The sequence below is a fragment of the Cajanus cajan genome, chromosome 4 (assembly GCF_000230855.2).
Source record: "Cajanus cajan strain Asha chromosome 4, NIPB_CcT2T_4, whole genome shotgun sequence".
NCBI lineage: Eukaryota > Viridiplantae > Streptophyta > Magnoliopsida > Fabales > Fabaceae > Cajanus > Cajanus cajan.
Window position 1 is genome coordinate 10,510,062 of NC_138520.1, and position 120,092 is coordinate 10,630,153.

The window sequence follows — 120,092 nt, forward strand, 5'->3', positions numbered from 1 at the left end:
AAGGAGAGAAGAATAAACTCAATTTTTTTTTTGAAAAAAAATGTCATCTTTATCTCCATTTTACTGAAGAGTGATTTAGCAGTTATTTAATTATTTGCTTATTTTATTATTATGTTATTATTGTTATTATTCGCAGTTCGAAGGCACAACTGGTTTTTTTTATTCTCTTCATTTCCTATCCTTTTTTTTATTTTTTATTTTATACTTTCAATGGAGCCAACTTCAAACCCACATTCATTTATGGAGATTGCAAATTAAGGTAAGTATATATGCATATTTAAACATGTATAAAGATTTTGTGTGGTATCTTGTTTGAGTTCGTAATTTATGTTTTATTTTACTATCATTTATTTTTCATGTAATATATAATTATAGTTAACTGGTAATCGTTATTGTGGCTTGTTTCTGTCATTTTCTCGACATCCTAAATTCATTTTTGGATATTTCAAAATGGGAAATAAGAGCCGTTTTTTTTTTTTTAATATTTTGCACGCCATTCTCCAAAAAAGAAACAAAGAGCTAATCCAATATCCATCAACTACTACGATAAAATTTCTCACCTACCGAAAAAAAAAAAAAAATTCTCACTTACACTAATTAACAATATCTTTTAACAAGGGATTTTTTTTTTCCTTTTCCTTCCAAAAATTGTAACTTTTTTAAAAAAAATAAAATTAAATCTATTATCTTTACACGACCAAGAATGTGTTGTTTCAAGAGCTGAAAAACTAGTATATAATTTAAAGCTTATCTTTGATCAGCAGTTTAGTAAAAAATTTACATTAATAGTAAATTTCATGTTATTGTGTTATGGTTTTTGGTTAACAAACTTTAATCAAATTTTAAGAAGTACGGTGCCATATATTTTTTATGGTAAAACATTTTAGCATTGTCATCACATCGAACATTATAGTTTGTTGGTATACTAGTATGTGTTGACAAAAATGTTAAAAAATTTGACTCCTATCATATTAGAGGAGCCAAGTTGATTATCATTCATGTATTTGTCTCTCCAATGTCTACATAATTAACTATGCTCAAGTACTACTCATTTCAATTTTTATGAACTCAGAGGAACTAGTAGTAGTTGTAGTAGGTATCAAATACGGAATTATATGGGTGGCAAATATTATAAAAAGTATTAGCGTGAATCATTGACTTTAAATATTGGCCTATTTTTCAATTCATTTTCGTTCTTGAAAAATTCAAATGACATTAGACTTGGATTATTTTTAAATAAGATAATAACTTTAAAAGGCAGCTAAAGGCTACATTTGATAAACAACCAAGGAAATAAAAGGATAATGATGCATAGAAAATTAGAGAGGGGTGTTTTTCTATGGGAAAGATTCTCATTGAAAATCTAAAGGTCCCCTTAATCTCATTAGTAGTTGAAGCATCTAAATCAGCAACTCCTTTTAGACGTTCCTCAATGTTATCTTCTTAATTAACAACTAAAAATAAAATAATTGTTCATTAAAGGAACACAGGGCACTTGGATTTCTTTTTCCTCTATCAATTCTACACAATCCTTGGGAAGTTACATTTCTCTAGTACTATTGCAATTTTCTGTTTTTATTTTATATGCAGGAAAATTTTAGTTTCTATTAATTATTTGATATTATTCATTTAGTTTATCTTTTTGTAAGATTATTTAAACTTCTAAAGCTGTTATTCATACCACACTATTCAAACCAGTAAAAAAAATTATCATACTATTCAAATCGATGAAGCTTAATCTTTATGTAACTTTTGCTTTATAATAACCAGCGGAAAAAGAATATATTCTGTATCTGTATCTCCGGTGTTCTTTTTTTTTTTTTTTTTTTTTTTCATGAATGCAATCCACATAGTATTATGGAACTTATAATTAAAGACTAATTTGCACTTGCAAAACGTAATTTTTACTAACAAAATATTATTTTAACATAAACAGAAATTGAACTTGAGATGTGACTTTTCTTTGAATATACACATGTTAGTAGAAGTAATGTATAATTACCGGTGTTTTTAAGAATAAAACTTCTATACAAAAGAGCTTTTTTTAATTTTTTATTAATTATTATCATGCGATTCATACATGTTTATGTAGGATTAAAATTGTCAAAAAATAATGCGAATACTAAAATAAAAAATTTCTTTATAAGTATAGATAAATTTTCAAGCTACGTTAAAAGACAATTTCTGTGAACAGGATTAATGAATTATTATGGTCACTATGCTAAATGCTAACATAAATTTGATCTCGAAAAGATTTTTCAAGATAACATTACTATGTTGCATTGCTAATTTATTTAATACAATAAACTTGTGTCTTTTTCCCCATATCTTCATTCTTGTCTAACGTGAGATCCATTGTAAACTTTTAGTGGCAAGTAATATTTAATTATTCAAATTCAATTTCACAATTAAAAAAATAAGCAAAAAGGAAAACAGTTCGATGATTAACTTAAACTGAACAGTTGTTTTAGGTAAGATAATTGTCTTTCTCAATCAATTAACAAAGGAGACAAGGACAATGTCACATAAATCAAAAACTTGGAATTGATTAAAAGAAGGTGAAGAAGAATCTATGAATAAAACATGATAGAGGGGAACAACATGTCTTTGGTGACGTGAGAAGAGGGGTACAACTTACAACAAACGCAGCACGCACGATAATATATATGCATGAAACTTTAAAATATTATTGTTATGTGTAGCCACATAGATGGCATGACCACCTATGTGCCAAGCATGGCTTAAATGATCTCTTAGTTTATGGGTGCATTCGAAGGATCATTTTGGAGCCTCCACGTGGCATCCATTCATGCCTTCACTATCATACTTTCAACTGTTTGACTTGGCAAAATGTGGGGAAGAGTGAGGACAAGGACTTGGTATTCTCAACTCTTTTCAAAACCTAGTTTCTTATTTCCTTATTTCCACCGTTTGTTTTTGATCTAGGTATCCCTTAGGATGCTTAACCAAATTGGATGTTGACCTAAAGACACCATTTTATGACCGTTTCAAGATGTAGGAAATTAGTAATGTAATAATACATTATGTTTTTTTTTTGGTTACAAAAATGCTCTAAATTTAAGTTTTCTTAAATTTCCGACTCTACTTCGTAGATGCCATATTGGTTACAATATTATATGTGATAAGTTGGTTTTTTAAATTATAAAGAAAAAATAAGAAATGATAATATACTAATGATAATATGTAATTAGTTATTAGTATATTGCCATGATCATTTAACTTAATTATTGAATAAAGATTTAAATATTTTAGATTAAGAATAAAATTAATGAAAATTTACACACGTGCATACACACATCTATATATATATATATATATATATATATATATATATATATATATATATATATATATGTTTGTGTGTGAAATAATACTTTAAATAAATAGAAATTGTTCTGTAGGGTGTGAAATTTTCTTTTCAGTCATTTTAAAGGGTTGGGAGAAATATTGTTGGAACTTAAAATGTAGGTTATAAGTTAATTTTAATTGTCCTATTTGTTTAGAAACATGATCATTTTGAGGGAAAGAAGAAGAAAAAATTAGGAGCATGACTAAAACTACATAAATACTATTAAGGATTATTTGGATAAACTTCTATAGAATTAAATTTTAAGAGAAAAAATAAGAAGAAAAATTGAAATAAACCTTTTCCTAAGTTAAAACTAATTTATGCACAAATTAAAAATAAAATTTTGAAAAAATTAATAAGAAAGAACTTTTACAAATTATAATATGCATAAATTAATTTTACTTTATTGAAAAATTTATTTCTTTTTTCTTTTTTAAAAGTACTTATAGAAAAGTTTACCCAAATATATCCTAAGAAAAAAAATATTAGAAGCAAGACTAAAACTACATTAAATTGATTCACTTTTTGGCTCATACGTTCAAACTGAGGCTTGACTCTTTCAGTAATGCGATGCCCACAAACGACATACATAGGAGCGGTCATTCTGTTGAAAAAGTAGAGGGAGATATTGAATTTGAACGATACCTTGTCAACATCATGTAAAATTTTAAGTATAATTTAAAAAAATTAAACAATTATCATATTTCAACTTTCAAGATGTGCATGCAATATACTAATCCCACTTGCTTGCTGAAAAGTTAGGTACCTTTTTTCATACACATATATATATATATATATTCTCACAACTTGTAAACAACAACATGAAAATTAAGTAATAGCTTGCTTTCCATCAACATTGTGTGAGCTAAAACACTTTCTTCTCCTCTTGTCTCTTTTTGACACATCTTCATCATCATAACTTCTCCCTCTCAAGTACCATTTTCTTTAATAAACTTGTGATGGAAATTCAGTTCCAACAACCAAACCTGCAGCATCAGAAAGCAGGCATTGCAATCACCAAAGGAGGGAAGTTCAAAGGGAGAAGCAGAAACAACAACACCAACAAATTTGTTGGTGTGAGGCAAAGGCCTTCAGGGAGATGGGTGGCTGAGATCAAAGACACAACTCAGAAGATAAGAATGTGGCTTGGCACATTTGAGACTGCTGAGGAAGCAGCCAGAGCCTATGATGAAGCTGCATGCCTTCTTCGCGGATCCAACACTCGCACCAACTTCATCACTCATGTCTCCTTGGATTCCCCTCTTGCTTCTCGAATCCGAAATCTGCTTAACAACAGAAAAGGTATTAAAAAAGAGGAGGATTCTAATGCTAATGCCCCAAGAGTTAGCACCATTAGCAGTGCTAGTGCTGGTGCTAGTACTAGTGCTAGTACCAATACTAGTACTAATTCAAGCAGTGACAATGACAATAACAACAATAACAAGTCTCTTTCTAATGTGGCAACTCAAAGTTCAAATCTGTTTGATGATGCTTATAAACCAGATTTGAGCAATTGCAGGGAGGAATATGAGTCTAGTCATCAATCCAATGCTTCATGGGGTTTTGGACCTGTCTTTGATCGTTTTCCTATTGCTCAAATATTGGATATTCCAAAGATTGATGATAGCTTCACTGATGCAGCTGACTTTGAGCTTTCAGAATTTGAAAGAATGAAAGTTGAAAGACAAATATCAGCTTCACTCTATGCAATTAATGGGGTGCAAGAGTACATGGAAACTGTTCAAGAATCCAATGAAACACTCTGGGATCTTCCACCCTTATGCTCGTTGTTCTGTTAAACTTGAAGGTCTAAATGATCCTACATTTATTTCTTCTCAATGTCATTGGGCCTATTTACTTTATTATTATTGAAAACTTGAGGTAAGAATGTGGGAACTAAGGATTGATTGAAATATTACAATAACATATATAGCTTTGGTGAGATATAATTTTGTTTTCCTAATTAACTGCTTTCTTAATGTCGGCAGGAAGATCCATGAGTTGCATTAGCTCCTTCTGAAAGCTCTTTTTCAATCACTATAATGTAAAAAGTCTACGTGTTTATGTTCCTCTTTTTCACATCCTAATGTCAAAAGTAAATCTTCACGTCTTTTTGTATCAAAGTCATTTTTCTAGGAATACGTCAGTGTGAAAGACTAGACTTTGGAAACAGAATAAGCAAATTGGAATCTAATCTTAGAACCAAAATCAAAATGACTATTCACGTTGCTTTACATGGATAAACAGTAAAATCACATTAATTTCCTTTAAATATGAAAAGGACAAGTACTATGCTTGCTTCGCTAGTTATTAATGAAAATATGCTTCCGTATCTTCTCAGGATTTTGGTCCAATGCTTTTGAATTACTCATGCCCTTTAGTCATCTGTTTTGGCTATGATTATTTATCCCAATCAATTATGGATACACAAACTTGTCTCATTCTCTTGTCCCAAACCTTAGCGGGTGAACCATCATATAAATGATTAGCTTTGGAATCTTATTTTATAACTTGTAGATTAAGTGATAGGACTAAAATTAAACTACCCATCACATCCAAGGATAAGGTAACATCTTGCTCAGTCTTGTGGACCCAGAATCTCCAATTTTTAATACTCAACTTTCTTAATCCTTATCTGCTTTTCTCTTCCATCTGGCTCGTGAAGAACGCGTTTAGACTTGGCTATCAAGAATAGCACTCTAAAATAACCAAATGGATATTACCAATTGCTAAAATCAGAAGTAAGGGCAAAAGCTAGACAGTGGTTGTTTGTATCTAAGAATAATGTCTGTTGGTCTACTGAGTTGCTAGAAGTGACAAATCCCATGGGAAGTATAAAAAATGATGTGAAAAAATATTGACCAAAACTCCTCACGCATCAGCATAAGACTAGCAAAGAATAAAAAATCATTCTTAGAGGCTTGCTTGAAAGGAATAATTTAGCACAATATTTACCAAAGGAAAGGAATAAAAATATTTATCGTTAAGGATACGCTAGTGATATTTATTTTGCTGAAGAGGTCAAATTTTATCATTTATAGATATTTGACACTACAAAACATGAGTGGAGACAACTCAGGTCTGAACCTGGCTGGTCCTAAGTGTGGTCTTAGATCAAATAAAAACGAAATTGCTTGGGGCGGAGCTTGCAAAGGCATAGTAGTCAAAAATAATTTTGACCAAACAAGTAACTCCTTCAATGAGGGTTGACGCTGACTGTGAAACAACGTCCAAAAAATGGGAGTTGACGATGGAGGCCACCTGGAAACACTCTAATGCTAAATTCATGGAGTTTTAGCAGAGTAATCATATGAGAAAATGAGAAAGTGTAGGTACATGTGCTGTTAGTCTCTATTTATAGCTACCAGAGAAAGATAAGAGAGTAAAAATTATTATACTACATGGACAGTTTGTTACTAAGCGCATTATGTCAATCATGAATTGCTTAGTTTAAACATGACTAACCTGTAACGTGAGTTCCTATTTATAGCTACCAAAGAAAGATAAGAGAGTGAAAATTCTTTTCTGACAGTTTGTTACAAGGCCTAAACATGACTAAATCAACTTAAGTGTGATTTAAATCAGTCAATGTGTGATTAGGTTGGTCTTCACGTGGCCATGTCGAGATGATCATCAGTTAGAGTGGTTACAAAGTCGGCTAAAGACTTCTCCAGAATTGTTAATGCTGTAAAACTTTTTCTTTATTTTTACTACTATAATTAATTATGGTTGTTTATATTAGTCGGTAAAGTTCTGCTGTAATTATGTTTGCTTAGTCCAGTAGATAATATCTTGTTAGGTATCTGATTTTAGGCAAATCTACACACTTAATGATGGTGGGAACATGTGTTTTACTGACAGCATTTATAGGTTCTATGTATGGCTGTCATTTTTCATGTATTTGCCTTATATATGAATGAAAAACAAGCAGAATGGTATGGTTGTTCAGCAAATACGAAATTGTTCTGTTCCCTAACCTTTCCTCTTCTCTGTTTTATGATTTTGTATGATTTTTTATGTTTTATGCTTCTGCTGCCCATTGCATGTCTTAACAAGAATAGTAACTCCCAAGTTGATGTTTTGCTAAAGCATAATGTTAGCTTTAAACGAGTTGGTCGGCTAGGGACTTTACCAGAACAAATAACAAAAAGGGCCTGCTTCATGCAATGTTATACTAATAAAATATTCATAGCATGGTGGACTTCCAGTCTTACACTAATGTTCAATACAAATGGTAGATTATTTTATTTTTTTATCATTTGCTATTTTTCTCTCCATTTCTTTTAACATGAAAAAAATAAAAGGGTTTTAATCCAATATAAACTAGGTAAATTCTACAACTGGTTTATGTTAAAGGATTGCATCCTCCAAATCCAATTCTGCTTAGACCTTCAAATCTGAAATTAATATACCTGATCTTTTATGTACAAAGACCATGTAACAATAATTTCCACCAATGTTGTATAACATGAAAGTGTAGAAGTAGAACTACAGACCTTCAAGTTGGTTCCTCAAACACTTGGTTTTGAAATATAGAATTTCTTGTAATTGGTTGGAGTGAATATGAAAGTAGGAAATGATAATAAATTGAGTATTGACATATATCGCCCAAATACATTACCATTTTTTACCTCTTCACTTTCGACTAGCCTATTTTCAAGTCATATAAAGCACAGCAGAAGTGAGTTACATACAATTATTTTGGCAGCGCCTTCTATGGTTTTACAGCACATGAGCTGTGGTTTAATACTGGAAATACAGTGAAACAACAAATAGTGGCTAGTTCAGGTGGAAAGTGATCATATGAAAGTTTGGATATACGTTATTAAAGTTTTTCACTGCAGTTCCTTAGGCCTATTTACTTGTATTTTCTTTTTCACTTTTTCATTATAGAACTGCTACTTTATTTTCACTTTGTTTGCTGTTTTCGAATATATGTATAGGAAACAGAGAAAACAAAAATTAAAGTTGTTTCCGGTGCTTATACAAATCTTTGATAACAAAAAACCAACATATCATTTGTTCGAATAATACTAAATTCGGTCTCTTTAATTAGTTCAGAGGTTCGAGACTTACAAATAGAAAAAATGTGATTAGAAAGGAAGATCCTATTAAAGGTGATTCAGCTAGGTTCCTTGATGAAGATTAATCATTGGTGAAATTGGTAGATACTTCATATCAATAAGACAACAATTTTGTAATTAACAAGTAAAAATAGAAAGTTAAAACAAGAATTTTCTTTTGGCCATATTTGTACATATTATTGCAAAAGATAAAATAAACATATAATTTATTTGAAGTAATGGAAATTTGTAGCATTCCTACCAGCCATTTATTCCGCTCTTTCACATAAACATCCAAGTGATTCAAAATGACAAATAAACCACTTCTGCTCATGAAGAAAGCAATTGTCTCACTCAACACTAGCATGAAACAATAGTAAGAACAGAGCTAGCACACAACAGAAAGATCCTTAAAAAACAATGGACAATAACAGATACTAGACAGAGAAATGAAGGGAGAAGAAATGCAGGTAAGGTAGCTTAAGATGAAGCTTTCAGTAACCTTCTTCAGCTTCTTCTTCTGTACCTTCTGCTCCAACCTCTTCATAGTCCTTTTCAAGAGCAGCAAGATCCTCCCGGGCTTCTGAGAATTCACCTTCTTCCATTCCTTCACCCACATACCAGTGGACAAATGCCCTCTTAGCATACATGAGGTCAAATTTGTAATCAATGCGAGAGAAAACCTCAGCAACGGCTGTGTTGTTGCTTATCATACAAACCGCTCGCTGCACCTTGGCAAGATCACCTCCTGGTACCACTGTTGGAGGCTGGTAGTTGATTCCACACTTGAAACCAGTAGGACACCTGAAATTTGTCATAAAAATCACACTATTAAGAGTTTTGTAATGAAAAATGGAAAACTTGAAAGAATATGTCCTCAAAACAGCTATATTGGACTAAGTGTCATGTAGTTAGAATTATAATAGAAGGAACAAAGTTACAAAACCATTAGGAAAGGAACACAATCTAAACCATCACTCATAGAGTCTGTTTGGATAAACTTCTTTCTAAGCACTTCTGAAAGATAATATCAGATAACTTCAACATAGAAGTTAACATGAGATAACTTTTACAAATTATCATAAGCTAATTTTTAAGTATTTAGAGAAGTTTATTCTATTTTTTTCTCCTTATTTTCTTCTTGTTTATGAAATTTTTTATCCAAACAAGTCCATAATATGACATTCCAAGGAAGTTTAATTACCAGTCAACAAACTGAACTGTTCGCTTTGTCTTGATATTTGAAACAGCTGCATTTACATCTTTGGGAACAACATCTCCGCGATACATCAGGCAGCATGCCATGTACTTGCCATGCCTTGGATCACACTTGGCCATCATACTTGATGGCTCAAAAACAGCACTGGTGATCTCAGGAACTGATAGCTGCTCATGGAAGGCCTTTGCAGCGGATATTACAGGTGCATAAGATGAAAGCATGAAATGGATACGAGGATATGGCACAAGATTAGTCTGGAACTCAGTAATGTCCACATTAATTGCGCCGTCAAATCTCAAGGAAGTGGTCAAGGAAGAGATAATTTGAGATATCAGACGGTTCAAGTTAGTGTACGTTGGCCTTTCTATATCTAATGATTTTCTACAGATATCATATATTGCTTCATTGTCCAAAAGCACAACCACATCAGTGTGCTCAAGAAGAGAATGAGTGGAAAGTACACTGTTGTAAGGTTCAACAACTGCTGTGGATACCTGCATGATAAATAGTACTACCATAAGGGCATTCCGCATGGATAATCAATAACAATATACACATATAAACAATTAAGAAGCAAACCATACAACACAATTAAGAAAAGCAAGAAATCCTAGGACGATGTAGAGCAACAAATGCCGAAGTATCTATAGTAATATAAGCCTACTAGGTAGTTCCCCTTGTGACAAAAAGTTTGTTTACAACTTTAGAAGAGTTTTTGAAAGCTTTTCTATTGAAAATAAAGAGTTTTTTTTCGGTAGAAAAGCTCTGAAAAACTCTTTTTAAGTTTGTATCCAAACAAACTAAATGTTACATCACATCTTAGAACACTCAAAAATAAAATAGAGGACATGACAACCTACTAAACATCACTGGATTTGTTTCCATTTGAATTTATATTTCTCACAGGAATAATGTCTTGAATAAAAGACCAGAAAATCAGAAGTCGGAATGATATTATCAAGTGTTTGATCATTGATAAACACACAGTTCATTTTACTTTCTCTGTTATTTTCCAATGATTTTAAGAAAATACCTGAGGAGAAGGATAGATGGTAAAGCCAAGTTTAGACTTCTTCCCATAATCGACAGACAACCGTTCCAAAAGCAATGATCCCAAACCAGAACCAGTACCACCACCAACAGCATTGAAAACCAAGAATCCTTGCAAGCCAGTGCAATTGTCTGCTAATTTTCTGATACGATCAAGGCATAGTTCAACAATTTCTCTTCCAACTGCAGCATAGATACACAGTAAGTGGCACTGTCCAGCTAAACAAAGAAAAGAATAGCCAATGTAATGTTCCCTTGCATCAGAAATTTGACTTACCAGTGTAGTGTCCCCTTGCAAAATTATTAGCAGCATCTTCCTTGCCAGAGATTAATTGCTCAGGGTGAAAGAGTTGTCTGTAAGCACCAGTTCTTACTTCATCAATAACACTAGGTTCCAGATCAACAAATAAAGCCCTTGGCACATGCTTTCCGGATCCGGTCTCACTGAAGAAGGTGTTGAAAGCATCATGTGCAATGCCAATTGTGGTATCACTGCAAGCAGATAGAAATGAAAATTGTTGTACCCAAAGAAAAGGGAAAAACAGTTAGAATGACTTTCGAAACATAGATCAAAACAAAAATCAAGCTCTAGCTTCAGGGTAATGAGAAATTAAAAGCTTATAAAGTTATAAAATTCATTCAATGACTTTCGACTTCATATGGTTTTACACTCTACACCCCACCAAGAGTCCACAATAACTCAACCAATTAATGGGAAACACAAGTAGAAACAACATGGGGAAATTAAATTATAAGATTCCAAAATTACATCTAAACATATAACTATAGATAGAGTATGTTTTAGTCTGTTGAACCAAATTGAAGAAATATTCCTAGTTTTCCAATTTGGCAGAGTGCTAAACAATGGATCTTTTATATGTGGAAATTAAACATAAGAGATTGTCGTAGACACAAAAGGCATTTCTTTATTTATTCTTTTCATTAGGGGTGACAATTACAATAGAGTAATATGAACCGAACTATTTATGCATATTATTATGTTACTCAACATGACACGATCAAGGTTGATATCTACAAATGACCCTTTATGAAAACAAGAAAAACCCAAAGCAGTTTGGAAAATATATTAAGGATTCCATCTAACTGATCAGGTAAGACAAGTTGAAAATCAATCAAATTAAGCTTTCTTATATATTCAAGGTAACAAATTGAGTGGAAAAAAAAAACACCAAAGTCAAAAGACCTGAAGAATCAAGCCAATTCCATGAAGATACAACCTAATCAATACAGAATTGATGTAAACAACACATAACACAGCACTGATCACATAAAGCAATGTACCTGGGCATGGTGCCATCAGGGTTAATTCCATGCTCAAGGCAATACAGCTCCCAACATGAATTCCCCACCTGAATTCCGGCTTGTCCAATATGAATACTTATTATCTCTCTCATCTTCAGTGTCTCAGAAGGAGGAGGAAAGTGCGAAGGGGAGAGAGCAAAGAAGATTCTTTTATGTTTGTTTTATCTCTTTAGCGTTATAACGTGACATGAACACAACAACTCAATAAGTGAAGGATGGACAAAAAGTCAAATGGTTACAAAGTTTTAACAGTTGATAAATATCTCAAATTATTGAAGAGAGTTCTGTGATAATGAAGTGGGTCCCCTCATTTGGAGATAACTGCTTGGTGGGGTTGAAGGGGTCCATGCTTTTGGTCGGTTTCCAACTTATCTGTGGGGCAGAAGTCCTTGTCTCCTCATGTCAAAATAACTCACCACAAGGCAGGCACAGCAAAAACATAAAATATATATTTTCAAAATATCTATATTTATTACTGAATGAATTCATTCAACTTAATTAGTAGTTTTTGTTCTAACTTTTAAATATATAACCACATTATTTAGAGAGAGAATTACGCTGTTCATAATAATATTACTAGTTCGATGAGAATTATTTTCAGGCAAGATACATATGATTGAAAAAGAAAAACTATCTATCTTAAGCTTAATTAGTAGTTTTTAGTGTGTTCTAAATAATTGTATAAAAGAATTTTTCGGTTTATAATAATCTTACTTTATCGAATAGGGTTGTTTCTACGAAAGATACATACATGTGCTTCGTAACAAAAGGAAAACAAAATCCTATCTTGTATTCGTGACGCATCTTTTTCCATAGAGGCTGGTACAGCTATACAGCTGTGACCATGTTAGCCTTCCACGTTTCTCTTCAATTAAGACTGTCAAGTCAGATATTTTTTGTATACTGTGACAGATATTTTTATATTTTTTATAACACCACGGGTATATGATCATAATAATTGAGTGATTTATACTTACACTTATTAGATTAGGGTTTAGTAAAAATTGATAGAGATAGAAAATATTGAGAAAAAAAAAGGACCTTATATTTGTGATGATGTGTATCCTTACTACTTAGGGTTGTAATAATCGATGGATTTCTGTGCTGTGTATAGTAAAAAGCAGTGATGATTTTTTTTTTTTTTCTGTACTATATATTGGTCTATCAATTTTGGTATCTGACAAGATGGTTCAATAGTAGTATAGTACTTACTGAGTACAGTTAGCCTTTCCTACCAAAATCAGTGAAAGCAGAATAACAATCATGAGAAAATCTAGAGTTACCTATTGTTGAGAATGTTCAGAAGAAATATCAGCGCTGGTAATCAAGAAAGTTCCTATCCATGCAATTCTGTACTTTAATATGGGCTAACTTCATGTAGAACATTGTGCAGACTAGACCTCTTTATGATTGGTTCATTTGGTCATGTCAGTTGCGACTTCAACTATCACTGCCACGGATCTTTGAAACATGAAAGGCTGAATCAACCATACCTTCATCTCTAGGTGGAAGGGGTGTTAAATTTAATTTTGTTATGTAAACAAAATTATATTTTCTTATCAGGAGATTGTTCCTAACTTCATAATTACTTGGACAAGAAAGGAGGATAGGATGTGCCCCCACTCCATTAAATTGCAATTGCTGCTTTGTTTAGGGGAAGGGTGAGGAATTGAAAAGAATGGGAAGGAATTATGAGGAATTAATTGGAGAATTTTGAATTAGATGAAGAATTAATTAATTTGGCTCCCAATCATAGAGGACAACATTGAAATGACCTACAGTAGCTCATGCCAAAGCTCATCACCTATAGCATCATAGATCATAAATATGAACTGGGTAAAAGAGATGTCTTCTTAATAAGATGGTTAGGTGAACCCATTTTTCAAAATGATCAACAACGACATCAACTTATAGTAGGCCACACCTCCAGCCAATTTAATAAGCCACTAGAGCAACCAACAATATCCACATGAAATTTGTTCTCAAATGTCTGATAAATGGTATATGGCTAGCTGATTTTACTTTAACAAAAATACTCATTCGTACAATACAATTTTTTTATTGGTGACTGCAGCATGCTTGATAAACATTTTCTAAAAAGGTACCTACTATATAGTTTGAAAAGTTCTCACGAAGATATATTTTGAATTAAAAAAATTAAATAATTAATAAATTATTTCAAATGCATGCTTTGATATAATTTTTTTTGCCAAATACCTTGTCTTTCGCCACAAGATATTATGGTTTATCTGATAAGTGCATGTTCAATAGCACATGATAAAAAAAAATTACTAAAAATATTCATTATGTTAAGTATAAAAAATATTCCATATTTACTTTGTTAAAAATACTTTAAAGTATTTTTATAAAATGTATTTAATGTTTTCACATTATTTATTTTAAAACACACAACTCATCCCTACCCCCTCACAGCTGGAACCATCTACTCATACAGGGCTGATCCCGTGGGAAAAAAAATTATATTTCCTTAAAAGACTAGAAAAAGAATTTAGCGCTTAAAAATTAAAAATATAAGTTTTATTAAACAATATAATATTTAATGTTCTTGATACATTTTTGTCATAATTTTTAATGAAAACCCTTTCACTTGCAAACTACACTTGACCTTGAAACAAAATTACAAGGAAATTAAAGACTTATAACATTTGCAAGAACTACATGAGCCACTTAAGAAAGAGGCTCCTCTTAAATAATTAGAGGATGATTTTAGTAGAAATTAATTAAGGTTGGTCAAAGCATTCATGATAAACTAATTTTTGTACATTTTTTTATGCATTGATTTTTGTTTACTTGACTTTCATTAATTTATATTATTATATATTAACTTTGATTTGTTCTAATGAGTCATTTTGGTCCTAATAGTAAATTTTAGTTAATTTTTATAATTTTTTTTTGTTTTAACATTATTTCTTGTGCAAGTCATATCTAGAGCTCTCAACATTGAATTTGGACATTTTTAGTGTTCCTGAAAATATAAGAGAGAGTTATACAACTTCTTTATTGACAGAAAAGGCCAATTCACATGTGAAGTGACCAAAAAATGCATTGCAATGTTGTGACTCTACATAGTATTTTCTTTTTTATTTTTAGAATGTAATGTTATTATTTATTTAGTGATATAATTAATTGATTAAGTGGGTCGGGCCTTATAAAAATTCTGATTAGGCCCACTATATTTCTATATTAATAGGTGTTGTGAGACTTGTTATGTACACTTTACACTCATTTATTATATTTTAGAATTATTTTCTCTACAAGTTTATCTAAATTCTCTCTCTTGAAATTTCCTCTTTACATTTTTCTAAACTAAGGAACTACAGTGCCTTGATGAAGATGTGTGACTAATTCGTTCATTTGATTTAAAGTTTCATGAATTACAGTAAAATTTGAGTTCTCGATTTATTTTTATCGTACAAATTCTTTTCGTCTTCTTCTATGTTCTTGATCTATTTTCAATTTTTCATGATTATAAATTTTGTTTTAATAGATCTGGATTAGATTTGAAGATTAATTTTGGGTCTAGATCTAGACCTAAAATAACATAAATCACTTAAATCAACCGTTCACTATTCTTGAATTTCACGAAAATTGTGAGATCGTGATTGCATTTCACACTTTTATGAAATTTAATAAATTTAGATTTAGATCAACATTTAGATTATGTTCATATTGATTTAGGTTGATTGAATTTAGATTATAATTTGAATCATGAAAATTTTATATTGAGATTGAAATCTTAAATCGATGTCATTTTCAATTGAATTTTTTATTTGTGTTTGTAATACTCTAATTTGTCTTTGCTTTTCATAAAAATTCTCTTCCTAATTATGTGATAATTTTGAATCTTATTGGTTTGTGTCTTCGAGAAGAATGACTTAGGTTGTTTCCTATATTACAAATCTTTGTAAAAAATTTAGTAATTTTTTATAGTAATTCGACAACGTTGTTGATTCACACTTCGATTTTCTGCTCTTTAAACATGTAGGGTTAATTTAAGATCAATTAGATGTGAGACTTTGTCTTGCACCTCCACTAACTTCTCCATGTTAAAAGTATTCTCATTTGATGCTTTGCACACGACTTTCAAATTCAAGCGAGAGTTCACTTTCGATTCCAAAGCTAAATAACAAATGTTCAATGATAGTTATTTCTAGTGCTATAAAATTTTTCTTTTATAGCTTTTAAGTAATTTTTAAAATATAAAAATAATTAATTCAAACACACAATAATAACTTTTATGCTTGGCAAGAAGTAAAGAAGTTTAGCAACCGCCCAAGTTTTGAACATTCATAAAAGTAACTTGTTTCATCTTGATCCCATGATTAAATTATATATGTGTACATTTACATATCATCATCTCAAGTTCTCCAGGAACTACTTCCAAAAATCTCAAAGTGATCCTCTATGCCTTCATGTAAGTTGACCATTTATCCATCAAAATTAGCCCACTGGACCTTTATTATACTAGGATCGGTCCATCGCAGATTGACCTTAAGAGACTTGACTTAGAGGAGATTGGTCTATAGGAGATTGACATAAAGGTGATTAATACAAAAGAGATCAACATAGAGGAGATTGGCCTAAGGGAGATCCCCCTAGAGGAGATTGACCCAAAGATATTGAATTTAGTCTAGGGAGATCACCCTTGTAGTGTACACCTAATCAAATTTTATCTCATCTGGGTAGTTGACTTGTAATTGGTCAATAGTCCTAATTAGATTGAGTCCCTAGAGGGTTCATAACCTTGAGGTTTGAGCACATAAGTGTGAAAAGACTCATAAGTCAATTTTGACATAATCAAATTTAGTTCTCAAAGGATACATAACTCTTAAGGCTCGAGCACATAAGTGCAAATAGAATTCTAAGTTAGTTTGGACATAATCGGATTTAGTCCTAGTAAATATAATACTTTCACTACAAGAAAATGACGATTTTGCGACAGTTATATGACCTACATTGCGACGGTTAAAACTGCCGCAAAGACACAATTGCGACGGTTCACCAACCGTCGCAGAAATGTCCGTCACGAGGGAATTTTGCGACGGTTACTAAAACCGTTGCACAAACCGTCGCAAAATTGGAATTGCGACCCTTACAGCACTCGTCCCACCAACTGCCTCTAAATCAGTCGTTAAATATTTATTTTTTATTTTATTAAATTTTTTAGACGTCTCAAATTCAGTTGTTATTCTTCTCAAGGATTCTATTTCACAATACTTCACTTTTTAGCATGTTTTGTCCTTACTTACACAGTTTCTGAGAAACTTCCCAGAAGGTCACTCATCTCTATATTACTCTAAGTCAAGCACACTTAATTGTGGAGTTCTGATAAGATAAGCTACAGAAAAGCATATACATGTTATCAGTATAAGTAGTACAAATTAATTCATTTAAGTCATTCTCAACTATACAATCTCATACTTATACTATCTTTGGATCCCTCTCATTCCGGTGTGTCCGAACCGTTATAAATATATAATAATTATATTACTAATAATAACTATATTATATTTAATTAATCTTTATTTATATATATACTTACTTTTATAATTAACAATCTACTTATTTCTATTTAAAATTAATATTATGATATAATTTAAATTATTTATTATAAATTTAAAAGTTTAAATAATAATTTATATATTTTAAAATGAGAAATGTTATAATAACACTGATGTAACTTTTACTAAGTATTACATCGCTTAATAATCTTATATTAAATGTGAATTTTGTAAATCCAACCGTTGGATTGAAAATTCATATCACTTTATATGTTTATATCAAATTTTGTTAAAATTGAACAACTTGAAGGTAATCAAAGTGTTCATATTTTAGTATATTTTGAAATATATATATATTACGTCATTTTTTTTACAAGAATGAAGTATCAAATCATCTTGAATTAATATAAAATTTTGTATATATGATCTAAGAGTAAAAAACTTTCAATCTAACGATTGAATTTATAAAATTCACATTTAATATAAAGTTATTGAGCGGTGTAAGTAAAAGTTACACTGGTGTTATTATAACATTTCTCTTTTAAAATATTATTTTTATAAATTAAATTTTAACATTTTAAATAAATTATTAATTAACTTTATTTATTTATTCATCTTAAATCTAAGATATAAAATTCAAAAAATGTATTTATCCTTGTTTTATTTTCTAATCAATTTTTTCTATATTAATTATTAGTAAAATTTAATAACTTTTAATTTAATAATTGGATCGATAAAATTTAACTTATACCATGAGTTATTGAGCGGAGTAACTTTATTAAGAGTTACTTTGTGAGTCATTTGATTTCTCCTCTCTCTCTCTCTCTCTCTCTCTATATATATATATATATATATATATATATATATATATATATATAATTTTTTGATGATAATTGTGTATCTTATATTAAACAAAATATATATAAAATTGTTAATAAAATATAAGTTTATTAAGATAATATAATACTTCCAAAAGAATAATATTACTTTTGGTCTAATCTACTATTAAATGTATTTTTAATCCTATATAATAAAATTAATATACTATATTAAAATATTTTTTCCTTTTTAACATTTCTAAATGTAATTACATGTTATTATTATTTTATTTTTTATTTTTTTATTGAAAGTAAAATTATATAATTTTGGAGTGTGCATGACTTTGTGTGAATTTTTATTTCAATTTTTGTCTTGTAAATTACGACAGTTAGGAGGAACCGTCGCAATGTTGGAAAATTTTGCGATGGTTTTGGGAGAAACCGTCGCAATTGTGAAAAATTTTGCGATGGTTGGTAGAAACCATAGTATGAAGGGTCGCAATATCAAAGTGATGACAGTTTCAGGATAACCGTCGTAATTTGTCCGTCATAATTCATCATTTTCCTTGTAGTATTTCAATGGATAAGAAAATTATTTACTTAACAAATATAGATATACAAATAATTATTTATAAAAGTATTAGATAGAAATATATGTTTGCATCATTTCCTTATAACTAGGCATGATAATATAGTAGACTATAGAGGGTTTGTCTCTCTTTGTGTAACGACCCAGCTGATCACTACACTCAGCACAGCACACCGGAAACACCAGACAGATAGAACAAGTATATAAATATAAGATCTAGAATATATATACATACAAAGTTCCCATCTGACTAGAGTTAGAGTGTACAAAATAAGATACATCATCAACTACTACACCGAGTAGCTAAACAACAAAAAAAAACAATACATCCCAAGAGGATCAGCTCCGACTGCCAGCTACAGCCCAACTACCAGCCACCGACCTATCCCTGCTCTGCTCCCATACATAGTATGATCATCGCAGTCCAAACATCATGGAGACAACAAAGGGTAAGCTAGTGTACAGAAATCAACATACATATTTAAATATATGAACAGAAACATCTATAGCTATCAGCACACCCGCACAGCTTATACTACACAACAGCAATTCAACAATATCAGCACCGCTCAGTGGCTATAACAGCACCACAATAGTGGCTAACAGCACCGACATAACGACTATAACAGCACCACAATAGTGGCTAATCTCAGCATACAACTCAGCAAATGAACAGCACATCACCACAGCTCACAGCACAGCACATCACATCAGCATACAACACAGCTAGTAGTATTCAACACAGCTTACTACTCACACCTCAGCTCATCATTCTAGAGCACAGCATTATTATACATCAGCATTTAGAATCATTAATAACAGCCCAGCTCAGCACAGCAATTTACATCGATTACAGCTTAACATCTTATATAAGCATTTACAGCATGACAGGTTATCAATTTCAGCTTAGGTTAATAGCTTGAAACACATCAAGTTATCAACCTCTTACGCGCCCGGTGCACCCATGGTCGCGCCCAGCGCAGCTCAACTAGAGAGCATCAGGGATCAGCGCGCACAGCGCAAGACCGCTCGCGCCCGGCGTGACCCTCTCACGCGCCTGGCATAATTTAGAATTGTGCCCAGCGCTGGCTAGGCAGAGATCCCATGGGGTCTCACGCGCCTAGCGTGCCTCGACCCGCGCCCAGCGCGGGGAAGGCAAAGACCTCCCCTTGGTCTCGCGCCCAGCGCAATTAGAATTGCGCCCAGCGCCCTCCTCGCAGAGACTCCTAAGGAGTCTCGCGCCCAGCACGACTAGAGTCACGCTCAGCGCAGAACCATTACCCAAAATGTTGCCTGCGCGCTCGGCGCGATCCCTGACCCGCCCAGCGTGGACCAACCAGAGGCTCACCTTCTCAAGCTCGCCCGGCGCACACATCTTTGCGCCCGGCGGGCTTGTCAAAAAGGAGCCCCCAGGTGATCTCGCGCCCGGTGCGAAGAACCGCGCTCAGCGCGAGGCTCATCAGTCACCCCTCAAGTTCGAAAAACTTCACCAATCCTGCAAAATATCCAGAAAATCCAACATGCAATCCGGCCAACAGTTCACATTTTCAACCAAGAGTTCAAAAACACCAACCTTTTTCACATGCAACCATAAAACAAGTAAAAGCCCAAAATTTTCTCAAAACCCACAAAACCCGAAAGCCCAAATCATCATTTTTCAGCAATCTCAGCCACAAATCATCCATCAACAAGCAGCAAATGAGTATCTAAGACTCATCACCAACCAAAAATAGCAAAGTAACTAGCTTCCCTTACCTTGGTGAATAAATCCAGGCTCCGGGAAGTAGAAGACAATGCTCAACGGGGAAGAAAGGGAGAAGAAGAAGAAGAGCTCCACACGGTTCAGCTAGAAAATCCAACTCCTACTCTTAACCAGCACCTTAAATCAAGCAACGAGAATGAATCAGAAACGTGGAAAAGAAGTGAATGAGAGTGTTGAGAGTGAGGAGAGTTTGGTAGAGTGAGTGTGAGTAGGAGAGGGTAAGGGTAAAATGGGAAGGAAGAAGATAGGATCTCACACTTTAGACTCCGCAAAAGCCAGAGATGAGTTTGGATTTGAACTTATAGAGGACTAAAATAAAAAATAAATAAATCCAATCCTAATCCTATTGGATTTTTGTAGGTCGAGAAAACTTCGATCTAACTTTACTAACAATTACATCATCAATAATTTTATGTAAAAGTAAGTTCTGTTGATCTAATCATTGAACTATAATTCTACATTACCATGAATTTTTATATCAAATTTTGTCAAAATTAAATAATAATAAATATAATCAAATTATTAATATTTAGTATATTTAAAAAAATATATTTTGCATCAATTTTAATCTATATGGAAAATGATATAAAACAATTTTAAATTTATGATCTACACGAAATAAATTTTAATCAAATAAGGAGTTTTCAAAAAAATCATCTAATTAAAATTTATTAAATGATGTAATAGTTTATTAACATGATGAGTTTAAGGTGGAACGAAAAGTTACATCCTTATCTCCATTGTACATGCTAGGAAAAATCTAATCCTAACCTCAATCTTAATCAAAAACTAGATTGTCCATGAAAATCATGACAAATTCAAATGGGCGTACCCATTTGGTTAGACTTGTTGTCATGCTTGGAGTAGATCAAATTTTTTCACCCCATCCAAAATCGAAACTATCCACATTTTTTTTTAACAATTGACAGATTTAATCGAGCCATCGGTATGTTAGGTGAGCAAAGTTTGGTAGAAACAGGTTCCAGCGATAGAGTTTGGTTCCAAATCCTATTGCCTATTAGTAGCCAAACATGTTCGACATACTATTAAAATTAGGAACCTGTGTATAAAATGGAGCATGAGTCATTTTTGCACATTCGTAATCTAGCACCGCTATCATAACCCTAACGTTATTGTGTTAAGTGTCGATGTCAAGAACTCAAGGATGAGGTTGGGTTTCAAAACACAACCCTAGCATACCTTGCACTTGCACATTTGTAACTAGCATTTTCAATGTGTTGAGAATCGAGAGCTTGAGTTAAGTTTCCTAACACTTAACTGGTTAACCATAAGACTTCTACAAAATCTGAATATATATATGCCTGACATCAACACTCGTTTGCTTTTCATTTGCTCGATTTCTTCCTCCATTTGTGTTTGCCTATGCTAGATTCCATCATTAATTGGTTCGTTTTTTTTTCTCCCTCATTTTCTCATTATTTCCTTTCTTCTCCCTCCTTCTTTTATTTTCCTTATTATTTTTCTGACGTGTGAACTTTGTTGATGAAATGTTATAGGGTGATTTCTTTTACCTTGTAATTGTTAATCATCGTGGCATTCTTCTTGTTGGTATCCTCTATGGTCCTTGTTGAGTAATTTATTTTTATGCAAAGCTTTTCTTATTAATTATAATTTTTTTTCCTGAATTAAGGAACGAAGTTGAAAGGTGTGATACACTAATACCGTGGTCAATTGATGTTCATATCATTTTGGTTAGTGCTGAATCTAGTGTTTTTTCTTAAAATATATGTGCTTTAAACTTTGTTTTAGCCTTTTGTTGTGAGCCATTCTCTGTTGCTGCTTCCTAACTTGATCTTCTTCTTTTTTTCTCTTTTCTTTTCTTAGGGCAATTGTTAATGGATAGTACATTTTCAACTCTATTCAATTCTCCAGGAATGGTTTTCTTACATTTGACTTTTTGGTGTTCCTGGTTTCTTTTTTAGAATGGATGAAAAATTGTGGAGTAAGATTGAAAAGAAAACATATATTAGTATATAACAATAGTTGACTATGGAAATATTTAGAATGATCGGGAAAAGGGTTATTAACCTTGTGTTAATGAATGTCCATTATACTTATTAAAAATTGCTGTGAAGAATTTCCTTTTTTTCATTTTCCTCTTTCTTTTTATTGTACAAATATACATATGACTAGAATAAAACTTGGTAGTTCCTTCGGTTTGCAGGAGCATGCCTAGTTTACTTGCTTGAAGAAAATAGGAATGTAAAATGTAATTATCATCATTATAACACCTAATCATTTATGAACTACGAAGACCATCAAAACTTCTTTTACGTTATAGATGCAAATTCAGTGTGATTTATATTTTATTTGACAGGTAAATATGATTTGTTAATTTTTAATTGATTTATTAGTATTGAAATCTAGTAATTGGTCTAAATAAATTGGCTTTTGGGATAATATTAGTTATAATAAGAAAAATGTAAATGTAATTTACAGATTTACTATTTTTTTTAATTTGTCTATTAGTGTTAAAATCTAGTACCGGATAGAAGGGAGAAAAAAAAACATTTGGGCCTTTGGACCATTACAATAACAGTTTAACATGGCCCAAAGTAATAACTTTTTGGATTTTGATCAATTTAGCATAAACTAAAAATAATATGAAAAAAAAATCTTTTACCAAAATAGTTGGGCCATATTAACATAATAACTAAAAGATTTAAATATATTTTTAATCTCTTAAATTTATAATAAATTTATTTTTAGTTTCTCAAACTTAAAATCATTATTTTTAGTCTTTATAATTGTAAAAAATCTTATTTTAGGCTTTCAGGTTACTAATTACATATATGAAAATAAAAGATTGGGACAGTTATGTAATATTAATTGAATTTAATATGATGTTTTCACGAACTCTAACTGGTAGATTTTATGCAATGATATTGTCTAATAAAATTTAAGTATAAAAATTAAAATAATTTTTTTTTAAATTATATAAATTTAAAAAATTACTTTTAAATTTAAAAGACTAAAAATAAGTTTAATTTAAATTTGAGAAAATGAAAACATATTTAGACTTAACCCGAAACTCGAAGCTCACTTGACCTCACCCGTGATCCGGTTTAATTATGCCTACTCAAAATTCAGTTGCCCATAACCATTAAACGATACATGTATATAAAATGAAGTTAAAAAAAATGAAATTTATGAAACTTTGGAGCCTTTTCTATATGTATCTTTAAATTAAAAAAAATATATAAATTTATGATATTTATGTTTTGTACCAATAATACTTTACAATTCTTAATTTATCATAATTAATTTAATTATTTATATTATATAAAAAAATATAAATATAAATACTTAGGCATATCAAAAGAAATCTTATAAATATTAAAATTATTATCCCAAGCAAATGTCAAATAGGAGTGTTAGAGTTGGACTATCCAATCAATCTAGTCAAACTTAATCTAATTCACGACGAAATAAATAATAGAAGCAACTTGACCTGGTCTATCATAAGTTGGTGGATTAAATGAATTAACTCAATTAATTTTTTTTTAAAAAAAACTTAATAACTTTATTAGAAAGACCTATTACAATCTTATATCATAGAATTACAACTATATTAACAATAGAACAAAAAGAAATTGTAAAAAAAAAACATTAACTGCAACCAACTTAATCATTTTATAACATTAAATAATATCAAAGTACTTACATAACATCTTAATAAATAATATCAAATTGACACTAATTATCGTAATTTATAATTAATATGTATAAAATTTAGTCAATAATATAAATGTAAAATTATATAAATTAATATTGAGAAGAAAAATAAGCAAAATAAAATAAAAGATGTACTAGGTGGGTCAATCAATGAATCAACCTGACCCACCATAAATTATCTCGTAGAAAGTTGAGTCAAACTTTTTTTATAATTAAGATGAATCAAGATTTTCTAGTTTAACTTGCTTTAAGTCTATAATAGACCAAGTTAACTCATGAGTTTTAACTTATTAAAAAAAATTGAATATAATAATCACTGTGTATGTGTGTAAACTCAAACCCAACTCAAGTACTCATTTCCAACAGCTATACTTACATATAAAGAAAATTCTCTATTTTAGAATACATATTATTATTGACAATTTTAACCTTTAAAAATTTACATAATAATAAGTCTTTTGATATAATTTTTTAAAATATCTTAATAACCGTTTATATTGTCTTTTACCCACTAGTAAGAATAATAAGGGTGAAGTTTTACCTTAATAAGGTGGCAAAACATTCTTAAGATTTCGTTTGTTGGTTTTGAAAACTAGGAAAGAAAAGTAGATCCTTTTATGTGATATTGTAGTTAGTAACTGGGACAGTAGGTTCAAACTTCCTTGGACCCTTCTGTTGGAATCAGCGCACCAAACCAAAGCAAACCCAACCCAAATTATCTATTTTCTTAACTACACCATTACCATCTACCTTAACCTTAACCATCAACATGACCAGATACTATTCAACCTAATGATAGAGACCCAACAATACACAGCAGCAACAACAAAATCGGGTGCACAAACAAACCCAACATAACACGTATTCCTTTAAACCCGCTCGTTGCTTTGTGCTTGCTGTGATAGTGTTGTGTTCACTCCACACAATAAAAAGTAACATACCCTTCTTAGCTTCTTCAACCTTCAATGGCCACTTCGCTTCTTCTTCTTCTTCTTCTTCTCTTCATCACCTTTTTGTCTTTTCTACCATCCTCTCCTTCTGCTACCTTTCTCTATGATCTTCAATCTCAGTGCTCCCTCGCCATCTCCCCTCACCCTCCTCTTCAGGTTCCCGACTCTATCTCTGTCCCTTCAAAATTTTCATTCTTTACGTGTTCTTCTCTTCTTTTGTGTGATTTTGATTCTGGGAATTTGTTTTCATTCGTTGATATGATGTATTTGATTTTATGGCATGTTGTTGTATGCCAAATTGCCAATGCTTTGCTTGTGAATTGTGATTTATGGTGTTTCGAAAATTTGTGATCATGGATAAATTTGAGGGTATAATATTGAGGGATAGTTTCCTTTTATATTTGGTTGACATATGTTTGTTAGAACTTAGAACTGCTTTTTCCAGTTCACATCAAATGATGGAATTCTTTGCGATGTCATGGTCCTAGAAAACTTCCGTTAGCACTGTATAGAAGGAAAAACATCAAAATGTTTGGACAAAATTAAATATCGTCTATTTTTGTTTTGACCATATTGATATATATAGATATCAGGGCTAGCTAGTCAAAGAAGTGTTGTGAGTTTAAGATTGGGGATCTCAATTGATTCCTTCCAAGGACTTGTTCTGTGGTCCAATCTCAGGCTCTAAACAAACAACGTCTATAGTTTTTAGCAGACTGAAAACTGAGGTCTAACTGATTGATTTTACTTGTACAAAAATGCATCCATGTGATTCCCTCCGCAAGAATCTAGGGAGTGATCGTTTCTAAAGAGTTTACTTATTTTAAAGTATTGAACAAATTATAGAATTGATGAGGCTCAGTTTTAAGTTTTAACATTACAGGATTTTACAGATGATGTGACATGTAATGCTTTATTTAAGTTGGCAAATACTATAATGTTGTTATCTCCTTGAAGATCTTCTGAATGCAAAATGAGACACTTATTATCAAAATCTCTTGTGGGAAAAATTAAATCCCTGTGAAATCTTTTGATTGACAATAATTACTTTCCTCGTGAAAACACATGACATTTTGATGATATCAAACGAGCTATTTACTCTGCAACTGCAGACACTCCCAAATAATGTCTCAAATTTAGGGCTTGTTTACTTCTGTTTTTATTTTTGGTTTTAACTTTTAATTTATAAACCTTACAAGTTGTTTTCAGTGTTTCCTGTGCTAATATTTGAAAACAAGAAACAGATTGAAAACAAGATAGTTTTATAAATTAAAAGTTAAAATAGAAATGTTAACAGGAAATGGAAGTAGGAGTAAACAAGCCCTTAGTTTCTCCTATTGTTGAGCCTTTTGTTTCATAATCTATCAACAAAAACAGTATGCCGTTTACAGTTATGAAAATAAATGATACTTTTTTTTTCCTGATTATAATTTGAGGGTGAAAAATAAGAAACTGATATCGTCGATAAAGTCAATGTCTCAATATGCTTGGAAATGTGATAAGTGATAACTGATAAGCTTGTATTTATGCTAAGATGTAATTCAGAGTACATTTATATAACTATAGCTTGTTCATTTCTCACTATTAGTTAAGTTTACCAGGTGAAACTCATGTTAACAAACTTGGTATTAGAAGTTTTCATATTTTTCCTAGGTGATTTTGTTTGTTGTAATGGATAAATATGTTTCAGCTAAGAACCTTGATCACTGGACTTCAAATGTTTACTTTCATTTCCCTTTTAACTAGATTATAGCTCCTTTAATGGTTAATATTTTTATTCAGCCTTTATCCTTGATGTGACATTTTCATTGTATGAAACCGGATAATTTGCTTTTATAGCCTGCTCGGCCGATATTTTTGTTGGTCTTGAAAACTAAAATAATGAGAATCATGAGAAGACCTTATAACCTTAAATAAGAATGATGAGAAGGCATTGTAACCTTAAATTAATATTGGGAATTTATATTATGGTAATCACTTTTCAATTATAAAAGCCAATTAGTCAATTTTAAATGAATGTGCTTTCTTATTGGATTCAAGAAAATGGGATCTTTTCACAAACTAAACTGAACATCAGACTTGTAGTTGTATTAGTAATTTGATATCATGCATCTAACTTTATCCTGAATATTATTAACATAATCTACAATACCCGTATGTTCGTATCCTAAAATTTCCAAAAATTGCTGTATTATGTTTATCATATAATTATAATACTTAAACCTATACTATACCTATAATAACTATACATACAAAATATGTCACTGCATGTCAATTATGAGCTAGGTTTATCATATTATGATTTGTTACTTCATATCATGTCCTGAGATACTTTTTGAAACAACTTTTAACTCCTGGTTTAACAATCACAATCATCAATTTGCATGCAGCGTGAATATTGATTTTATTTTAATTTGTTTAATTTAAATTTCATTCTAAATTTTATCTGTTTGGAATTTTCACTGAGGCTTAAGTAAGAGTCCTTTAATTTTCACTGAGGCTTAAATATTAAATGAACTAGAATGGACATGATATCTCTCGTATGGTAATGAACACAGTTAAAGGTAGTGATTTGTAGAGAGAATAGACTATGTTGGGAGGGGAATACTCATCTTGTGTGCGCTCATGATTCCCGACAGAGATTAGTCAGCGATAAATATTTCTTACTAATACCATAGTTACTCCAAAAAAAAACAAAAAAAATTCCCGAAACTAATTCTTCTTTGAACCTCGTAATTGAAAACAATAGTTACATTATTTCAAAGATTAATAATTGATTTTATGTTTTTGCTGATTTATCTGGTTATTCATTTAGTTTATTTGTATCGATATGCATGTTCTGGTGACATGTGTTTTAGTTAATGACTTATTGTTTTGATTTGTTCGGGTGGATGGGAATTTCATAGAAGGGGTTTTATCTGGAAAAGAGAGGGTTGAATACGTTTCTATACTCTTCTATGCTTCCTGGTGTCCTTTCTCATGCAGAATACTTCCTGAATTTGAGATTCTTAGTTCCATGTTTCCTCAAGTAGAACATGCCGCACTTGAGCAATCATCTGGTTTGCCAAGGTTTTGAAACTATATCTGCTTCTGCTTTGTAGTTTCTATATAATTGTCAATTTTATTGCCTTTCAGCATGCCACATATATACTTATACATGTTGCAGTAGTTAGGTAAGGCTATGCCATGAAATAATGTTAAAGTAGATTCTTTGTTATAGGTTATGCTACACTTTAATTTGTATGTAGAATTAGGATACGTCATAATCAATTTGGAAAATTTCATAAATGTCTTAATGTTCATGTGTTTTTCCCTGTAGCTTATATACAAAATATGGAATCCATAGCATACCTGCAATCATACTGGTGAACCAGACATCTAGGGTGAGATATCACGGTCAAAACAATCTTAATGCCCTTGTACAATTTTATGAGAGAAACACTGGTAAGCATATTCTTAACCTTGTTTATAATTTATAGTGGAATTTTCTGGACCATCATTTTCACCTTATTTTGATTTATAGCTTGGTGTTTATAATTTGTTAAAAACAAGAGCCATTTGCATAGTGCATAGAGTCTTTCAAACTTCAAGGAGTGATAATGATAATGATAATGACCTTACCATCTCTCGTCTCAGGATTAGAAGCAAGGGACTATGTTGTTGTTGGTCAACTAAGCAACTTGATGAGTGATGAACATTCAACTATGAAGGGCCTCTCCCTCCAAGAAATATTAATCAGAGAACCTTACTTGACATTATCTATATTCTTTCTCTGCTTGAGGATTGTTCTCTTTGTATTTCCCGCGATTAAGTCAGGTCTCCAAGCATTCTGGACTTGCTATGTTCCTCACTTGAACTTAAACTTTGGCCAAGTGATGGAACGTATTCTTAGTGTAAATGATGTGCAGAGGATTTGGACCAAGTTAGGACAATGCAAGACCAGGAACTTTCATCACAGGGCGAGGAGTATCAGGGTTTGGGTATCATCTTTGTCTTCTGTTTCTCTGGGAGACTCATCAGCTAGTTACTCATATAAGCAACGGGGAAGATGCAATTGGTGACCCTATGGTCGGAGACAGCGATGGCGAGGAACACCATGACGGACATGACGGCGTGGACCATCTCGAAGGTCAGGAGTGTCCCCGTGGGGAGGAAGTTTCCCAGGAGTGAGGTCTTTTTGGACGCCCTTTGCCATTATGCCCATTTCTTGTTCGCTTCCATCCATTGGAGGCTCTTCAAAGAGAATTAACTTGATTTGAGGCTTTTATATATTGCGCCTTCCAATTCGTTTTTGCCGGTTAATAATTCGTGTTTCAAAAATAATTTATTCAATATAATTCTCCATTTTTTTCATACAAATTATGATTAAATATAATTTTTCTTTTATACAACCCACCATCACCCACCCACTATTCTCACATTAAATAAATATATTTCCTTAAATTAAAAAAACATGCACTATTGACAACAACTTATCTAACCATTAACTCACGGCACATTTAATTTTGTATTTTTAGACAATATTTGATTTGAATTTAAAAATATTTTTAAGAAATCAATCATCTTATAACAAATGAAACTCAAAAGTCTTTTTCCACGAGAACAAGAATCATATATGCAGCTATATTTTTTGTATGTGATTTATTTATAAATTTTCACTATTTTAACATGTCTATCACGTTTATGGATTGCTTGCAACTGTCGATGCCTACAAACAATTGAACCAAATAATATCAATTCTAAATTCTAAGACATAGTTTTAGAAGATCAAGAAAAACGTAGCTTACACGAACACTGTTTATATCAGTATATTATACTCTATGCAATGAATATTAACGATCATAATAAATCCAATGCGGTAAGAAACAACTGATGTTGATTTGTTGAATCTTACAAACTTAATTTTATTTAAATTTATTTTTAGATTTATTTTCTTTGTAAGTAAATTTATAAATAGTGATTAATGTTTTATATCAATAATTAATTAATTATTAATAAAATAAATAAATGTGGAGAAAATAATAATATAGTATTAAATTATCAAAATATTTTATTAATATACAATCAAATGAATTTTTAACTAAAAATAATACTAAAGTTATGAAAAAATTAGTGTGAGTAGTTATTTAAAATTGGTTAATGACATATACTAAAACATTTTTTTTATAAAATTTAGGAGTATAATTGTCAATAATTATGTGCACGAAAAACGGTTATGCAAATAACTATTCCTTCTAGGATTGTTTATTTTTAGCCTCAAAATAAGTATTGTAAAATTTCGTAGGAAAAAGGCATTTCGTCATAAATAAGTCATTTTTTTATAGGACCTCAAGGATAATATCTGGTCTGGGGACTTATGCCTCAAGGATAAGATCTTGTTCAGATGTATAATTATCAATATTTCCTAGTACACGTCACATGATTGTCTATTTCTATTCTATTTCATTTTACTCTGTCAAAGGCTAAGGGTCATAATAGATTTATAAAGGTCATACATATTAAAAAATGACTCCTCAATGTTCTTCCCGAAACATTTCATTCACAAGGATGTGCTCAACGGTGCTTCTTACCGGCACCCTTTTTACCATGTTTCTTTTTACCACCATTCCCTTTCCTTGTATTGGACATTCTGGTTTCACTTTCATGATCTCTTGATGGTGCTGAATTTAACAAATGCTTCACATTGAGTATGCCATTTCTAAAATGACCTTCACTTGACTTCAGACCCCTGTTCTCTGGCTTGTGCTTCCCAGCTGATCTTTTACTGCTACCACCAAGCTTTCCCCCAAAATGTCCAAGAATCAAACGCTAAAAGCCACAACATTGTACATATTATGTATGAATAATGTCAATAAGAGACGGACAGAAAAATAACGAGGGGATAAAAGCGGGGAATGATAGAAATGAATTACCTCTTGGAGCATTTTCTGCTCCCTCTCCTGTTGTTTCTTCATCATTGGTCGTGCCACACTTAAAGGTAATCTCTGATTCTTAGGGGGCTACATATGGGGAAATGATAATCAATAGGAAATTTGTTTATGAGCATGCTTGTAATAGTATTTGCTTTGGCATATGGCAAACAAAATAGAAAATCAACAATGGTCCTCACCTTCCCACCAAGAGAAACAACATTCCTATTTTCAATCTTTTTGCGTTCTTTCCATGTCATATGTGAGTAGCCTGGAAAATACGATAGTTAGCAGCCATTATAGGAAGCAACTGCACTACCATTTTTGCTGAATGTAGTGGAAAGGCAAACAAAAGCAGGAGAACTAGGTATGTATGGTTACCATTAATTTTTCAGCTCTAATACCACAATATTGAAATAAAGGAACAAACTTTTTCTAATCATTCATGCATTCAATACACAAAGAAAACCAATTATAACCCACATATTACTCAACAACTTCTAAGTAGTGTTCTTATATTTCCAACAACAAAACCCTCAAGAACACCAATGGCAATCAACTATACAGTTCAATTCAATCCACTAAATCATCCTGGTTAAAGAAACTATAATCATAGATAACGGCAGAATTAACATAAAAGTTACATGCAACCCTAAATTTTACAAGAGAACATGAAAGAACAGTGAGAAGTTGCAGCCATTACCACATATCCTAAATTAGAAGTTTAGGTTGAGACAGTTTCAAATAAGAATAAGTTATGTTTTGCACAAAAAAAAGTATACTTTATATGAAAAGGAGAACTACAAGGAAGAGAATAATATACCCATGAAAGTTTATTCCTTGACCAACAGAATTAAGAACTTTAAAAGTTTCAAACTCTTCCAAGAACTTCCAAATCCATAAACATATCAGTTGAAACATACAATAATAATTCATAACTTCCTTTAACAATGCATTGGCATCTGTTCATATGACACTAAACTTTGAAACTATGAAATTCAGTGTCAGCATTCCTATCACATCTATCTAGCTACATGAATAAAAATCAACGAGTTCAGCTACCAAGTATGCATTGTACAGCTATTCAAGAATCAAGATGCATCAGACAAACCAAAGAAATCCAACCTAATTATATGAAATATTATACTAAGAAGCAAGAACATAATCATCCACTTGTCTTCTATTGAATTGAATATCAAAACCACATCTACAGAAAGATGATTCAAAAACTAAAAAAGATAAAGACAACACAATCTTCCTTACTAAAATTTTCAACATCTTTCATAATCTTCCTTAAGTCCATTTCATGTTTCTGCGTATCAGTATTTTCTCTTGGAGGTCCATGCCCACCAGCTTGTTTCCTATTCTTGTACATATTTCCCATCACTGCATTGAAAAATGAAAGGGAAAAAAGATTGAAGGGGAAAAATTAGGAATAAAAAACTACATTAAATTATAAAACTACAAACACAAATATGAAAAAAAAAAAAAAAGGTTCAAAAGTATGTCTTAAAAGCTTGCATGTCTTCATACATGCACTGTGACACATATTATCATCCCTTCTGAATAGAATCTTTGTTGCAGCAGAGATACAATTCAAACAGATAACCAAAGTTTTAAGGAAAGTTATGACATCTGAGGTTGGGGATATAATAGATTTCCACTGGTTTTAGCGTACTAATGTTTTAAGAACCACATGTTCATTCAGTGAATATTTTACAATAAGAATGAACTCTCTTGTGCAATGTATAGTAATCTTGCAAGTTGGAGGCTAATTCAAAGTTAATGCAAAAAAGGACCTGGAATTAAGCAAAAAGATGGTTCAGAAATCTCTAGAAAACCTTCACATATCGCTGGAAAGTTATCTATGGTGTCTATTGTTCATGAGAGAAGAAAAAAAAAAGTAAAATTGAGGGATTAGGCCGTGGTGCATTTGTGTGCAGTTTTCGTCTACCAAATATTTGCTTCTTGTTTCACCGAAATTTTGTGCGTTGGCAGCAGCCATATGAAAACAATTGAATGAGTTTGGCAAAAACACCTTGAAGAATTGCTATTGTTTAAGATTAAACGAGGGTTTTGTTGATTTGCTGCAATGGCCAAATAGGTTTTCTATACAACGATACCATCCTTCGATGCTTGATATCACCATGAGTAGCTTTGCGAATCTGAAAGCAAAGTTGGAACAAGGGAACGAACACCAGGAAGAAAGTGAACAATAATTTTACCTGAGTGTGAAGCGTTGGTAGTGGCAAAGGTTTGGTATCTGGTGAAGGAGCCGCGGACGAGGGAGAAAGAAGAACAAATTTGAAACCCTATTGTTATGAATTAACCTTGATAACAATCATCTTACTAGGTCACTGGTGGGTAACGGGCGAGTTCGGTCAGGTTCAGCTGAAAAATCTTCAACTCATGTAAATTGATTTTAGAAAAATGTAACCTATATATGACACTGACTGAACTTTTAATTTGAGGTAGTTTGGGTTGTAACGGATTCAAGTTTGGGCGGGTAGGTATAATGGGATTTAAGATTTTTTGTGGAGCAAGTTATTTGAATGAAGGTGAAGTTTAAAATGATAAAAAAATATTTTTAAAATAGTATACAAAAATAGAATGAAGGTAATAAATTTGCAAATGAAACATTTACAAACTAAAGAAGTAAAAATAAAAGATAACAAAATTCATAGTTATTATATGCAAAATAGGGGTGAGCATAAAATCGAGACTTGAACCGAACCCAAAAAACCCGATAAAAAATATTACTTTTTGGTGGATTCAGGCGGGTTTTACGGGTAAATCGAGTTAAAATTTTGATTTTATAGGGTTATATTGGGCGAGTTCGGTTTTAAATTTTTAAACCCGTTAAAAACCGAGCCCAACCAAAAATGAGATAAGTTTATATTTTTATTACTTTTGTATAACTAAACAACAATGGTCCAAACTCAAAAGTCTTTATTTCAAGTATAATATAGTCATCAATTTGTAACTTTTTTTTTCTTTTTCTCATAACTTAGATATTTCTTTTGTCTTCTCCTTCCTCATTCAATTTCTCAATACACTAGTCTACTTTTAGATTTTTCTCTTTGTTTCTTTCTTTATCTTTCTTTTCCATCTTCCTATCTTCATTTTGAGTACAACTTGTGCGACAGTGGTTTCTTATAGATTTTGTAAATTAACTTTAGATTTCGTTTGCATGTAACAACTATAGATTTTGTTATCTTTTGTTTTTGCTTCTTTAGTTTGTAAATATTTTATTTACGAATCTACTTACATCATCTATTGTTACCTTCATTCTATTTTTGTACACTGTTTTAAAAATATTTTTTTACCGTTTTAAGCTTCACCTTCGTTAAAATAACTTGGTCCACAAAAAATCTCAAACCCGATTGTACCCACCTTCCCAAATTCGAATCCGTTGCAACCCGAACCGCCTCAAACCGAAAGCTCAGTCGATCGGATATGGGTCACATTTTTCCAAAGTCGGTTTACAATGAGTTGAACGTTTTTCACCCGAACCCTACCGAACCCGTCCATTGCCCACCCCTAATTATACACAAACAGAATATTCAAAGATTACATGTAATTATTTAAAAAGGTATAAGAATTTTTTTTTTGCATTTGAGATGTATAATGGTCCACTAAAAAATGAATATCAAAACAATTGCATACTTATCTTCTTTATAATACCTATAGATTTAGTTAAAATAAATTTAATGGAAGAAAATTCAATTTAAATATTTTTTTAAAATATAAAAAGGACTGTGTCGTAAGTTAATAGTTGTTCAGAGTTATACAAATTATAGTGTATTATTTTAATTTAATTAAAATAATTTTAAATTCAAATCAAATATTGTCTCAAAATACAAAATTAAATGTGCCATGAGTTAATGGTTAGATAAGTTGTTGTCAATAGTGCATGTTTTTTTAATTTAATGAAATATATTTATTTAAATATTCTCTTGAATATAAAAATGAGATTTTTTTATTCAAATAATACCATTTTAAAAAAAATTTACCCAAATAACAACTATGCAAATTTATTTCTCCAATTAGCACGATTTTACTGTTCACGTTCAGAATGGGTCGTTCTGATTTCAGAACGGGCCGTTCCAGATTAAAAAATAGCACATGGCGAATGGATCAGAACGGCCCGTTCCGGATTCAAAATTAGCACATAAAAAGTAGAACCAGAACGGGCCATTCTGAATCCAGAACGGGCCGTTCTGGCCTAAAGATTCAGATTCAGTTATTTTTTTTTCGATTTTCGCTTATCAAATACCAAAACTCAGGGACTACCATCAAGTGATTAAATTTATTAAATATTAACATTATAAATATAACTAAATAAATTTATTAAAATTCATTACAACAATAAAAATCAATGATGGCGGAAACTGAATTCATGACCAATATTTGGATATGTCTTTCGAGTGTGACCAGGGGTGTGACAATAGGAACAATTTTTTACACGATTATGTTATTCTCTAATGTCCATCTCTATTCTAATCCTGCTGAACTTTGGCAGATCCTTGAAAGTTCTCTTAAGTTCTGAATTTGGCCATAAAGTTAGAAGAAACGCAACATCCGAGAGAAGTTTGACCCACTGGAAAATTTACAATAAGGTTAAATGAAATGTGGTATGATTGCAGCAAGTTCCAGAAAGTTCATATCCCTTGCTCGCATGACCCACTAGGAGATTTACAGTAAGGCTAAATGTAATGTGGTGTGATTGCGACAAGTTTCATATCCCTTGCTCGTATGTACTCGCTTTATGCTTACATGCATATCACGACTATCAAACCTACATATCTCTCATATATACCTTACAATAAGTTGCAAAGGTATACGAATGACAGTTTGGAGAGCTCTGACATGAAGATTATTGGCCTACTTCCACTGGTCTAACTTTGTGGCCAAATCCAGAACTCAAGAAAACTTTCAACCGTCGGCCAAAATCCAGTAGGATTAAAACAGAGATAGACATTACAGAACAACATAATCAGTTTCTGCCACCATTGATCTTTATTATTGTATTGAATTTTAATAAATTTATTTAGTTATATTTATAATGTTAATATTTAATAAATTTAATTATTTGATGTTAGTTTCTCACTCTTGGTATTTGATAAGTGAAAATCGAACAATTTTTTTTTTATTTTTAGGCCAGAACTACCCGTTTCGATTTCAGAACGACCTGGTTCCATTTTTTATGTGCAATTTTTGAATCCAGAACAGCCCGTTCTGATCCATTTGTCATGTGTTATTTTTTAATCCAGAACGGCCCGTTCTGAAATCAGAACGGCTGGTTCTAAAACGTGAACAGTAAACGGTGCTAGTTGGGTAAAATTTTTTTAAAATAGTATTATTTGAGTAAAAAACTCTAAAAATGAAGGTGTCATGAGTTGGTAGTTACACAAATTTTAATGCATTCTTTTAATGTAATTAAAATAGATTTAAAAGAAAAAAGGTAATTTGAATATTTTCTTAAAATCTTAAAATGAGTGTGCCATGAGTTGGTAGTTACACAAGTTGTTGTGTCTTTTTAATTTCCAACTATTTATAGTCATATTTGTTTATTTTTTCATAATTTAATAGTTCAAACATTTATTTAAAAATGATTAATAGTGATTATTAAATTTATTTATTTATTTTCTTAATAATTAAGTATATAATTATTCATAATTTCTGAAAATGAATAATGGTTACGAGAATAACTATTTCTTTCATATATTATTATAGATTTAAGAATTGTTGAACAAATGTTTTTTGACAGATAATTATATAACAACATGCAAAATTCAAATAGTCAAACACAAAAACAGCAACGAGAAAGGTACAAAACTATAGAAATAGAAGGATTTGAAGGAACATGGACCAAATACAACAAGAATTATCTAGACAATGAACAAATTATAAATAAAGAAAACAAAAAGAAAATCAAATAGACACATCATGTCCAACAAGTCATCCAAATAATTTTCCAAACATGTCTTTTCAAGATTGTAAAAGCATAGACTCACATGTGTACGACAATTAGCTTGGACCGCTAGGTTTCAACAAATATGTGACAATGAACCAAATGCAACTACTAGAAGTATTGGTCACATTAGTCATGTTTAGTCATGTAGAATTTTTTTTTAGGTTTATAATTTTGGGTTTTCTTTGTGATTATCTTTATATATGAACACTTCATTTTTTTTAAATATAATCATGTAGATTATAGTTTACCACCAAGGTTTCAACGAACAAATGATAATGAGGAAGGACCAAGTAATATACATATTAACCACAATGTTTATGGTTAGTATAAAACACTAACATTGGTTTTCATTAGTCATGTTTAACTTTAACTATATTTTAAATTTGTCATTTTCTTTATGATGACATCTCTTTATACATGAACACTTTGTTCTTTTCTGTTCAATTAATAGTTTTTTTTATGTAACCACAATGTAAACTTTTTTTCTTTCATAAATTATAGGGAAGCTAAAAATATCCTAAGGTAGAATCATTATTTGGTCTTCTTATCAAGAAAATTTTATAATTACAAAACATCATATTGTACATAAAGTATATATATATATATATATATATATATATATATATATATATATACTTTAATTCATGCTTATAAATATAATTATGTACAACGTAAATTTCTTTTTATATATTTTAACTATTGTTATATATAAAATAAATATAGAAAATTAAATTATATTTATTAAAAAGAAAAAAATAAAGACATAAAGTAAAAAAAATCAAATATTTAAAATTTTACAATATTTAATATGTACTTCATCAATAAATAATTTTCAAAATATAAGAAATAAAGTAAAATTAGTTTTATGGATGAATTATTTTAAATATCACAAAAAATACATATAAAGACACGAAGTGTCTCAATCTCGCTAATATAAATAAAGGAAGTGTAAATGATATTGTCAACTAAAAAAGAACAAAATTTAATTGTTATTTTTATTTATTTATTTCAGTATCTAAATTTTTTTATAACATAAATGAGAAAATTATTAATCATGAATTATTATTAGTTATAACAATACCTGCTCAATTAATTACTGAAATAAACACTTTAATTTATAAATTACATTTACCGTAACTTTAACAAAACAATTTCTATATATAAAGTTGTTTTTAAAGATGATTTTGAGACTAAAATCTTTTTGTTACTGATTTTCCTAAATTTATAAATTACATTAGTAACTTTAATAAAACAATTTTCATATATAAATTGTTTCTTAAAAGATGCTTTTGAAAATGAAATCTTTTTGTTACTAATTTTTGTTAAAATATTTATTGTTATTTAATTTATAATTTTTAGAATTTAATTACATGAATTTTTTAAATTAAATTATTCTATTCTAATTAATTAGCATGATTATGAGTCACAATACATGGATTACAACAGTATCAACCGTGTATCGCTGAAATATCATATTGTTAAACTTTATTTTCAAATAAGATGATCTAGATAAAAGAAAATCATACTGATATTGTATCCAATATATTGTATATAATGACTAGATTATTAATTAATTCTGAATATAAAAAAAAATAATTTGTGTCAGTTAATTTAAGTATTTAATATATTTTGTAACTCATGTATCTCTTTTATTTTGTTGTTTTAATAGAAAAAATTGCAAAGATTTTACTTAAAATAAGATAGGTATACATACTTTAAAAATATAGCGTAAACACAATTAATAAAATAAAATAAAATATATAAATAAATTTAATTTCATGCTTTATTAAAAAATTAATTAATCAACTGAAAAACATTTTTTTATAACATCTTATATTAGCTATCACAAAAATCAATAACTTTATTATATACAAAATTTATTTTAACAAATGACAATGAAGTTTTATACAGTAAATGTATTTAATCATATTGAGATTAAAAAAAAGAATATGACTAAAAGTTATTAACACCGATAAACCAAATTTATATTAAGTGTGAAAATAAAAAAATATAACTAAAATTGTTAATATAAATAATTAGATATTTATATTTTTTAATTAAAAATTAATATTAAATTTGTAATTTTAAACATAATATTATGATTAAAATTAGCTTTTACTTATCAACATGATAGAAAGAAATTAACTTTGGACTAAATGACTTATAGAGTTGTCTCATAAATGAGATACTAATAGACACCAACAGCTGTACTTGGGAGAGGTTTCTTCTATTCTTTTTTCAATTCTAGATATATCAACCCTTCAATGCCATATCACTCTAGGAAGCCATGAACAATCAATCTTCTATATCCATCTAAAGCTAAAAAAATTGAAAGTAATTAAAGAATCTCTTCTTTTCTTTAGGAGTGAATCAAATCACCTCTCGTTACAAAATAATAATCATATATACAGAAAAGAAAGGAAAAAAAATTAAGAAGAAGAATCTTTTGTTGTCTTAACCATACTCTCTTGTTTTTGATGACAAGTCTTGCCTATTACTCATTATTTAGCATTTACTGTTTAAAACTGACTTTTATGCAAAGTTAACAGCCTAACAGTCATAATTAATATTTAATAGTCCAATTTCCAATAGAAAAACCGAAAAGAAAGAAACAAGGAGAAGAATCCTCCTAATTCCTAGCGTAGAGGTTAATTTGCTTAGTGGAGGCCATTGCACCCTTCCACAAATTGTCATTTTCAAAATGGATAAACACACACTCAAATCATGTGTCAGTGGTATGTGATCTCAGTCTTTATATTTCAAGAGTAACTAGCACCCAAATGGTGCACTCACAAAAGCCACTTCTTTGATCCAACAAATCTAACACCCAATTTTCAAAATCCAATTTTGTTTTCCTTTATTTCTCTATATAAACCAATTTCCCTTCTAAGTACTCTTGATCTGAGGATGGACCCTAATGATTGGATAGTCATTTATGATGATGAATATGCTGATGTGAATGAAGATTCCGATCAGAAGCCAATTATCTTTGGAAAAATAAACCCAGATCTAAGAAGTGTTCTTGACATGAATTACTTTCCAAAGAAAACCTCCAAAACATCCAGAGATTTTCATCAAAAGGTGCTCAAAGAGATTGTCCATGTTCCAATTCAATTAAATCCAAAAGTTGGAAATGTCCAAGATGAAGGGTTAGTGGAAGAAAATATCAAGGATCAGGATCATGTTGAGGGCACTCTTGTCCCATCACCAACCTCCACTGAGAAAATCAAAGGAGTGATTTTTGAAGCCGATCATAACACTGTTTCACAGCTTCTCTCCAAGATCAAGGAAATTGACTCCCCAAAGTCTGTTGATGGGGAATTGTTCCCTTCATCTGATATAGGTGAGACACAAGAGATCATGCCCTCTTCCAAAGTGAAAATTGAAAAAGAATTGACTATAATGGAGTGTGACAAAGAAGTGGAAAACTCAAGTGATGGCTTTAATTTTTGGAAGTGGAGCTTGAATGGTGTTGGAGCTATATGTTCTTTTGGGGTTGCTGCTGCCACAACAATCTGTGTCCTGCATTTTGGAAGTCAGCAAAGGAACAAAATTCAGAACATTCGGTTCCAGATCTATAGCGATGACAAGGTCAGCAATATCTTCTTTTTTTTCTTCTTCTTCTTTTAATTTGTTGTCACTTTTTAATTTTAAAAAAAATAGTTGTATATGTATTTTAGTATAAAATTGAGATGGAAGAGCCAATTCTCCCATTTGATGGAATGATGTCATTAAAAACAGGTGCAGTTGGGGGCAAGACTATATCTGTTTACTTATGCATCAAGTATGTAGTTTTACTATTCTTAAACAGTTGCTTAGATATTTATATATTGAATTATTGAATTGATCCTTAATTGTGATTGCAGAGGATTAAGCAAGTGGTACAGCATTCAACCAAATTGAATGGACCAATTTCAGTAGTGAGTGGTGTTCCTCGTAATAGAGGAACCATAACCTGTGGTGATTACTATGGTGGCCTTTGATTGAGGCATTCATTAAGGAAATTTCGGATATTACAAGTAGTGGCAAAGTCCTCTGTTCTAGATTTATGTAGTTTTTTTTTTTCTTGTATATAAAATAACTAAGATTGAGCTTGATAAAGTAAGCTATAAATTAAAGACTATTTTATTATTTCTTTTACTAGTATTTTTTATGAATTTGGATTTTTGAATGATAACAAAGTTTATCCAAAAGAAAATTGATCTAAATTGTAGAGCAACTAGGTGATGTGAAAATGACTTTAAGAACTTGATTTTAAGCATGATGTTGGCACAACTTTACAGAATGAAGCAAATGTGGCAGCAATTATTAATGGATCAAAGTCAAATCATACAGATAAACGCATTACCTGATTAATGATTCATTTTTATTTACTTTGATAAAGTTCAGTTACTATCATTATTAATGCTTATACATTAAGTTAACAAATTAGTTACAAGAGAAAACACGAGAGATGATATCAGTGAATTTTTAATTTAATATCATCTCGTAAAAAAATTATTTTTTTATATATAAAATTTAATTCATAATATTTGATATATTAATTATTCTTAAATTAAAATATATTCTTTTGATTTGATTGAAATATATTAATCATAAATTTTTAAAAGATACATATTTAACTTAATTAAAAGAATAAAAAGTATTAATATGAGATAGAAATAATATATAACAAACTTTAATCGATAAGAAAGATGTGAGTATTAATTAAAAAAATATTTAATACAAGCATAACTTCAGATTAAAATATTAAAAAAATAATATAAATTTTTTGTTATCAATTAAATTAATTATTTTTAGATACTTAATTCTTATATATAAGAATGAAAATAGTAATAAAAAAATATTAAACTTATTTTACCTTCATATTTAATGTTTTCTTTATATATTTTTGAAAAAATGAGAAATTTCGTATTCTAGTGTCTTTTTTTAAAAAATGAAAGTGTGCAACTTTACAATAGTAGAGTAGTTACAAATATCGATTCTCATATATTAAATATTTATTTTATATAAAAATATTTTTAGGTATTTTTATTTTAATAAGAGAATTTTTAAAAATTTTATTAATTTTTTATCTAATTTAATTTTTATTTATCATAATTATTTATAAATTAAATTTAAATATTTTAAAAAATAAATTATTAATAAATAAAAATAATATTGTACTATAATATAAATTATTTATCAAAAATTAAAATATAATTTATATATTTAAAAATATCTATTTATATAAATTTTAAATATAATTTATATATTCAAACATAATATTTATTTATATGTATAATTTATTATAAATTTTGATTAAATATAATAAACATTTTGTCTATATATTTATTATTTGTATACTTTTTTATAATTTGATAACATTGGTGTGTTTATTTTATAATAATAGAAAAAATTGATTACATAATATTTATAATTAATTTATATAGTAATGAGTTTTATATAACTAATGTATGTAATATTTTAGAGAATAATTGAATAATGTGACGTTGTACATTGAATCTTTGATAATAACTATATAATATATATTAGTTCTATGCTTCATTATTCGGCCCTTTAACTAATCCTTTCAAGAGTAATTAATGTTAGGAATTAGAGACATTTTTTTTAGCTATTATGAAAGTAAAGGAAAACATATAACATTAAACTTAAATATTTTAATACATAAAATAAAAAAATATTAATATAAATATTGAAAATAAAGAATATAAAAATTTAAACCTTATAGAAAATGTTGATATGATTTGAATCGATGAATATTCTTTTTCAATTTTACACTGAAATTAACTTATTTATATATACATTGTATTTAATTTTATTATTATTATTTTTTGTTTATTTTAGTTCCGTTGCTTATTAATGCTTATCTTTTATTGTTACTATTTAACAACTCAAGATTTACCAACTCAGGAGTTGTAATAACCGGACAAATTACTATATTTAATATAATACAACATTATAAAACAAAAAATATATAAATAGAATCTATTAAACTATGATTATCATGTAACAATACCTAAACATTCATATAATATATATATATATATATATATATATATATATATATATATATGTATATATGTATATATGTATGTGTGTGTATAGGACATATAAAACATAAAATAGTTTCTGCCAATTTTGACTTTAAAAACATAAAAATTCTTTTTGAAGTTACAACAAAGCTTTATACATATATACAAATGTACATCTACTATAGATATTGCAAACACAAAGTCCTAGTGCCAATCAAGCATCTTGAAAAACATGTTGTATTAGAATAGCACAACAAGGCATAAACTAGTATGATCGTTCCAACATGACTATCCACCAAGCGTGTCTTCCAACCTAATCTTTCTCAACTCCCATATCAAATATGATTATTGTAGTCCTACAACAAGGAAAAATAAGAGTAAGCTTGAAACAAAGAAATCAACATATATAAAAGCAAATAGTCAACTATATAAACATCATTAACATCAACTACTCATCAATAATCATATGCTCAACTTATCAACTCAACATTCAACAACTTAACAACATACAAGAATTCACATATTTCACACAGCAACATAATAACATATTATACAACTCATCAACTTAGGATGTGTTTGGGAGCTAGTTGAGTTAAACTCAACAAGGGTTGAAAAAAAGCTACATTCATAAGCTGTTACTTTTTCTGTATTAGAATCTGTGTTTTTCTGTTGAATGTGATTTCAAATTGGTATTCAAACACACTTAGTTGTATAGCCATTTTGTAGCACAACTCCACAACATAACAACTTTACATCACAATATATTAATAACATAATTTATCAATTAAGTACATTAACAAAACAACTTATCAACACAGTATATTAACAACACTACTTATCAATGAAGTATATTAACAACACTACTTATCAACAAAGTATATTAACAACATAGCTTATAATCAACACAGTATATTAATAGCAAAGTTGGTTGCACTGGGTGCGAAGTGGGATTGGGGTCTCTAGGTGAATGGGGTCGGGCATGGAAGAGGTGGTACCGAGTGTGATATCAGTAAATGGAGTTTTAGGACCTCTACTGATATGGCATTGAGCATGGCACTTATCACGTCGGGTGTTATTCTTTAGAGGAGTCTTTGTCAAGCCTTAGCGTCGGGCGAGACACCTTGCGCTGGGCGTGAGAGGGCCCTGATGCCCTTGGGGTTAATTCGTCGAGCGTGGCAATTATCATGTCGGGCATAATTACCCTTGTAAGTCTCTGCAAAATTTACGTCAAGCGTGGCACTTACCACACCAAGCGAGATTCCCTTGGGGAGTCTCTACCAGATCAGGGTCGGGCAAGATTTTCTCCACATCAGGTGTGAGAGAGCTTGGAGCTCTCTGGTTGAGCTCCGCGCCAAGCAAAATAGAAATTTTGTTGGGCGCGACTTTGTTTTGTGCTATGGGAATATATGATATATTTTTAATGTGAAGATGAGTTGCAAACATGTGTGTTGAATTGTTATTAAGTGTCGAATGTGTTGTGTGTTGTTGGAGTTGTTTTATAAGTTTTATGTTGTTTCATGTGTGGAATGTTGATGTGTTGTTGAAGCATGTTGAGATGATAGAGTTGTGAAGTTGTAGAGATAGGTAAAGTTGATATATGGGTTGTTTTGTTGAAAAATTGTATTGTTGAGTTGTTGTGTTGCTAACAATGTGTTGTTGTACCATGTTGATGAGATGTGTTGACCACTTAGGACTAGAGGAGATGTTTTTGAAAGTTACTCATCCCATTGTGTGGATTGAGTGTGTTGTGGTGCTCTAAAAGCCCAATTTGTTGAAAACCCTCCTTGGGAAGTTGTCTCTTGGAGTAGATGTTGTGTTGTTCTCCTCTAGAACTTAGTTGGTACTGTTTGTGGGCAAGGTCGAGGCACACGTGTATGAAGCGATCACAGTATAGGGGTCAGGTCGAGCTATACTGATTACAAGGGACCAAAAATTAAGTAAAGTACAAAGTCGAAAACTTAGTTTGTGGCACCCTCTAACCCGTATACCATAACATATAAATAATAAATTTTGAATAACATAATCTTTTATCATTTAAATACCAAACGTGTTCAGATAGAGAGCATCACATCTATAACTTAAACAAATAACATAATCAACGGAAATTAAAAAAGAAATAAGGCTAAGGTTTTCAAAATAATTTAATAGAAATAACATCCTAATTTAATCCTATCTACGCCCCAATGTCACATGTCCTATCAGAGCAAAGCCTAACACTGAAGCCTAAGCTTCATCACCAACATCCTCAGCCTCATGCTGATTATCACCTGTATTACAACCAAAGGAAAACAACACAAAAGGAAATGGAGTGAGAAACATCTCACTTTGTCTCACGGTGTAGGAATACACATCGGATAGCCAAACACAAATAAGACATGTATATGTACATAGCATAGATAGATTAACAACAATATCACATCCCACTCATCCAAGACATAAAAATCACTTTAACATATAACATTAAAATGCATATGTAATGGACACGAACTAATATTATCATGCATGTGGCGCCAGTAACACATCACATGATGCATTGTCGCTAGCAACACACGTAGAGTAGTCTAGGAGTACATGCTGGGTCACACCCTCTGCGCACTCTCATTAGAAGGACATACTACCAGGGTCTAGTTGGGATATCTAAGCCGCACAAGATACATCCCTGCACATAATGGGCGAGACTGGGACTTACAAACTAAGCTATCCCCAAGGACTAATCCCTAAGCTTTTACACAAGGGGGGCTTCCCTGATAGTGTATTCCATATCGTACCCTTAAAAATATTTATGCAAATGATGCATGTAAATCAAGGCTCTATGCATTCTCATATCACATTATCATCTCTCATTATCATATAACATTATCATGTCATTCCATCGTATCAAATTTTCTCACATCACATACTCATCAATTATATTCATTAAAGGATAACATTATATAACACAAGAGATTCACATCATTGCATATCATAGATCACAAGAGAGAAGTAACATAAGATTCACATTGCACCAATAGAATTCACCAAACAAAGAAAGAAAGAAAGAAGCGTAACAGAGCCTTTGGCGCTCAGCCCCAGATTGGGCGCTCAATGCGAGGCTTCTAGAGGGTAATTTCAAATTTCTGGTTGAGCTACACTTCGCGTGGAATCTCACGCTCAGTGTGGGTCACGCTAAGCCTCAGGCTCACACTTAGCCTGAGGGTCACAGACAGTATTATCAACTTTTTGTCACCTTGACTCTTAGTGCCAAAAATGACGCTTAGCGTGGTTTCTACGATCAGAACTCTGCAGATCTACGATTTTTTGCATTTTGTATCCAAATTATTGGTCTCTTCTACGATCATAATATCCTAAATTTCTGATACAATATTCTCAATTTTATTATTATTATCTTATTCTTAAAATAATAATGTAAATTTTTTGTTGTCATATTCTAAAATAAATAGAGATTAAATATAATATTTTTATATAATTTTAATGCATTAGAATTTTTATCATAATATTTTCAGAAACTAAAATGGAAATATATAAAATATAATGACATTATAAAATTTTAAAACCCTATTTATAATATTTTTCAGAATAATATTTTAATTACTATTATGAAAAATAAATATTTAAAATTGTTAAGTGTTTAATATAAATAATTATTTTAAATTTATATATATTTATATTATAGAAAAAAAAAAGTTAAAAAAAAAAGATACCTTATCTACATTAAATGTATGGATAAACTTATGTAGTGAAACATATCCATTAGTAAAAAGATTTTATCTACAAGTAAACAATGGTTAGAAATCAACCAAAAAGGAAAAACATATCATTACATACAAACTAAGTAATCATTACCAAATTTGCTATAAATAGGCCATGTGGTGGGGGAATATGGAACTAAAAGATTTTGAGAAGAGAGAAAGAGAGAACTTACAGAGAGAACTTACGGAGAGAAAGAATATTAAGAAGGAAGAGGGAAAAAGAAAAGAAAGAAAGGAGAAAAGAAATATACAATTTTAGAATACTCCAAGTCATTTCATTTTTCTACTAAGGTAAGGGGGAGGAGATATTTATCTTTTTAAAATTTTATATACTATTATGTTTTTTATTTATGTTATATCTATATATATTTATTTAGTGAGGTGTTCCTAACCTCACTACTACAAGAGCCATATTTTACATCGATTTTTCTAGGCATTTTACATCAGTTTTGGAACCGATGTAGATTAAGAAGATGTAGAAAGTATCAGACATTCTTCATCGGTTGTTCAATAATCGATGTAAAACTGGTAACCCCTCACCGGCGACGGCGAAAACCCTAACGCGCCTCACCACCCAAGCCACTCCCAGGTCCGTCCTCCTCACCACCGCCCACGACAAGTTCTTCTCCAACGGCTTCGACCACGCCTGGCCCCAATCTGCTGCCTCCCCCTCCACTGCCCTCCATCACCTAGAGTCCATGGTCGCCTCCCTCAAACCCGTCGTCGCCTCCCTCATCTCCCTCCCCATGCCCACCATTGTCGTTGTCAACGGCCATGCCTCCACCGCCGGCCTCTTGCTCGCGCTCAGCCACGACTACTTCACCGCTGTCATGAGGTCCAAGATCAGGTCGGCGCCGTCAACATGAGGACGGCGGAGGATGCATCTATTTGGAGAGTCGCGTGACGAGGGCTTGGATTGTTGCTCAATGTCATGGAGAATGAGGGACTCTGTCATTTGAAGTGGAAATACTACATTGGTCCTTTAGTTAACCGATGTAGAATGATTAAATAATTACAAAAATGCCACCGTCCTTTTTTTTACATCGGTTGTTCAATAACCGATGTAGAAAGCTCGACGTAGAATATTATTTTTGTGGCTAAACGACCACTGTAGCGCATTTTTTAAAACTTATTACCAAAATAAGGCTATTTTGAAACAATTTACACCTTTGGGGTTCTTTTATTGGGTGTCGCTATGGGCAACAGCGACACCCATGACACGTGGGTTTTTTTTTTTTTAAGGCTTGATTGGGCTGGACCAGTGTCGCTATAGGCTTGCCCAGTACGTCAAAGTGGCGCTGTGAGCCACAGCGCCACATAATTTTATTTTTTTTTGTTTTTAAATTATTTATTACATTATTTTTTAGTAGGCGTTGTGGCCCAGTACGCCTGAGTGGCGCTGTGGCTCACAGCGCCCCATTTTTTTTTTTTGTTTTTCATTTTTTTTTAAATTATTTTCTTAACAGGCGCTGTGGCCCAGTACGCCTGAGTGGCGCTGACAGCGCCTCATTTTTTTTTTCGTTTTTTAATTATTTTTTACATTAAATAAAATTAAAACAGAATTAAATTAAATTAAATAAATTAAAATTTTAAATAAACTTATTTTCTAATTAAATAAAATTAAAACAGAATTAAATTAAATAAATTAAAAAATTTAAATAAACTTTTTTTCTAATTAAATAAAATTAAAACAGAATTAAATTAAATAAATTAAAAATTTAAATAAACTTATTTTTTAATTAAATAAAATTAAAACAGAATTAAAATAAATAAATTCAATATTTAAGCAGAAATAAATTAAACGTATTTCAAATATAAATCAATTTTTTTTAATTAACATAAATAACACAGAATTAAATTAAATCAATTTAGAATTTATATAAATTTAATGACACAGAAATAAATTAAATCATTTATAAATTTGTAATTATTTATTTTTTTAATAAACATAAATTACACAGAAATAAATTATATCAATTTATAATTTCAATATAATTATTTACGAAAAAATTTAAATTAACCAGAATTAAATTACAGCTATTTCAAATATAAATAAAATATTTTTTTAATTAACATAAATAACACAGAATTAAATGAAATCATTTTAAAATTTATATAAATTTAATTTTTTAATAATTATAAATTACATACAAAAAGTTTTTAACCGCAGTGCCACGTGTCAGCGTCTCATTGGCCAAGCACGCGGTGAATTTATTACGCGCCAAGTGAGCCGCTATGAGTTGCAACGCCTCAAATTAGCTGTGGACACGTGTCAGCCTCTGTGTGGTCACGCAGGCGGTCAATTAATGAGGCGCCATGAGTTGCAATGCCTCAAATTAGCTGTGGACACGTGTCAGCCTCTGTGTGGTCACGCAGGCGGTCAATTAATGAGGCGCTATGAGTTGCAACGCCTCAAATTAGCTGTGGACACGTGTCAGCCTGTGTGTGGTCACGCTCTGGGCCATAGCGCCTCAAATTTATATATATTTTTTTTCGTTTTTAATTTTTTTTCACATTATATTACCTCTTTTTAAAAGTTATAATTTTTCAAAAATTTTAATTCTTTTCTATTTTTTATCAGACATTTTTTTATAAATTTTTTTTCATATTTTATATTTATAAAATATAATATATATACTTTACAAAAACACCACGTGAGGCGCTGTGAGCCCAACCGTCTCAGAGGCGCCCTAGGCCACAGCGCCTCAATTTTTTAAATTTTTTTTTCGTTTTTAAATTTATTTCACATTATATTACTTCATTTTTTAACTTTATATTTTTAAAATTTTCTATTGTTTTTTTCTTTTTTATCAGAAATTTTTAAAAAAATTAATTTTCTTTTTTTGTATTTATAAAATATTAAATATGGTATAAATATCAGACCACTTGAGGCGCTGTGAGCCCAAACGCCTTGGAGGCGCCCTAGGCCACAGCGCCTCATTTTTTAATTTTTTTTTGTTTTTAAATTTATTTCAGATTATTTTAAGCCGACTTGAGGCGCTTTAGCCTATAGCGCCTCTATAAAAGTCTCCACCAGCTACAGCGACTCGTTTAATATGGCGTTCATGGCTTATATTGAAACCCAAATTTGTCACGTGTCATGGGTGTCGCTGTGGCCCATAGCGACTCCTAGTAAAACAGCCCCAAAGGTGTAAAATGTTTCAAAACAGCCTCATTGTGGTAATAAGTTTCTAAAACTACACTACAATGGTCGTTTAGCCTATTTTTGTAGTAGTGCCTCATTTACTTGCTTAATCTGAGATATTTTTTACTCTTAATAATTAATGATCAGGTGTTCGTAGTTTATGTTGTTTAATTATTTTATGATGTTTATCACTGTCATTTAATAAATTATTATTCTTTAATACATTCCATTTTTGTAAACTATATTATATTAAATTTTAAATAATTAAAAATATTTAAACTTATTTAGCTTAATTATTTTATATTAATTCTAACTATAATATAGCTTTGTTAAAATATCCTAAGCTCATCTTTTTATTATTTCTTCATATATTATAAAGATAAATGTTATTCAATGACCATAAAGAATAAAGTTTGAATTAATTTGTAGTTGAAGGTTTGACCTTGGGAATTTAAATGAGTAAGGACTTAAGGTAAAATATTCTTTTGTTGGTTGATATTATGATAATGTTCATTTATCCTGACTAGTCACTATTAAAATAATTCAAATTTTATTATAACAAGACAATCTAAAATTTATTTATATGTATAAATATATACATATATATTTAATATTGGTTATAAATAATTCTGTACATTCTATTAAATTATTTATATTTATTGGATATGTGTTCTCACTCCTCATTTTTATTTATTTTTAAAATTAGATATATTAAAATAGATGGATATACCCGCGATTTTAGGTCCTTTTACAGTTATTATTACTATTGTCTTCTTGGGAGGGAATTGGAATGTAGATGTTGTTTCCAACTCTGTCACGCTTGAAGGCATATGATTATCTTCATTTTTTTCTGTAACAAGAAAACCCCACTATTATCGATGGACCTATTATAATAACTTTCTTTTGACCACCAGCCAACTGTACTAATCCAATTGTAAATTTATTTCCACCACCAATGTAACTATTGTAATAGAAGTGGAAGAAATAAATAATATGTAAAATAGTATAATGTTGTAAATATTTTTAGAATAGTATGTAATGTAATTATAAGATAATTATTTGTAAACAAGTTCACAAAATCTTTTTTGTCTTTATGTAAAATATTATTAATGATATAATTGTGATAATAACATATAAGAAAATATACATTTAATATTATATAATTAGGTGTTATACTATACAACCACTAAGGTGAGATGATTCATGATTATGTTCAATTCCATAGAGTATTTTGGACATTTAATGTAATATTCCTAAACTCTAATAGAATATTATGAAATTTTCTTGTTATTACTAGAATAATGATTTTAAATAAACCCTAACAGAATATTTTGAATTTTATTATTATTATTCTAACTTTAGAATAATGGTTTTAAATTTTATTTTCATCACATTTAAAAATAGATAAGGGTGGATATTTTATTACTTTATAATATAAATACTTGTTATCCAATTTTATTATTTTTATATGTGCGTATTATTATATATATATAATTGTTAAAATTTTTAACTGTTTGCAAGTAATTATATTAATTATATATATATATATATATAAACCGGAGTGCTGATTGATATTAGCTTCGGCTATATATATCTATATAAATAAATATGTTAAGACTAGAAATCCTTAATCCTGTAATGAGTTACAGTAAATTTCAAAATATAAAGCCACGGGATTTGATGTTGCAATAACGAATCATGGGATTTGCCGCAAGAAACTTAGTGAACGTAGGAAACTTAGTTACAAGATAGGAAACTTCGTTATATCTTAGTTAGTTAATTTAAATGAAAGCTTAGTCAGTCAATTTGACGCAGTGGATAAGTGTTGCAGTAAAATCAATCGTAGAAGATAAGGGTAATAAATCAATTTGGTCCAGAAGATAAGAGTTGCAGTAATAAATCAATTTGATGATAGGTAAGATATTATCGCATGACATCATCAAATGATATCATATCCAAGAGCACGAGATGCCTATAAATAGCAGCGGAGATTGAACATTCAGAAACGGGGAAAGAGAGAGAGCATCAAAGAGAGAAGAGAAAGAACAGACTAAGAAAAAAAAACGTGAGGAGAAAAAAATTGTGGCACGCTGTTTCGGTTTATCAATCTTTAGAGCAATTTTATATCTTTACTAAGGTAAGGGGATGAGAACCTTATCTCTTTAAAATTTTATATACTATTATGTATATTTATTTATGTTATTTTTTATATATATTTATTTAGTGAGGTGTCCCTAACCTCATCTATTTGCTTAACTTATGATTATTTTTATCTATAATAATTATTAAGGTGTTCATATTTTATATTGTTTAATTATTTTATAATGATTGTCATATTTATTTATATCATTGGTACTCTTAATATATTCTTTTTACGTAAATATATTTATTTTAAATATATTTATAATCAACTATGATATAGTTGTGATATTTTGGATTCGTCTTGTTATTATTTCTTCACGTATTTATGAAGATAAATATTACTCTATGGTCATAGAAGATAAAGTTTGAATTATTTGTAGCTGGAGGTTTGACCTTAGGGATTTAAATAAGTAAGAAATAAAGGTGAAATATCCTATTGTTGGTTAAGGTGAAATATCCTTTTGTTGGTTGGTATTGTGATCATGCTCATTTATCATGACTAGTCACTACAAGTATAATTCAAATTTTATTGTATCATGAAAATTTAATATATGATCTATATATATATATATATATGTTTAATATTGATTATAAATAATTTTGTATATTCTTTTGAGTTATTATATTTATTGGATATTGTTCTTACTCCTTTCTTTTCTTTGTTTTTAAAATTAAATGTAGTATAAAATAGATGGATCTACTTGGAATTCCAGATCATTTTGCAGTTGTTATAGCTGTTGTCTTCTTTGGAAGGAATTGGATGTGGAGGCTATTTGATGAATCTATTATAATTTTATTTGTTATTGTAAATTTATTCCCACTATCAATGTAAATATTGTAATAGAAGTGAAAGAAAGAAATATTGTATAAAATAATACATTATTGTAAATATTTTAGAACGATATATCATGTATTAAATTCACAAAATATTCTTTTTCTTTATCTTTATCTTTATCTTCAAAAAAAAAATATTGTTAATGATATAATTGCGAAATATTATATAAGAAAATATATAATTATTGTTATAGGGCGTTACATTTAAATCTTGTATCGATGGGTTCAAATACTGCAAGCCCATTATTCAAGTTGATGACACATTCTTATATGGAAAACACAAAGGAACTCTCCTCGTGGTCATGGCTTAAGACGATAACAATAAAATCTTTCTAATTGTCTTTTCCATGTTGAGGGTGAAACAACAAATACATGATTTTTCTTTCTACATTACCTAAAAAGACATGTTTGCCCTTAAGATGACCTTTGCTTAATTTTCGACAGGCACGAGTCTATAAAAAATGCCTACACTAGACAAGACAGTGGTTGGACACTAGAGAATTCAGTGCATGTGTTTTGTATTCGTCATATTGCCCAAAACTTCATGAGGCATTTCAAGAATGCAGAAAGAAAAAAAAATCATTAACATGGGTATGTAATTCTTTTTTATTTCAAACTTATCATTAATTATTTTTATTTGTTTGACCATATTTTCACAATACTAAATTGTTCATTTTTTGCTTATCTAATTTCACAGCTTATGGGATGATTGAGTCAAGATTCAATTACTACTACATCACACTAAGGAGCGAAACAGAAACCGAATGACTCAACATTATAAAGAACAATGAGCTCTTGCATGGGACGGTGGCCGACGATGGGGATACATACTACCAACTTGACAGAGGCAATAAATTCCATTCTTAGAAAAATAAGAAATTTGCCAATTTCCACAATTATCATGTTGACTTATAAGAGATGTAATTCCTTATTCATCCAAAGAGGGAAGGAAGTTGATGCTAAACTCAAGGTTGACGAAGTTTATACTAAAATAATCAATAGGGCCATGAGAGATGCAGAGTCGAAGGTTAATAGTCATCATGTCTTTGAATTTGATCGTTGTAGTACACATTTTCTGGTGCAAGAGACCATTAACCTAAGGAAAAGACGACATACCAAAAATTTCACGATTAGACTACATGACAAGTGGTGTGACTACAAGAAATTCCAGAAGCTACACATGCCATGCTCCCATGTTGTTGTTGCATGTAAGCATGTTCACCACAATTACAAATCTTACATAGATCAGGTATACACATTAAAGTATGTTTCAAATGTGTATAACGAATTATTTGGTAAATTGTCCAACTAATCTTATTGGTCGGAATGTGAAGAACCGCAAATCATATCAAATTTAAAAAATATTATAAATAAAAAAAGGTTGTCCAAAGTCATCATCCCGAATTCGTACTGAAATAGATATGGTTGAACCAAGACAACTAAAAAAATGTTCTCTATGTCAAAATGTAGGTCACTCCAAGAAGAAATATTCTTACCATCAACAACCTTAAATTTCAGTTTATTTTGTGTAACTTTCACAAATGTAATGTTATGTAATTTTAAATTATTTAAAATTTTAATTTAATTATGTATGTTTCACAAATATTATCAAATTTTCACTATAATTTTATTTATATTTAATTATAAATGCAAAAAATATAAATTACATAAAATTTAAAAATTACAAATATAAATATAATATTAATTTCTAAAATTAAAAATAAATTATAATTAAAATATTAAATATCTATATTTATTGAAAAAATTAAATTATTAAACTAATTCAAAATATTAAATTACCAATATTTATTAAATAACATTGAAATATTTAAATTATAAAATATATTAATTTCTAAATTTAAAATTTTAATTATAACTAAAATAATTTTTAAAATATTTACACTAAAAAATAAAATAGAAAAAAAGATCCAATAAAAAATCAGTTTGAGAACCACAGATTTCTCAAAAGAAATTTTGAATGTTTTGATCAAAATTTAAAAAAAAAAATCATTTATTAATTTACTGACTTCTTACCAGTAAAACAGTATAACAGTAAAACAGTATAAATTATAAAATGTAATGTGAATAATTTAGGGAAATATTAAAACAAAACAGTATATTAAAAAAAGTCATTTTTATAAAATGAATTTTAAAAATTAAAAATAAAATTTTAAATTTCATGAGCGACCCCACACGATCACATGGGCTCTGACTATGCAGATGCAAACAATCTCATTAATTACGAATGTACATTGCGAATTCAATATCAACCGTTCATTCGAAAATCCAAAAACGGCACTTTTGTTCCGTAATTAGCTCGCACCCACCGACCGACACATTTTAAACACAAAAGCTTCTTAAAACTGACTATCATAAACTGACCGGTCATCGAACTGATTAAGATACTGAGTTAATAGGTTAAAAGTTAAATTAATAGATCATTAATTAAATTGTATGACTCAATTTTTATTTATTTTTATTAAAAAAAATATTTATATTAAATATATTTTATATTTATAAATTATAATAAATTTATATCTTATTTTAAATTTTAATTTTTCTATCTTATTTAAAATTATTTTTATTTTTAATTTGTAAAAACATACATAAAAAATTACATGTTAAACTGTATATTAATATAAATTAAAAATATAAATAATATGTATATATATAATATGTTTGTAATTGATATCACAAAATAATATATATAATATCTATATAAATATTATATTATTAAATATATAATTTAAAATTAATAATATATTATAAAAATTATTTAAGTTGTATATATTACAAATAAACAAACAAATTCAATATATAAAAAAATATTACAAACAAATACATTAGAACAAGTAGTCGTTGTTATATTTAATAAGACTCTTTACTCTTCCATTAAGATATTCAATTTTCATTATTATTTTTGTGATTTATGGCCTTTTAATTTTTTTTTTAAAATAAGAAAAAATAGTGGTTGAACTGGTATCAAAAAATTGACCAGTTCAATCCAGTTTAAAACGGGTCAAATGTATAACCGATCTAACTTAAGATTCGGACCAGTTAAACTACCGGTTCCTGGTCCAACCAGTCCAACCGGCTGGTTCGATCCGGATTTTAAACTATATTTTAAATCTTTAATATAATAAAAACATATTTTTAATTTAATTTTAAACATAGTAGTCAAAACTCTCGATTAGCGATCTCACAAAGAAAGAAACTCAGGTCCACTCTCATTCTATATTATTTGGAGAATAATAATAATGAAAACTTTAATTGTCATCAGATAGAGTCTTGTAAAAAGATTAACCTCACATTGAACTTGTTCCGGCCAAGAGGTGGACTAGGGTTTTTCCTAGATCGTGCCTCAGAGCCAGAGCATTCAAAAGTGTAATCTGTCCTCCTAGCTCTAGGGTTTTTGGTTTTATACTTTTGTGTTTATGGGCTTCGTGGACCCCGCGATTTTCGGGATTCTCCTTAACCGCTCTTATCCTGAAGTCGTGGGAGTGGGTGGTTGTTAGCCAAGTCGGTATTTTACCGAGAGTGCCTTCACAAGGAGACCTATCGGGAAAGTGGTGAATTTCCTCTCGGGTGCATGTAACCGAGATCGGAGCCGAGTTGCCACACCTTGTGATAGTACCGTCAGATATTGGACGAGTAGAGGGTCTAGTCGGGATTTTTCCTAGACGGTATGTTAGTCGAGTTAGCTCTCAGCTTCCGAGAAGCTACTCGGTTTGGGGCGCCATGATTCACTTCTTCCGAAAAGATACTCGGCCTAGGACGATGACGGTCCACTCTCGGCCTAGGGCCACGACGGTCCAGAACTAATCTGAATTCCTGGTAAAAAGAAGTGTCTATATATTTTGAACAAGATTTGTTTTGAAAGTGAAAAAATAAACTACATTTGTTTTAATCTTAATTCATTATTAAAAAAATGATCTTTATTGGTTTAATAATTATGTCCGTAATAATTACACGACATATAAAACTCTAAAGAATAATGCTGCACCCTAGATTACCCACACAAAAGAATAACAAACAGAAGCTTTAAACACAAAAGCTAGTCAAACAAGGTGAACAAGACAAATCACGATAAGATTACATTGTCACAAGGAATAAAGAGTACAATGAGGAATAATGAATTTGTTACACAATAAGAATAAGAATGATATAATAATACAGAAAGCCCATCCAAAACAAAAGAGCCTATATGAATGTGTCATCATCATCCACTTCTCTTCCATCCTCACTCACTCCAAACAAATCCTCAAAAAAAAAAAAACCCTTGTAGTCACAAGAGAAGGAGACACAAAACACAACCACCTCTGCACAAATGGAACTCCATATATATATATATATATGCAACAAATTAACAAGGGTAGTTGAGGAATTAGAAGAGAATGGCAAATGCAAGAGCAATGAGAGAAGCAAAAGCAGTGGGAACAAAGAGGGTGGTGGTGGCATCAGAAGAAGGACCAGGGGCAGGTGCCTCAGCAGCTGAAACCCCACTTGCTGCCATCACCAACATGGCAATCACCAAAGCCAAGAAAACCTTCATCTTCATTGCCTCCATTGATAGGGAAAAAAAAAATGATTTTTTTACTTCTCCTTTGGTAAGTGTGTGTGAGAGAGAAGGTTTGAGACAATGAGTAATGGCAGTTGTTGGAATTGAAAAACATGTTGTGGCATTGGGTCGTCTTATATAGATGCGGGCAGAGAAAAAACACGGGCAGCCTGCCCGGTTGACAGGTTTTAGGTTCTCGGGCAGCCGCACTTGCCCGCTTTGTTGGACAGAGTGTATTCATTCACAATTCTTGGTGCCATACAGCTGTCGCCAACGGTTTGTGGGGTTAACTTTTTTAAAAAAAAAAAAATACTATAAATAAAAGTTGCCTTTTTCTTTTTTCTCAAATAAAATAAATTATTTAACTTTTCTTGAGCTTTGTTTAAAGGAGTTTAGTTGGGGTGACCTGTGCCTTGTTGTTGGGTTGGCACCCATTCATCACACTTTGGGGGCATTATTTAATTATTTGTTGTCATTTAATTTAATCGATTTTAGTCGTTTGAAAATTTTAACAAAATCATGAGGGTGTGAGTACTGTTGAGCTGGTTGGGACTTGTGTTAATTACCTGGTATGATTTAGACATTGATTATTTCGATGTCAAGAAAGTAATTAATTTATTCTAACATCCCATGTGGTTCGTCATTATCATAAAATATTCTTATATCTTTCTAAAACACATTAACTTTAAAAATGTATGTATTCTATTACTTCTAAGCATATTCATATATAAAATTTATTTAATAGTTTTTCATTTATTAATTGAGAGAATTCAGGATTTTTCGTAAAGTGATATGAGAGATATTTCTTATATGTATATGTATGAATAATGGCCATTGCATTTTACACCTCTAATTTAGAGTTGCATAAGGACCTCACATACATAACTCCCTTACCCTTGAATTCACGAGCAACAATTCAGATATCCGTGTACGAATCAATACCCATCACAATTCGCTGCGTGAACCTCATCATCAGACGTTGCTCGTTTTATTTAATTACAGGTAATATTTTCGGAAGTATTTTCAGTTTTGTGAGTGGTTTTTAGTCAATATTTTTCTTCTTTTGTTAAAAGTAGTTGAGTCACTCGATCAAATTTTAACTCGTGTGAGTTTGCTTTGTGCATATACTGTTGATTCTTATTATTAGAATCTTTTTACATTATAAAATTAAAGCCATGTGTTATTGTTTTCCATCTTTTAGTTAGTTCATCAGATTAGTCCTTCAAAAATGACTTGGGTTATTTTGGCTATCTCATTCCAAATTACACTTTATCATCAACAGAAAATAGTCCCATGAATAGAAGAATATCTAATCAGTATTCACCGAAACAAATGAACCCTACATCCAAACAAAAGAGACTTCAATAATGATGAACAATAACGTGAATTTTACACTTGAGTTCATGGGTTGTGCTTAATTAGGAATGGTGGTTTAGTAACCACGCCAAATAATTGATACCGACAAAGTTGCTGACGTAGTCTTGTGTCAAATCTTTGGTCTTAACGGTTTCCTAATGTTATTTTAAAGGGGTGCACAAATCTGTTCTACCCAACACCAAATTCAAACTCTAATTGCTTTTCCAACCCAGCCTTTTATTTTTCCAAAAAGAAGCGTTCGCAACGGTATATGAATACATATTTTGCATTTCAGAAGATGAGAATGAAGAGATTTTGATTCTTGAGTTGATCACCTAACATGGCACAATGGGACCCCACGCCCACATCTTCCACTGAAATTGTGGCAAGTTACTATTATTCTCTATTCAAAATGGGTACACATTTGTGGCCTTTAAATTTCAAGTGACCCGGTTCAATGGGACAACAATAATAGTAATAGCATCAAACAAAAAAGAAAAGAGAACAAAATGTACCTTCACATGTAATTTTCCAGGAATGGACCGCGAGGCAGGGAATTAGGATAGTTCAAATGAATGGTCCCCTAACTTGCTTCCGAACTTAGCAAGGTTCCAACTTTGTTTTTTTTGTCAACATAGCTTCGAATCTCGTTGTTAAATCACACAGCTACCACTAGTACATCTTTAAAAAATCTAGCTAGCTTCTTCTATGTGAATATGCTTTATAGGGGAATTTGTCAAATATCTCGCCCAAGTTTATTAAGTTGCGTTTTGTTTAGTGAGTTGAGCGTTGACAGAGAGAGTTTAACAAACATGTTATCAGAGAGAGTTTTAGTTTGAATAACGTTATGTTCGATAATAATTTCAAATTTTATATAGAATAAATAATTTATGCAGTGTAAAAGATTTTTATACCGTCATTTAATAAAGAATCACTATTTATAGTAAATTTATTCATTTTTATAATAATATATTATTCCGACAATGTATAGAGTTTAATCTCATTTATATATTTATGTTGTGAAATTAAAATTTTATATAAAATATAATTATATTTATTATAATTAGTAGAGTTGAGACACTCTACGTCTCTATATTTATTTAAAAGTATTTAAAAATTATTAATATTTATTAAATTAATTAATATTGTATATTATCTTTAAATCTCAGATTTTTGGGTTCAATTTTTAGATTTAGTCAATTTTTAATATTCATTTTTATTATATAAAAATTTAAAGATAGAATAATTCAAAAATTATGTATGCGAAAATAAAATATCCCTTTATTTATTATAATCAATAAAAAAATTATAACCTTATACAAATGAATATGATTAATTAGTTTGCTGTATAATATATATTTTATACGTATAACCTATAGGAACTCTATAGGTCTTACTAAAAATGATAAATACGAAAGTCATAAATATGAAGAAAAAAATATTCAATGGTTATTTTGTCAAATTCACTCACTTATGTATGCTGTCAAACAATGCAAACTAATTGGTAACTATTTGTTAAAAAAATGAAAACGCGTATTACAAAAATAATGAAGATGTGAATGAATTGTTACCATGTCTTTGTAGAAGAAAATCAAGTTGCATATAATTTGGCTGAAAGTGATCGTTTCATGATAAAGATGTGCATATATATTCAAAAGTTATACAACTCTAATTTAAATATTAAAAAAAAAACTAAATACTTAGAATTTTTTATAGAGATCAAAAACGTATTTTACTCTTTTTTAATATAATATATAGAAAAGCTAATAATAAAAAAATATTTTATAATTTTATCATAATTTTATACTTAGAAATAAAAATAAAGGTATTTAAATAATAATTTTATGATTACGATATATTTTTAGTTTATGTAAAATGAAGAAATTTTGATTTTGTTTCTTATAAAATTTTTTTTACTTTTCATCCATAAAAATTTGAAACTACATTTTTAATTCATATTATTACATGATTATTTTCAAATTCTTATATATTTATTATAAAATTAAATGATAATCCTAAGTGTTATTATAATTACATGTATAGTATCATGTTAGTGTATCATATATATATATTTTAAAAGAATAATAGATTCATAAAATAAATATTATTTATCAATTTTAAAATAAATATTAAGGACCAAAACAATAAATTCAGTTTTTAGAAGATAAAAACTATAGAAAAATATCTTATATAGAGACGAAAATTAAAATATATTAATTTTATAGAAATTCAAAACATATTTAAGTTTAATTTTATTTTTAAAATTAATATAAAATATCTCAAATATATATATATATATATATATATAGAAATTGAGCACTTCTTAATTATGGGCTCGGGACAATCGAATTTCTCGAAGACGCCAGGCCCGGCCTGTCCTGGTGACAAAGCATTCTTTGTAACCGTAAATTTTTTTGTCTAGAATTTCCTTTCGATATGAAGATTGAGAATAGATTGTGGCTTAGCCATCATCCACCAATCATGACCCTATATATATCATCTGTATCTTGTGATATCATTTATTGGTTTAAACTTTTAGAAGAAAAGGTTAAACTACTCACCACATGTACTTTCATTCATCTGTCAAAGAAACTCGCAATTCATTTTAAAATTTGTGATTAAGTTTATGGACTCCTAAAATTTCCTTGTTCCAACTAATAATAATGTTCGCCCAAGATAATTTAGCCATCAATTTTATGATGTCAAAACAAAATGTAATTAAGATTGTATATGTAACAACCCGTCATGACGGTTATACTACGGAATAATATTATACATTAATGAAATATATACTAAAATAGTATAATAAAAATATTTATAACATAAGTTGTCAAGCAAGCAACCAACAACACCCAGCTATATTCAACAAAATATGTTATTATAAGGTAGTCTACAAAAGAAAACATCCACTCCAGACACTTCTTGTGGCCTCTAGCAACTATCTCTCAGCCTATACCTGCCCTACTCTCATATATCGTATGATCATCGCAGTCCAAACTAGAAACATGCAAGGGTAAACTAGAGACAATAAACAACTCATAATAATTAAATATGCAACACAATTAGCTGTATAATCATCTTCACGTCCAACACAGAGGACAAACAACACACAAACTACACATCTTAACATCATTTCAACTTAATTTAATACATTAACACTAATCAACATAGTATGAACACCTCAACGCAAACTATTAGACAACTCATCATAATAGCAACAACATTTTCAACACATCGTACTTTACTCAACTTGGCCGCTTGTAATCGGTATAGCTCGGCCTGACCCCTATACCGTGGTCGCTTCATACATGTGTGCCTCGACCTTGCTCACACACGGGACCAACTAAGTCCTAGAAGAGAACAACACATCATCCACTCCAAGGGACAACTTTCCAAGGAGGGTTTTTCAACAAATTGGGTTCTTAGAACACAACAACTATCTCAAACCACATAATGGGATGAACAACTTCAAAAATATTTCCTCTAGTCCTAGTGATCAACAACTCATCATCACAGCACAATCACATAGTTTTCAACCCAATAATTCAACTATCAGCTCATTCATATAACATTATATGCAACTTGAATGCAACAACACATGCAACATCAACTAATGCATCGTCACACATATACAACTGAGAGATCTCTAACAACTGAGGTTGACCAATCTAGGTGCCATAAACCCTACCGAATCCAACGTTTGACCTATCTCAACTAGGTCAGGCATAGGGCATCATTAGAAACTCCGAAGAGAACCAGGTATAGACAACAATAGGCAATTACTCGGGTGTGCCACTTAGACTCGGAGGTCCAGTAATACTGTCAGGGCAGAAGGGTTTGGGTATGGGCCTACCACGGCCTTGGTTTGCATAACCAATCCATATATGGAGTTAGCCCACCCACTACCCTCCAAGTACCACGCACCCTCCAGTACCCAGTCAAAGACTACATCTCTAACTAGATACCTTACTCAATTTGGTCATTCAACCATGACATGGATCGACTACTTCCATATTGTCCATACAGTACTAAGGAATTCAACTTTAAAACAACTTTCAACTTATCACCTTAGTACTATGTATCTCAACATAAGACATATATCTTCACTGTATGTCCCCAACTTTATAACTTTACAACTATAGGCATCATAACAACTTTACAACAATAGCCATCTTTACAACAATAAGCAACTATAGTCATCAATCTCAACTTCAACAACTTTAAGGCAACTTTCAACTTTACAGCAATAGGCATCTTTATACTACTTAATTAAACAAATAGAGCAACTATAGTCAACACAATATCAACTTTATGACCACAACTATAGACACCCTTCATTCAGCTTTACAACAATAGTCATTCGATAACTTTAAATCAACTCAATGCAACTTAACAACTTTAAACAACTTTACAACAATAAACTACTTCAACTTATACATCTCAACTTATTAATAATTCAACAATAAACAACATGAAAACAGCTTAGTTTCACCAAATACACAACATATAAATAGTCCACACATAACATATAACAACTTTGACAACATATCACATATTATCAACACACAACATTTTCATCACATAACACAACTCATACTACATGTTTACAATCCATTTATCATGCCAACTTATACACCCAAAACAACATCAATCAACCTAAGCACCCAAAGCAACTTTCAACTTAACCAAATCACTTATTGTGAAATGGCAACCTTCACATAAGATAACATAGATGAAGTTATACTACTCCTATCATGCTCATTCTTATCTCATATGAAAGATAAAAAGATTTCCTACAACTCTCATGAAGACACTAATTCCTAATTCCATCATCTACCTTGTTAAAAATTCTAAAAACCGCAACAACTATAACCAATGCTGGCAGCTTGACCCCTGTTCACTAAAACAACCATATTTGGAGTTCTATAGCTCTTTTTTGGTGATTCTAGTGCCATTGGAAAGCCAACATCCAAGGCTAAAACTTTCATGAAGACTTAAAGACCAAACATACTCACGCCCGGCGCATTCAGATCACGCCCGATGCAACCTCAAACAGAGACTCACAAGAGTCTCCATGCCCGGCGCAACTAACCTCGTGCCTGGCGTGATTTGATACTGGTGGCCCCAGATGAATGCATGCCCGATGCCAAGAACTGCGCCCGGCGCATGTTCAACCAGAAACCTCCAAAAACCTCAAAAATTACTTCAAAAGCTGAAAATCAGCAACTTCAACCACATGCAATCCATGAAATAAAATGAATAGACTTCATACAACTCAAAAACAGCCTCAGATCCAACATGCAACTTCACAAGGCATCAAAATCAACAAAATCCCCATTTTTACTACTCCAATCATTCTCATCCTTATCTTATATGAAATATAAGAAGATTTCCTACAACTCTCATGAAGACACCCAGTCCTAATTCCATCATCTATCTTGTTAAAAATTGTAAAAATCGCAACCATTCTCCTAAATGCTGACAACTTGACCTTTGCTCACTAAAAAGGTCATAACTAGATCTCTAGATCTCCTTTTTGAGTGATTCTAGCGCCATTGGAAAGCTAACATCCAAGGCTACAACTTTTATGAGGGCCTCAAGACCCAATTCAGTCATATACACTCACCTCTGCAGCGCTCAAATCAGTGTTTTAGCTCTAGATTTCTGTCAGCTCAGTTTCCTTTCCACGGCCATGGCTGCATGTTTTTGCCACTCCAATTTTTTTTTTTCCACAGCCATGGTTACAAGTCTCTACCACTCCATTTTCCTCCCCATATCCATGGCTGCAAAACCACAGCCTTGGCTGCAAGTCTTTGTCATCACGTTTTTCCCTCCCACGGCTATGGTTGAGAATCCACGGCTATGGCTATGGGTTTCTACAAGTTCATTTTTCCTCCACGGCTATAGCTGTGAATCCACGACTGTGGTTGTGGGTTTCTACAAGTTCATTTTTCCTCCATGGCTATAGCTGTGAATCCACGGCTATGACTGTGGGTCTCAGAATTTCTAAAACTCAATGGATTTCACCTTCGATTTCACTCAAATCCTCCATGAACCTGCAATCCAAGGAGACTCAATCCATGCTACAACTCAAATGCAACACTACCAACCACATGCAACCCAAAAACATTAAGAATCACAACATGCATGCATCAAGAACAACCACAAGGTGTCAGCTTGCAACATGCAACCAACCTTAGATGCACCCCAAAACTCAAATTTTCCAAGAATTCAGTTAATATTATGCTTCAATTCAAACAACAACTCAAGATTCTAGCTTCCCTTACCTCAATCCCAAGCTCTACAAGGAAGGAGAGAAGAATAGAGGAGAAGAATGCAGAAGGAGAATCCGTCCGACTCCGGTGCTCAAAGTCCTCAACTTCCCCTATTGCTCAGTACCTTGGTGAATCAAAATGACAGGAAGAGTTTAGCAACAAAGAAACATCAAGAGTGAAATGGTTTTCCAGCCCAACGAGTGAAGAAGTGCGTGAAGGAAGAAAAGAAGAAAATGGGAAAAGAAAGAAAGAGTAGAAGGATTTGGGTCTCACAAATTGCAAATATATATGTACAATATTTGCTAGTTGACTCAAAATCATGTATTATTAATTAGGAAATTTATCTTCCTTTTAATTTTTAAAAAATTATCCTTCCTTCCTTCTTTACCCAAAATGTTGGGATACAAACAAGTCCCACATCGATAAAATATGATAAAAAAATAACAACTTATATAGCATAAATATACTTCAATGATTGAGAGGCCTTTTGGGTAATGACCAAAAGCAAAACCGTGAGGACTTAGGTCCAAAGCGGACAATATCTCATCATTGTGGAGTATATTTGTGTAATAACCTTATAAAAATAACTTTCATAAAATATCCCATCAGACAAATACCATAAAATAACCCCATCAGTGGTATCAGAGTCGCGGGTTGGATTCGGTGTCAACCAATAACCCCATAACCCCTCATAACTCATAACATATAATGTGATATATAAAGACAAATGTCAACCAATAACCCCATAACCCCTCATAACTCATAACATATAATGTGATATATAAAGACAAATTTCGCTGCTTGAAAGGTCAGGTCCCTTGTTTGAGAGGGGAATTGTTGGGATACAAACAACTCGCACATTGATAAAATATGATAAAAAATAACAACTTATATAGCATAAACATACTTCAATGATTGAGAGGTCTTTTGGGTAATGACCAAAAGCAAAACCATGAGGACTTAGGTCCAAAACGGACAATATCTCATCATTGTGGAGTATGTTTGTGTAATAACCTTATAAAAATAACTTTCATAAAATATCCCCTCAGACAAATACCATAAAATAACCCCATCACAAAATATTCTATTTTTTAAAATATTATTATCCTTTGTTGCTAATAAATAAAGAAAAAAATTTAAGTTAGTTTATGCCACTACTAGAATTTTTCTTATTACATGCAACTTTTCCTGCGAGTTTTTCATAAAAATTCGCAGGAAACGTTGTTCCTACAAATTTTTGTAAAGTTTCCCGTGAATTTTTTCGCAAGAAATTCTGCTACTATAAATTCATCCGAAGCATTTGTTTCCACACTTCCAATATGTGATATATAATCTTTTAATTCTAAGATTGTAGATTATAAGCCTAACATTCAACCATACAAATCAACTTGTAAGGTAAGTGTTACCTCAACTTATATACTCTTTAATTATTTTATCTTCAATCGATGTAGAACTTGAAGTTTTTTTAAAATATTAAACTTATAAATTTAAATATTTTTTAATTTTTTTCTACAGATTAAAATTGGCAGGAAAATCTGCAGGAAAAGTTATCTGCAAAATTTTTCTACCATTTAGTAAACATTACTTGCGAATTTATTTTTGCAAGAAAATCTGCAAGAAACAAAATAAAATTCTTACAATATTTTCTGCAAACTTTTACCATGAATTTTTTTTATGATCATTAAAATTGTAGCAAAATGTGCAAAAAAAATTCTTGTAGATTATTTTTCATAAAAAAATTTGTAAGAAATATCTGTAAATTATTTTTCGTAAATAAATTCGTAAATTTTTTTTGTGAAATTAATATTGCAAGAGAATTCGCAAAAAATTTCTACAAATATTTATTTTTTTTATAGAAAAAAGACATTTTTCTAGTAGTTTGCATTGTCCAAAAATTATTCATTTAATAATTGTTTTATTGATTTAATTTATACTTCTATCTATAATAATAATAAAAGGATATGACTTTTTTGATAGGATGACAAAGTGTATACAAACCTTACAAGTATCTAAAATATATTTGCAAATAAGTCAGATAATTATCCATAATTTAGATATTTATATGCACCGCATAATCAATTTCAATATATTTTTTTTGGAAGTATTGGAGAGTATATTGACACCAAAAGACGTCCAAGTTTAATTAAAGATTGAAACATTAATATTTACAATAATGGCTATGTATTGGATGATTGTCTTTGTAATTTATGATTTGATTTGAACAAACTAATATTATATTTGTTTGTTTTTATTAAGTGTATTTACTTATAAGATTGTGTTTAAATTATTTAAGAATAAATTTTTAATATAATTGTAGTAATTGTACTACTTATTGATTTATTGATTTAATATAATATTATGTGTATCATGCTACTTCATTACTCTAGAATGGTTATGATCATAATAATATATGTTCAGTTAGTGACTATTTTCTTATGAGATCGATCAGACTAAACAATATAAAATACTCAGTTATTTTGATCTATCATAATCATTTATATATATAGAGAGAGAGAGAAAAGGCCTACCATTGATGCAATCTCACTCTTTGTAAATGCTACATAATAGTTTCTGTGCTCCAAAGATACATTCTAATGAGTTTCCGAATTTTCTTTATAATTGGCCCATATTTATGATATTCACTAGATATTTTGGCCTTCTTACAAAGATGCAACACCTCTGAACACTCAAACCAAATGTCAAGCCATTTAGCATTGCTAGACTTTCAGCATGAATATTATCTAAGAGACCAAGACTCTTTATCTCTTGAACAACACCGAATATCCTAATCATAGGCATTGCAATGAATAGTGATTGCATATTGGAGAATCAGACAAATGTCTCTGAAATATATATGAAACAGTTAGTAGGAATTGTCTCATGAAAAATTAGCCAAAGGAAGAATTGGTATCTTCAATCTCCAAATATCCAGCCCCACATGGCCACATGTAGACTTTGGAAAAATATATCTCTTATTAGTTAGCCATTGATGATATCCTTCAGCTTTGGCTTTTTAAGTTCATCTCAATCCTTGTTCTCACATCATTATGTTAGTCAGGAAGAGCCTCAATCATTAAGCAAAAGAGTGATCCTACCTCCTCAAGAGTGCTCATTTTTTCAAGGTTCCAAGTTGCATCATTCCACACATCTTCAATACTTAAGTCAGCATCATGAATATGAATAGAAGGGACGTTATTGTACAACAAGCTTTCGACCGTCCTAGAGCTTTATAAAAATTTTGAATGACAATGAAAATATTTCTCAATTGCCATGTCTTTATATCAAGTCAACATTCTATTGTAATCATTATAGTTTGTTATCTCAATATAAATAAGTTGGTAATATAGTTGTTATTCTTTAAGTTAGTTTAATTGTCTTCTTTACTTGTATATAAATACTCTTGAATTGTGTTTCTTTAATAATATACAAATTCATATTTCAGATTCAATTATTTCTCTTTTTTTGATTGTTCTCTCATATAATTGATAAATAATTTTATATTTTAATTATGTGGCTAAGAATTTGATTCTTTATTTATTAATAAAAAATTATATAAGAAATAAAAAGACTCTATGAATTTAGATTATTTATATATATGTAAGTATAAAAAAAATTTATTGATCCTTAGAAAAAAAGTATTTCTAAGAATTAATTCTTAATGTTTGAATAGAGATATTTTAATTAAAAAAAAGAAGATACTTTTCCTATCTCGTGACTTCCTCAATATGTACCGAATATGATTTACTAAAATCAAATTAGTTATAACTAACTTTTTTCATAAATCAAAATTCAATAGCTTATCTAAGAGCGTGTTTATTTCTGCATTCCGAACACGAATTTTCACGTTAAATGAGAAGTAAATAACTATATCTTTCAAGTTTTCTATGATAAATTACGTTATTTTTATGTTTCGCGTTTACAAGCATGCATTAAATGTATTTCTCTCTCATCTTCCCCGCATAACTACATGGGTATAGGGATCATTAAGGTCAATGATTTTGAGGTGTATGAAATAATCTTTTCACGGCGAATTAATATCACGAGTACCAATTTTATCACATCAATAATTTTTGTTATATCATGTTAAAATAACAAGCTTTTCTCCCCTCTTTTCTGTCAAGTAATTTATAGCATATAAATATGATAAATAAATGTAAAATAAAAGAAGTGACGAACAAATATTAATTTCCCTAATTCCTCTGCACGTGCTTATAATTCCTCTGCACGTGCTTATAATCATTGAATTGGACAAAATATTGGTTTAAGGTTAACGATTTAATTGTAATTGTGGAGTAATTAATAATAACAAAATAATAATAATAATGAAAATTAATATTGTGTTTAAACGAGTGAAAAGAAAAAGGAATAAAAGTGTGGAGAATGAAAAGAAATTAATAGGCTAAAATCTTAATTTGGTCCCTTATAATATTTTTAAGTTTCAATTTAGTTCCACTTTAATTTTTTGTTTCAATTTGATCCCTAATAATTTAAATTACTACAATGTCGAACTTCTATCCAAATTTCTTTAACATCGTTTGGGCATTTTCCACTTGAAAAAAAATAAAAATGTGATAATTTTTCATGTGGCAAGGGTCCCATACGTATGTTATGTGTTAATTTTACATCTGAAACGGCCCGTTCTGAAATCAGAACGACCTGTTCTGCTTACACTCGTTGTGTGTTAATTGTGCATCTGGAACAGGTCGTTCCAGATAATTTAAGAACGGGTCGTTCCAGATGCAAAATTAACACACGACGAATGCAATCAGAACGGATAGTTCTGGTTTCAGAACGGGCTATTCCAAATGCATTAAAGAAGGAGGAGGAAACCTTGCCACCTATGCATCTACGTGACATCCACGTCGTCCACATTTAACACCGTTTGTGAAATTTGAACGGAAGTCCCATATTGATGTAATTTTAAATTATTGAGGACTAAATTGAAATAAAAAATAAAGTGGGACCAAATTGAAATTTTTAATTATTATGAGAGATCAAATTAAGTTTTTAGCCAAATTAATATTATTTTGTAGAAAGGTGATGAAAGTGATGAATTGAAAAGAATAATAATAATGTGGTTGGTAAGAAAAAAAAAAGGAAAATTAGAGTAATTTTTAAATTAATTAAATTACTCTTACTAGGTTTAAGAAGTTTTTTTTTTTAAAAAAAAGGTTTGTATTTATTTTTTTTGGTAGTTGAAGATTCTAAAAAACCAAAAGGAAAGAAACAACAAGCAACCAGAAAAACATAAACTAGAATCTCAGAAAACGCTCTCCAGCAGCATCCGTTCGAAGCAATGGAATAACATTCAGAGAAGGCTCCGTAAAATTAGTTAATCTGTCAAGACACCTAAGGCCCAATTTTGCAAAATAGTCTGCACACTTGTTGCATTCTTTAAGGACATGAGATATAGAAACTGCCCAATCCTTGTCCAACAGTTTGTGAATTTTTTGCACCAAATTTGAATAATGATGCATATGAGACACCCCTCCTTGAATCCACTTTACTGCAACCAAAGAATCGGTTTGACAATAAACTCTTGATAAACCCAATCTTTGAGCAATACGTAAGCCTTGTAGAATCCCTAACAACTCTACTCCAATAATCTCAGAGTCATCCACATTTTCACAAAAACCATGAATCCAAACACCGTCTGAACTCCTCAACACACCCCCAAATCTAACTTTGTCTTCCATAACACTCCCATCTTAGAATGACGCAATTCTCAGAAGGAGCTGACACCTCACCCATTTTGGAAAACTGATACTTACCTCATGGTTTAAAAAAACATTAGTCATAGCCTCTGAAAGTGATTTGGCAGCCAGTGCTACCTGTCATGCCTTTGTTTTACTGCCTTCAAACACTAATCGATTCCTACCCAACCAAATCTCCCAAATTAGAATGACGCAATTCTCAGAAGGAGCTGACACCTCACCCATTTTGGCAAACTGATACTTACCTCATGGTTTAAAAAAACATTAGTCATAGCCTCTGAAAGTGATTTGGCAGCCAGTGCTACCTGTCATGCCTTTGTTTTACTGCCTTCAAACACTAATCGATTCCTACCCAACCAAATCTCCCAAATTAGAATGACGCAATTCTCAGAAGGAGCTGACACCTCACCCATTTTGGCAAACTGATACTTACCTCATGGTTTAAAAAAACATTAGTCATAGCCTCTGAAAGTGATTTGGCAGCCAGTGCTACCTGTCATGCCTTTGTTTTACTGCCTTCAAACACTAATCGATTCCTACCCAACCAAATCTCCCAAATTGTAGATAAAGATAATGCGCCTCCCAACTTAACTCCATGAATGACCCACATCTTAAAATCATCTATCTGATAAAATGTGTCACAACTTACAAACTGTAAAATTTGCCACACTTCTTGCACCTCATGACAGTCCTTGAAACAATGCATTATTGTCTCTTCCTGGCTGCCACATCGTCTACACTTATCATTTCCCATGATGTGCTGCTTAAATAGTAAAGAGAAGGTGAAAATAGAATCATGCCAAGCTACTCAGAAAAATAACTTGATATTCTCAAGTGCATAAATCTTCCAAATCTATAACCACTTGTCTTCACTTGATTGTTGTTCAAGTTCAAATGCAAGTCAATTATATCCACTTTTTATGAAATGCATACCTTCTCAACATTTACCATAAGCTAACTAATCCAACACATCAAATAACCATAATCAATTATAACTTTTGTTATAATTGATTATATTCCTTAGCTATATACCTATCTTCTCAACATTTATAATTGATTATGTAAATGCAATATTATGGTATTATTATGCAATAACCAAGTCATAATTAATTATGATTCTTAGTCCTCAACAAAATCAATTATATATATGTCTCAATAATTCTTATATATCCTTCAATAGTTGCACACATTAGACAACAACAAAAAAAGAGAGAGAGAGACTAGGAAAAAATGGAAATTATGTTATTACAAGTTGCTTTACCTATTCATTTAGGCCGATTTCATCACACAAATGAGATGAAAATAAATCATGAGTTCCGCTGCATTTTCATTGCATTTTATCGCTGATTTCATGCGAACCAAACACGCATGAATTTTGTTTACATCTCTTTTCACTGCATGGTTATTTTCATTGCATCACTTTCAACGCAACCAAAAAAGCTGTAAATAATTTTTTATAAAACATTATTAAATAAATATAATATCATTTTCCTAACATTCAAAGTACACATAAAAGTTCAAAAATAAATATAACATAATATTTAAGTTTAAATTTTAAGTTTTTATAAAATATAGTAACATCCATTAACACAAGTTTATGTCTAAAATAAAAAATAAAAATAAATCACCATATAAAAAAGTTAAATTGTAGTTGTAAAAAAATTAAATTGTACTATTTTATAAGAAAATATTAAAAATAATTGATAAAATAATTTATTTTAATTTATAATTTTTTAAATGTGTTTTTTTCTTCAAAATATTTTTAAAAAATTGAATTGAAACCGAATTTCTACACCAGTGTTAGACTGTTTCTTGACCGGATCAACTTTTGTTAGTTAACATACCAATCACAAGAACAATTCTTAAGCATATCGAACCAGAAAGTCTGTTCCATTTTTTTTTTATATAAAAAATACTTATAATTGATGAGAATAAAATAAAATAACTTATTCTTATATAATATTAAAAAAAATCCAAATTTTACATTGATTTCAAATTTAGAAATTAGATAATTAAATAATATATAAATGAAGAATAATTATTTTCTTACAATTCAATTTTATAAGATTAAGTTAAACTTAAATTCATTATTATAATATATAAAAATTTATATATCTTATTTTTTCTAAAAATTTCTCATCTACGTTTTCTATGTCACATTTAAGTTAGATGCTAACGTGATATGCGAAAATAAGATTAGAAATTTAAATAGTATCAGTACTCACACCGTTACCATTGACCAAAGTGTTTGTATAGCGAATGTTTGATCCAATTATTTTATTATATCTATATTTATTATAAAAATATATATATTTTGGTAATCATTCTTTTAGTCTCTATTTTTTAGTAAATTATTATATTTTTATAATATAAAAAAGATTATATTTTTTTAAATAATTATTTGTAATTTCTAATATTTGTTTATGTGTAACTATTAGTGACACGAAGTGTCTCAACCTCTCTACTTATATATAATTTAAATAGGACACAAAAAATCTACATATATTAACCACTACTAAGTAAATAATATCAATAAAAATACTCTTTTTTTATAAGAAAATTACTTTTTTCTAGTCATTATTAACCATTGTTAAATTAGAATTAACCATCTAATTCGACTGGTTGAACCGGAAATCATCCCGTCTATTTGTCTAAAAGAATTAAAAAATGATGTATAAAAAATTGGTTAAATATTGAATGAATTGATTCAAAATCAATAAAAATGGGATTGAACCCGTGTTTTTTCAAAAAAAAAATCAAATTTTTAAAAATATTTGTATGATAACTAAATAAATATATTTAACAGAAATTATAAATTAGAATAAATCATGTTATTTTTATTTTTAATAATTTTCAATTTAGTCATTTGTATTAATTAATAATTTTTGTATCATGATATTTTATATTATATTAGTTTAAGTTTTTTCTACTATAAATATAAAATTTTTAATATATATTTTTATATTTTATTAAAATTTAAAATTAAATATTATATTTAAATTTTTACATGTATTTTAAAATATAAAATATATAAAAATATTTTATTTGATTTTAATTTTATAAAATTATGATATTATGTTTATGTAATATTATTTTATGTATTAACCACAATTTAATCAGTAAACCTCAAGTCAGTATCTTGATTGATTAGATGACCAGTCTAATTCTAAGAACGTTGATTGTTAACTAATTCAACTAAATTAATTAATTAACTTTTTAGGATAGAAAAATTACCAAAATAATAATGATAAAATTTAAAGATGAAATCTTATATATATTATTTCAATCCATATTAGGAAAAGTGGTGATTCAATTAGTTAATAATATTGAATTTATTTTAAATTTATATGAAAATTTCAAAATTATCCCTAAATTTAATGAGACATACAACTAATTAATAAGAATTGAAAGAGTAATAAAAACATAAAATTACTAATAAATTAATAAATATAAATCAGTATATTGTTTGATTGTGAGAATTGAACTCAATACTAAAGATATTTACAACAATTCATATATTTTGGTCAACTAATTGAAATAGACTCTCTTCACAAATAAATAAATAAATAAATATATATATATATATATATATATATATATACATTAATAAATTAATTTATATTTAAAGGAAGAATTTTATCACTTATAATGATCTTATCCAACTTAAACATATTTATCTCCAAAAGATGATATATGTAGGGACAAAAAAATATTATATTTATATTAATAAATATATATTAAATATAAATTAGTATTAATTTCAATTAAATATATATATATATATATATAATTTTTATTTATTTACATATACTAATAATATTAAATACTAATAAATTAAATATTAAATACTAGAAATTCAATATCATTAAATACTAATAACTAATAAATTCATAATAATATTATTAAATATTAATACATATAAATTAATAATTATATACTAATAATATTCTACAGAAATATAAATATATTGATTATAAATATATTAGAAGGTCAATTGTAAATTTATGATGTAAATACACAATTTTTAGTGAAATACAAATAAAATTTATCTATTACTAAATTTATCTCACAAAATTCACAAACTAATATTCTTATACGGAAAATATCACATTAAGTCGAATTGAAACTACACAATTGACTTGATCTATTATTATTGTGAATTCTACTATTAATAGTTTGATGAACTAAAATAAACTTTTATATATTTACAAGGATTAAAATAATTAATTTTAAATTTTAAAAATTAAAAATAATTTTATTCTATATTTAAGAGAATAAAAATATATTAAGATTTTTTTATAACTAATTTTTTGCATGTTAGTAGCACGATGTATGAAAACAATTTTTTAGTAGCACAATATATAATGTTAGTAGCACTTCATAATGTTGAAGAAATTAAAATCTTACAATATATAAAATCATAATTTTTCTTAATCATGATATTGGTATAAAATATCTACTATAAAAATTTGTGATTAATTTTTGTCAAGACCACGAGAACATGTAATGACCCGTCCGGTCTTACACTGTCTATAGCGTCCAGATACAAGCATAAATAAAATATCACTACTAAATAATTATATATACAATGAGAATACACAACTAAAAAGTCTCATAATATATATAACTGAAAGTAGGAAATAATACCCTATACAACAACTAGGTAGTCAAATGCTACCAATCAACTAAATAAACCGTCAGCTCTCCTCCTGAGTCTCAACCAAAGAGAATCTCACTCAGTCCAGCAGAACACCTAATCTTGATCTGCTCGCATACCAATGTATGATCATCGCAGTCCCAACTACAAAGGGAAACATGCTAGGGTAAGCTCACAACAATAATCATAAAAAAAATAATATCAACATATAATATATATCAATAACATTCAACTTTCAACCATTTCAAGGAAAAACAATGCATGGAGCTTCCCTAATCTTGGAGAACAACGAATCTAGGTCTGAGCTTGAGGAAGAGAAAGATGAAGAAGAGGAATATTCGTGCTTCTAGCTAGCAACCTACCTCTCTACTTGCCATAATGGGTTGGATTCTCAGTAGAGCAAAAGCTAGCAAGAAAGAAAAGGCTGGGAGAATGTTGATGGTCGCTGAGACCTAACGTCTGCAAGAGTTGCCCTTGCAAGAGTCCAAAGAGAGAGATATGATGATGGGGTTTGGAAGAGCAAGAGAAGAATGAGATAAGAGAAGAATGAGATAGGGAGAAGCAACATTGCGAATATAGTTTATTTTATAATTAAGATTAAGATTTAAACTTTGTATATCTTGATTAATAGACACAAATTACAATCATTTATGTCAATTGATATTAATTTTTAAACATAATTAATCTTTCAATTTGTGAGAATTTTTTTATTTATTTCATAAATACTAAGAATTTATCATAATTCACTCTTTAGTTCACTGTACTTTTTATTTGTTCTGTTAATTTAAATAATATTTACCACAAATGATTATTAATTTAAAAGTAGTTTAAATAATGACTTGAGAGAAAACTTCTTTAAAAACAGATGCTCAAAAAAATCTTTTGACGAAAAGAAGTAAAAATTTATGATAAATAGTTTTTTTTAGTACTATTTCACATAACACGTGCAATAAGAAGTGGATGATTTTCTTAATAAACGTACACGTACTGGTATTATTAATCGAACTAAGAGGAAGAGGGCAAAGGCAACTAAAAGGTCCATGATTATTAATTTCCATTGCAATTGAATTTGTGCTTGTATAGTAAACAACATGTTTTCAACATTTCTTCAACAAAAGCTGCACAGAAGAGGTTGCAGAATAAATTGTCATCACTTACGCCTTTTTTTTTAATTATTCTTTCGATAATGACGTTATTTACGCTTTTCTACCTACATTGGACCTTGTGTTCATGCACATTACACCGTTTATAATCATATAATTTATTACACTACTAGTAGTATAATTTTGTATTCTAATATTGTTTATCTTTATCTAATTTTTCTTCTAAAGGATTCAACATGTTATTTCTCTTTTTCTTAGTCAAGTAATTGTTGCTTTTATAAATAATCATTTCTTATACGATGTAATTCTCATATCAGACAGTTCTAATGATGTAATCTATTGATACACTTTGAAACAACTCTATAGGTAATCTTAACAACACTCCTTAAGCTATTTTTTTTTTTAAGTTTTTACTATTACAAATAATTGTTACTCAAGAGTTATGTGAAACGGTAAATAAATTAAAAAATGATTGGTTTTGAGAAATTGTGAGCAACTTTTGCTTTAGGGAAAAGAAAAAGTTGATTGATTTAAGAAACTGTGTTGCATTCCATTATTCTATTTGTGCTAAGAATTGATGGCAAAAGTACTGTTGGTAAATCGTAACATGGAACAAATTATAGATCGATAAAGTTGCAACTATACAGTCACACACTATCATAAGAAACCGAAATTTACCCTCCACGTTGTTGTTGTTAATCTAAAAATAAAAACGAGTGTGAACTAGATAAATAAAAGAATAAATAATAAATATGCCTATAATGTGAAAGTCTTATTTTATCGTTCATATTAAGTTTACTAACTGTTATAATGTTTTTTTTAGTATATATTGTCAATGTAAAAAGATGTTACAATGACAATTTGTAATTAAGCAGAACTTTAAAACCTTTTTCATTGTTACAACATTAATACATGTATCTTTAAGTGGGTATCTTTATTATGCTTTAATGGATTCCACATTGTTATGTCATACTTCAACAAATTCATAAGCGACTCACTAATATATATATATTTTTATTTCAATAGTTAAATTTTAAGTAACCTTTAAGATATTATTTATTGGTATTTAATTTTGTATAAAATTAAAATTTAATAGAAAAACAGTAAACAAAAGTAACCAACTATATCTCATATAAGCATGGAGCTTAGTTTTAAGAAAGTTATTGTGACGAGTTGACTTTTTCCAATATTGGAAAAAAAAAAAAGCATTAAGTGTGTAAATAGTTGGGTTTGGGCCAATTTTAATATCTAACCTAATTAAAATTAATTGAATTGAGTTTGTTCAGATATTTATTTATTTTTTAAACGATTAAACTCAACCTAATCTAACTATAATTGAATGGGATTAAGCCAAATTTTTGGATTGAGCAATTAAAAGCATATATTTTAAAAGTTGAAACAAATAAGAAATAAAAAAAAATTGGTTAAATTATATTATAAATTATATTATTTATTTTTAAGATTTAATTTAGTTTCATTATTTTTAAAAGGTTTAGTTTTGTCATTTAATTTTTAAAATATGTTCAATGTTGTTCTTCCGCTCAAATTGACATTAACGATGTTAATAAAATTATATAAAAGGACAACATTAGCATTTTTTTGAAAATGAAAGAATCAAATTGAACATTTTTAAAATAATAGGATCAAACTGAATAAAAATTTATCTTAACATTTTTTGTCTAAATAAATTTAAAATTTTTTTTATTTACTTTACAAGATCTTGAATAACAACAAATAAAGTACTTGAAATTTAAAAATGATCACAAATTAATGAAGGAGTTATCTAATAAATTAAATTATTAAATAGATAAAAGAAAGTTTAAATTTATCCAGACAAAAAAATATTTAATAACTTTTTGTTCAATTTAATCCTTATATTTATGGAATGTCTAATTTGCTCCAATTGTTTTTAAATATTTTAATTTGATCCTCTAATTTTCAAATGATGTTCAATATTATTATTCCATCCAATTTCATTAATGAAGTTAGTGTCAATTTAGATGAAAGGATAACATTAAAAAAAATTTGAAAAAATTAGAGTACCAAGTTGAATCATTTGAAAATAGTGAAATCAAATTGAATCTTAAAAATAAATAGAGGGATGAAAAGTATAATTTAGCAAAAAAATACTCAATTTAATTTTAATACATGATTAAAAGTATAAACAACATTATAACAAAGATATATTAAAAATTACAAATATTTCAAACAAGCAAACACTATGTCACTAACGTAACAAATTTTGAATTGTATAATAAGTGGAATTAAATTATTATCCTTACTTTTTGCCTTCTTCAAGTATTTAGTCAATCAAATCATTCTTACAATATTTGGTTAAAAAATATAATTAAATATATCTAGAGGAGTATATTATGCATTGTGCTTTCTGTAATATTTTTAAATTTAATTTAATAATTTATTATAACTCAAGTTAGTTTAGATTTAATCGTAGCAAGTCTCTTAACTCATTATCCAACTCAATTATAATTAGGTAATGTAAAAAATTACTCAACTCAACTCGATGGCCCAACCCAATTTAAAAATTTGTAATTGTGTTGATTCAAGTAGGTTGAGTTCACAGGTGAGTTATTATTGCTTACACCCCTACATCCCATAAACAACTCGTAGTTAAGGTTTTTTTTTCAAGACAACTTATAGTGTAACAATTCATCATGATCCCTACACTGTACGACTCGATAATAAGTAGCAGAAAATAACTAAACATTTAAAATTATATCTACAAGTACATGGATATGTACTATATAACATGCACACATAAGTATAAAACAACTAAAAAAGTATTAAACAATATAAGTACAGAAATCCAGTAAATGCCAAATATGCATCCTAAGCTACCGGTCAAGCAATGCATATACAGAAGCTACACACTAGTAACACAAAAAATACATCAACTCTACCATCTACCAAAAGGCCTCCATTGTACAACACCTTAAACCTATCTCTACTATACTCCTATAGCAAGTATGATCATCACAATCTACTCACATGGAAACAAATAAGGGTAAGTTAGAGTTCATAGAGTCAACATAACAATAGTAGATATGTGCATCAATCATATAATCCCATATTCAACTAAATTCAACACCACAACACAATCAACATTACCACTATTGCATATGATCAACACAACCAAATCAACACATCATATGCATAACCATCAACTAATGCATCGTTATTCATTTCAACTATAGAGATCTCTTACAACATAGGCAAACAATTGAAATGGCTTGACCCTATCGAACCAGCAACCCGATCTTTTTACACTGGTTAAATTAATAGTCAAATGGGATATCAGTCCCTACAACATGATTTCTTGGATATCACCACTTAAAATAGAAAGTATAGTATTCTTGGTATAGAATAAAAACTTGGATATGAGCCTACCACAATATTAACTAGCTTAACTAAGCCTCTTATGGGATTGGCCCACCGACTACCCTTAAAATACTACACCCTTTCGATACTCAGTTAGGGATTAAGCCCTCAACTTTGTACTTTACTCATGTTGGTTACTTGTAATCAGTATTGCTCGACTTGACCCCTATATTGTGGTCGCTTGTAGTTGGTATGTCTTGGCTTGATCCACATACCGCATCAACTAAGATCTTATAGGAGACTTAACTATCCTCTTCAAGGATCAACTTTTTGAGAAAGGTTTTCAACAATTTGGTCTCTTAGAGCACCATAACACAATATCTTCACAATGAGATATGCAACTTTAAAACAATCTATCCTCTAGTCCTAGGTTGATCAACACAACTTTCAACACCTATGCCTTAAGCATTAACAATGTCACCATCTCAACAAGATACAACATGATGCATCATGTATAAACATAGCTTCTCAACTTTACAACATACAACTTAACTTAACTTTCAATTAGTCATCATCTATAAACATCATCCTAGATCAATGTAAATAGCATGAACAACATTTATCAATTTACAACATGCAATAGGCAACACTATTATACTCGTATTCACCATTCATGGAAATAAACAACAAGTTTCCATCCAACAATTAGCGCTTAATTCCACACAACCCATGCTTGGTGCCATTGAGGCAAGGAGCTATTTGTCTCGTCCACACCAACGCTACATAACTTATGCCTAGTGTGGATAAGGTAGAGGCCCTTGGGACCTCATGCCTAGCGTGTCAAAGTTTCACACCCGACCTTATTTCAGGTAGAGACTCTTTGCTTGACTCATGCTTGAAATCACCATACTAGCACTCAGTGTCATTTAGACAAAGAGTTTTGGCTTAGCCACGTTGGGTTCCACTCAACCTGAGGCCTAATGTCACCAAATCAGAGATGTTTTTCTTTCCTCACTTAGCTTCATTCAAACTACGTCTGGCATGACTAAGTCAAAGACTTCTTCCTAACACACATTCGACACCATCAATCCCACGCTCGACTTGATTGAGACAGAAAGCTTCTAATATGAATCATGCTGGACGCCATGAGGCGTGCATGGTGTGATATTAGTTTTTACACTTATGCAGAAATCGAATCCGCCTAATCCACCTAAAATCCAAAAGCCCATCCACATGCAAACAGGAATATAACATATATACAACATGTAAGACTCATTTCCAACCCCATAAACATGCAACCATCAAGGATCAAAATCATAGTCAACTCATGAGAAACTACAAGAACAACCAAAACTCAACCCAAGCAAAAGTCATTCTCATGGAATTCAATCCAACATGGCGAATCATAGATGAATCCACACAATGAATCACCAACTACAACACAAAAATTAACAAATCACTAACTTCCCTTACCTCGGAATCGACGTGAGTCGGGGAAAGAGAAAGAGAACCATGAGCAACAACGAAATGACTCCACATCGACTTAACACTTTTGATTCATGGCTCTACAAACCTGAATCCACAATAACACAAGAAGAACGAGGCTCCGAGGAAGACTCACTTTCATAAGAGACGGTTTAGAGATAAAGAGAACTTACGATCTTCAAAGCATATCTCTATAGATCCTCTCTCTAAGTTTCTAAAGAGTTGAACTTATGAAATTCAATTCTAAACAAAAATCTTATATATTTTTCCCCTTAAGGTCAACACAAAACTCAAAAGGAATACCTTAATTTCAAAGTCTCTCAACACAGAACAACAATCAACCACAATAACATGTAATTAAATAAAATCAACTATAAGTCCTAAAATTCACAATGTTACATATAGTAAAGTCACTCTTAGTATATAATTATTTATGTTTTACTAGAAAGATTGGAACACTTCGTGCTTGTAACAATTATGTAGATAAGATATTAGATGGTTGTAAGCGATTAATTAGAAAAGATATGTGAAGTTACCTTTTTTTAACATTCGAGGGATATAATGATTCACTAATAGATATATGAGAAGTTATCTTTTTTTTTTTAATATAATAGATATCAATATAAATAATAATTATTTTAATATATAAAAGAGAAATTTTGATCGGTTGAAGGTGTAATTTTTTCACTAAAAGTTCATACATTCATATGCATGTATATAAATAAAAAAATCAAAATAGAAAGATAATTTCTCTTATTATATGTAATTTCTTAGTTAATGAATAAATATCGTCAAAATAAAGTTAAAATTATTAATTAATTAAAAATATGCTTAATTTCACTTTTAAAATAATTATTATCAAAATTAACTAATTAACCAGTAACTAATTTGCTATTAAAAATATAGTAATTAGTGATAGTCGATATCCTATTTTTCCTTTACTAAAAGAGTCAAGGCACTTCGTGTCTCTAATAATTATACATAGATAAAATATTAAAAGATTGTGTGTAATTATTTAGAAAGAATATATAAGATTTTTTTTATGTTTGAGGGGTATAATTATCTATTAAAAAGTAGAGATCAAAGATAGTTAGTTATACATCCAAGTATTCCCTTTTTATATTAGTATTAGTATACTTATACTTTATATATTAGTATAGATGTTTAGGGTTAAAAAAAGAGGAAGTTTTTTTTAGATGACGGTTGATAATATGACCTGAAGACAAGTTACGTTATTTTTTTTAATTTAATTTAATGCGGAGTGTTGAAAGAAGACGAGGCCCAAATATAAGCCCAATTCCGTTGGATTGGGGCAGGCCCAGTCTGATAACTTCCATCCATCTCCTACTCCAACATAACAATACAAAACCATTAATTTAGGTTATTTAATTTTATGTTTGACAATTATTGGGAAAAGAGGGAAGAAGAGTCTGAGAGGGTGCGGGTCCCCCAAAACTGTGATCAATCACCAAACCCTCATCCAACGGCTCTGATTCTCTCTAGTTTTCCCATCACTCCACAAGAGGGATAAATACACACAACAACAATGCATATTTACACAACACAAGAGAAGAGAAGAAGAACAAGAAGAAGAATAACCCTCAAACTCCTCTATTTCACTCTCAGAGAGATAGAGAGAAAGCGCCACACACAAGTACATACACCACTTCTGATAAGAGAGGTGTGTGGAGAAGGAGAGTAAGAATCAAAAGAAAAGAAAAGAAAATACGTTTCTAAAGGAATAAACCTAACAACAGAGAAGATCTGTGATTTCTATCTCTTTTTGTTGTTTGCAGAGGAAATCGCACACCCACACACGTTCTTCATCCCTGCACGTGAATTTGTATCATTGTAAGTTTTCTTCTTGTTAACGTTAAAGGGTCTCTTTTGTTCTCTTCTCGTGCTCCTTGTTCTGACCCTTTCTCTGGGTTTCATCTTGCAGCGTGGTTTTCAGAGAGGATTGTGTCTTCCGAGGCATAGATCTTGAGGTTGGAGGCAATCCAAACACTTTGGTATTCATCCTTTGTCAACCACCTTCTGCAATTTCCCCCACCCCCAAAACTCGAATTGGGATTTTGTTTCTTCATTTTTCAGTTTCCCCTGTGTGTGCGGTGAAAAAGCGAAGCTTGATGAGAGTTTTGGGTTTGTTGTGTGGTGTAGGTATGGAGACAGAAGAGAGGAACCAGAAGGGGTTCAAGGGTTCGGAGCCAGAGTTTTTCTTGCAGTGGGGGAACAGGAAGCGTCTGAGATGTGTGAGGGTGAAGGACCCTCGGATTTCAGCCAGGCTCAACGGTGGAATCAGAAGGAAACTTGCTTCTGCGGTGGATCATCGCTCTGGGGTCACTGTGGCTGAGAAAGAAGCCTCTCATCATAATCATCACCATCATCAACCTAATCGCCTCACAAGGTGCTCACCACAACAGCAACTAAGGGGTTTCGGGTTTCCTCATAGTTTTCTTTTTTCTCCCCTTTGAGCCCTTCTTACTCTTTTCTCAGAGAAGATGATGTGATTTTGGTTGGTGGAATGTAATGATGCTGTTTCCTCTCTAGTTGGGTACTCAGAAACTTTGAGGAAGAGAAGCAATTAAGCACAGCATCAATGACAACCTTTTTTATTTATTTTTTTCCCTCATCACTTTTCTTTCGTTTTGTTTGATTTAAGAGGAGAAAAGTGGGGTTTCGATTGATGTAATATAATGGTGTTTTTGTTTCCCTTTTTTTTTTTGGGTGCTGGGGATTATCTCAGAGGATGAGGAGGCAAGGGAGAAAAAAAAACATTTTTTTGTCATTTTGTTCTTTTAATTTCCTTCCATAATAAATAGGGGTTTTTCGTGATGTAATGATGTGAAAATTTAGTTTTTTTAACCTACCCAGATGGGGTAAGCGCGTTTTCTATGGGCGGAACTGTTTTTTGTGTGTTTTTCTATTTTTCTGAATTAAAGGGGCAACGGATCTGTTAATTCTGCAATAATGTCTGAAATTTGCGTTTTTTCATCATTTTTGGTGAATTTTGACGGAAAATTTGGGTGCAGGAATTCCGACGGGGCGATTCTCCGGTCCTCGGTCGGCGATACAAGGAAATCGGCGTCGCCGGAGAAGGAAGACCGGTACTACACGACGAGGGGTTCGGCGGAGGAGAACGGCAAGGTCTCCGGCGACGGCAACAACGGCGAGGAACGTGCCCTAGTTTGGCCCAAGCTTTACATCACTCTCTCAAGCAAGGAGAAAGAAGAGGATTTTCTCGCCATGAAGGGTTGCAAGCTTCCTCAGCGACCCAAAAAGAGGGCTAAGATCATCCAAAGAAGCCTACTTGTAAGCTATTTTGTTTTGTTTTGTTTTGTTTCTCTCTCTCCCCTTGTAAAAAAGTTATTTTTTTTTTTGGGAAAAGGGGGAAATTGTGGTGGGTTATTTGATTAGGGTTTGGATCTTTATTCTTCTCATCACCTTGTCCATTTGTTTGTTGGTGTTGGGTTACAGTTGGTGAGTCCTGGTGCGTGGTTGACTGATATGTGCCAAGAGAGATATGAAGTTAGGGAGAAGAAAAGTAACAAGAAGGTACGTGGTTGGTGGGGTGTGCTTTTGTGTGGTTCTTACCCTATATCCTCACCTTTGCTTTTTTTGTTTCTAGATCTAAATTCCACAACTTGTGTATAACACCACACGCCTTATTTATTCTCTTCTGGATGCAGAGACCAAGAGGGTTGAAGGCTATGGGAAGCATGGAGAGTGATTCTGAATGATGATGCAAGAACAATTGAGTAGATCGACAAGAGGGGGAAAAGCCCTTTTAAGCTTGAAATGTTTTGGAGATGGTGATGATGTTTGAATTGATGATGGTGATTCAAGTTTTTTATATTTGTGTTCTCAAGAAAATTTGGAAGGCTTGTATGTTGGCCCCCTCATGTTTTTTTGTAAACAAGTAAGATTGATCCGATCCGATCCATTTCAATTAATTAAGAAAATTATTTCTCACCTTCTATTGTTCTTCATCTCCTTCTCCCTTTGATCCAATAGTGGATTTTCTTTTTTTGTTTTTTGTGGCGTGCACTCCTCAAGTTCAGCAACCCTCGTTTTTCTCTCATTTTTTTTGCTGAGAAACATTTAAGATCGAATGATCTTTTGGCAAACCCATTTATTCATATGCTGTGCCCCACATTTGTAGTCTGCCGACATAGCATTATGATGTACCTTTGGATGTTGCCATTGAATCATATAGTTTTTGACCGTCAGAAGCTTGAAAGTTATAAAAGATAGGGTGAGGATAACCAATAAGGAAAATAAATAATACTTGAAGGATTGTAAGCCTCAGGCATATCAATCATTCAGCAAGGTAGCATGAGGCCAAATAAAGCATCATCTAGTAGGTACCAGCAAGGTATCTCACTCATTTTGTTGTGTCTATCTAAACACTGGTGTTGATGAGATCTTGCTCAAAACGAATTGATCCGAGTCTCCGCAATCGTGGACCAATTTATATACATATCCACTAAATGCTTTATTTTAAGCTTGAGGTTGAAAATTAAACGGACTAGAGTATTTACTTTTAAAATGGTCTAGATTATGGTATAATATATTATAACTACGATTATGCGTCATAGTTCGATCTCAATTTTGCAAACATAATCAATTAGGCCTATTGCGGAACGTGCTCAAGCTAGGAAGTTAAGTGTGTATGCCAGTTGCCACCGAAATTTCCATGATCCGTCAAAACCCTATGAAGGATTTCACAGCATTTTTGAGGAAGGTAGTTGTGACACGTGAAAGGTTATATAGGGGAGAAGTGCAAGTGCAAGTGCAAGTGCAACGTTTTTGTTATAACTTTATATTTTTTTAATTTTCAGCGAAAATGAATAAGAAACAAAGGATTTAGGTCTGTTCACAGCGCAAGAAATTGATCGCCGAGAAAAGAAAGGGCAGGAAGTATTTCCCTTTTGGTGTTGGTCGGCTTTTGTTTTCAGCTACAATGGGACAAGAGATCTGTCACCCTAGTTCTTTGCTGGATATGAAATTTGGATAAATTGTAGTTTATCTCTTGTCACTTGCAACAAAAATTGACCTTTTGTCATTCAAAAAACGCATGGTGAACAAATCACTGATTATGAATAAAAGTATATAATAAGAGTGAACCGTTTCATGAATTCATATGAATATAAGAAAATTTGACTTGTTAACACCGAAGACAGCTATGCAAAAACGTGCATCTTTGAAGGTAGCATTTTTCAAATTTCCATTAGCTAGCTTTTAGACCTGTTTCAACGCGCTGTGCTTTCGTCGTGCGCACCAATCAACTACTACCCCCTTCTTGTCAAATATCTCTCCTTTAAGTTTTTTCTAGAATAATTTAAATATCTTTGCTTTAAAAACATATAACTATTAATTTGATAAAAGAACAAAACATTTTACATTAAAATATTTGAACATCGCATTCCATAATGTCCTATCGTTTATTTAAAGATCGTTTAGTAGTGACTAATATTAAAAAACTTGAATTAATAGTTTTCTTGAATTAGAGTTATGAATATGCATTGATATGATATGTTTTGTAAAACAACAAAACTTACAAAAATATGTTTTAATTATTGCTCAACACTCAGAGCAGACTTTCCCTCTTTTCAAGAAAAAAAACAATATAGCGTGTTGTTCTCACATTCTAATGCACTTAAACAGAAAAGTTTATCTCTTGATAGACATCAACAGACATTTAGTGTGTTAAAATGAAAATCCAAACGCACATCGTTAGGTTCAACATATCCAAAAGATGAAACATAGAACCAAGTTTTGTGTCTCATTAAGTTCAACAACATTGATTATGGTTATCCAAACACATTCTAATTTTTACAGCTTGTTTAGATTAAATTAGTTATACTTCCTCACCATCCGGGACTGCAAGCTATAATTATAAGTGAAAGGTTTCTCTTAAACAATGATAACAAGTTCTAGAAGCCGTTAGGTGTAGTGCTTTCTTTAGCAACAAAAGCTACATCTAAAAAATGTCAGTGTGGGCTAACTCCTTGGCCGTTTAGCAAACTTGATTGACATAACATTCTGTCAGCAAGAGCCACTGTTCCCATTATGTCAAAGAACATAAATCATCAGTGACTTTGCTGTATTTTCTCTCATACACAAATGTAGTTTCTATGTGCTCATTTTCTTTGAATTCGTTATCAAGTACGTGCTCCCGAATTGGAAGATTATTTAGGAGATGGCAAAACATCCAAATCACAACTTACTGTTGTATGCAACCATAAATAAATTATTGTTGTTTCTCAAAAAGATTAATCATACACTGTTTCAACTCTCTAAAAGAGTGCATATGGAAGAATTTCACATAAAATCATTTATGTATAAAGGGTATGTTTCTTTTGAGTAATATCACACACTTGTATGTCTGAATTTTCAAGTGTTTTCAAAACTCATTAAAATCTCAAACAGTATATACAAGAAATAAAGTCAACCATTTGCTTTGCCATCTTTATCTTCGGAAAATATAACTGCATTTACTTTTTTGACGTGGATATTTTGTCCTCTCCCCAAGAAGGATGTCTAGCAGGTGCTGCAGCGTTTCAAACAGAAAAGGATGAGAACAGAAAGAAGCCTCTCAAAATAAAGCTTGCAAAATAAGATTGGAAACGCTCCTTTGACTACCAAACCAGGCAACTCAATTTAAGGATTATCAAAGAGATGTGAATTGACAAAAAACTAAACTAGTTGGTCATGAAAGTAACAGACCAAAAACTTAACAATACGTATGCAAGTATTTTCCATAAATAGAGTTCATAATTATGTGGTATGTCTAGTTGCAAAGCATGGCCAACTAATCTTTGAATGAAGAAAAATGGCAAACCTTGGAGATCAAAGCACATGAATTGAATTAAAGGAATAGAAGAATTTTGGATGAGCACCTGTTCATCAATGATCTGTGGAGTAATCAATCAGCTTTAGGCCTAGCAGCTTGAAGCATTTCAACAATGAGAGTCTTCACATCCCTGAGAGAAAAACAGTAAAAACATCACTTTTCTGCAGGAAAAAGAAGAAAAAAAACCAACGTGCTGCAGGAATGGTTATTCTGCCTAATTCCTTATCGGAAAACCATAAGTCCATGGCAATAGGAAGGTCACAGCCTATTTATTCAGCAAGGAGTCCGTGGCATGGACATGATTAATCGCACCCCAAAAGGATGATAAAAGATAGAAAAGTGGTATTTGTCAGATTAACAGCAAAAAATTTAATCAACTGAACAGTAAAGGCTAGACTAATACAGTAATGCTATCATCTTCATCAAAGTTCACAAGAAAATGGAATTGCATATTTGATCTAATGAATGTTAACATGTTCTTCTTTTGCAGGAGATGGGAATTTATATCAAATATGATGTCTCACTTTCTATTTTCTGCACGTCGAGGGAAAGGTACACGAAGCTTGAAAGTATCACCCTGATAACCAGCCTACAAAAAAAATCTTCAAATAAATAATGTACAGATTTCAAACTTGAAAAACCATTAAAAATCTGAAGGTGAGGAAAAAAGACTGCTGAAAGGACCAACTTAACAAAGACTTCATTCATCAAAATTTGTAATTTTTTAAAATAAAAAAACAGTTCTAAAGGAATAGGAAAAACAATTAAATGATATTAAAAATACATAACGAAGGCAATACCTTGACATTGAAACCAAGACTATCCAAATCCAGTATATAGGCAAAGTCCACCTGCAGATGATGATGATAAATTCAGTTAAATTAAGGCTTAATATCATCAGCCCCTCCTCTCGCAGACAAGTAGCAAGGATTTGGGTCAATATATTGTTTCCAGAACATAATACATGGCAATCATACATCCTCATAGATTCTTTCATGCTTGTTCATATGACACCCCACAGAATTTTACTCTCATATCATACTGCATAATGGTTTAACAAAGTAATTTTACATGATATTAGCAATTGAATTAAAGAGCCTCTTTTATTTTTTATATTCTATACTGTAGAATGGTCAAGATGACATACTGGAACTGAGGTCCAATGCTGCACAATCACTTTGTTATCTTCAGCATGATCTTTGTTCATATGAGACTGTTAAATAACACAATTTATGTTAGAATAAAAATTGTCCAACTTCTGAAAGTCATTGTAAATGTGTAACATGTGTCAGTCAGAGATCACTACCGCCACTGGCTTGGAAAACTGAGCTATGGGGTCAACTTTTGCAGATTTATACTCATCTCTACTAAACTCTGGAAATCAAAATTAAAAGAAAGGCATGACATAATAGTGCAAAGGATGAAAAGAGAACACATGAAATTCACTTATAGTCCAGAGATGATACTCGCTCATTCCTGAAGCCTCCTTGACATGGCAAATTATTATGATCAACAACAATTAAATAGATATTGAAGATAAAATTTTATCCCAAAATGCAATGATTTATTACACTTTCTTTGCAATGAAAATGAAAAGCTATCCTAAAATCAGAAAAACAGTACAGCTTTCAAGCAAAGAAACCTACTCAAAAGACAGTTCTTGTCATCCCATATGATGCAGATTGCACCATTATCAAGAAATCCTCAACTTAAAATTAGAATGGTCTAGGTACTTTGGTTTAGTTTTGATTCTGGGGTGGTTGTATTTTTTCATAATATACTAGGAGTCAGGATGCTTTGGTCACTTAAATGCTCAAGTGTTTCTTAGGAAACCCGCAGGTAACCTTCACAAGGCAATGAACGAAAAACTCATCTGAAAAAGACTCTCTAAAGTAAGTAAATGAGGATAAAACCACTCTTAAGTCTTAGCAGGTTAAGATCACAATACGATACACTTCAAATTAAATCAAGAATGAATACACCGTGGCTCACTTTAGAGACAAGCTCATGTCAAAAGAGCTTTCTCTCAACTTCATGCCATCCAAACGCCCACAAATCTAACCCTAAAACCTATAGCCTGAAAATCACCATTACCTTCAAGGCTTCAACCTTAACGAATAATCCTTTAACCATTCCCTCCAAGCCCCTCCCCCCCTCTTTTCTACCCTATCCTCCTATTTAAACTAACTTCCTACCCCTAATACTTTAATTGCCCAGCTCACTACCATTATTCTATCATGTTACTCTAACAAACTACTTTCTGAACATGACAAGAAGTTTACACAATAATCTTTTAATATATCTTTAGTTAAAAAAAAAAAAAGCAAAACGTTTACTTAAATGAAAAGTTAACCCTCCCTTCCCTTCCCCTCCAATTAACTCCACCCAAACATAACTAGAGTAACCTTGCACAATAGCATTTTACAGCATATTAAACCATCAAAAATGGCGTGGTTAACAAACCTCCTGATCCTAACAATGCTGTGGCAACACCTGACACAAATCGTACAACTTTTGGTTCAATGCGCAAGAAGCGGAAGTCTCCAAAGTCAACCTTCAATATTGGAAGGTTTTATACTTGTTAATAATACAACAATAAGCAGAAGGAAAATGCATGAGTTACAGAGAAGAATGATTAACAAATTTACCCAAAATGCATTGGGATGTCTTGCCAAGTATGCAGCTCGAACAGCTTCTTTATCATTTTCAGGTACCTGGAAAAAATTTCACCAATGCATTTAAATTTCAAAACATTCATATAATGATTCTGTAATATAATAACTATGTTATCTAATATGCAATAGTAAAAGGAAATGAAAACACAAAAAGAAACAATGTATAAATGTGAAATAAACAGAAGATCATAACTCACAGCGATAGCATCACCATGTAAAGTAATCACTAAATCAGTCCTATCTTCAGGATCTCTAGCCACAAGCAATGAACATTTAGGATTGGCAGTTAGGTCCTGCAAAAAAAAGATTCTTTAGCAAAGGAAGCAAGCTTTTAACTGGGTAGGTGTTGGTTGCATAAGGTGTTCTCATGAATTATAATTGTTAACAAGACCATGTGCTGGTTGAGGACATGAAAAATAAGATTTGAATTGAAGTTGCAGTATTGCACAAGCCAAACTCAGCACTATGTATGAACTGGATGGTTATATATAGGCCAGTTCACAAAACCACATTCAACATCAAATTCTATTACTTATGAAGTCAATTCGCAATCAGAAGCAGTTTTAATCATTAAATTATTTAATTTATCATTTTCTAACAATAGGAAATTTTGAAGGAAGAAAGAAAAAAGAAAAACCTTTGAATGAACTGCCAGGTCGCTCACTGCCAATATAGGATATCCATTTGCATCACATGCAAAGTCAACCATAGACCCTGATGGATAACTCTCGAACTTCTGCATGTTAAAAATCACAAGTAGACCAAATGACAAGAGTTAAGTTGTCCTCCAATAAACACTAAAACAAAATTCCATTCAAAATATAAGAGCACAAAAGGCAACCAGGTTTCAATTCATTGATCTGCCAAACTAGGATTTTGTTATTGATGTTGTTACTTGAGTGGGAAGGATGTTTGCAGTTCCATCAGTCTTTTAGTACCAGAGAAAACTGAACATTCAGGCAAGAAAGAAAGGGCAGCACAAAATTTTCATCAAGGCAAAATGTCCACTCTCCATACCTCATCAGGAAAGTCGATAGCTATATGCTAACACAATTTTTCTATTTTCCAAAGGCGATTGCAGTTCATTTCAACATCAGAGAAGATAATTTATGGCTTGTTTGATTTTCTTCTCACTTTTTATTTTAAAAACTATTTAGAAAATATAGTTCATACTACTCGGCAATCTATTTCTCATAAAAAATACATGGTGTTTTGAAAATTGTTTCCAAAAATAAGTGTTTCTAAAAATCAAAAAATAGAAACAGCTGGGAGATTTTTTATTTTTATTTTTTGACATTTTCTTCTTCTGTTATGTGATCCTAGCTTAAGGGAATGAGCCATCTAGACTGATGCTGCATGTGACGCATAAACTTGGTGCAAGTGTCTTTTTTCTTTTTTTTTTGTTGAAACCTAAAAACAGTTCTAAAAGTAGAAACCAAACACACCCTAAGCTTTTTATTCTCATGAATTACACTAAGCTATGATCACCAAACTTTTAACCACAGAGAAAAAAAGACTAGCAGTTGTACAAGTCATTGCAGGAAAGCACAGAAACCTTAGAGAATGTAGAGAGCATCCCACGCACGCTACGATCAAGGACAGTTCGAATTTCCTCAACTGGTGGAAGTCTAGCAGCTTTTTCCTATCATATCAAAACAACCCCAATAAATTAACACAACCAATCACGGACAAATAAATGTTCCATTTCAACTACTTCGAAGTTCACACGTAATAGACTGAATTGAACTGATAACCGATAAAAAAAATACCTGATGTGCTTGAATCAATTGAAAGACACCATCTTTATCCATGTTAACATCACCAGGCGACACAGTCTGATTCATAACGCATCAATAGCACAACATCATTATCTCATTCATGAACAACGATCATCACAGAAAGAGAAAAGAATTTGAATCATTGAGCAATTCAGAAGGTGGGTCAAAGTTAAAATTTTGAAGCGAGGAAGCTAAAAAGCGTTGAATTGGGTGGAAGAAAAGAGGAGAAAGGGAGTTACCGGAGCTGAGGATTGGGGTGAAGCAGCCATGGAAAGAGTGAGAGTGAGAGGGGAGAAAGTGTCTGTGTTAGGTGAAGAAGGGTAGCGTGTGAAAGTGGGAGAGAATAGAAGGGCATTTTGGCCATTTCGGCGACAAAAGGGTGAGACCCTCGTCAATGGCGATACCATGCTCTTCATGTTGTGTTCGTGTGTACCACTCACTCACTCCAACAATAACGGTACCAACACGAAACCCCTTTCTTCTAAACAAACACTGAATAACACAACACATACTTTGGTAACCCCTGTTTCCAAGAAAATAAATTTTCTTTCAAATGTTTTTTTAATTGTAATCATTTCTTATTATTTTAAAATTCTAAACTAACATATTATAATAAATTCCAATTTAATTATAAATATTTTTTCATTTTAAGTAACTATTATATTTAGTATTAATTATAAGTGAATATACAGAGAATAAAATTAACAATTAATTAAGTTATAAAAGAAATTTATTTTTGAGTAATTTTAAAAATAGATGATCATCGCTTATATTTAAGATAGAAAATTTTAATTTATTTCTTATAATTAAAATTAGATGTAATATTATTTTTTTAAATAATTAAAGAAATAATTTAATATGTATAAATTAATTTTATATATAAGGGTGTTAATGTAATATTTATTAAAATATAAGGATTTATAAAATTTCAAGAGTATGAACATAATTTACTTTATAATCTTGAGTTTAATACTCATATATTATCAACATAAATTTTTTTACAAAATCAATTAGTTAAAAAACATAAATTTATATAATTTGTAAGATGGTTGTTGTAATGACTCGTCATGGTCATCACATTACGTAACACACAAATAACCACGCATATATATATACCGAAACAGTAATATAATATAAGTACATCTACATCTCATGAATATGAACAACTGTGTTGCTTGCCTAGCAAGTATATACAAATATCTATGCAAAAGTATCTACCAACAATCGATAGTCTACAAAATAAAATCCAACTTCAAGCACCGCACTTGTGGGCTCCATTGTTACTCTCCAGCCTATCAATGCCCTACTCACATACAACGTATGATCATCGCAGTCCAAATCATATGGAAACATGCAAGGGTAAGCTAGGTAAAATAAACAACTCATATAATTAAGTATGCAACACATCAACACATAAATTCATTTTCATATCCATTGCAAGCAACAAAAAACACATATACTATACATCTTAACAACACTTCAACAATACAACACATATCTACATTGTATCAACACATATGCGTCATCATGCATTTCAACTCGGAGATTTCTACAACACAGAGTGAGCAATTTAAGTGGCTAGGTCCTACCGAACCAACAATGCAGAACCTTTTTGGGCTTGTTAGGTAAACAACAAATTTGGATTAAAATTCACAACACGATAACGGTTTCTTAGACTTTGCCACTTAAACAAGGAAGTATAATATTATGTTAGGATATGATAGTTGGGTTTAGGCCTATCACGACATTAGCTAGCTCAACTAAGCGACCTATGGGATTAGCCTACTGACTATCTTCTAAATACTATAACCCTTTGATACTCGGTTAGGAACTAAGTTCTTGACTTCGTACTTTACTCGAATTGGCCACTTGTAATTGGTATAGCTTGACTTGGTCCCTATACCGTGGTCGCTTCATACATGTGTGTCTCAACCTTACCCACACACAGGATCAACTAAATCCCAGAGGAGAACAACACAACATACACTCCAAGGGCAACTTCCCAAGGAGGGTTTTTCAATAAATTGGACTCTCAAAGCACCACAACTATCTCAATCCGCACAATGGGATGGGTCATTTCAAAAACATATCTCCTAGTCCTAGTGATCAACAACTCATCATTACAGCTCAATCAACACATAACTCAGCAACATAGTTCAACTCAACAACTTAGAATAACAACACAAAAACTCATTATATTTTTAGCACAACAACTCAGTCAACACACAACTTTTCAACTCATATATCATCTCTATTCAGCTACTCAACTTCACAGCTCATTTACAACACTATGCTCAACATGCATCTCAACGTCTCACAACTCAATCATCAGTACTAATGTTCGACTTTCTACTCATCATACATCTAAATGACACATGAACATTGTTCATGTAATATCCCAACACAACTATACAACTTCACAACAGAATTACCAACATATAACTTATCAACACTCAACACCTAAAATTCCTTATCATACAACATCTCTCTACAACTTATTCATCATCATTTAACAATAATACAACTCAAACAAAAATATTTCAACATACAACTCATCCATCATGTAAGCAACCAACTTAATTCAAAAAGAAATTTATTAAACTAAGTCCTCATGCTAAATGTAGAAGCTCATACTCAGCCTTCCAAAGGCAAAACTCACTCCCACACTCAACGTGAAAATCACGCTCAACGTCAGTCTTACAGAGGCACAACCCATTCCTATGCTCACGGTAGAATCCCATGCTCATCCTCAGATTTCCAGCAGCATTTTCAAACTGTCACGCTAAGCGTGAAAACCCATGCTTAGCGTCCCAAACCCAGAAATTATACCAGTAGATGAACAACTCGATCTCCAAATCCTCTCAACCCATGCAATGATCAAAACATACAACCTCAAAATCCTTCAACCCCAACAACATACAACTCAAAATTCAGAAGAAAAGCAACATGCATTCACAACAACTCAAGGAAATCATCACATTTCAATCTCACATCAAGAACAACCACAAACCCCAATTTCAACATAAAATTTCTTGAATCAAACCCTACAACTGCATATTTCATCAATTTATCAACATTAAACCTTCAATTCATTCAATAGCCCCACGTTTTCAACCCAAAACCCCAAAATTTTAGCTTCCTTTACCTTCGAATGAAGTGAACGACAAACTCCGGGCTATTCCAAGGTTGAAGAAGAAGAAGAAGAAGAAAAATGGAATGAGAATCCGACTCCGGGCTTCAAAGCTGATGGAAGAGCATGGACCAAGAGTCCAACCACTAGAGCTATGGGAAGGAGACTACCGGAAGATTTGACTACTTCAGAGCTTGGTGGGCCCAATAGGCTTGGTGGGCCCAAGGTACTCTTCACATGGGCTTTACATGGACCACCATCTTTATTGTGTTTTGAGTAGTGTAGGATTTCATATTTGTTGGTTTTGTATTATGGACCTCTAGTATAGGAATTTTGGGTCTTAGGCTTAATGGGCCTAGTTTTGGGCTTCATGGGCCTTTGAGCTTTTGGTACCCAATATGGTACCTAGGATTCTAATTACATTTAGAAGTAAATAAAGTTGCATTTGAGTCACATGATTTGTGCTAAGGGTGGTTGCACATGTGATTAAATAAATGCACTCTAAATTACATCTAAATGTAATTTAGAGATTCAAATTGGCCGGTCACTTGATGAGCACATGGGTGATCACGAATTTTGAATTCAAATTTCAAATTTGAATTCAAAATCCGACGCCAACTTGTGAGCTTTGAGATGGCGCCAAATTTGAGTAGAATCTGTGGCTATAAATGTGTGAACCTTCCCTTGTGTAATCACTTTTGAGCATAGAGAAATCTGAATACATTCTTCAACCATTTTCTCTCTAAGAGTCTCTTTAGTTGCTTAGCTTAGCTTTAGGAATCCTCCACTTCTAAAGCTATTTCGTGAGCAATCCCTTGCACTCTTAGCTTGAGTGCTTCAATCTAAGGTTTGGTTCATCTGAATCTAGCTTCCTTCTCCTACTTTCTTTCCAGAATTGTGGACTCAAAGACTAAGATCATTTGCGGAACCAAGCAAGGAGGAATCATCACTTCATCTCACCTACTTGGCTCCATCAAAAGCTCCCTAGCACACCAATTGCTCAACAACCTTGAGAATCAACAAAAAAATAAATGAAGTTTAAGAGAAGGAAATGGGAAGAGAGAGAAAAAAGCTTGCGGTCTTACAATTATAATAAAAATTAAAAAAATATATTATAACAAATTATGAATAAATGACTGTATAAAACTATTTTTTTTAATCACTACATCACCATTAAATTCTATAATATTTATATTAAAGATTATATTAAAATTTTTTTTATTAATTCACAACAATGAAACTTTTACATGCATATTTAATAAACTTAATTTTTAATAGATAGAGTTAATAAAGATTACTTTTTTTTAATAATGATTACAACAATAATAAGAATTAATCTAAATTTTTAATGATATATCTATCTTAACTTTTATCATTAGATTGGTTTTAATAATTCAATTAAAACATATTAATCACATATTTAAATTATTTTAATGGAAAATTTTGTAAAATTTAAAAAATATCAAATAATTATTTCATGATAAATTAATTATGTACATCCACTGAAATTTGTTACGAGTCTGGTGTAATATATGAAATAAATAATAATTTTTAATTATGAAGATGAGTATTAATACAAAAATAATTACTTATTTTACAACTATATGTTTTCTCCATTTACAATAAATATATGTAATAAAATATAATTATATAGTTGATTAAGAGTAAATCACATATTAAATTTAGAAAATTAATTATAAAAAATAAAATTCTAAAGACTATTGATTTAAGAATGCAAGTTTATAGAAATACATTATTAATTAAGCATATGAAGATTCAATTAAATAAATATTTTAAAATATTTTATTTAAATATTTAAAAGCAAGATTAAAAGATAATTTTTTTTAAATATGTTAAAATATTCAACAATTATATATCATATTAATGTATATTTTTATTTTCTTTTCATGATAAATATAAATAATAAAAAAATATTTTTACGATTTCTTTAGAATTAATGTATTTTTATTTTCTATTTTAAAAATTTAGGAGAAAAAACCTATTAAAAATTGAAAATGTTAAAAGTATAAGATGATGTGTATGAGTTATATATATATATATATATATATATATATATATATATATATATATATATATATATATAGGATTAATATATGTTATAAAATATTTATTGAAAATTTATATTTCTATTTGTTTTGAAAAAGAAATTTGTATGCAAAATTGATAGATAAAAAAAATGAAAATTTAAAAGATGTTAATGTAGTCCATCAAAGCTAAATAAACAAAATAATAAGTTAAAAGAATAAAAGAAAATACCACGCGATGTAAGAAAATAGGTTGAACCGTGATTTAGGAACTTTTCACAAATCTTTTATGCAAAACTTAAATTGCTTTTGGGAAGGACGATATGCATAGTACCTTTAAGAACGCATGGATGATAATAAGAAATGAATTATGTTTTAATATTTTTGAAATCAAATTTTCTAAAATATTGGGAAAACCTCTATTCTAGGCTAGCTTAAGCCCATTAAACTTGCGCATTTTATCCATCAATGAGTTAGTTTAAGATATATTAAATCGTTTATTTAGAGAAATTCTCGAAAAACGCTTTTAAGAGGAAATAAAATTAAAATAATTTTTTCTATATTTTAAAACTAACTTACAAATAAGTTAAAGCTAAAAATGTGAAAAAGTCAGTAGGAGAGAATTTTTACAAATTAATTTGTGTATAAGTTAATTTTAATTAGTAAAAAGTTTATTTTATTTTTTATTTCTATTTTTTTCTTCTAAAAGTTGTTATGAAAAAATTTACCCAAACAAATCTTAAACATTTGGACAAACTTGAGACGATTCAAACATTTAGAAGCAATTATATTTGGTCTTTAAGCTTGACATTTGGATTAGTTTGTTACAATCGACCTATAATTCGCCAAACAAAAAATACCTAATAATTATATTATTTATTTTACACTTGGTGTGTGTTTGATATGTTTGAAAATAAATCAGTTTGATCAAAATAAATTTGTTTGATGTAAAAATTTAATTTTAGTAATTTTTTTTGACTTATTTTCATAAGCTACTAACTTTTTCATTTTTTCATTTTTTACTCTCACTGATTTATTAAGATATATTTTTTACTTCAAATAACTAAATATGATTTTTATATCATTTCACACTTACTTGTTAACTTATTAATTTTACCTTTTCAACTCATACCTTATAATTTATAAATTTCAAACAATATGTAAGTTATATATTGTCAAACACACTATTAATTTCATATTTTTTTATGTCAACTAATTCACCTTGAAACTTCAATTAAGATTGTTTAATTTTAATAATTTTATTTGAAAAAAATAAGGTTAAATTACACTTTTAGACTCTTTATTTTTGTTGATCCACAATTTTAACTCTCTATTTTAAAGCAAAGATATTTAGTCCTTTGTTTTAAAAAAAATTAAAATTTAAGTTCTAGCGTTAATCTAATATTCATTGATCGATAAATTTTGACATTATCTAGTGATCCAATACGACTTAAGTGATGTAATACTTAACAACAAAGTATATATGGATAAAAATTAAAAAACAACATAAAATTTTTTGATTATATCTTTTTTTACGAATTATTGATATTTATTTTATTGACAAAAAATTTATATGTATATTTTTTAGTTTTTTTTATATTTCTAAATGTCATTAATAAATGTCACATCACTTAAATAATGAGTAAACATTAAAATTTAACAATTAACATACGTCAATTTGACTGAAGGACCATAATTTTATATTTTTAAAATTAGAACGATTAAGTATCTATATTTTAAAATTGCAAGATTAAAATTACAAATTAATGAGAATAAAGGAACTAAAAAGTGCAATTTGACAAAAAAAAACTTATTTTTTAAAATCATCTTTCATTGAAAATTGATATTGAAAATACAATTCAAATTAAATAAAAAATAATTAAAATTTACTTGTACTAAAAATAACATAGGTAATATTTTTTTATATGTATATCGAGTAAATCCCAAGTTTTGAAGGCTTAAGATTTGAAGATGGAGTCTTGAATTTGATCAAAGAATAATGTTAGAAAAGATAAGTCAAATTTTTTGCAAGATTAACTTTTAATAAAGTTGAAAAATAGTCTTCCCAATATTATAATAATAATAATAATATAAAAAAAAAAAACTAAGTCCTTATGAGCTATTAATACACCGAGTGTGATATGACATCTATTACGCTTTACGCGTTACCTTCCCTGCCCCACTCATGAATATTCATTACCAACCAACTACTTTTCTAGTTCAAAATGAGAACACAGTGGTAAATAGCTCAAGTACAATTACTCTACACAGCATCTGAATAAAAGAAAATAAAATCCTATCACATTTATAATCTTTTAAGATAAAAAAAAAAAAAAAAAAAGTAAAAGAAAAACTAAAATCCTATCACATTTATTAGTGAGTAAGAGACGGATTAAGACAAAATTATTTTTTTTATCCAACCTAAAAACTTGATCGCATTATTTATTTGAACACATACTCAACAACTCAAAATAAATGAAACAAGATAATTAATATTATATATAATTAAATTACATAATAAAAATATAAAACTTGAATTATAGTATATTTTATGATGAATAACACTCGCCTTGGTTTCTAAATTTGAAAGACATAATCTTATTAATCATTGAAACCAAAAAATTCTAAAATTAGTCCTTAAAAATACATACTAACAATCATATTGATTCAAAACTCAATGTTCAAGAACTAAAACAACACTAAATTTGCTAAATTTAAAGATCTATTCATCATTCTAAGAACTAATATTACAGCTTTGTAGTTTCATATACTAATATAATAACTTACAACTCAGGAATTAAATTAATTAGATGTTTACTCTAATAATAAATACTATCATATTATATTAAATAATTATTTATTAGATATTTTTATTTTAGACTTATTCCGATTAATAACTCATGTTTTACATCAAATTTTAACAATCCAACAATTGAATTTAAAGTTCTTAATACATAAATTAAATCTAATTTTTTTAAAAAATTTAAAAATTACTTAATATTTATTTTATTAATTAAAATCAATATATAAAATAATTTTATGATTATCTTTAATTTAAATTAATGAAACAAAATATCAAATAATTTTTAAATTTTTTTAAAATTTACAAACTTGATCTATACATTAAGAACTTTAAATTTAACTATTAAAATTTAACTCTAGATAGATTTATTCATAGAAGTACGAAACTGTCCCCTTAATATATACCTCTTCAAAAAATTTATAGTTTCTAAAAAAAAAAGTGAGAGAAATTGATACTGAATCGAATTTTAAAACCTAAATCTAAAAAGGAATGGGCGAGTTCTTAGTGACACCTACTTCATCAGTGAATTTAGTTCTCTTCTGGGTTTCATATCTGAAGAGAATAAAAAAAATAAAAAAAATAAGAAAACAAATTTGACCTTGGTTCTATGATGCATCTCCAATTCAGAAAATTATGAAGCGATGCAGAGCGAAAGAGCGTGAAATCAAATAGAAAGCGGAAAGTCCTTTAATAAAAATCACATAAAGAAAGAAAATAGAAACATATTAATACAGAGAGAGAGGAGAAGAAGAAGAATGAATACATACGGAGAGAGGGGAATGGGAAGTTCAATCGGAGTGATGGCGAAGGTAGGAGGAGAGAGAGCGAAACAAGTGTTGGAAAGGGAGGCAGAAGAGGATGCGCAAAACGACGTCGCTGCTGAGCCTCTGGGGATTGCAAGCTATGAATTGACAAAGATGCGCTGATGCGTGCGCCACTCTGGCCACCACGTTGCTGTTCAGCACCATCCTTCAATTGATCTACGGCGTCGTTTTCCGTTGCCTACTTTTGTTGCTTTGCCTTCTCCTTCATCCAATTCCGGATCAAACAAGTCAAATTCTATTTTCAGCCTCGCCCGTATTTATTGGACGTTTCCAAATTCCAACCCTAGAAAGGCTTAATTACGCTTGCTTTCCACTTCGACTATGCTATCCTGTGTGCTTGCCTTTCTATCACAACCATACAAAGTTTGGAGACAGGGTTTTGCATTTTATTTTATTTATAAAATAGATTATATTGTGAAGAAAATATTTATATTTTCTGTGCTTACTTTTTTTTATTAGAACTAATCATTATTTCTAACCATGACTATTTGGCATTAATATTATAATTAAAAAAATTATTTTTTTTTATTATTATATTTTCAACTTTTAACCAGAAATAATGAAAATTTTAGAAATGACTAAAAGTATTTATTTTATTTTTATCTATAGGAACTATAATTAACAAAATTAAAATTTAAAATCTTTTACATTTTACTCTAAATTTTCATTACTTGATTGATTCTATTAGTTCACAAAATTTCCTACGCTACTAATTAAAGTAATTACATTATTTTTATTTTATTATATAAAATTATTAATATTTAGAGTAATTTTTTCTTTCAAAAATTTTGTTCTAATAAAGAAATTTTCCCCTCAAAATATGCGTTAAAAATTGGTTAGCTTATCTTATTATATAAAATTATTAACATTTGGATTAGTTTTTTCTTCCCAAAAATTTGTCCTAATAAGAAATTTTGTTTTTGTCTCAAAATATATCTTATTATATAAAGTTTTTAATATTTAGAGTAGTTTTTCCTTAAGAAATTTTATTTTACCCAAATACAGGTTAAAAATTGATTATTTATAAGATTAATTTCATCCTAAAGTCATTTCTCACTTTTAATTTTTTTTAAATCTTATTATATAAAGTTATCAGTATTTGGAGTTGATTTTCTCTCAAATATTTTGCCCTAATAAGAAATTGTTTTTCTCAAAATATAGGTTAAAAACTGAATATTTATAAAATAAATTTCAATCTAAAGCTTTTTTAAAATTTAACTTTAATTTTTAAAAATATTATTATATAAAGTTGTTTTCTTCTAAAAATTTCGTCATAAGGAAATTTTTTGATTTACATATAGGTTAAAAATTGATTATATATCTTATTATATAAAGTTATTAATATGTGGAATAATTTTTCTCTCAAATTTCTTCCTAATAAAAAAAAATTTCTCTCCAAATATAGGTTAAAAATTGATTATTTATAAGCTTAATTTCATTCTAAATTATTTTTAAATTTTTAACTTTTTTAAAATAATAATAAATAGTATTTCTCCACATATAATTTATAAAGTACTTTTTATGGATACACAAATTAATTATAAATATAACATAGTTGTATAAAATTCAAAAATAAATGTCTCCATTAAATTTACTATGTTTGAGATAAGCTGGTTTCAGAAAATATTTTTTTAAACCACTCTTGTGAACTTAAAATAAATTATTTAATTTGGAAAAAAAATCACCATTGAATTTATCAACTGATAAATAGTAACTGTAATGATACTATAAATTTTATCACAATTATATTAAATACATCAATAATCATTTATGATTAATTAATTGTGTAAAAAAACTTCACTTTAACATAACATACAACATAAAAATTAAATTCTATTAGTTGCAATCTGTAGATGTGTTAAAAGTCTCATTTTAAATTCTATCAGTTACATTTTGATATAGAAGATGCGTTAGAAGTCTCATTTTGAAAAAATATGAAATTTTATATGGTGCTTAATCCATGAAACTTTCCCACCTAATAATATACTTGTGTTTTGAAGTTGGGCTCTTCTCATGTGTTTAAATCCTAACATTGGTATTTTTATTGAGAGTTGAGCTTAAAAAAAAATATATAAATATTAATAAACGAATGAAGTTTTAGTGTCGATAACTTGAAAATTTTCGTCTATGTCAATTTTTAAGAAGTTGATAATATTAAAAGTCTCTCACCTAATAAATTAATATCTTTTTGTTACATGGGTGTCATGTATACCAAAACTAATTTGTTATACTAATGCTATGCTTGTTCAAATGAAAGTGGGAGAAACAATATCTGAAAGATGAATAGAGCTATATTCCTTTGGTCCATTGTTTGGAGAAGTTGAAGGAAAGAAAGAATGATAGTTAATAAGTTGTCTCATGCTAAATTTATCTTCTGTCCATTTTGAAAAAAAGAAAAAGAGAGAGAGAAGTTTATGTTAGAGACTAAAATATTAATATTTACATTACATTTCATAATTTTTTAAGATATTTATATCAGTTTAGGCACGATTTTTTTTTCTTTGTACTTTCTACACAACTTTACAAGAAGATAGTTTTTTTTTTCTCTTTTTCTTTTTCTCTCTTGCCAAACAAGAAGAAAAACCATCTCACTTTCTATCCTTTTGACTTCCTTCCCATTCTTTTATGTTTTTTTAGTCCATTCTAAACCAAACATCACCTAACTTCCACTCTTGGTTTTCAATCACAAGGAATTCACATTGTGATAACCCATCCATCTACATATTTACAACAGTGAAACATACGCTGTCCCTCAAAAGCAGGAATGTGGGGTTTTAGAAATTCGAAATTTGATTGCGTGAAAGATGTGTATACTCAACTTACCATATCAATTATCCAGTGATTTTTGTATATCAAGTGAAGTACTAACAAAATCTTCGGGTACTGACGAGACACGCTCACACGCAGGGTCTTCTCTCGTGAGATTATACATTACTCCATTCACAACGTACCAAATAAATAACGCGGTGCTTAAGATTTAAACGCAGAACATAAATCACCAGTTCTCGAGTGACACGTGTCACACTTTCACTGTCAAGGGTTTTAATTGTCCTTACAAAAGCATATCAACCAGAGGGTTGATAAATGTGTAGTGCAGAGCAGATTGAGCAGCTATAAGCTTTTAGGTGCGCGAAAATTTATAATTATTGGATGAACATGAATATATGTTATGTAATTGAATTTCTTAGGACCATAATGACCAGCAATGCGAAGAAAACAATAACATCATACGTTGTAAAATATCCTGAAATTCTTGATAAATCTATAGAATGAATTGTAACAATTATTAATTGATGAATTTTACAATTCCATTTATCCTCTTACCACTCTCCTATCCGCACCTTCCTAGGTTTTTTTTTTTTTTTTAACATGTAGAAGAAGCATCATTATTAGAGAATAATCACATTTGTAATATGATTACACTTGAACACCCTAATGTTCAAGAAATCCTTTCTTCTCCAAGTAAGTAACCACTTGTCCAGCCATCACAGTTGGTGTTGGACAAACACCATTATCATGCTTGATTTCAATCTGGAAAAAAGATTATCATGTTAAACTATGTACATATGTAACACACCGCACAAGGCAGAAGATACGTATAAACAACATTAGTAGCTTCGTGAACATATATACCTCACAATTTATGGGTGGTTCATAAGGATCATCGATGCCGGTAAAACCTGTTCAATTTCACATTTAGTTCAAAAAGGCCACATTGCAGAATTCAAAAAAAGGAAATAGTTTCGGCAGCCGGAATTTATGAAATGGTTTCAAGCAATGTTTAACAAATAACTGGATATAAAGGAAAATTGTCAAACACGAATCATGAGGGTAATGCAAGAAAAACATAGTTCAGATGTAATGCAAGCCCTGAATTCGGTCAACATTATTTATTAGGACTTGAATAAGTTCAATATATTATGAAAAGTTTTAAATAAAAGCACTCTAGTGTTCATCTGAATTGAATGATGGACTCCATATGTCCTAATCAGAATAAATCTTATTTTAGCGTCAAACTTAATACAATTCAAATTTTAACAAAGCTGCTTAGACAAACTAGCCTTACTGAATTATACTTTGGCCAGCAGCCGAATATGCTCCACCTAAAACACTCAAACACAAAGATCTATGAACCAAACTAGTTTATTAACTCCAACATCATGTACAGGTAAAAGAAAAAAAAAGCATTGGGTTAAATGCTTCCTTGGAATAATTATAGTATTGCATGAATTCCTAATTCCTATCCTAGTTAACAATGCCAAACAAACTTAATTTTGGACTACCTTCGTCTTATTTTCTTTCAATGTCTAAATTTCAGTTTACTTATGTTTCCTTTTCAAAAACCTATGTTAGATGGGTGGGACAAAGCCATCGCATGTAAAACACATTACCAAAAACACACCTTTGATTTTTCCTGCCCGAGCAAGCTTATAGAGGCCTTTTGGATCTCTTGACTCACACAATTCTAGAGGCATGTTCATGTAGACCTGTCAATACACTTCTACTGTCAAATATCATGTACACCAACTAATACAAATGATAAGAAATGCCTAATGGTGCCTTGCCTCAATAAAATTCGCATCAGGTAACATGGCACGGCAACTGTCTCGGTCTCTTCTGTAAGGAGATATCAGACTAGCAACACATATTAAACCAGCATCGGCAAAGAGTTTTGCAACTTCTCCTGAATTAAATAATTTGCTGATCAGTAAAACCAAGTTGGAAAACAAATATGCATTATATTTTATAATGTACAGCAGCTAGACTTGTAACTGCAACCGCCAAAGTACTGTTGACTCAGAAAATGACATCTACTTCTACCATATATGTAGATCACTAAGATGAGATTCATGTAGTATGTAAATTTCAAACAGTATAGATTCACTAACATCATAATCTCACACACGTATTGGTTTTGGATGTGTTGTTGTAATATACTTCCTTGCACATTTTATGAAAAATTCACCCATACTTCCTTATGCAAACAACACCTATATTACTGAAACATCGGCTTAGTTAAATCTAACCCAGCAAATTTTTATTGCCATATTCCAACTTCTACAAAACAGTGCACCCAAAAAGCCACGGTAAAATGCCACGTCATATAAGACCTTCTGTCCTTTTCATTCAATCATTCAACTAATAAGTTTTTTTGCAGAAAAAAAGCATGGGCAGTTATTAATAGGTTGTTCCAAGGGATAACAAGAAATCTGTTATTTATTATGCTGGTATAGGCTACAGATACCACTCTAATATCTACCCTCGGCATAACCAAATAGCTATGTTAAACTGGCTATCAAGTTCCTGTTACTCCCATATGCTTAAAGGATTTGTTTCCAGGAGCAAACTTACCAGTTCTGCGAATATTTTCAGTGCGATCTTCAGGTAGAAAACCAAGATCCTTGTTTAGTCCATGCCGAAGGTTATCTCCATCAAGGACATAAGATAACTTTCCCCTTGTGTATAGTTCTCTGCTTAGGGAACATGCCAATGTGCTTTTTCCTGAACAGTTTGATAAAGCAATAAATTTGCAAGCACATTAGACATACACTTACTCAGGAATTTCAAAGACTAAGCATTATTTACTGGTACACTACATAACTATAATTCATGAGTTACTCAAAACAAAAACATGGAATGCAGCATGTCTTAAATGTGATATGAAAGATAAGATAAGATAAGCAATAAGAGCAACGTTTTGAGAAGAGCTATGACCCTAGGACAAGTCAAATTGAACACATAAAACTAAAGTAATGAACCATAGGTAATTAGGTATGATAGGCAGTACACCATTTGCACCTTGTAGTCATTTTAATCAGGGAAAAGGATGATTAGAAGAATCAAAATAGTGAAAAACATTTGTATCTAAGGTTTCCTTCAATATTTCTAGTTTGTCTATAAAATTCCTGGTCTAATATAAGTTCCCAATTTACTTCTTACAGAGGTTTTTAGAGAATATAAAAGCACAAGTGTTTGAACCTTAATTAACCAATACATATCTTTAGTTTGCATAATGTTAAAACAAGTCAAATAATATAACTCCAATGAAAGCTGTTAGTATTTAAAAATGTCCAGTGGTGACATTATGCTTTGATTGGATTGGAACAGCCCACCTGGTTAAACTAACAAACACAAGACTAGATTAAGGAGACAATTTGTTTTCCGTTGATAAGGTAAGTGTTTAAGTGGGCAAAATTTAAGAAAAACATTATAATCATCTTTTGTAGAGCAGATACAGGAATTACAAGCTAATGAAACGGTATATGGACTGGAACACATGTTAGGTAAATTACCATGCAATGTGACAGATAATAGTTACCTGCTGATCAAGTGAATTACAGAGGATTCTTAAATTCAAGGAACAACTATAACATAATGAAAAGCATAAGGATCACAGACAGCAAGAATATGATTTTTTTTCCATGCCAAAAAAGAACTGAATAACTGGAACCAATGTTGAAAAACATAAGCATTAAACCTATAACATTAATCACATGTACCTGATCCGCTGAGTCCAGTAATCCATACAACACATCCCTTTTGGTTAAGTAACTTCTGCCTTTCAGGCCTTCCTACTTGACAATCTTGCCAAAATATATTTGTTGAATTGCTCAGAGTTGACATTGTAAACAAGTCCCTCAGTCCTCTCTATGGATCAATTTTAAGCAATCAAAATCATTTCACGGAATACTGCATGATCGAATCATAAGAAGAGAGGATATTAGAATAGAAGTGCATGATAGCAATACAACTATGCAAGAAACTTGGTAAGTGCTTCATCAGGGCAACCAGTACAGGCCACAAGATTGAAAGCACGACCATGTACATCAATTTCAGACAGTGGAATGGTGATCTCATCCCTCACTTCCACTTCATTGTGTCAATAAAGAAGTATGTATGACCTGTTTGACATAAATAGCGTCTACATACATTGTACACATTAAAGGTTTCCATAAAGTATAGGATGAGTCATGAGGCCTTCTACTATGGATTTGGATCCTCTACTATTCTTGAGTATCAGGACAAGATTCTACTGAAAAGAAAAAAACACAATTTTAATTTTAAATATAGCTAGCGACCCCTGGAGGCCTGGACTATATATAACCAACCATGGTGGGTCCTTATATGATTAAAAAAGTAGTATTTTTCTCAAAACCTAAATCCTAAAAATATACCAAAACCCACATACTGTTATTTTTCAAAAAGTCTCTTCCCAAACAAGATTCAAAAGAATTAACTAAACGTGGCCACTGGCCCCCTTACTTTCTTTTACAAACATATAATTCATGCATGCCAATTCTGCAAGCAACTAACTCATGATTGATTTGATGATAAAGCCAATGTGGACGGGCCCAACACAACACCCATTAGTCCCATCGAGAGACTTTACTCTCTTTCTAGAAAACTGAAGCATTGTTGGCATGGCCACACGAATTCCATGTCACTTCAAAAAAGAGTAATTTAGAATAACACCCATTGAGATTTCATCAAATACATCGTAAACCCCTATCTTCTTTGGTCTTTACCCCTACACATAGTCACCTTAATTGTTTACAGACAATTTAAAAACAGGCACTCGGTGCTTCTATATATTTTGTTTTAAAAAATAAAAAGATATAAATAACACTTAAAGACCAAAGTACGTTAGTACAAGTGATTAAATAGTTATGTTCTTTAACTAAGGACCAGAATTTCATTTCCAACTTGGACATAGAATCACGTCCAAAGGTATACTCTAGCTGTACAGGGCCCCTCAATTGGAAAAAACTTATACCTATCACAAAAACAAATAAAAAAAAAATAACAGCGGATGGTTTCAATTGGAGAGTCTAAGTGATTGGGGGATAATTACAGGGATAAAATAGAATAAAAAATCTTAACACCAAAACCCCTACCTTATATATTAGTATATATTATTTATACATTATACAGTGTACCATGTGCAATCAAAAGAAATCTAAAAAAATGTGAGTTAATTAGCTCTATTAAAAAAGATTCATATGAGCAAACTGCAAAGACATTTTCAATTTCGTGCTCCTCCACCGACTCACCTACCCATTCCCCTGAAATATATGCCTCTTGTCTCGAGTGACATCACAACAATGTGAAGCTATCAAGGATTAAAAATAAGAAACAGAGAGATACTATACGAAATATTGGGTAAGAAATAAGGGGAAAAAAAAAAAAAAAGAGAGAGAGGAGACACATGATAGAAAAGGGAAAGGAGAGAGTGGGTACCGAAAAGAAAGCGATGGAGTGTCCGAATCTGAGAGGGTGGGGAATGGAAGCGGTGATTTTTATAGCAGAATGAGAAAATGGTTTTGTGGGTTTGAGGGTGTGTTTGGGGTTTGGAAAATCAATGGCAATGAATGAATGAATGTGGACGGACATGCTGTCTCACTCAGTCCTCTCCTGAGTCCTGAATTCCCTCTTTTCCTTTCCTTCACCACTCACGGCATTCAAGGTCCTCGGACCTACCCTTCAATGAATCAATACTAGTCCATTTCCTTTTTAAGCTCACCTCCTTAATTCTTAAACTTTGCATTTATTACTTTAATTTAATAATAATAGTTTTTAACATGAGAAAGATTCAAACGACACCGCTATAACTTTTACTGTTATATCGCTTAATAATTTTATATTAAATATGAATTTTGAAAATCTAACCGTTAAATTGAAAATTCATATATCTTAAATGATATATGTCAAATTTTGTTAAAATTGAACAACAACTTGAAGATAGTCAGAATATTCATATTTTAGTATATTTTGAAATGTATATATTACGTCAATTTTATTTTATGAGAATGAAGTATCAAATCATCTTAGATTAATATAAAATTTGATATATATAATCTAAGAAATATGAACTTTCAATCTAACAGTTGAATTTTCAAAATTCACATTTAATATAAAGTTATTAAGCGGTGTAACATTTAGTAAAAGTTACACCAGTGTCATTTGAATCCTCCTCTTTTAATATATATATATATAATAAATGTGTTTAATAACTATATATTATATTTGTTAAATGATTTATTACATATATTATATTTAATAAAAAAATATCAATGTTCTTGCATAAAACTCAATTATTTAATTTATATAAAAAAAGTTAAATTACTTAATAATAATAAATTTGTCCTATTTACTCTTTATGATCTTTATTATAGGACCCAGATTTCAATTTATTATTACTCATATTCTTATTTATAAGACTTAATATAGAATAATTGTTTATTCTTTTATATAAAACTTAATTTGTTGTTTTGTGCATTAATTATTTTTAGACTAAAATTTCTTTTAATTAAAGTGAGTTCTTTTGATTTGTTGAAATGTATTAATGAGTGTGTTGGATTGAAACTTTAAAGATTTTAAAAGACTTTTTAATTATAAAACAGTTTTATAATATTCGATTAATATATATTTTTAATATAAAAGTCATATAGCATTTAATTAAACAGATGTATTGGATTAAAATTTCATAAGATTTTTTAATAAAAAAAAGTCTTTTAAATTTTTAAAAAAATTTGTAGAAATTTAATGGCTATTAAGATTTTTTAAAAAATAATTTTAGAATGTAATGACTTTTTTAAAAGACTTTTTCAATCAAGATTTTGTAATATGAATTCTAATAGATTTGTATGTCAAGAATTTATAAGATTATAAATGATTTTATTAGATTTCGTAGGGCAATATGAAATTTTAGAAAACAAATGCAATTAATAAAATAAATACTTTTAAGTAACATTTTTCTACAGACAGTCTGCATTTATATTTTCTAATTCATATTATTGAATTTTTTTTTAAAAAAATATGTTTATATTTATGATATTCATTTACTAGTAAAGTTGTTAAAATATATTTTTAATGTATGTATAAAATTTTAATATTTTAATATTAAATTTTATTGGAAATAAACGTATGTTAAATTTTAATAATTTAATAATATATAATATTTAATAATCCAAAAGTAAAAATTGATAAATTATATATCAATGTTGATGGATAAAAATGTAATAAAAAATATTGACAGAGAAAAATAATTATTAGATAAAAAATAGTGAGAAAAAGAAGAAATAAATGAGAGAAATAAAAAAAATATGAAATAGAGCATACATGAAAAGAGAGAGGCGAGAAAAAAAATGCCATAAAGAAGAGAGAGAGAGCAAAAACAAAGAGAAAAGATAGGATGAGAAATAGATAGAGAGGGAAAAAAGATAAGTAAAAAAATGAAAAAGAAAAAAAAAAACTAAATGAAAAAAAATCATACGAAATTTCAAAGATTTTTTTGAAATTGTTAGATCAGTAAATTATATGTAAATTCTACTAAAAAAAATCTTATAAAATTCATCATTTAAAATAATTTATTGAAATTACTATATATTTTAATATCAATAAATTTTTTTTAAAATAAAAAAAAAGTTTTAATTCAATACTATCAAATTTTAATATACTCTTAAAAAAATTTGGTTAATAGAGATAATCACAAACCAAACAAACAAAACAATTAATCCCAAGCGTGTGGTTCAGCGGTAGGGGTTGATCCACGCTTAAGCAAGGTCAGGGGTTCGAATCCTGCCTTGTGTATGTAGCCGCGTTAAATCTTGGGGTCAGCTATCCCACCCTTTGAGGTGTCTCCAACGTACATGTTTCAAATTAAAGGAGGAAAAATCTCATTATAGATTATCTTAATTGAATAACACAAAACCCTCCTATTATCTAAATAATAAAACAATAGGCTACCAAAATTACAGACACGTGTCCACATTTTAGTTTTATACATAATTTTATATTAAAGATATTTTATATTTTTAAATGATTTTCTGAGAATATTTATTGATAAAAAAATATGTCAATCACAAAAGATCCTCCTTCTTTTAATAAAATATCTTCCTTCTTTTAATAAAAGAATTTTTTCTCTCCTTTTAATATTTGTTGCCCCTGCACAATTATCATCCACCAAGATGCTTAACCAAATTAAGATTCAGTGACAATGTTACAAGCACTTGAACTGATTTTTTTTTATTACTAATTTTTTGGATTGTGGATGGTTTTGTAACTTAATCACATAACTTAACATGTGACAAATGCTCTTTTAACTCTGAAAAAAAGTATACTTACATGACAAAATATCAATTTTTTAGACAATATTTTGTATGTTACCGATTGGATTTACAAAATTCACAATTAATATAAAGTTATTGAGCAGTGTAATACTTAGTAAAAATTATACCAGTGTTATTATAATCCTCCTATATATATATAATATTTTAATATTAAGTTAATTTTTTAATTTAAAGTTTGGTGGTAAAAAAATATATTTAAGTGATTTATTTTTTATAAATAATTTATTTCTTTTATAGTATTAATTTATTGTGAAGATAATAATATATTTTTCTTTTCATATAAATATAATATTTTCCTTTTATAATATTTATTATAGGGATAATTATATGTTTTTCCTTATTTAAAAATTAATTATTGATAATTGTCAAATATGTATATAAATTTTATCCAATTCTGACAACTATTTGATATACTGTATCTTTGGTTTCAAAATCTTTTTTTTGCTACAAAATATGTAGTTAGGGTTAATTAATTTTATATTTAGAATGAAATTATTTAATATTAGGTATTTTTAATACTTTCTTTATTAAGGTGGGAGAATGGAGCTTAAAAGTAGAGCTGTCAAAGTGGGCCGGGATCCGTGGGCCAACCCGGCCCACCTTGAAAATGGGTCGGGCCGAACCAAAAAAAATTAAAGTTTTATAATAGGTGGGTATATCTCAACCTGACTCACTTTGACCCGGCCCACCCGGGCTAAACCCGTGGTGGGCCGGGTAACCCACCAACCCACCATTTTTTTTTGCAATAAAAATTTAAGTATGATTTGTAGTTAATTTTGTATGATGGTATATTGAAAATTTTTATTTTAGACTTTTATCATGATTTGTATTTAATTTTGTATGATGGATTATGACTTATGACTATTAATGATGTTAATTTTATGACTATTATATTAATTTATAATTAATTTAAAATTTTGAATTTTATTGATAATTTTTTTATATTTTTGGTGGGCTGGTGGCTGGCCTGTATAACCCACCAACCCGTGGTGGGCCGGGCCGGGCCAAATTTTTTTTGAAAAAATCACAAGTGGGCCGGGTTGGGTTGACTCATTTTTAAAGTGGGTCAAGGTGGGCCGGCCCACATGGGCCAGGTTGGCCCGTTTTGACAGCTCTACTTAAAAGCTACAAAGTCTCAAAAGAAACAACAACACTCCAATATCAACTAGATGCACTCTGAGGGAGCTAGAATTCGCTTAGAGTGACCATAACGAGCACCCTAAGTGAGGAGAGTCAGAGTTATCCTTGGGAGATAATGCTAACTCATTTAAGTGAATAAGTTGCTTACTTTAAGAAAGCTAAAATATGCTAAGAGCGACTATGATAGGTGTTCTAAGTGAGACAAGTTAGAGACTGTAATGTCTTAATTTTTAGATAACAATATTCTCAATATTATTAGTATACTCTTCTTAAAATAGTAATTGAAATTTTTAGAATAAGTACAATATTTTCACAATATATATATATATATATATCAAATTTTTATTACAACATTTTTAGTGAAATAAAATTATAAAATATTTATTCCTAATTATATAATTATTATAATCTAATTAATAAAATAGAATCATCTAATATTTATAATTTTATTATTATTATTATTTTAAATCAAGCTGTTAAGTTTTAGTTAGTATAGTTAAAATAAATAAATACTAGTGTTTTATTTTTATAAAATCTTATATTCAGAAAACTATATATATATATATATATATGCTATCTAATTATATTATAAATATTTATAATATTTTATTATTATCTACGAAAAATAGCGTATTATAAATTTGCATGATGCTATAGACATATAAAATAAAATGATTTAGTGGTTTGAGTAGTTGTGCTTAAGAACTACAAGTTCTAGGTTATAGGTTCAAGTCCTACCATGGCCTTATATATTTTTATATATATTAGAATAAGGACTTCAAAAATGAAGGTGGGAATCTATCTAATATTCTTCCGTTTCCAAGAAAAGATAAATGATCTCCAAATTCATAAATGCATGTGGATTTACCTTCAAGTAAATATTCTTTTGTACAGCAGTAGATAAGGATTTAGATAAAAATCAAGAGTGCAAAAATGAAGGCCGTTTCCAAGAAAAGATAAATGATCTCCAAATGCAAAAATGAAGGCCGTTTCCAAGAAAAGATAAATGATCTCCAAATTCATAAATAAGGGTTTAGATAAAAATGAAGGTGGGAATCTATTTAATATTCTTCCGTTTCCAAGAAAAGATAAATGATCTCCAAATGCACGTGGATTTACCTTCAAGTAAATATTCTTTTGTACAGCAATAGATAAGGGTTTAGATAAAAATCAAGAGTGCAAAAATGAAGGTCGTTTCCAAGAAAAGATAAATGATCTCCAAATTCATAAATAAGGGTTTAGATAAAAATGAAGGTGGGAATCTATCTAATATTCTTTCGTTTCCAATAAAAGATAAATGATCTCCAAATTCATAATGCATGTGGATTTACCTTCAAGTAAATATTCTTTCGTACAACAGTAGATAAGGGTTTAGATAAAAATCAAGAATATTACGCAATCACTTACGCAATTTGAAATAGAAAACACGCCTATAAATAGCGCATTCAGCAGCTCAATGGAGCTCAACGGAAACTGGAAAACATTGTAGAGTGGAACAACCATAGAGAGAAAAGAAAAAAAAAAAAGAGAAAGATGAAAGAAAGATAAAAACAACTTTAAGGTAAGGGGGAGGAGAACTTTATCTCTTTGAAATTTTATATACTATGTTTATTTATTTATGTTATTTTCTATGTGTAATTATTTAGTAAGGTGTCCCTAACCTCATTTATTTGCTTAACCTATGATTATTTTTATCCATAATAATTATTAATATGTTCATATTTTATATTGTTTAATTATTTTATAATGATTATCATTGTCATTTACTTGATTGATGCTCTTAATATATTTCATTTACGTATATGTTATTTATTTAAAACTTAAATAATGATAAATACTCCAATTTATTTAGTGTGATTGTTTTCATGATTGACTATAATATAATTAAAATATCTTTGACTTGTTTTAAAGATAAATATTATTCTATGGCCATAGAAGATAAAATTTGAATTATTTGTAGTTGGAGGTTTAACCTTGGAGATTTAAATGAGTAAGGAGTTAAGATTAAAAATTCTTTTGTTGGTTGATATTGTAATGCTCATTTATCCTGACTAGTCACTGCAAGTATAATTCAAATTTTTATATATATTTTCTAATATTAACTATTGTTACGCATGCTCTGTGATTATAAATATTTCTTTGAAAATTATTCTCACTCCTTATATTTCTTGTTTAAAATTTGTATTAATTTATATATATATAAAATAAATAAATAAATATATATATATATAGATGGATGTGCCCAACATTCCAGGACCTTTTCCCTCAGTGATATCTGCAGTATTTTCTGGAATTACATGGAGTGTAGATGCGGTAGCAAACGCAATCACATTTAATGGAGTGACAGTGTCGACTTTTACCTTCTCTCCAAACCAAGAAGTCCCTACAGTGATCGACGGTCCCATAATAATCACTTTCTTTTTACTGCCCGCTAACCATGTGAATCCAATTGTAAATTTGTTTCAACCACCCATGTAAATATTATAATAGAAGTAGAAAAAGAAACTATGGTATGTAAATAGGCACGTATTGTAAATATTTTTAATAATATGTAATATATATGTAAAAGTAAGTAACCACGCACGTAGTGGTAAATATTTTTAGTATGCTATTATGTATAATATTATTACTATACATGTGTTTTCTATCTATAAATATTATATATATATATATATATATATATATATATATATATATATACGTATATTATTGAGATTCATATTAATACGATTAGGCGTTACAGAGACTACCTTTGGAAGGATCAAATAGCTCGCTTAAGGGAACCATATGGATGCTCTAAGCATCCATGCACGAACATTAGCTCATTTAAAATATTGGAGTTTTTAGAGTATCTTGAGGATCTAAGCTCTTACGATCATAAGTTTTGAGGGATTAGGGAGAATTATTAACTTGTGAGCAATTCTATAATCACAAATCACTTGAAGATCCCTTCTTTTGTGTGTAATCTTTTAGCCTTGAGCGGCCACATAACCATTGTTGGAGATTGACACAACTATAGTACTCATGTAATTATCCTTGTTCTCATTCAATACATTATCTTTATTCAGTTAATCATTTTTATTTTATATTTAATGTTTGTTGTGGCCTAATCAACCATTACATGCTTTAATAATTTTATTTGAGGTTAGAAAACTTTTTTAGAATTATGATCTATGTAAAACACCGAAAATCTTTACCATACAATTTTTAGGTCCCTAACTTTAAGGCAAGTTGTTTATAAAAAATTATTAAGAAATTGAGATTTTTCTTAATTAATTTAGAATTTTTTGCCTAAAGAATTCTGGTTTAAATATAATTGTGGACTATTGAATTAACTGTATAATTTCTAAAATTGAATGAAGATTTTAGAGGATTTACATGAAAAATATTAGTCAAATCAATCTCTGCTCGTATTATCTAAATTTAAATTCTTTATTAATTTATACATTCACGATTTTATAAAATTTTATGCGTTACTCCAAACAATTTAAACTTTTTAATTTATCTAGTTAGTACCAAAATTAAATTAAATGATTATAATTCAAGTCTTTGTAAATTCATTAACTTAAACTTTTGTTCAATTTATTATTTATGATAATTAGTGTATTTGTCAAATATGTAACAATTATCATTAATTTTTTAAAATAATATGTTATTAATTTAAAGATCATAAATTATTGCATTACTAGTCAAATCACTTAATTTATTAGTCTTCCTTTTATATTGATTTGAGAAAAGTGATTATTATTATTAATATTTACTAATGGGTAAACTCACTATCACTATATAAGGGATTGACTATTTAAACTTTAAAATACAAACAAATATTTTATTTTCTCTCACTATTTTTCTTGTGTGTATACATATAATTTTCATTTTTTAATCTTTCTTTTCCTTTTTTTTTTCTTCTCCTTCTTCGTTTTCTTGCGTTTTTCTATGAGACTCCATTGTGATTCTAGTTTCAAGTGCATAAGTCCACACATTATCATATTAACATAGAGAGAGCAAAGCAAATAATATGTCATAATGTTTGTCAAAATTTACACTTTTATAGACAAGGAATATTGTTCATAAACGACATATTTCCTAATTTATAATGATTTAAATCAATATTATTTAATTTTAAAAATGACAAGGATCTGTAATAAAAAAATTAGAAACTAAAATTGCACATGAGTAAAACTTAGGACCAAGAGGTGATTTAAGGTTGAAATTTTAGAATATAATAAATAGGTTTTTATGTTAAAACTATGATTAACAGAATATTAATTTTTATTATAAATTCATATTTTTATCATGTAAAAGTGTAAAACTAATTATTAATATTTATAATTTTATATATTTAAAAAATATTTAGTATTTTTTGTATGTTTTATTATTTGCCCCTCCTAAATAAGAAACCTACCTCGTCCTTCAGCAAGGGATACTTGCTCAGTGACATTTGGCCCCTAGTGGGTGGCCATGTTGAATCTCTAAATGATATTGGGTTGCTTAGTAAATTTTGGTCTCAGGTTAAAACCAAAAATATAAGTTGCTTAACAAGTTAAATTCGCTCAATAGTTTTTTGTCTTTATGTTTGGGTCCTTTTTCATTTGCTCAAAGAGGGTAGTCACTAAGAAAATTTATGCTTCTAAGTTGGGAAAGTTAAGGATTCTTGCTCAACCAAAGGGGGTGGCTTAGCGAGTTGTAATCCCTACCTTGTTGGGACGATGAGGGGTGCTATGTAAGAGGTGTTCGTTAAGTAAATTCCTCTCCTTGTAATGGTTTTCACCCAGCAAGAGAGTAGCTTGCTTAATGAAACACTTGTTTTGCTAGATAGTAATCTAGTGTTGTGATGGTGTGCCCCTTATAGCCTTAGAAGCTAGGGAGGGGTGCGAGATGATGTCCTATGTGTAGGCATGTGTTGTGCTTATCTTAGAGGGATAAGTGACGGGTTCCAACTAGCATAAATGGTTAGTTAGGAACATAAGGCTTATTCCTTAAGTCTCGTGTAAACAAACGTATGAAGTGCTATTTGTGGTAGATATATTGTTGAATGTTATCATGTTTTGTTGCATGATTTATATTGTCTTGTTGATAGGATGTGGGCCATGAGTGACTGTGTTGTGTATTTCACTTGTTGTTGAGGGTGGATGTGGGGAAGGAAAACTCCTTGTCCACGATGTTTTGAAAATGATTTCAAAATAGTTTGAAGGACAATGTTGTATCTCCCTAGTGAAGTGTTTTGTTGAGTTCTTCAATGTGAATACATATGATTGAATCATTAGAAGCCTAAAGTTTTGTGGTATAAGTTGTGAACATGTTTCTCTAAAAGAAAATGTTATCCTTTAAACATATTATGAGAATAGTATGAAGTGAATGTTTCATACTTGTCATAAATGGTTGTATTAGGTAAAAAAGAACACAAATTTTAAATTGGTATGAAAGTCATGGATGGTCATTGGGGTAGACCTCGACCTAATCGTGGAAAAATGTGTGGTATATTGAGGATAGGGCTAGTTAAATCCATTAAGGGTTTGGTTTTGCAAACTAATATCACAATAGACTCATACTCAAGTTGTACTATATTTGATGGTGATATTGAACTTTCATAGTTTATGTTGACAATATCTAAGTAATTAAGATTTTTATGATTTAATAGAGTGGAGTCAAGTAAATTACTCATTACATGATGTACTTAATATTATTAATGCATGATAACATATATTGAGATTTGATACATTGATATGGTGTTTGTATGCATTTGCATATGATGTTGTGGGGTGGTTGTGCACGTGGTATATGTTGGTGAGATGATGTGGATGTTGTGAGCTTTGAGGCTTAATGTTATGTGAATATTTATATTCATGTTGTAGTGTATTGTCATTATATATGATGCTTTTTTATATTAAACTTACCTTGTTTTTGTGTTGACCATGAAGATTATGTATGTGACATGGGAATAAACCATGTTTAGCTTGAGGAGGTGGTCGAGAGCTACTAGTGGACTGTATAAGAATGACTTAGAACTTAAGCTGTTGGTCTCTCGGCCTTTTATTAGCTGTATAAGTTGACCTAGGTTTTTGATTTCTAGAT

The 120,092-nt window shown here is 30.1% G+C and overlaps 9 protein-coding genes and 2 long non-coding RNA genes across 18 annotated transcripts; 6 read left to right on the plus strand and 5 right to left on the minus strand.

The window, feature by feature from the left end:
* Nucleotides 1–4,198: 4,198 nt before the first annotated feature.
* On the plus strand, nucleotides 4,199–5,449 carry LOC109798029 (ethylene-responsive transcription factor ERN1). Its single transcript, XM_020358217.3, has 2 exons — nucleotides 4,199–5,251; nucleotides 5,359–5,449. The coding sequence occupies exon 1, from the start codon at nucleotides 4,330–4,332 to the stop codon at nucleotides 5,167–5,169; it is 840 nt and encodes a 279-aa protein (XP_020213806.1). The 5' UTR covers nucleotides 4,199–4,329; the 3' UTR covers nucleotides 5,170–5,251; nucleotides 5,359–5,449.
* A 3,194-nt stretch (nucleotides 5,450–8,643) lies between these two features.
* On the minus strand, nucleotides 8,644–12,236 carry LOC109796154 (tubulin alpha-1 chain). The gene is made up of 5 exons (XM_020355811.3): nucleotides 12,005–12,236; nucleotides 10,980–11,194; nucleotides 10,686–10,885; nucleotides 9,638–10,146; nucleotides 8,644–9,237 (listed from the first exon to the last, which is right to left on the minus strand). Exons 1-5 carry the CDS (start codon nucleotides 12,115–12,117, stop codon nucleotides 8,928–8,930), a joined length of 1,347 nt encoding a protein of 448 aa, XP_020211400.1. The 5' UTR covers nucleotides 12,118–12,236; the 3' UTR covers nucleotides 8,644–8,927.
* A 12,856-nt stretch (nucleotides 12,237–25,092) lies between these two features.
* On the plus strand, nucleotides 25,093–29,721 carry LOC109797057 (5'-adenylylsulfate reductase-like 5). 3 transcript variants are annotated; one of them, XM_020356955.3, is made up of 4 exons: nucleotides 25,093–25,518; nucleotides 28,348–28,431; nucleotides 28,682–28,806; nucleotides 28,999–29,721. In XM_020356955.3, the coding sequence occupies exons 1-4, from the start codon at nucleotides 25,466–25,468 to the stop codon at nucleotides 29,421–29,423; spliced, it is 687 nt and encodes a 228-aa protein (XP_020212544.1). In that variant the 5' UTR covers nucleotides 25,093–25,465; the 3' UTR covers nucleotides 29,424–29,721. The 3 variants fall into 3 exon arrangements, with proteins under 3 accessions (XP_020212544.1, XP_020212547.1, XP_020212546.1); XM_020356957.3 differs by having other exon boundaries at nucleotides 25,100–25,518; nucleotides 28,269–28,431; XM_020356958.3 differs by lacking the exon at nucleotides 28,348–28,431 and having other exon boundaries at nucleotides 25,096–25,518.
* Nucleotides 29,722–30,656: 935 nt separating this feature from the next.
* LOC109797238 (uncharacterized) lies at nucleotides 30,657–33,698 on the minus strand. Its single transcript, XM_020357209.3, has 5 exons — nucleotides 33,497–33,698; nucleotides 32,535–32,657; nucleotides 31,472–31,542; nucleotides 31,275–31,361; nucleotides 30,657–31,170 (listed from the first exon to the last, which is right to left on the minus strand). The coding sequence occupies exons 2-5, from the start codon at nucleotides 32,653–32,655 to the stop codon at nucleotides 30,916–30,918; spliced, it is 534 nt and encodes a 177-aa protein (XP_020212798.1). The 5' UTR covers nucleotides 32,656–32,657; nucleotides 33,497–33,698; the 3' UTR covers nucleotides 30,657–30,915.
* Nucleotides 33,699–39,861: 6,163 nt separating this feature from the next.
* LOC109797570 (uncharacterized) lies at nucleotides 39,862–41,388 on the plus strand. Of its 3 annotated transcripts, none has more exons than XM_083072215.1 (3): nucleotides 39,862–40,839; nucleotides 40,929–41,032; nucleotides 41,115–41,388. In XM_083072215.1, the coding sequence occupies exons 1-3, from the start codon at nucleotides 40,156–40,158 to the stop codon at nucleotides 41,149–41,151; spliced, it is 825 nt and encodes a 274-aa protein (XP_082928341.1). In that variant the 5' UTR covers nucleotides 39,862–40,155; the 3' UTR covers nucleotides 41,152–41,388. The 3 variants fall into 3 exon arrangements, with proteins under 3 accessions (XP_082928341.1, XP_020213234.1, XP_020213233.1); XM_020357645.3 differs by having other exon boundaries at nucleotides 39,868–40,839; nucleotides 40,990–41,032; XM_020357644.3 differs by lacking the exon at nucleotides 40,929–41,032 and having other exon boundaries at nucleotides 39,869–40,839.
* Nucleotides 41,389–51,786: 10,398 nt separating this feature from the next.
* On the plus strand, nucleotides 51,787–53,246 carry LOC145957019 (uncharacterized). The gene is made up of 2 exons (XR_014433456.1): nucleotides 51,787–52,314; nucleotides 53,001–53,246. It is a non-coding gene; the product is annotated as an uncharacterized LOC145957019 (long non-coding RNA).
* Nucleotides 53,247–57,221: 3,975 nt separating this feature from the next.
* On the minus strand, nucleotides 57,222–57,830 carry LOC109797530 (uncharacterized). Its single transcript, XM_020357590.3, has one exon. It carries the CDS (start codon nucleotides 57,718–57,720, stop codon nucleotides 57,538–57,540), a length of 183 nt encoding a protein of 60 aa, XP_020213179.1. The 5' UTR covers nucleotides 57,721–57,830; the 3' UTR covers nucleotides 57,222–57,537.
* A 507-nt stretch (nucleotides 57,831–58,337) lies between these two features.
* LOC114915812 (uncharacterized) lies at nucleotides 58,338–59,825 on the plus strand. The gene is made up of 2 exons (XR_003803905.2): nucleotides 58,338–58,713; nucleotides 59,363–59,825. It is a non-coding gene; the product is annotated as an uncharacterized LOC114915812 (long non-coding RNA).
* A 23,278-nt stretch (nucleotides 59,826–83,103) lies between these two features.
* LOC109797428 (uncharacterized) lies at nucleotides 83,104–85,609 on the plus strand. The gene is made up of 6 exons (XM_020357466.3): nucleotides 83,104–83,488; nucleotides 83,580–83,649; nucleotides 83,798–84,044; nucleotides 84,670–84,949; nucleotides 85,115–85,192; nucleotides 85,327–85,609. The coding sequence occupies exons 3-6, from the start codon at nucleotides 83,800–83,802 to the stop codon at nucleotides 85,375–85,377; spliced, it is 654 nt and encodes a 217-aa protein (XP_020213055.2). The 5' UTR covers nucleotides 83,104–83,488; nucleotides 83,580–83,649; nucleotides 83,798–83,799; the 3' UTR covers nucleotides 85,378–85,609.
* A 2,260-nt stretch (nucleotides 85,610–87,869) lies between these two features.
* On the minus strand, nucleotides 87,870–93,428 carry LOC109796639 (FMN binding protein). Its single transcript, XM_020356360.3, has 13 exons — nucleotides 93,186–93,428; nucleotides 92,938–93,003; nucleotides 92,724–92,810; nucleotides 91,806–91,904; nucleotides 91,366–91,461; nucleotides 91,142–91,207; nucleotides 90,957–91,047; nucleotides 89,800–89,867; nucleotides 89,641–89,706; nucleotides 89,294–89,344; nucleotides 89,018–89,082; nucleotides 88,540–88,623; nucleotides 87,870–88,190 (listed from the first exon to the last, which is right to left on the minus strand). The coding sequence occupies exons 1-12, from the start codon at nucleotides 93,360–93,362 to the stop codon at nucleotides 88,566–88,568; spliced, it is 990 nt and encodes a 329-aa protein (XP_020211949.1). The 5' UTR covers nucleotides 93,363–93,428; the 3' UTR covers nucleotides 87,870–88,190; nucleotides 88,540–88,565.
* Nucleotides 93,429–104,976: 11,548 nt separating this feature from the next.
* On the minus strand, nucleotides 104,977–110,228 carry APK3 (adenosine-5'-phosphosulfate (APS) kinase 3). 4 transcript variants are annotated; one of them, XM_020358434.3, is made up of 8 exons: nucleotides 109,987–110,228; nucleotides 108,679–108,781; nucleotides 108,249–108,438; nucleotides 107,101–107,250; nucleotides 106,314–106,432; nucleotides 106,151–106,235; nucleotides 105,382–105,428; nucleotides 104,977–105,279 (listed from the first exon to the last, which is right to left on the minus strand). In XM_020358434.3, the coding sequence occupies exons 3-8, from the start codon at nucleotides 108,370–108,372 to the stop codon at nucleotides 105,181–105,183; spliced, it is 624 nt and encodes a 207-aa protein (XP_020214023.1). In that variant the 5' UTR covers nucleotides 108,373–108,438; nucleotides 108,679–108,781; nucleotides 109,987–110,228; the 3' UTR covers nucleotides 104,977–105,180. The 4 variants fall into 4 exon arrangements, with proteins under 4 accessions (XP_020214023.1, XP_020214022.1, XP_020214024.1 ...); XM_020358433.2 differs by lacking the exon at nucleotides 108,679–108,781 and having other exon boundaries at nucleotides 109,987–110,227; XM_020358435.3 differs by lacking the exons at nucleotides 108,679–108,781; nucleotides 109,987–110,228 and adding an exon at nucleotides 109,800–109,918.
* Nucleotides 110,229–120,092: the final 9,864 nt, after the last annotated feature.

What these genes read in the sequence shown, in the direction of transcription:
- LOC109798029 (XM_020358217.3), top strand. Translation starts at nt 4,330, where the DNA reads ATGGAAATTCAGTTCCAACAACCAAACCTGCAGCATCAGAAAGCAGGC.
- LOC109796154 (XM_020355811.3), bottom strand. Translation starts at nt 12,117, where the DNA reads ATGAGAGAGATAATAAGTATTCATATTGGACAAGCCGGAATTCAGGTG. An exon ending in CCTGATGGCACCATGCCCAG is followed by an intron (nt 11,195 to 12,004) that starts GTACATTGCTTT and finishes ATCTGCTTGCAG; the next exon opens with TGATACCACAATTGGCATTG. An exon ending in CCATCTATCCTTCTCCTCAG is followed by an intron (nt 10,147 to 10,685) that starts GTATTTTCTTAA and finishes TTTATCATGCAG; the next exon opens with GTATCCACAGCAGTTGTTGA.
- LOC109797057 (XM_020356955.3), top strand. Translation starts at nt 25,466, where the DNA reads ATGATCTTCAATCTCAGTGCTCCCTCGCCATCTCCCCTCACCCTCCTC. An exon ending in CCCCTCACCCTCCTCTTCAG is followed by an intron (nt 25,519 to 28,347) that starts GTTCCCGACTCT and finishes TTTCTCATGCAG; the next exon opens with AATACTTCCTGAATTTGAGA. An exon ending in ATTTTATGAGAGAAACACTG is followed by an intron (nt 28,807 to 28,998) that starts GTAAGCATATTC and finishes CTCTCGTCTCAG; the next exon opens with GATTAGAAGCAAGGGACTAT.
- LOC109797238 (XM_020357209.3), bottom strand. Translation starts at nt 32,655, where the DNA reads ATGGGAAATATGTACAAGAATAGGAAACAAGCTGGTGGGCATGGACCT. An exon ending in TTGTTTCTCTTGGTGGGAAG is followed by an intron (nt 31,362 to 31,471) that starts GTGAGGACCATT and finishes CCCCATATGTAG; the next exon opens with CCCCCTAAGAATCAGAGATT. An exon ending in AGCAGAAAATGCTCCAAGAG is followed by an intron (nt 31,171 to 31,274) that starts GTAATTCATTTC and finishes TGTGGCTTTTAG; the next exon opens with CGTTTGATTCTTGGACATTT.
- LOC109797570 (XM_083072215.1), top strand. Translation starts at nt 40,156, where the DNA reads ATGGACCCTAATGATTGGATAGTCATTTATGATGATGAATATGCTGAT. An exon ending in AGATCTATAGCGATGACAAG is followed by an intron (nt 40,840 to 40,928) that starts GTCAGCAATATC and finishes TATGTATTTTAG; the next exon opens with TATAAAATTGAGATGGAAGA. An exon ending in TCTGTTTACTTATGCATCAA is followed by an intron (nt 41,033 to 41,114) that starts GTATGTAGTTTT and finishes TTGTGATTGCAG; the next exon opens with AGGATTAAGCAAGTGGTACA.
- LOC109797530 (XM_020357590.3), bottom strand. Translation starts at nt 57,720, where the DNA reads ATGGAGGCAATGAAGATGAAGGTTTTCTTGGCTTTGGTGATTGCCATG.
- LOC109797428 (XM_020357466.3), top strand. Translation starts at nt 83,800, where the DNA reads ATGGAGACAGAAGAGAGGAACCAGAAGGGGTTCAAGGGTTCGGAGCCA. An exon ending in TCATCCAAAGAAGCCTACTT is followed by an intron (nt 84,950 to 85,114) that starts GTAAGCTATTTT and finishes GTTGGGTTACAG; the next exon opens with TTGGTGAGTCCTGGTGCGTG. An exon ending in AGAAGAAAAGTAACAAGAAG is followed by an intron (nt 85,193 to 85,326) that starts GTACGTGGTTGG and finishes TTCTGGATGCAG; the next exon opens with AGACCAAGAGGGTTGAAGGC.
- LOC109796639 (XM_020356360.3), bottom strand. Translation starts at nt 93,362, where the DNA reads ATGAAGAGCATGGTATCGCCATTGACGAGGGTCTCACCCTTTTGTCGC. An exon ending in CACCCCAATCCTCAGCTCCG is followed by an intron (nt 93,004 to 93,185) that starts GTAACTCCCTTT and finishes GTTATGAATCAG; the next exon opens with ACTGTGTCGCCTGGTGATGT. An exon ending in AGCATTGGACCTCAGTTCCA is followed by an intron (nt 89,345 to 89,640) that starts GTATGTCATCTT and finishes CATCATCTGCAG; the next exon opens with GTGGACTTTGCCTATATACT.
- APK3 (XM_020358434.3), bottom strand. Translation starts at nt 108,372, where the DNA reads ATGTCAACTCTGAGCAATTCAACAAATATATTTTGGCAAGATTGTCAA. An exon ending in CTGATGCGAATTTTATTGAG is followed by an intron (nt 106,236 to 106,313) that starts GCAAGGCACCAT and finishes GTGTATTGACAG; the next exon opens with GTCTACATGAACATGCCTCT. An exon ending in TCGGGCAGGAAAAATCAAAG is followed by an intron (nt 105,429 to 106,150) that starts GTGTGTTTTTGG and finishes GAAATTGAACAG; the next exon opens with GTTTTACCGGCATCGATGAT.